The 143,323-nt window shown below is 49.2% G+C and overlaps 2 protein-coding genes and 3 non-coding genes across 7 annotated transcripts; 3 read left to right on the top strand and 2 right to left on the bottom strand.

Moving 5' to 3' along the window:
* Nucleotides 1-16,803: 16,803 nt before the first annotated feature.
* LOC119920367 lies at nt 16,804-16,941 on the top strand. The gene has a single exon (XR_005448118.1). It is a non-coding gene; the product is annotated as a small nucleolar RNA SNORA7 (small nucleolar RNA).
* Nucleotides 16,942-33,561: 16,620 nt separating this feature from the next.
* LOC119920290 lies at nt 33,562-33,699 on the bottom strand. Its single transcript, XR_005448048.1, has one exon. It is a non-coding gene; the product is annotated as a small nucleolar RNA SNORA7 (small nucleolar RNA).
* Nucleotides 33,700-68,998: 35,299 nt separating this feature from the next.
* On the top strand, nt 68,999-69,136 carry LOC119920483. Its single transcript, XR_005448225.1, has one exon. It is a non-coding gene; the product is annotated as a small nucleolar RNA SNORA7 (small nucleolar RNA).
* A 9,087-nt stretch (nt 69,137-78,223) lies between these two features.
* On the top strand, nt 78,224-92,037 carry CDKN2AIPNL (CDKN2A interacting protein N-terminal like). The gene is made up of 3 exons (XM_038740699.1): nt 78,224-78,528; nt 83,823-83,922; nt 91,538-92,037. Exons 1-3 carry the CDS (start codon nt 78,224-78,226, stop codon nt 91,547-91,549), a joined length of 417 nt encoding a protein of 138 aa, XP_038596627.1. The 3' UTR covers nt 91,550-92,037.
* A 19,395-nt stretch (nt 92,038-111,432) lies between these two features.
* Nucleotides 111,433-125,998, bottom strand: UBE2B (ubiquitin conjugating enzyme E2 B). Of its 3 annotated transcripts, none has more exons than XM_038772161.1 (6): nt 125,917-125,998; nt 119,347-119,427; nt 117,026-117,051; nt 114,285-114,374; nt 113,033-113,121; nt 111,433-112,016 (listed from the first exon to the last, which is right to left on the bottom strand). In XM_038772161.1, exons 2-6 carry the CDS (start codon nt 119,370-119,372, stop codon nt 111,888-111,890), a joined length of 360 nt encoding a protein of 119 aa, XP_038628089.1. In that variant the 5' UTR covers nt 119,373-119,427; nt 125,917-125,998; the 3' UTR covers nt 111,433-111,887. The 3 variants fall into 3 exon arrangements, with proteins under 3 accessions (XP_038628089.1, XP_038628087.1, XP_038628090.1); XM_038772159.1 differs by lacking the exon at nt 125,917-125,998 and adding an exon at nt 125,618-125,741; XM_038772162.1 differs by lacking the exon at nt 125,917-125,998 and adding an exon at nt 125,547-125,565.
* Nucleotides 125,999-143,323: the final 17,325 nt, after the last annotated feature.

Raw genomic sequence — 143,323 nt, 5'->3', positions numbered from 1 at the left:
AGAGCAAGGTTGAGCAGAGGAGTGGACCAGCCCTCAGGGAGGTGCTGGCTGAACTGCCCCATTGCAGCCGCCAGCCCTGGATAAATCAATCCATTGTTTTTATTGAGTGCTTACTCCAGGAGGGGCACTGTACTAAGCACTTGGGAGAAGTGGTCCGTTCTGGTCCCAGGTGGCCCAGGTCTGGCCCCTTGGGAGAGAAACCTCCACCAGACAGAACAGTGGTGGGTGAGTTTCCCCTTTCCTCCTTCATCCTCTCTATTCTCCCTCTCCCCCAGCCCTGCCCTGTGCTCCCTCCCCTCAGGTTTTGACTCCACCCCCCGGTTCCAGGGGGGATGGGTTGTCAATCAATCAATCAATCAATCAATCAGTTCTCTGTAGGTTCAGCTATGGGAGTAATAGAGGGGCCAGCATCTGCGAGAGCCCCAGCCAGGTAGGTGAGAAGGAGGTGATGCCAGAGCCGGAAACAGGAGCCTGGTGGCTGGGTAAGCAGGGAAGGTAGGAGTTGAAGACTGGGAACAAGAGATTGTATTCTCCCAAGTGTTTAGCACAGTGTCCTGCACACTGTAAGCGCTCAACAGATACCATTGATTGACTGATTGAAGCGGGGAGGGTGTCACTGAAGTGAGCCTAAAAGGTAGGGAGAAGGCTAGGTTCCCTTCTGGGTTCTCTTCTGAGAACTCCCTGGACCTCGGGGGGCTCCTAAGTCAAGACAATCCTACTTTTGAAGGGCCATCTGACTGCATGGCCCCTTCTTCCTCCCCAGGGTGCCCTCTGACCCCTGGACTGGCCACGTCTGCTCAGATGGGGGTGGGGTGAATGTGTACCCACAAAGGGTCTCTCCTTCTCCTCCTCCCTTCAGAAAGTCCCCTGCCCAATGGATTGGAGTCAGGAGGACAGCTCTGGCCATCTGGTCAACTCTCGGGGACCATCAAGCAAGAGCCAACTCCTCCTCACCTCTGGCTACTTCCCCTCATCCAGTGCCTAGTGCTCACCTTTGAACCAATCTATCACTCAATCAAATAATGATATTTATTGAGCATTTACTGCATGCAGAGCACTGTACTAAGCAACTGGGAGGAGGTAGGTATGACCCCTGTTGTCAAGGAATTTACCATTGAATGTGGGAACAAGGCATTAAAATAAATTACAGACAGGGGAAGCAGTAAAGCCAAAGGATATATTCCTACGTGCTATGGGGCTGGGGGTTAGTATCCAAGTGCTTAAGGTTGGATAAGGTGAATAGAAGACAGGTCAGGCAGAGAAGTCTTCCTCCAGGAAGACTTCAGTGATGAGGGAATGTATCTACCAACTCTGTTGCACTGTACTCTCCCAAGCCTTTAGTACAGTGCTCTGCACACAGTAAGCACTCAATAAATATGACTGATTAATTGATCGTTGTGATTTTAGTAAAGCTTTGAAGATGGGGAGTGTGGTGGTCTGTTAGCTGTGAAGAGGGAAGGAGCTCCAGGCAAGAGGTAGGGCGTAAGCAAGAGGTGGATGATGTGGAAGATTCAAGAGCGAGGTACAGTAAGGAGGATGGTATTCGAGGGACAAAATGTGTGGACTGGGTTGTAGTGGAAAAGGAGGGAGGTTAGGTAGGATGGTGGGATCTGATTGAATGGCTTAAAACTGATGATCAGTCAATCAATCAGTGGTATTTACTGAGCATTTACTATGTGCAGAGCACTGTTCTAAGAGCTTGGGAGAGTGCGATACCACAGAATTAGCAGGTATATTCCCTGCCCACATGGGCTTACAGACTAGAGGGGGAGACAGATATTAACATGAATAAGGAATTTATAACATATATAATATGTAATGAATAAATAAGAAATTTATAATATATACTTTAAGGATACTTACATAAGTGCCATGGGGTTAGGTTACATAAGTGCCGTGGGGTTGGGGGTGGGGCGAATCTCAAATGTCCAAAGGTTCCCAGATCCAAGCGCACAGATGGCGCAGATGGAAGAGGGAGCTGGGGAAAAGAGGACTTAATCGGGGAAGGCCTTTTGGAGAAGGTATGACCTTAACAATGCTTTGAAAGTAGAGAGTGAGTGGTGGTCTGGCATATATGGATGGGGAGGGAGTTCCAGGATGGGGGTAGGTTGTGGGAAAGGGGTCGGCAGTGAGATAGGTGAGATTGGGGCACAGTGAGTAAGCTGGAGCTACAGGAATCAAGTGTGCAGGTTGGACAGTAGGAGGAGGAGAGTAGTGAGGTGAGGTAAGATGGGACAAGCTGATTGAGTATTTTTTAAAGCCAATTGTAAGGAGTTTCTGTTTGATGCGGAGGTTCTTGAGGAGTGGGAAGTCATGGGTTGAACGTTTTTGTTGATAAATGATCCTTGCAGCGGAGTGAAGTATGGACTGGAGCAGGGAGAGACAGGAGGCAGGGAGGTCAGCAAGTAGGTTGATAGAGCAATCAAGGCGGGTTAGGATAAGTGCTTGGATCAGCATGGTAGCAGTTTGCATGGAGAGGAAATGGTGGATTTTAGCCATGTTGTGAAGGTAGAACAAACAGCATTCGGTGGCAGATTGAATATGCCACCGAGTATCATTGATTAATTGATTGATGTGATTAATTTATTGATGTGATGATGAAGAGTTTCTGTTTGATGTGGAGATAACGCTGGAGGATTTTGAGGAGTGGGAAGATGGGCACAGGTTGATTTTTTAGAAAATGATCTGGGCAGCATTGAGAGGTATGGACTGGAGAGGGGAGATAGTGGAGGCAGGAAGGCAGGGAGGTCAGCAGCAGGGGAGGCATGGTAAGACAAGTGCTTGGACCAGCGCTGTAGCAGAGTAGTTGTCTGTCGGATTTGAGGAGGGAGGGCGTTCCAGACCAGAGGGAGGATGTGGATGAAGGGTGGGTGGCGAGATAAACGAGCCTGAGGTACAGTGAGAAGGTTAACATTAGAGGAGTAAAGTGCACCGGCTGGGTTGTAATGGGAGAGTAGTAAGGTGTGGTAGGAGGGGTCAAGGTGATTGAGAATTTAAAAGCCAATGGTAAGGAGTTTTTGTTCCATATGGAGGTGGATGGGCAACCACTGGAGTTTCTTGAGGAGTGGGGAAACATGTCTTGAAACATGATGATGATATCATCATCATCACCATCATTATCCGCAAGCAATTTATTAAGGGCTTACTATGTGTTAAGCACTATTCTAAGAGCTGAGGTAAGATAGAAAATAATCAGATCAGACATAGTCCCTGTTCAACAAGTGTGGGACTGGCAGGTCTTTCCACCTCACAAACTCCTTATGGCCTGGGATCATATCTCCTACATCTTTGGTACTTTCCCAAGTTCTTAGTACAGTGTTCTAATCATTCAAACAATCCGTGAGATTTATTGAGCCCTTACTATGTGCAGGGCACTGTACTGAACACTTGGGAAAATAGGTAGGCACAATCCCTACTCTCACGGAGCTTGCAGTCTAGAAGGGGAGATGGACATTCAAATACATGAAAGATAAAGGTAGCAACAGAGTATAAGTGATGGTATTTGTTAAGCGTTTACTAGGTGCCAAGAACTGTTCTAAGTGCTGAAGTAGATACAAGGTAATCAGGTTGTCCCACGTGGGGCTCACAGTCTTAATCCCCATTTTACAGATGAGTAACTGAGGCACGGAGGAGTGAAGTGACTTGCCCAAAGTCACACAGCTGACAAGTAGCAGAACTGGGATTAGAACCCATGACCTCTGACTCTCAAGTCCGCGCTCTTTCCACTAAGCTATGCTGTGAGGGTGGGGGTGGACTGAGTGCCTAAATGTTTAAAGGGTGGGACCTAGGGCACAAATGAGTCAATGGGGACTTAGTAATACCGTTCGAACAGTGAGAGTGAATAATAAAGACTAGCAATGCCACAAAAGGAAAATAAATAGTAGTTAGGCAGGGGAGGAGGACAGAAGAGTGATCCTCAGACTCCCTGACAACAGGACAGAGACCTTAGTCATAACCCTTGCCTCCTCCCCCACATCACTCTGAATGTTCTCCAGCCTCATTACAGGGGTGTAAGCCCCCACTAATGCAGGTTCTCAGGGGTGGTAGTGGTGATGGAGACTGGAGAGAGGGGCCCTGGTCACATGGCGGAGGGGCCAGGGCGTGGAGAGGTAATTGCTCTGCAGCCTCTCCAGGTTGTGAACCTTCCTGGACTGCTGATTGAGGAAGCCCACTCCTCACCCCTGCAGCTGGCTAGATTTGACAGACCCCCTGAAATTCACTGGAATAATAATAATAACCATAATAATAATGATGGTGGTATTTGTGAAACACTTACTATGTGCCCAGCAGAGTTCTAAACACTGGGGTAGATGCAAGGTAATCAGGTTCCCCCACGTTGGGCTCACAGTCTTAATCCTCATTTTATAGATGAGATAACTGAGGTATAGAGAAGTTAAGTGACTTGCCCAAAGTCACACAGCTGACAAATGGTGGAACCGGGATTATAACCTATGACCTGAGACTCTCTGATCTCCCATCCTCGAGTCTCTCTCCACTTCAATCCATACCTCATGCTGCTGCCCGGATTATCTTTGTCCAGAAACGCGCTGGGCATATAACTCCCCTCCTCAAAAATCTCCAGTGGCTACCAATCAATCTGCCCATCAGGCAGAAACTCCTCACCCTGGGCTTCAAGGCTGTCCATCACCTCGCCCCCTCCTACCTCACCTCCCTTCTCTCCTTCTACAGCCCAGTCCGCACCCTCCGCTTCTCCACCACTGATCTCCTCACCGTACCTCGCTCTCGCCTGTCCCGCCATCGACCCCCGGCCCACGTCATCCCCCGGACCTGGAATGCCCTCCCTCGGCCCATCCGCCAAGCTAGCTCTCTTCCTCCCTTCAAGGCCCTGCTGAGAGCTCACCTCCTCCAGGAGGCCTTCCCAGACTGAGCCCCTTCCTTCCTCTCCCCCTCGTCCCCCTCTCCACCCCCCCCATCTTACCTTCTTCCCTTCCCCACAGCACCTGTATATATGTATATATGTTTTTACATATTTATTACTCTATTTATTTATTTATTTTATTTGTACATATCTATTCTATTTATTTTATTTTGTTAGTATATTTGGTTTTGTTCTCTGTCTCCCCCTTTTAGACTGTGAGCCCACTGTTGGGTAGGGACTGTCTCTATATGTTGCCAATTTGTACTTCCCAAGCGCTTAGTACAGTGCTCTGCACATAGTAAGCGCTCAATAAATACGATTGATTGATTGATTGATTGATTGACTCCCAAGCCCGTGCTCTTTCCACTAAGCCACGCTGCTTCTTGGCATGTCCAGGAGTCATTTGTGGCCCAGGTCTTCCCTCAGAGGCTGGGGCAGGGGCAGGAAGGCAGTGGGGAATGTGTGGAGAGATACTTCACCAGGATTTGTTTTCACTGAATCTTGTCAATGACCCTCACCCTTTTGGGGAAGCTTTGATTCTAAGTTCTTTGACTGGTTGCTTATTCAGCTCCATATCAAACAGAAACTCCTTACCACTGGCTTGACTGTCACTCCCTCCTCCTACCTCACCTCTCAAATCACCTACTAATAATGATAATAATAATGATGATGGCATTTATTAAGTGCTTACTATGTGCAATGCACTGTTCTAAGCACTGGGGAGGTTACAAAGTGATCAGATTGTCCCACAGGGGGCTCACAGTCTTCATCCCTATTTTACAGATGAGGGAACTGAGGCCCAGAGAAGTTAAGTGACTTCCCAAAGTCACACAGCTGGCAATTGGCAGAGCCGGAATTTGAACCCATGACCGCTGACTCCTTCCACTGAGCCATGCTGCTTTCAGCCAGCACACTTTGCTCCTCTAACACCTACTCTCTGTACCTCAGTCTTGTCTGTCTGTCTCACCTCATACTCCTTATATATGACCTCCCTCTGGCCTGAAACTCCCTATCCCTTCGTATCTGACAGTCCACCATTCTCCCCACATTCAAAGCTCTCCTTAAATCACATCTCCTCCAAAAAAGCCTTTCCTAAGACCTTATTTCCTCTATTTACCCTTCCTTCTGCTTCACCTATGCACTTGAATCCATACTCCTTGGACAGTTTGATAGTCACCTCAACCCCAAGCCCACAGCACTTACCTACTTATCCTTATATTATCCCATTCCTCCTATCTAGATCTGACTCTTTCTCCAAATTGTAAACTCCTTGTGGGCAGGGATTGCCAACTATATTGCCCTGAACTCTCCCAAGCAACTTAGTACAGTGTTTTCCACACAGTATGCCTTCAATAAATACCATTGATTGATTGACTGATGGATAAGGAGTGGGTAGCCTTGTCTCTGTTACACTATCCCAAGGTCTTAGTACAACCAGTCAATTTAGTTTGTGCCAAGAACTGTACTAACTACTTGGGAAAGTATAATAGAGTTGGTTGATACGATCTCTACCCTCAAGCAGCTTACAATCTACCAAGGGAGAAAGACACCAAAATAAACTACAGGTAGCGGGAAGCAATGGAATTTAAGGATATTTATACGCAGTGCCCCATGTAGGGGAGATGCCCAATAAAAATCATCAATTGATTAAAATCTTAAAAGACTCATTCTTCTTTTTTCTTCACTCTTGAAACACCTCACTGCCATAAAAATCATCAATTGATTAAAATCTTAAAAGACTCATTCTTCTTTTTCCTTCACTCTTGAAACACCTCACTGCCAGTTCAAAAACCAAGAACCAGCCCTCTTCCCCTTCTTGCCAGAAGGTTAAAACCAAAAAGCCACAAAAGCGTGGCTTGGAAACCTCTGTGAGACAGAGAGGGAAAGACAGAGACAGAGAGAGAGAAAGAGAGAGAGAGAGAGAGAGAGAGAGAGAGAGGTGTTGGTGGAAAATAGGGGGAAGAGAGATGAGTAAGTGACCATTAGACCACCTTGTGATCTTGGAGGAGACAGAAGGTCAAGGGGGAGATAAAAGACCACCGCAACCCAGAGTGAAAAAGCTACAGAGATCAAAGCAAAATCCCTGTCCAGGGTCTGCTTTCTTCTATGAGCAGCAGTTTCAAAAGGTTGCTGTCAGACGGAGCTACAGGCCCACTGAAGAAAGAAAGAGAAAGAAGAAAGTCTACCCAGAACGGATAAGGAAACGTTTGGAACAATCAGAGCAACAAGGCAATGCAGTCCATTGTATTCAAATGGAGAAGAATAGCCAGGAACCCTGATTTACCTTGCAAAGCCTTCCAACACTGTTTAGACTGGTGGAAAGAGTGGTTTTTATTGCGATCAATTAGTTGGATTTCAAGGTTCCAGCTCAGAGAAGTGGTTATAGTCAAAAATGCATTTGTTGTCAGAACTGACTTCTGAATTCTTGCTGGTTCTCAGAATGGTGGTATGACATTTGAGGATCAATGATTATGACGATGATAATAATAATGATGATGTTGATGATAATAATGATAATTATAATAATTGTGGTATCTGTGGAGTAGGCATAGGATAATCAGGTTAGACACAGTCTCTCCCTAACATGGGACACACGTCTAAGGGGGTACTGGGTAGTGGGTATTGAATCCTCCATTTTACAGGTGAGGAAACTGAGGCACAGAGAAGTTAAGTGCTTTGCCCAAGCTTACACAGCAGACAAGTGGCAGAGCCAGAATTAGCCTTTTGAGGCCTTTGAAAAATGGAGTTTTTATTATGGTACTTGTTAAGTTCTAACTATGTGTCAGGCACCGTACCAAGCGCTGGTAGATACAAGGTAGATTGAACACAGTTCATGTCTCATATGGGGCTCACAGTCATAATTCCCATTTTACAGATGAACTAACAGACACAGAGTAGCTAAGTGACTTGTCCAAGGTCACGCAGCAGACAAGTAGCAGAGCTACTTAGAATTCAGGTCCTCTGACTCCTAGGCCTATTCTCTTTCCTCTAGGCCATGCTGCTTTACTTTTTTAATCAATCAATCAATCGTATTTATTGAGCACTTACTGGGTGCAAAGCATTATACTAAGCACTTGGGAGAGTACAATATAATAGAGTCGGTAGAAACGTTCCCTGCCCATAACAAGCTTATAGTCTAAAGAATGATCTTACAGTTTTTCATTTATGATTATTATACTTATTATTATTATTATTTCCTGACTATGTGCCAAGCAGTGTGTTAAGCTTGTTACTAGCCTCTCTCTTCCTCACAGGGAGCCCAAGAGATGTAGCAACAGAGGTTCTGGAAGAAGGAGGATTCATTCATTCATTCAATTGTTTCTATTGAGCACTTACTGTGTGCAAAGCACTGCACTAAGCACTTGGGAGAGTACTATACAACAACAAACAGGCACAGTCCCTGCCCATAATGAGCTCAAAGTCTAGAGGGGGAGGCAGACATTAATATACAGTAAGAGCTCAATAAATACGATTGAGTGAATGAATGAATACATAAATAAACAAATAGATAAATAAATACATAATGTGAGGCCAACTTAGGTGCTAGTGGGTCAGATGGGAGTGGAATGTGGCCTGGGATGTGGAAACAGAATTTAACCTAGAGAGCTTTGAGCCCAGGGTTTTAGATCTAGGATGTTCATTTGAGAAGGGAAGAGTGGCAATAGGGAAACTAGGCTTTTTTTTAAATGGAACTTATTATGCACTCACTATGTGCCAGGCACTGTACTGAGCACCAGGTTATATACCAGGTTGGACACAGTCCATATCTCACATGGGGCTCACTATCTGAATCCTCATTTTACAGATGACGTAACTGAGGCCCAGAGAAGTTAAGTGAATTGTCCAAGGTCACACAGCAGACAAGTGACAGAGCCAGGATTAGAACCCAGGTCCTCTGACTCCCAGGCCATGCTGTGTTCCAGGCTTTGGCTGCAGACTTTGGCTGCTGCTCACTGTCATGGGGACCAGATACATTCTTAATTCCCATTAAAGCGCTAGTATAAGCTAATCTTTGTCCTCCAGAAGAAAGAATGGTTCTTGGCAAGAGGAAGTCTCTCTCCGGGAAGATGCTTCAGTCTGAGCTGCCTCTCCCCTTTCTTGCTTTCTTGCCTGACCACAAGACACACATGGTCTTCGCCCCCAACGACACTGCAGACTGTGGATCTGGAGAGAGGATTGCCTTCCAAAGCCACTGTCCCTCCCTGCCCGGCTTTTTCCTGCTTTACATTGCGAGTCTGATAGCAGAATCATCTTTATTTACTTGGCTCCATCACTAATGAAAAAGCCACTTAACAAAACAAATACGAGTATGGACATTTGCAACTAATTACGTTATTGCTGATCAGTCAAATTTCATTGCAAATTACATGTTAGAGTTCATGCTAGGCAACTCCTAAATTAACCGGTCGTCTGGAAAAATGGCACAAAGATACAGGATCAAATTCATAATTCAATTTGGATCCAGCCAGAAACGCCAAAGAAAGAGGAAAAAACATATTAAGACTCTCAAGATGACCAAACAGCCAATCCGAGAAAATGGTCCTGGGCATGATTGCAAGATTCTTTGTTCGATATATTCCTCCTCCCAACCACAAATAATTCCTCATTCCCAAATTGCCAGCTAGAGATGGGTTCGGAGGCGAGTTTTCTCTCTGAGTCTTCGGATCACCGCTAAGAAGCAAACTTACCCTCCCCTACCCAACGGTTGTATTTCTTTGCTCTCGAATGCAGAGTTCCTTCTTCTTAATTACTCTGACTTTTCATCTTTTGACGTCTTGCCTTGCCAGGATGGCAGGAATAAACAGCCTGGCTCTCATCTGTTAACCAAAAGGAAATCTTCAGTTGATTCAAAGAGGGGAGACCCTCACACTTTGTGAAATGACTGAGTCTGAGCTGCAGAGGGAGAGGGAAGCAGAGAGCCTGATAAAGAAGTTAGAGACCAGTGCCATCGCCATTCTATACAGCTGAGGGCACAGCTCTCCTTTAATTTGGCACTCGGTGAGAGACTGAAGGTGGCTTTTAAAAAACATTTCTCGGCTCCTTCGCTAGGGAATAGAACAGGTCAGTCCATCAACCAAATCAATCAATCAATCAAAATGAATGAGCATTTGGGAGACTGCGACAGTAACAATCAATCAATCAGTCCACCATTGGTATTTATTGAGTGCTTACTTGTCTCTATCTGTTGCCGAATTGTACTTTCCAAGCGCTTAGTACAGTGCTCTGCGTACAGTAAGCACTCGGTAAATACAACCGAATGAAGAGTTGGGAGATACGATCCCTGCCCTCCAGAAGCTTACAATTCAACGATCATGAAGGAATTCCCCCCAGAAATCTAAAGTCTACAGTAGCCTGGGACAGTTTGGGTACGGGACCGGTGGAGGCAGAAGGTTGGACTAGTTGACCTCTTCATAGCTTTTCTGTTGTTTGGGTGGAGGATTACGTTTTGAAATGGAGGTGATGAGTACTTGGCAGAAGCAGCATGGCTTAGGGGAAATGGGAGTCAGAAGACCTGAGTTTTAATCCTGGCTCTGCCACTGGCCTGCTCTGTGACCTTGGGCAAGTCACTTAGCTTCTTTGGGCCTCGGTAACTTCATCTGTAAAATCTAGATTAAGGACTGTGAGCCCCATGTAGGACTGTCTTTTATCTATCAGCTGTTGGTACAGTGCCTGACACATAAGTTAGCACCTAACAAATACATCTGACTCGATTAGCTTGAATCTACCTTGGCACTTAGTACAGCGCAGTATTAAGTACAGTTTAAACAAAAACTTTGTGTTCATGTTCATGCTACTGAGCCTGTAGGAATGGAAGCACATGCAGCTCAGTGATGTTAGCAGGCCTTGCATTCTCCATGATGATGGGAGTTATAGCACTTATGTATATAGCTGTAATTTTATTTATTTGTATTGATGTCTGTCTTCCCACCTCTTGACTGTGAGCTCGTTGTGGGCAGGGAATGTCACTGTTTATTGTCGTATTGTACTTTCCCAAACGCTTAGTATGGTGCTCAGCACCATAAGCATTTAATAAGTATGACTGAATAATGAATTAATTAATTTTGGGTGGGACACGTATTCTCCCAGAGGCACTGATAAGGCTGTAGGGTTTGAGGGGATGCTGATCTGTGGGATTCAAGGGGCCATTCCTCAATTTCAGATGGAACGGGGAAAGCCACTTTTCTTCATCACTGTCAGTGGCAGTAGCAGCAGCGGCAATGGTACATGTATTACAACTCAGTAACTATTAGTTAATTATGATGTTTATTGAAGATTTCCAGTGTGCTGAGGGCTGTGCTAGGCAATGGGGTGAGTGCACAAAAACAAAGAATAATAATGGCATTAATTCAACACTTCCTCTGTGCCAAAGAACTGCAAAATTCCAGGAGAGATACAAATAATTAGGTCAGACACAGTCCCAGTCCCCAGTTGGGCTCACAGTCTAAAAGGAGGGGAGACTAAGTACTTTATCCCCATTTTATAAATGAGACAACTGAGACTCAAGGAGTTTATGGGACTTGCCCCCAAGTCACCCAGCAGGTCAATGGCACAAATGGGATTAGAACAACAGGTCTCCTGATTATCAGGCCCGTGGTTTTTTCCCTAGGCCTGTCTAGGGTGCTCACAATCTAGGTAGGAGCTCTAGGACGTACCAGCCCTGTGCAAATACAGCAATGCCACCTTCTCTGTCCCTTGTCATTCAGTGAGCACTGCTCAGACACTAGTGATCAAAAAGGGGAAGGTCAAAACTATTGCCAGCCAGAGTTGTGCTAGCTGTAGTCCGGCCAGTTTGTGCTGAGCCTGGTAGCCTCTTTGTCTCACGATGGGCACTGGGCGTTGGCAAGGAACGAGAACATGGACATTCTGGGGGTAGACCCCAGAATGCCTCTGAGACCTTCACTAGGCTCTGGAGAAAATACAATGATAATAATAATAATTGTATTTGTTAAGTTCTTACTATATGCCAGGCACTGTACCAAGCCCTGGGGTTGATACAAGCAAATCGGGTTGGACAGAATCCCTGTCCCACATGGGACTCACAGTCTTAACCCCCATTTTACAGATGAGGTAACTGAAGCACAGAGAAGTTAAGCACCTTGCCCAGGGTCACACAGCAGACAAGTGGAAGAGCCGGGATTAGAACCCAGGTCCTTCCAACTCCCAGGCCTGTGCTCTATCCACCACCACTCTGCTTCCCAGTAACAAATCTGCCATCCTGATCCTTGCCCTCGGGGAGCCTATGATCTAAAATTGAGGGAGAACGCACACACACAGAAGCAGGCTAACCTCATGGGGCCTGTTAAGCATTTACTATCGACCAAGGACGGGACTAAGCTCTGGGGAAATACAAGTTAATCAGGTTGGACCCAGTCCCTTGTCCCACATGGGGTTGACAGTCTAATCAGGAGGGAAAACAGGTACTGAATCCCCATTTTACAGCTGAGGAAACTAAGGCACAGAGAAATTGAGTGAGTTGCCCAGGGTCACACAGCAGAAAAGCGGCAGAGTTGGGATTAGAACCCAGGTCCTCTGACTCCCAAGCCTGTGCTCTTTCCACTAGGCAAAACTGCTTCCCCTATTAGACACTAGTAAATCTACTAGACACTAGATTAACCTTCTCCTCTCCCTCAGGCTCTTTGAGGGCAGGGGTAGGGCCTGTCCTGTCCTCTGCACCCTGGGCTCTGGTCCCTTGGTGATTGACTGATGGTGGACTAGGAAAGCACCTTGAGAACACCTAATGGGCTGATGAAATTTGCCAGGTTCCTGTGTCCTGGTCAGAACCGGAATGATGCTGACAGCTCTGCCTTGCCAAGAGGAAAAACCTCCAACACATAAACAGCTTGCATTTGAGGCAGCGGAGCCTAATGGACAGAGCATGGGCCGGAGAGTTAGAGGACCTGGGTTCTAATCCCAGCTCCGCCGCTTGTCTGCTGTGTGTCCTTGGGCAAGAGGCTTAATTTCTCATCTGTAAAATGGGGATTAAGACTGTGAGCCCTATGTGGGACCGGGACTGTGTCCAGCCTGATTAACTTGTATCTACCTCAGCGCTTAGTACAGTGCCTGATACGTAGAAAGTGCTTAACAAAAAATGACACTGGTAGTCAGAAGACCCAGGATTGAATCCCAGCTCTGCTCTTGGCCGGTTGCGTGACCCTGAGCAAGTCCCCTAACATCCCTGGGCCTCAGTTTCCTCATCTGTAAAATGGGGATAAAGTGGTTGTTAGCACCAGGTCTGCTCTCAAAACCTTATATCTACCCCAGTGCTTAGCTGATAATACTCACATAATTAATGTTGTGATTACCATAATTTCTATTTATTGAGCACCTACGGAGCACACAGCACTGTACTAAGTGTGGGGGAACTCAGGACAAGACACATATTCCCTGCCCTTGAGAAGATTACAGTCTAATGGAGGAGGCAGACAGACAGACAGGCAGAAATGATTGCCAAAGAGTGGGAGGAGGAGGAGGAAGAACAAGGATTATAACAGGTAGTTGCATGATTGCATCAGGATAAAATAGCTGAATAGCTCGAAGGTACAACTGAATACACATATGTGGCCAAGTACTGAGGAAGGGAATAAAAAAAAGCATTGTCTAGTGGAAAGAGCATGGGCCTGGAATCAGAGGACGAGAGTCCTAATCGTAACTCATTCATTCATCCATTCATTCAATCTTATTTATTGAGCACTTACTGTGTGCAGAGCACTGTACTAAGCACTTGGAACTCTGCCACTTGTCTCTGTGTGACCTTGGGTAAGTCACTTAACTTCTTTGGGTCTCAGTTACCTCATTTGTAAAATGGGGATTAAGACTGTGAGGCCCGTGTGGGACATTGACTGGGTCCAACTTGACTGTCTCATATCTACCCCAGTGCCTGGTACAGTGCTTGGGACATAGTAAGTGCTATCCAAGCACCATTTTTTAAAAACACATCACGCTACAGGTGGCAGTTGGGTTGGTGAGCTAACTGGGGAAAGCTTCCTGAAGGAGGTGGGATTTTAAGAGAACTTGAAAGATGAGATCTATAAGAGTTACAGGAGAAGTAGTGTGGCATCGTAGATAGAGCACAGGCCTGGAAATCAGAAGGACCTGGGTTCGAATTCCGGTTCCATCAAGTGTATGCTGTGTGCCCTTGGGCAAGTCACTTCACTTCTTTGTGCCTCAGTTACCTCATCTGTCAAATGGGAACGAAGACCATGTCCAACCTGGCAGTAAGCCCTCAGCAAATAGCCTAAAAACAAAAACGCCCGTGAGAAGCTGAGCGTCCCAGATATCGATCAATGGATGCATTTGTAAGTGCTGAGGGAGGCGTGAATAAAGGGAGCAAATCCAAGCCACCACACCCCAACTCTCCTCATTTTCAAAGCCTTACCAGAAATCCCTTCTCTAGAGGAAGCCTGCTCTAATTGCCCCATTTCCCCTCCGTACTGCATCACTTTATATACTTGGGCCCAAACCATTTAAGTAGCCTGATATTCACCCCAACCCCTGCATGTAATATCCTTAGAGCTGGTTGCCTCTATTACTTGTAATTTTTTTGCTCTTTGTGGGCAGGGAGTGCGTCTGTTATATTGTACTCTCCCAACTGCGTAGTAGAGTGCTCTGCACACAGTACTGTAAGCCCAGTGTGGGCAGGGATCATCTCTTGTTATTGCTGAATTGTACTTTTCAAGCACTTAGTACAGTGCTCTGCACACAGTAAGCGCTCAATAAATACGATTGAATGAATGAATGAATGAATGAATCAATCTACACTCACTCCCTTGGTGACCTCATTTGCTCCCACAGCTTCAACTATCATCTCTACGCTGATGACACCCAGATCTACATCTCTGCCCCTGCTCTCTCCCCCTCCCTCCAGGCTCGCATCTCCTCCTGCCTTCAGGACATCTCCATCTGGATGTCTGCCCGCCACCTAAAGCTCAACATGTCGAAGACTGAGCTCCTTGTCTTCCCTCCCAAACCTTGTCCTCTCGCTGACTTTCCCATCTCTCTTGACGGCACTACCATCCTTCCCGTCTCACAAGCCCGCAAACTTGGTGTCATCCTCGACTCCGCTCTCTCATTCACCCCTCACATCCAAGCCGTCACCAAAACCTGTCGGTCTCAGCTCCGCAACATTGCCAAGATCCGCCCTTTCCTCTCCATCCAAACCGCTACCCTGCTCATTCAAGCTCTCATCCTGTCCCGTCTGGACTACTGCATCAGCCTTCTCTCTGATCTCCCATCCTCGTGTCTCTCTCCACTTCAATCCATACTTCATGCTGCTGCCCGGATTATCTTTGTCCAGAAACGCTCTGGGCATATTACTCCCCTCCTCAAAAACCTCCAATGGCTACCAATCAATCTGCGCATCAGGCAGAAACTCCTCACCCTGGGCTTCAAGGCTGTCCATCACCTCGCCCCCTCCTACCTCACCTCCCTTCTCTCCTTCTACTGCCCAGCCCACACCCTCCGCTCCTCCACCGCTAATCTCCTCACTGTACCTCGTTCTCGCCTGTCCCGCCGTCGACCCCCGGCCCACATCATCCCCCGGGCCTGGAATGCCCTCCCTCGGCCCATCCGCCAAGCTAGCTCTCTTCCTCCCTTCAAGGCCCTGCTGAGAGCTCACCTCCTCCAGGAGGCCTTCCCAGACTGAGCCCCTTCCTTCCTCTCCTCCTCGTCCCCCTCTCCATCCCCCATCTTACGTCCTTCCCTTCCCCACAGCACCTGTATATATGTATATATGGTTGTACATATTTATTACTCTATTTATTTATTTATTTATTTATTTTGCTTGTACATTTCTATCCTATTTATTTTATTTTGTTGGTATGTTTGGTTTTGTTCTCTGTCTCCCCCTTTTAGACTGTGAGCCCACTGTTGGGTAGGGACTGTCTCTATGTATTGCCAATTTGTACTTCCCAAGCGCTTAGTACAGTGCTCTGCACATAGTAAGCGCTCAATAAATACGATTGATTGATTGATTGAATGGGGATTAAGACTGTGCGCCCCAGGTGGAACAGAGACTGTCCAACCTGATCTGTTCGTACCCACCCTAGCGCTTAATACAGTGCCTGGAACATAGTAAGCCCTTAACAAATGCCACAGTTATTAATAATAATAATGATGGCATTTATTAAGCACTTACTATGTGCAAAGCACTGTTCTAAGCGCTGGGGAGGTGACAAGGTGATCAGATTGTCCTCCGGGGGGCTAACAGTTTTAATCCCCATTTTACAGATGAGGGAACTGAGGCACAGAGAAGTGAAGTGACTTGCCCAAAGTCACACAGCTGACAGTTGGCGGAACCGGAATTTGAACCCATGACCCCGACTCCAAAGCCCGGGCTCTTTCCACTGAGCCATGCTGCTTCTCTATATTAGCTATAGCTATAGCCTGATTCCCAGGAGCGCAAAGGAACGTGACCAGATGTCCAGATCTGGGGCATTTTTCATGCTGTTCTAGCCACCACCCGAAAAGCATCTGGTGGAACTTAATAGGGTTGTTTTTGGGACGGCTGTGTGTGTGTGTGTGTGTGTGTGTGTGTGTGTGTGTGCGTTCCACAGCCATGGTGCCTGTGTAGGACCCAACAGCTGCAAGGAAGAGTGGGAGAGAGGCTGATGCTCCCTTCATCACTGCCATCCCGAATTGTGTAGGGTCAACGAGGGCCACTGCTGCCGCCCCAAATGCCAATAGGGACAATGTCGGCCCCTCCCATCTCAGAAGAACCAGCGCTTCTGGCCTGTCACTTGACGTTTCAGTCCAGGAAAGGCCCGATTGACTGGGACAGTGGTGCTCACATCACGGCTAGTGAGTAGAAGGGCCCAGGCTGTGGAGGAGGACGAAGCCAAACTCCACCTCAGAGGATCAACCTTCCCTCCCTTCCTCTGAATTGAACAATCAATCATCAATAGTATTTACTGAGCTCTAACCGTGCAGACCTCTCAGGGTCACGCCTGGAGAGTTTCCAGTCCTCTACCAGTCACGACTACAGGAGGGAGAGTCAGGCAGAGGCAGACTCATTTCATTCCTAGCTTGGGCTGTGGCTAGTGAGTGGAAGGCAATCTGCTACAAGTCAATCAATCAATCAATCGTATTTATTGAGCACTTACTGTGTGCAGAGCACTGTACTAAGCACTTGGGAAGTACAAGCTGGCAACATATAGAGACAGTCCCTACCCAACAGTGGGCTCACAGTCTAAAAGGGGGAGACAGAGAACAAAACCGAACATACTAACAAAATAAAATAAATAGAATAGATATGTACAAGTAAAATAAATAGGTAAATAAATAGAGTAATAAATATGTACAAACATATATACATATATACAGGTGCTGTGGGGAAGGGAAGGAGGTAAGATGGGGGGATGGAGAGGGGGACGAGGGGGAGATGAAGGAAGGGGCTCAGTCTGGGAAGGCCTCCTGGAGGTGGTGAGCTCTCAGTAGGGCCTTGAAGGGAAGAAGAGAGCTAGCTAGAAGTCAAAACTCCCCTGTGCTGGGCAGCAGTGGCATAGGAGAGAGTCAAGAGCAGAGACTCATTTACTGCGCAGAAGGAGGCAGTGGTAAACCACTTCAGTATTTTTACCAAGAAAACCCTATGGATACGCTACCAGAACGATTGCAGATGGAAGTGAGACGTTCTGGGAGAGATGTGTCCATGATGTCGCTATGGGTCGGACACGACTCGACAGCATAAGACAACAACAATAAAGAAGGCTTAGTATCAGAGAGTACAATAGAGTTAGCAGACAATATCCCTACCCTCAAGAAGTTTACCATCTAGTCGAGGAAGCACATAATAAAATAAATTATAGATCGGGGAAGCAGCAAACAAGAGCACTGTACTAAGCATCTGGAAGAGTACAATGGTCAATGGACACTCTCCCCACCCTCAGGGAGATATGACATGGCCGAAGAAACAGACCACAAAATAAATTATAGACAGGGGAAGCAGCAGAGTATAAGGATATCTTTGCAATTGCCATTTTGGGGGCCTGGGGTGAGTCCCTAAATGCTTAGGGGATGTAGACTCCAGTGCATGGATGATCAATCTATTCACTGTATTTATTGAATGCTTACAGTATGCAGAGTATTCTACTAAGCACTTGGTAGAGAACAATATAATAGATTAGAGAAGCAGCGTGGCTCAGTGGAAAGAGCACGGGCTTTGGAGTCAGAGGTCATGGGTTCAAATCCCAGTTCTGCCGATTGTCAGCTGGGTGACTTTGGGCAAGTCACTTAACTTCTCTGGGCCTCAGTTACCTCATCTTTAAAATGGGGATGAAGACTGTGAGCCCCCCATGGGACAACCCGATCACCTTGTAACCTCCCCAGCGCTTAGAACGGTGCTTTGCACATAGTAAGCGCTTAATAAATGCCATCATCATCATCATCATCATCAGATTTGGTAGACATGTTCCCTGCCCATAACAAGCTTATAGTGTAGAGGGGGAGACAGACATTAATATACATACATAAATTAGGATATGTACATAAGTGTGGGGCTGAGGTAGGGGTGAATGAAGGGTGCAAATCCAAATGCAAGGGTGATGCAGAAGGGAGTGGGAGAAGAGGAAATGAGGGCTTAGTTGGGGAAAGCCTCTTGGAGGAGATGTACTTCTAATAAGGTTTTAAAGGTGGGGAGAGTGACTCGCCCAAGGTCACACAGCAGACAAGTGATGGAGCTGGGATTAGAACCTAGGTCCTCTGATTCTCAGGCCCATGCTTTATCCACTAGGTCATGCCGCATCTGTGGCACCTATGCCGAGGAAACTGCTGCATCTTCAATCATGGCAAATTTTTTGGACAAGGCCTCCAGATGTAGGACCACCAGAGTAATAGATGTCTTGTCTTGTCTTATTCTGTCGTCGTCTCCAACTCGTAGCGATACAATGGACACATCTCTCCCAGAATGCCCCATTTCCATCCACGATCGTTCTGGTAGTGGATCCATAGAATTCTACAAACCAAAAATAGAGATGCTATATTTCTTACAGAATTGAACTGTGAAGTCCAGATCAATTAATCAATCAATGGGATTTATTGAGCACTTATTATGTTCAGTGCACAATACTAAACACTAAGGAAAGTATAATACTACGGACATGATCCCTGCCCACAGTGAGCTTGCAGTCTATAATGGGAGATAGAAATTAAAATAGATTAGGGATGGGGGAAATAATATAGGATGAGTATCAAAAATGCCCAAGGGGTACGAAGACAAGTTCATACTTAATACAGATGGATGGGTGGATAGGAGTGTTAGAGATGCCAGGGCTGTGAATGGGAAGCCCAGAGGAGCCAAGTTTAGTGGGCACTGCCAATTCCACCAATTAAGCCCTCGACTGCACCTTTATCCCAACCAGCCATCTTGTCATATGTGCTGTTAGGCATGGGAGAGCAGGTGAGAGTATGTGGATGAACCCACCAGAATGATGGCACTTACTAAGTTCTTTGCCAAGCGTTGCGCCAAGGGCTCGGGCAAATACAAGATAAACAGACTGGACTCAGTCCAGGTCCCACAGTGGGGCTCATAATCTGAGCGGAAGGAAGAACAGGAATTTTGTCTGATTTATGGATGAGGCAACTGAAGCCCAGAGAAGTGAAGTGATTTGGCCAAGGTCATACGGCAGGAAAGTAGGGAAGCAGCGTGGCCCAGTGGAAGAAACTCGAGGCTGGGAGTCAGAGGACTTGGATTCTAATCTGCTCTGTGATCTTGAGCAAGTCACGTAACTTCTTTGGTGCCTCAGTTGCCTCATCTGCAATACGGGGATTAAATCCTCCTCCCTTTGACTTAGACCTTGAGTTCCATATGGGATAGGGACTGTATCCAATGTGATAAGCTTATATCTAACCCAGGGCTTAGGACAGTGCCTGGCACATTATAAGCGCTAAACAAGTTCCACAGAGAAGAAAGAAACGTGTCAAAACTGGGACGGGAATCAACTCTCCCAACACCCAAGCCCGTGTCCTGTTCTCCAACACTCTAGCTCCTAGCAGTGGGACACTCCTTCCCCTGCCCTAAACCGGAGTCTCAGGGAAGAAGCTGTCCAGGATAGGGGTTGTCCGGTCCCTGAAGAAGCAGCTGGGGCCCTTTGACGCTGGGCCTGCTGGTGCCCAGCCGTTCCCCAACCTCCAAGGCTGATCCACCCCTCCTCAGATGCTGTTTCCCCGAAAAGGGGCCAGAGATGCTTCCCCTCTATGGGACAAGCTCCAGATGGTTTCTTTTCTCTTCCGTTCTGTCCGCCAGCCGGAATTTCTTGGAGGTGACAAGATTTTTCAACAGGTGCAGCTTATTCTGAGGAAGCGTTAATCAAAGGACGGCCCGCTAACCATTTCGTATACCGGCAGAGAGCAAGAGAAGCGTGTCCTGGAGCTTCGTGTCAGCAGAGTCTGCTGTTTAAGCTTCTGTCAGCATTTCCCCTGCACTTATAACAGATGGTTACGATGGGCTAAAACAGATTTCCCCAACCGAACGTCTGACGTTCGGTGCATTTTTGCCTCTGATTCCCCAAGGCAGGATTGGTCTTTCTCTCAGACCCTTTGGGTGCATATTTCTAGGTCTTTCTGGGTGGAGGCGAGGGGGTGGGCCCAGAACTTACTTCCCTGTGACAAACCTCATCTTGAACAGGTGATAATTTGGTTTTGATTTTGGTGAAGGGGAAATGGGCTGAAGCAGCGAGTCCTGTTGCTGTTTGCTCCTGCTTCCCTTTGGCACAAAGCCCCTTAATGAGACACTACACTGCGGGGCTCAGGGAACTGTCCCTAAGCCCTCTATCCACCTGCTAGGACCCCTGCAGGGGGAAAGCTCCATCCTGCTCTTCTCTCCCCCAAATTTGGGGGCCCCCTCCTCTCCTCTCCCTACCAACTCCCTCCTTCTCTCCCTCCCCTCCCTCCTTGCTTCCAGGGCTACCTCCTCCTGGGAGACCTCCCAGACACGCAGCAGATCCAGGCCACCCCCTCCCAGCCTGGATATCTTAGTGCCCCCGATCCTAGAGATAGGAAGGAAGGGGGGCAAAGGAGAAGCCGCCACGACTGGTAGTCTCTGGGAAGCTTGGAGCAGGTGGGGGTGGCGGCGGGACTGGCTCCGTTGCCGTTCAACAACATTCAGCTCCCAGAAGCCTTGGCTCCCGGCCAGGAAGCCAGCGGTAGCTGGAAGACACCACAGGAAGGGGAGCGGGGGGCTGGAGGGGCTACCCAGAATGGGGAGCGGATGCACAGCTGGTCCACCTAATCTTCGGCCTGCCAGCCTTGAGCGGGCTCCAGGGGCACAAACACTGCTGCCCCAGGGCCCAGCTGCTCCCGTTGCTCCTGTTCTCACCCGCCTCCTCCTCCCATTCCTCCTCCTCCTCCTCCCGCTCCCCAGCAGGGACCGGTCAGCCCCAAGTCCCTCTCACTGACTGACACCGGGATCCTGGCACACAAGGAACTGCCACCCGAGCAGGCCAGGGGGCAGGGCTCGAAACCAAACTCTGGGGTCTCTGGGTCTGCAGAAGGGGGTCTGCTCTCCTTTGCCACCTCAACACCAGGCTCCCGCCGCCTTCCCGGGGGTCCCTGGCCCCCAGCCCCAAACTGGTGCTTCAGCTTGGGGTGAGCAGACCGGTAGAGCTGTAGAGAACACCACAGTGCAGCACTTCACTTCTGAGCGGAGCCAGGATATGACTCAAGGTCTCCTGGGGAAAGGCCACTGGAGGGAACCTGATGTTGTAGGTTAGTCCTCCGCCCCGCCCCGAGCTTCCAGAAGCCACTCTGTGCCCTGTGGGAGAGGATGGCACGGGGGCCGAAGGGAAGGGCCCGGGGTTGTGGACCTGCATGTGTTTGTGTGTGTGTATGTGCAGGGGTCTGTGAAAGGGCATGTGCAAATTTAGCCATGTGTGTAGATTTTTGTATATGTGTAGTTGTGTGTGCAAGGTGCATGCATAAGCATGTGTAGGTTCATGTGTATGTGCATGTGTCTGTGAATGGGCATGTGCAAATATAGGCATGTGTGTAGATTTATGTCCATGTGATGTCAAGTGTGTAGGTGCATATGTAGGTGGGATAGGTTGCTGTCTATGCCTGGGCATGGGTCTGGATGTAGGCTGGTGTGTGTGTGTGTGTGTGTACGTAGCTGTGTCTGTGCATGTATATGTGCTTGCATAGGTGTGGGAAGGTGCATGTTAAAGTGGGGTCTGTGCGCGTATGTGCGTACCTGTGTATCTGTGTTTATGTCTGTGGGTGTGTTCAAGTGTAAGTGTGGGTGGGTGGGTGGGTGGGTGTACATGCATGTGCATTTGTAGATGTGCATATAGGTGTATGAGTAGATGCGGGAGTATGTCCATGCCTGATCATGTGTCTGTGAGTGGGTATGTGCAAGTGTAGGTGCGGGTATAGGTCCGTGCGCATGTGCTTATGTAGGTACATGTGTAGGGGTGTATGTGTGTGTCTATGTGTGTGTAAGTGCTTGTGTTTGTACATGTAAGGGAAGCAATGTGGCTTTAGTGGAAAAAGTAGAGGCCTGGGAATCAGAGGACTTGAGTTCTAATCCTGACTCCACCACTTACCTGCTGTGTGACCTGGGAAAGTCACTTCACTTCTCTGTGCCTCAGTTCCCTCATCGGCAAAATGGGGATTCAATGTCTGTTCTCCCTCCTACTTAGACTGTCAGCCCCAGGGGAGATCTGATTATCTTGTATCTAACCCAGCGCTTAGTACAGTGCCCGGCGCAGAGTAAGTGCTTAACCAACGAGCTCACTGTGGGCGGGAAATGTGTCTGTTTATTGTTGTATTGTACTCTCCCAAGAGCTCAGTACAGTGCTCTGCTCACAGTGAAAGCTCAGTAAATATGACTGAATGAATGAATGAATACCACAATTTTTATAATTATTATTTATGCATGTGTAGGTGTGTTTGTGTGTGTGCCTGTGCATATGTCTGTGAATGTGGTTGTGTGCAGAGAGTCCCTGCATCCCAGACTGCAAGTTCCACCCTCAGGAGGCCAGTTTCTCTGCAGGTTGTATGGCTCAGCCCAGGTTCATCTGCCAGAAGTCTCCAGGCACCGTCCCCTTTGGGGGACCCCTCACCCACCTCTCAGACCAGCCCGTGGATGGAATGGGGGGGGTTTGCTCATGAGTGGGGGCATAAGAGAAGGAGGCCTGGGAGAAGGGACCCCATGAAGAGCCCAGAGATCCAGAAAGGTCAGAGGACACGGGCCAACATCCCTCACTGAGCCAAACCACAAACTGCAACAGGCAAACCGCTGCTTCTCTCTGGCCCACTCGACCCCCTGGCTTAATGGAAGGGTGACGCTTGCTTGGGGTGAGTGGGAGGCAAATCCACTGAGCGTAGAGCCCTGGGCCGTGCCAAGTCTCAGCCCCCAGAAGCCCCTGGCAGCCTCGGGTGGGTGGTAGAGCAGAATGGCCTTAGTGAAAGGGAAGGGAGGGATGAAGGGAGGGAGGAAGGAAGGGGGCTCTGCATACCTCTGATAGCGCAAGGGAAAAGTGGAGCCTCTCTTGACCCCCTCCCCACCCCTAGTCCAGTTGGATGGCTCCCACTTCCACCATTCCCCCTGGGGCCTGGACGGCCCACCAACCCACGAGGGTCTCTGCCTGATTCTGGGGCGCCAGTCTGCAGCAAACCTGAGCCTGCAGCATTGAAAGCTGATGCCCAAGCTGGTGCTGATGGGCTCCCTCTGAAGAGTGGGTATGGTTTCTCTGGACTGGACAGCTGACCTGAAGATGGCATCCCCTGAGAGCGATAATAGCAATAATAATAATAATGATAATAATTGGTGGTCCTTATTAAGCGCTAATTATGTGCCAAGCTAATTATGTGTCAAGCAGTGGGTAGATAGAATAATAATCATAATAATAATAATGGCATTTATTAAGTGCTTACTATGTGCAAAGCACTGTTCTAAGCGCTGGGGAGGTTACAAGGTGACCAGGTTGTCCCACGGGGGGCTCACAGTCTTCATCCCCATTTTACAGACGAGGTAACTGAGGCCCAGAGAAGTCAAGTGACTTGCCCGAAGTCACACAGCTGACAAGTGGTGGAGCCGGGATTTGAACCCATGACCTCCGACTCCAAAGCCATGCTGCTTCGCTGATATCAAATCAGATATGGTCCCTGACCCACACGGGAGCTCACAGTTTTATCCTCCATTTTGCAGATGAGGAAGCTGAGGCCCAGAAAGGCTAAATGACTTTTTTTAAAATGGCATTTATTAAGTGCTTACTATGTGCAAAGCACTGTTCTAAGTGCTGGGTTTGTTCAAGGTCACCCAGAAGGCCAATGTCAGAACTGGGACTAGAGCCCGGGTCTTCTGAATCCCCGCCCTGAGCTCTGTCCATCCACGGAGCAGATGAGGGAGGAGGTGTGGAGAATGTAGGGATGTCTTGTTTAAGGTCCTCTCACTTCTCATCCCCTGCAGAAACAGCCTCGGTCTCCACCAGAGCAGGGTTGGGGATTTGAATTGGAGGAGACCCAGTGGTTCGATGAGGAGGTGAAAATGTCATGTTCACCTTCTCCCCAAACCAGAGATGGAGGAGTTCTGCTCCGTGGGCATTTCTCTGCCTCTGGCAACTTCCTCTAGAGAGCTAAGGTGTGGGAAAGTGTCCTGGCTAGTCAGGCGGTGACCAGCTCTCCCCTGGGTTTGGCTAAGCCCTGGGAAACACAGCCCAGCTGGCCAACGGGTGTGCAGGGGATCAAAGGTCGAAGTCTGACTTCCCCAGATGGATCCCCCATTGCCCCAAACCACTTAGGAAGGAGGTGGGGCTCTGGCCAAGGAAGTTGAGATTTTAGTCTGGGGAAAAAAATCCCCCTTTGCTGGGCCTAGAGGCAGGTGACCAGCAGGACGGGGGGGGTCAGAGGAGGGGCCCAGGCTGGGGGAAGTAGAAGGGGGCTCTTAGCCCCCCATCCCCTGAGCCCCAACCATGCTCCTACCCCCTCTCAATCTCTCTGCCCCTAGCCTGCTGCTCCGTCCCAAATCCCCTCCCCAGCCCCCAGTCCACTGCTCCCGGTCCTCTGTTCACTGCTCACAGGCCCTTGAATGCAGCCCCCAGCCCCTTACCTGCTGCCTTCCATCACGTTGCCCCCCGTCAGAAAACGGGATAGTAAGGAAAGATTGTGAGCTCCATGTGAGATATGGACTGTGTCCATCCTGGTTGTCTTGAATCTACCCCAGTGCTTAGTACAGTGCCTGGCACTTAGTAAGCATTTATAAGTACCAGTAAAGAAACAAAACAAAAGGAAGAAAGAAAGAACGGAGGCTGGCAGGGTCTACATCTGGCTGATCATATGCCCCCATCCTGGGGGCAAGCGAGCTTGGGACCTCAGGGAAGGAGGCCGGTCCCTCACTGCACCCTCTCCCCGGCACCCGGTTCTGGGGCCTGGGCCTGTGTCCCGCTGCTCCCCCGGGAAGTTTTCAGGGACAAAGCAGGACACGGGGCTCATCTGCCGGGTTTTTGAGTGAGGCATGGTGGTCCCTCCCTGGTGGTAGAGGGAGATGGGACATTCCCGAGGAGAGTGATGGGGAGCAGCCCCCCCACCCCCCAGTCTGAGCCCTTCCAGAGCACCCCCTCTCCACCCTGGGCAGGGAGCAGACTCCCGCACCCTCCCTGGACCTCTCCAGAGCCCCCCCTTACCACCGTGGGCAGGAAGCAGACCTTTGCCCCCGACTCTGGGCCCCTCCAGAGTGGCCCCTTTTGGCCCTGGAAGGGAGCAGATTCCCAGAGGGCTCCTCCAGATGGTCCCCTCTTGACTCTGAACAGGAGCAGGGTGTGGGTTGGGACCGTGCCCGTCGGGCCTTCACCAGAGGTTGTCCCCCAGGCACGGCCACTTCCTTTGGCCCAGTTGATTGGACCAGCCAGGCAGGGCCCCCAGGTATGGCCCTTCAGAGTCTGCAGGAACCTCCTGAAAGCGTGGCTCAGAGGAAAGAGCATGGGCTTGAGAGTCAGAGATCATGGGTTCTAATCCCAGCTCTGCCACTTGTTAGCTGTGTGACTTTGGGTAAGTCACTTAACTTCTCTGAGCCTGAGTTACCTCATCTGTCAAATGGGGATTAAAACTGTGAGCCCCACCTGGGACAACCTGATCACCTTGTATCCCCCCATCGCTTAGAACAGTGCTTCCCATATAGTAAGCGCTTAACAAATGCTATTATTATTATTATTATTATTATTATTATTATTATTATTATTATTCTCCTCAGCCCCAAGGGAGCAAAACCTGGACAGGGGCCCCCACTCTGGGCTCCCCTAAAATTCCAGGCCTCCACATGTTTCCCGGGACAGGGGTCTTCCCTCCCTGCACGTGCCATCAGGGACCCCGGCTCCTTCACTTCCCCCCTCCACTGTTCCCATCCGTGGCTCCTCCCTGCCTTCTTCCCTGATCCATCTTCCTCCAGGGAGCCTCCATATATTTGAGTGAGGAAAGGGTTCCTCGGTCTTTGGAGCAGGACAATCACAGCGACAATGACAATGGTGATGACAAGGACCTAACATTCCCTCTACTCCGCGCCATTCCCCACCGGTCCTGTGGGGTGGACGACTCCTTCTGGGGGTGCACACCCACACCCATTAAAAGAAAATTGGCCATCCCAGAAGGGGGGTCCTGGGCTCCCCTGATGCTCCATCCCAGATCCGGCACACTCTATAGGTTCAGGAAGATCTCCCAGGAGGTATAGGATTGGGGGTGGGGGAGGGGGCCGAGTGGGGAAGGGAGGGGCTTAGTTGCCCATTCACGGCTACCTGTGACCTTAACCTGTGTTAACTCCAGGCCCCAGGTGAAGTCACTCTCCCCCTGGCTTGGCAATGACAGTGCAGGCCTGTGCCTGAGCTGGGCAGGGCAGGACTTGTTGAGGCCAGAGCCAGGGTTTGGGGTTGGCTCTACTCCTGGGACACCCCTGGAGAAGAAGGTGAAGTGTGCATGAGCAGAGGCCGTGCTAGGGCAGAGGCCTCCAGGGACCTGCACCCCAGGAGCAGAGGGACAACTCTCAGTTTCAAAGATGGGCCAGCCAACCGCCCAGGCCCTGCCCTTATCCAGGGCTCCTTGGCCATTGGGGACTGGCCATCAGGGTCTCCCTTGACATCTCCAGGCCCAAGCTGCAGTTCCAAGCTCTCTGGGGGCCCAGGATTGGGGTCCTAATAAAACGGCCTCAGTTCCATGTCTATCATCCCGTGTTAAGGAGAGTTAGCAGCATGCCTGTCCAGCCCAAGGGTCTGTGGAGTGAGGGGGCCAGAGAGGCTGGGGTTGCCCAGGAGCCCTAGGTGGCCCAACTCCAGCCCTTGGGGAAGGTAGAAGCCCCCAAGAGTGGTCGGAGACAGCCTTCTGTCTCCAGTCCCCTCTAGACTGTAAGCTTGTTACAGGCAGGGACTGTGTCTTGTTTGTTATGTTGTACTCTCCCAAGTGCTTAGTACAGAGTTCTGCACACAGTAAGCACTCAACAGACATGATCGACTGACTGAAAAGCCTCAAGGCATCCACAGATCCCGTGACGGGCCCTGGAGGGGACTGTACCCCAGGAAGCCTGGCTTTGGGAACCCAGCTGGAAGCGGGGAATGAGGGCTCCCCCAACCGCTCTTGCCCACAGACCAGTCTGGTCCCAGAGAGCCAGAGACGAGAGGAGGAGGCCACTAGAAGCTGGCGGACAGTGGGTGAAGGAGTGCCCGGCACAGCTGTTGACTGCGGTCTGGTGTCCGTGGGAAGCAGGAACTGGGCTGTGGTTGCCCAGTGTAACCGAGCCCTGCTGGGGCCGGGGCCTCCGGGAGACTGTCTGCACGCTGTCTCGGGGTTAGTCCAGGGGCCCAGAGGCTAGGGAGGTGGACAGGACACGTCCCTCTGCTGAGTCAGAGGGAAACCGAGGGTGCCCCCATAGCAGTCAATCAATCAATGGTATTTATTGAGCACTTACGGTTTGCAGAGCACTGTATTAAGTGCATGGGAAAGTAGGAGTTCTGTCCTGGGAGCTGTGAGCTGAGGAGAAGATGGACGGCCTGGGGGCCCCAGGGATTGGAGGGGGCACCTGTCTTGGAAACTGCCAGTCAAGGAGGTAGATAAAGACTGGGAGAGACATTCCTCCATGGAAGTTACTGCCTCAGCTCCATCCCCGAGAGCCTCTGGCTGCCCAGAAGGACTGGCCAAAGGTGGCTCCTGAGCTCTTTCCTGGGGCCCAAGGGCTAAGCAGGGTGGCCTAGTTGATAGGGCACAGGCCTAGGACTCAGAAGGACCTGGGTCCTAATCCTGGCTCTGTCACTTGTCTGCTGGGTGACCTCGGGCAAGTCACTTGACTTCTCCATCCTCAGTTCCCTCATCTATAGATTGGGGATTACAACTGTGGGCCCCGTGTGAGGCAGCCCGATTTGCCTGTGTCCACCCCAGTGCTTAGTACAGTGCCTGGCACATAGTAAGTGCTTAACAAAAACACAATTATTATTTTAATCATTAGTCAGGGGCCCTTTGAGGGCCTTACCCTCCTTCCTCCACCCCCAAGACCAAGCCGGGGCTTGTGGGCCTGCCTGCCCTCACACTGCACCGCGGGTAGGGTGGGAGAGGGCTCAACAAGGGGCCGTTGGACCTGGGCACAATTTGGGCTCACTCTGCCTTGGATTCCACTCCCTAATCTGGCAGTTGGAACCCGCTGGTGGGAGGAGGCTGGGTCAGATGCAAGCCGGGCAAGCAATTCCCGTGAGGAGAGCAAGGGCACCCGCCGGCTCAGCTGAGGCTCTGTGGTCCTTCACTCGGGGTCCTGGCCCCTTTAAGGATGGAATGACAGCTAGCAGCGTCTCCTCTGCCTCAGCCACTGGGCCCTCCCAGCCGCCCTGGCAGCCACCGGGGCCTGCTCCCACCGGACGTGGGGAGAACAAAAATAAGAAATGATTATCTCAGCAGTAACTGCCAGGCGGCAGCAGGGCCGGCCCCAGCCACGGCCACGGTCCGGCGGGGGTTGCCGCTCGGTGGTCAATGGCTCCGCACGGGCCTAGCCCTGGCCCCTTCCTCCCGGGCCGCCGGGGGCCGGCTCGCAGCCGGTGCCAATTAACAGTGTGGAGTTGGCCCGTCCTAGCACTGAAGCTCGCTGCCAGTCACTAAAAGCCAGCCTGGCCGGACGGCACGGGCCTGCAGCAGAGGGCAGAAGCCCCATCCCCCCGCCCCTCCAGGATGGCAGCGGAGCCGTCTGGCTCTCCTGCCCGGCGCTGGGGAACCCTGCCAAAGGCCTGAGCCTGGCCCAGCTTTCTCTCCGGAAGGCCGGGGTTGGTTGGCTGAAGGGGAGGTGAGACCCCCGGCAAGCCGCACTCCCAGGGAGCCAGAGCCCCCTGGCCACCCCCCGGGACCTCCCTGAAATGCTTTCACGGTCCATTGACCCCACAGGGCCCGACCCAGCTAGGAGGTGGGTGATTGTCACTAGGGGGTTAGGGGTTAGGCCAAGGAGGCTTCCTGAAGGAGGGTGGGGGGTTAAGAGGACTTTGAAGATGACGAGGGCTGACAGGTGTGGCAGGGAAGGATGGAGGGAAGGAGGGAGGAAGGGAACCCAGGCAGGGGAATCAGCCTGAGTGAGGTTGGTGGGCTGAGGAGTCAAGAGTCAGACCAAGTTAGCTTGGGAGGAATGGAGAGTGGCTCTCCCAGGGTGGGATGTGGCGGGGAGAGGTGGGCAGAAAGGGCGAAAGAGTTTACTGATAATGCAACACCACCTCAACACCCCTTCCTTTATTCCCCTCCCCACCTTCAGCCCCCTGATCTTTCCTGTTTTGGTTTTGGGTTGTCCTCGACACATCCAGTACCCAGTGTGCAGGCAGGTCTGAGCCCTTCCAGGCCAGACTGGGGGCGGGGCCAGGCTTCCTGAGGCTAGGATCTCTCCGGGGTAAGGGGGGGTCATAGCATTCTACCAGGACTCGTTTCCAGGCCAACATGCTTGAGAAGCATCGTGGCCTAGTGGAAAGAATGTGGATCTGGGAGCCAGAAGACCTGGGTTCTAATTGCCGCTCTGCCACTTGCCTGCCGTGTGACCTCAGGCACCTTGCTCACACCCTCCCTCCTGCTTGGAACCCCCTCCCCCCACATATCTGACAGACCAGCACTCTCCCCATCTCCCACCTCATTTCTCTGGGCCTCAGTTTCCTCACCTGTAAATTGGGGATAATATACCAGTTCTCTCTCTCCTTCGGATACTGAGAGACAGGGACTGTGATGGACCTTAATACCTTATATTTACCCCAGGGCTTGGCACATAATAAGCGCTTAACAAATACCACAATTGCTATGAACTATTCTTATTAAGAGGAGATGAGGGGAAGAGGCTGCAGGTGACCTCTGACCTTAGGTGGCAGTGAAACCTCTCTCTTCACAAGGGAAACCCTCCACACCTTTTGTTCTTTTCCAATCAGTAAAGGTGGGAGGATGGGGAGGGGATGGAATTTTTCCACGGAGAATGTGACAGACATTTTTCCAGCATCTGGCACTGCCTGAAAACAGTAAAAAAAATGCCATCAGATGGGAGACAAGGAGTCATGGGAGCCGGTCCTCTGGGAGCTGAAAGGGGAAAATATGATCTAGAGTTTTCTGCCAGGCAAGGCTGTGCAGGGAGGTAGAGAGCAAGCAATAAATCAGGCACTGAAAAGTAGTGTCAGTTCTTTAAACTGAATTTCCAAGGCTGGGAAACAATTGTACATTAAAGCCCATTGGAGAAAAAAAATCTATTAAAACTTCAAGAGAAATACTTTGCTATAAATTAGATTTTCTTGCCAACCAAGATAATTCAATAATTTCCCCTTGACATTCTAAAGACTGCTCTTTGGGGGAAATTATGAGACTTTGATGTGGGGAATTATTTGCTCACGAGGAAAGATTAGCACTAGTTTAGGGCTGAAACGGCAGGGTGGAGGCAGGAGGGGGGTTGGCTTTGAGCCATGAGCCAGTCGCCCTCCGCCCCCCAGCCCCGCACCCGTCCCTGCCTCTAGCCCTGTGAACCCCGGCCAGGCAGAGGGGAGCTGGCAGGTAGAGCTGCTTGGGCAATGGGCGGCCTACACAGAAAGGAGGCAGAGGGTTTCCACGCTTGATGGCAGCTCCCACTCGGGGCAGAGGCCCCGGTGAAACCAGGTGGGCTTGGCGGGGGAGGATATTCTCTTGCCATCCACTTGAAGGCAGATATCGGGTCTCCTAACTATCGTACTCTCTCTAGCTATATTTACAGCAGTGATCTGCCCACAGCATGGGCTCAAAAAATATGATTGATTGATTGATTACTGCCCAGCAGCAGTGATGGATCTGACCTGGTCCCACTCCCTCACACGACGCGGCTCACCTGAGGTTTGACACTTACTCCTTCTGGTCAGCTGCCCCATTCCTGGGCAGTCAGTGGAGAGCAGGTACCACAAGCTGAGTGTAGATCAATAGGAGTAAAAGGGCCATCAGTGGCCCCCATGCCCATTTTTTTTTAAAGTATCTGTTAAGCACTTACTATATGCCAGGCACTGTTGTAAGTGCTGGGGGAGATACAAGCTAATCAGGTTAGACAGAGTCCATGTCTCACATGGGGCTCCCAGTATAAATCCCCACTTTACAGGTGCGGTAACTGAGGCACAGAAAAGTGAAGGGACTTGTTCAAGGTCACACAGCAGACAAGTGGTAATTGCTGGGATAATCAGTTTGGATGCAGTCTGAGTGCTTAGTACAGTGCTCTGCACACAGTAAGCGCTCAATAAATACGATTGAATGAATGAATGCAGTCTCTGTCTCACAGGGGGCTCATTGTCTATGTAGGAAGGAGAACAGGTATTTAATCCCCATTTTACACTTGAGGAAACTTGTGTTTGTTAACTGCCAGATCCAAGCTCTATCCACTGGACCTCACTGCTACTCACTTCCTAAGAAGGGGGAGGCAGGACTCACAGCCTTCCATCCATCCATTCTTTCATTAAATGGTATTTATTGAGTGCATATTGCATGCAAAGCCCTGGACCACATATGAACTGGGAGAACATAATGAAGGAAAAAGAAGACTTGGGTCCTGGCCCTGGCGGTGCTCACAGAAGGGGCATAGAGCTGGGAGGTTGGCCACGGGCACATGAAAACAGATGGATGATAGAAAGTGAAACCAACAAAAGAAGGCCAGAGCAATGATGAATACAATAAGAGTTCCAAAACATTGTGCTTGAAGGAGTCTAATACGGTGCTCTGCACACAGTCAGCGCTCAATAAATACGATTGAATGAATGAGTCATTTTCAGGTTCCTTGCGGTTACAGCCAGGGTTAACGAGATTCCAAAAGTCACAGCAGCCACAGCCATAGCCTTCAAAGCAATCTAAAACTTGAGAAGACAACACCGCTGCTCCTGCCTGAGTTCTTCCCTGCCCTGCTCCGGAGAGGCAGGCCAGAAGCAGCAGCAGTGGTAGTATAATTAGTAGTTACTAGAAGTAGTACTAGTATTAGCAGCAGCAACAACAGTGGCAGTATGGCCTAGTAGAAAGAGCCCAGGTTTGGGAGTCTTTGAAGACCTGAGTTCTCCTTCTAGCTTTGCCATTTGCCTGCTGTGTGATGTGACCTAGGACAAGTCAGTTTACTTCCCTGTGCTTCAGTTCACTCATATGCCAAGTGGGGATTCAATACCCGTTCTCCCTCATTCATTCAATCGTATTTATTGAGCGCTTACTGTGTGCAGAGCACTGTACTAAGCACTTGGGAAGTACAAGTTGGCAACATATAGAGACGGTCCCTACCCAACAACGGGCTCATAGTCTGTAAACCCCATGTGGGACTTGATAATCTTGTACCTATCCCAGGACTTAGTACAGTGCTTGGCATATAGTAAGTGCTAAACAAATGCCACAGTTATGATTAGTTATAGTACTTATTAAGATTCACTGTGGGTAGAGCACTGTACTAAGTGCTGGGAGAAAATACATAGAACATGGTCCCTACCACTCAGCAGGCTCACTGTCTAAGTTGGGGGGAAGGGGGTGGTGACAGACACATAATAATAATAATAATAATAATAATAATAATGGCATTTATTAAGCACTTACTATGTGTAAAGCACTGTTCTAAACACTGGAAAAAGAGCGCTGCATTGGCCGGGACTCAAACCTGGGCCTCCCACGTGGCAGGTGAGAACCATCAATGCAATGAAACAATACAAGGCATTAAGAGACAAGGACAAATACACAAAAATATAAGCAAAATTGGTAGGGTGCTGTGGTGAGAGGAGCAGTGTTTCAGGCTCCTCTGGGCTCAGAGTCCAGGATGCACCCATAGCCACAGCGTCAGCTCCAACAGCCACCAGTCTTCCTGGGGTTTTGTGGCAAACTCATGCTGCAGAGGCTTTTCTCTTCTCTGCCAAGGAGGTGTTAGGCAGGATGGAGCAGAGGCTCTTTGTTGGCATAGAGGAGAACCAGTGCCCACATTGGGGCAGGGCAGATCCATCAATCAATCAATCATCATTAGCATTTACTGAGCGCCTACTGTGTGCTGAGCACTGCCCTAAATGCTTGGGGCACAACATTTTTGACTTATGCTGTCAAGCCGTCTCCGACCCATAGCGACACCACAGACACATCTCTCCCACAACACCCCACCTCCATCCGCAATCGTTCTGGTAGTGTATCCATAGAGTTTCCTTAGTCAAAACATGGAATTGGTTTATCATTGCCTCTTTCTGCGCAGTCAACTTGAGCCTCTGCCCTTGTCTTTCTCCCACACTGCTGCTGCCCAGCACAGGGAAGTTTTGACTTGTAGCAGACTGCCCTCCACTCGCTAGCCACTGGCCAAGCTAGGAATGGAGTGGATATGCCTCTGCTTGACTCTCCCTCCCTTTGCCCAGACTGGTAGAGCACTGGAAACTCTCCAGGTGCGACCCCGAGAGGGGACCATAGCTAGGAGAAACAATCCTTGCCCTGGAGGATCTTACAATCTAGCAGAGGAGATAGGCTCAGAGATAATTTACAGTTGGAAGGAAGAAGGAAAAAGGGATATGTAGATGAGGGAGGGAGGGAGGGTTAAATGACAGGGTTTGTAAGGCAATATGTTCAAAAGCGTTCCAGGTGGTTGCTTGTAAACAAATACGCAGTTGGTGCAGAACTGCTGAGATGGTAGTAGTTAGGGGGATATAGCTGGGGAGAAGAGAAAACTAATGAAGGAAAGTGGCTTGGAGAAGATGGTATTTCAGAAACACTTTGAAGATGAGGAGAGCTGTGGTGTCGGGGATTTGAATGGGGCGGGAGCTCCAGGTAGAAGGAAGCATGTGAGCAAAGAGTTGGAGGGAAGAGAGACAAGAACAAGGCCCCGTGAGTAGGTAAGCTTGAGAGGAACGAAGATCAACCGGAGTGTAGTGGGAGACGAGAGGGGGTAAGTAGGAGGGAGAGCCTGAGGAGAAGAATAGGTAACTGTTGAAGACTCTAAAAAGGAATGGTCAGAGAGGTAAGGGGAGAACAAGGAGAGAACTGTGTTGGAAAAAGCCAAGGTAAGGCAGAGTTTCCAGGAGAAGGGGGTGGACCAGGACCACAGTATTCAGAGCAACAGAAAGGCCAAGGAGGATTAAAGCAGAATACAGTTGGGGCAGCCACATTGGAAAGAATGATCCCCTCTCTCCCTTTTGCGTCGTCTATGCACTTGGATCTGTAACCTTTGGATATGTGATAATCGCCCCACCCCAAGTCCCATAGCACTTAAGTACAAATCTTTAAATTATATATTACAGATTGCTTATTTATTTATATTAATGTCTGCCTCCCCTTCTAGACTGTAAGCTTGTTATGGGCAGGGAACATATCGGCTAATTCTGTTCTACTGTACTCTACCAAGCACTTAGAACAGTACCCTGCACATAGAACGCACTCAATAAATACCATTGATTGACAGACCGATTGACTGACCGAATGAAGTGAGGTGGAAAAGAAGGGAATTGGGGAAGAGGAAGCAGCAGGAATGTACAACTCATTCCAGTGGTTGGGAAGCAGTGTGGCCTAGTGGAAAGAGCACAGCCTGCCATGTGACCTTGGGTAAGTCACTTCACTTCTCTGGGCCTCATTTACTTCATCTGTAAAATGGAGATTAAGACTGTGACTCTCGTGTGGGACATGGACCGTATCCAATCTAATTATCTTGTATTTACCCCAGCGCTTAGAACAATGATTGACACATAGTAAGTACTTAACAAATGCTATTTAAAGAAGGCCTGGACAGGAATGGAAGCAGGGAACTGGGGCAGTAGCTAGATGATCCAGTGGGATCCGGAGAAGGTATGTTCGTTTTGGGGAGACATGGCCGTATTTAAGGGAAGAGGGGAAGGAGCCATCAGAGAACAAGTGGTTGAAGATGGTGGTCAGGGAGGGAAGAAGAGTGGATGCAAGGGTTTTCACAAAGTAAGAAGGGCTCCTAAAGGCAGTGCACCCGGAAAGGGTGGATTTTGAAAGAAGGAAGATCTACTTTTGAGAGTTGGATGGGAAGGATGAAAGCATGGGACTTGAGTGGTGAGGAGACTTTGGGGAGTTCACCATGATGATTTCAATTCTGTCAACAAAGGAGCAGGCCAGCAGATCACTGGTACAAGAGAATGGGGGTTTGCGGGAGTTTCAGGAGGGAGTTAAAAGTGTGGAAGCACTTAATAAACCCCGGAAGAACTCACTGAATGTCAATGACGCCTTAATCCTCATTTTAGAAGCTGTGTTGCCTAGTGGAAAGAGCTCTAGCATGGGATTCAAAGAACCTGCATTCTAGTCTTGGCTCTACCACTTGTCTGCTGTGGGACCTTGGACAAGTCGCTTAACTTCTCTGGGCCTCAGTTTCCCATCTGTAAAATGGGGATTGCATACCTGTTCTCCCTCCGCCTAAGGCCGTGAGCTCCATACGGACCTGATTATCTTGTATATATGCCATCACTTAGTACAGCACTTGGTACATAGTAAGTGCTTAACAAATATCACTGTTATTATTATCATTATTATTAATAATTTATTGGAGAAAACATAATACCCGTGAGTGGAAGAGATGACAGTGTTGTAAGTACAGATGAACTGAAAGTGGCTAAAGTCCTGGGAGTCTGGAGGAAATGGACCGTGGAGGTGATCCAGGCCCTGGGGTTGGGGCGTAAGAAAGTTGGAAGGTCAGAGCGGAACCACGGGGTTGGTTTGGCAGAGAAGCCGGTGATGAACCTGTGGATCAAAAGTAGAAAGGTGAAGGAAGGTGAACACTGCTTAGTACAGTGCTCTGCACACAGTAAGCTCTCAATAAATACGACTGATTGATTGGAAGGAGTCTAAGTGGGAGGTGATAGCCTGGGATGAAAGGAGGACTTACCAATTCTGTTGTATTGTACCTTCCAAGCGCTTGGTGTAGTATTCTGTGCCCAGTTAGCACTCAATTAATACCATTGATTGATGGAGCTGAAGATGGTCACGCACTGCACAGGGAGAGAACCGTTACCTGGGGAGGGGCGGCATGACTAAGTAAGCTGGCTCGTTAGGAAGTGGTCAGAGAACGGTGATTCAGAGAGGGAGAGATTAGAAATGGGAGATGACGAGTGATGACAAGACCGAGCCTGGGTCCAAGTTGGTGAGTGGGTGAGGTGGGGCAGAGCAGGAGTTGAGGAGTGAGAGGAAATGGGAGGCTGGGGGTCATCGAGGATGGCCGCATGAATCATGGGGTCGTCAGAGTCGCCGAGGACCAGTATCGGAGAGGAGAATGAGGAGAAGGAGAGAGAGAGAGAATCAGAAAAGGGGAAGCTGGGCCGGGGGGGTGGGGAGTGGGAGTGGCAGTTGGGGTCAACAAGCAGGTGTAGTAGGTGGGAAAAATGCTTTGGGGGTGAGCTTCAGAAAGGTGAGGAATGGAGGGCTGCCAGAGTGGCATTGAGAGGGCAGAAGCAGACCCAGTCCTCCCATTTCCTCCTCACCCTGGGCTTCAAGGCTGTCCATCACCTCACCCCCTCCTACCTCACCTCCCTTCTCTCCTTCTACAGCCCAGCCCGCACCCTCCGCTCCTCAGCCGCTACTCTCCTCACCGTACCTCGTTCTCGCCTGTCCCGCCATCGACCCCCGGCCCACGTCATCCCCCAGGCCTGGAATGCCCTCCCTCTGTCCATCCGCCAAGCTAGCTCTCTTCCTCCCTTCAAGGCCCTGCTGAGAGCTCACCTCCTCCAGGAGGCCTTCCCAGACTGAGCCCCTTCCTTCCTCTCCCCCTCCCTTCTCCATCCCCCACATCTTACCTCCTTCCCTTCCCCACAGCACCTGTATATATGTATATATGTTTGTACATATTTATTACTCTATTTATTTATTTTACTTGTACATATCTATTCTATTTATTTTATTTTGTTAGTATGTTTGGTTTCGTTCTCCGTCTCCCCCTTTTAGACTGTGAGCCCACTGTTGGGTAGGGACTGTCTCTATATGTTGCCAACTTGTACTTCCCAAGCACTTAGTACAGTGCTCTACACACAGTAAGCGCTCAATAAATACGATTGATTGATTGATTGATTGAGTAGGAGAGGCCTTCCCAGGTTTGTGACAGAGCAGTGGGAGAGACAGCAGCACCTGGATGGAGCCGGGTCTCTGTGACAGTCAGAGGGGTGGTGGCTGGGTCGGGAACAGGTCCAGGACAAAGGGGAGTTTGCCCACGATGGAGCCGGGATTCCACTGACTAGGTTTTACCTTTTTTTAATGTCATTTGTTAAGCACTTACTATATGGCAAGCGCCGTTCTAAGCAGAGAGTGGCTTAGTGGAAAGAGCACGGGCTTGGAAGTCAAAGGTTCAAACCCCAGCTCCTCCAACTTTCAGCTGTGTGACTTTGGGCAAGTCATTTCACTTCCCTGTGCCTCAGTTACTTCATCTGTAAAATGGGGAATAAGACTGTGAGCCCCACCTGGGATAACCTGATCACCCTGTATCCTCCCCAGTGCTTAGCACAGTGCTTTGCAGGTAGTAAGTGCTTAACAAATGCCATCATTATAATTTTATTATTATTAATCAGGGCGTTCACAATCCCTGACCCATACAGGGCTTCACGATCTGAGTAGGAGGGAGAACAGGTATTGAACCCCCATTTTACAACTGAGGCCCAGTGAAGTGAAGTGACTTGCGCAAGATCACACAGCGGTCACGTGGAGGAGCCGGGATTAGAACCCAGGTCCTCTGGCACCCGGGCCCTTGCTGTAGCCACTAGGCCGTGCTGCTTCAAGGGATGGTGGGGTGGGGGACAGGAGACGGGATGACGTGGGGTGTAGCGGCTGGTGTGGAGAGGGGTGAGCTGGGAGGGCACACAGCTGGGGCTGCAGGACTCTGGTGGGGCAGGACACAATGAAGTCCTGAGTTCTGAGCGCCCTGCGATGATCTGGAGGGAGGGCGGCCAGGGTCCTGGGCATCCAGGCTTGGCCAGCCGGTGCCACGGAGGAGCCCAGGCCACTCTCTCGGGCTGTACCATCAGCCGTGGCCTTCGTCATGGGGAAGAATCCGGTCCCAGCCTGCACACAGTAGATGTACACAGTCAAGTGTTCCGCATACAGTAGACACCCAAGGCAGCATTCTCTACACAGCAGACTCTCAGGACAGTGCTCTGAAGACAGTAGGCACCCAGTACAGCTCTCTGGCACTTAGTAGTTGCTCAATAGAGTATTCTACAACATTAGGCAGCCAGTATAGTGCTCAGTAAATACTTTAGATTGATGGATTGATTCTAGCTCTGTGTACCTTGGAGATAGAAATGATGAACTCCAGCAGGGTTTTCAGGAATCCCAGACCAGGGCCAGGAACTAGGGTCAGGCCAGCCCCTCAAGGAGCCAATATTCACCCCTTTCCTGGACAGGTCCTTCCTTGGAGGATACCGATTCACATCCTCAATGCCCCCAGTGGATCTAGGAGTTAGTTGGATGAACCCTTGACCCCAACTACCTGGAACCTCTAGAGCAACGGTAGCCTAGTGGAAAAGGGCCTGGAATTCAGAGTCCCGCTTCTTTGCTGTTTGACCTCGGGCAAGTCACCTAATCGCTCTCGGCCTCAGTTTCCTCCTCTGTAAATACTCTGTGAGCCCAGTGTGGGAAAGAGACCGTGCTTGATCTGATTATCTATTCCAGTGCTTAGCACAGTGCTTGACATATAGTAAGTGCTTAATAAAAAAAATAATTGTGATATCTGTTAAGCACTCACTACATGCTAAGTACTGTACTAAGCACTGGAGTAGAAACACATAGAGCTAACAGTTCTAAGTAGGAGGGAGAACAGGTATTGAATCCCCATTTTGCAGATGAGGGAACTGAGGCACGGAAAAGCTAAGAGTCTTACCAACGTCACACTGTAAGCAAGTGGTGGAAGCAGAATTTGAACCTAGATCCTCTGATTCCCAGGCCCGGGCTCTTTCCTTTGGGCCATGCTGCTTCTCTAACAAATACATGTCTACCTACAAACATGTGTACATGAATGAAATTCATCATTTCATTCTAGATCATGGTTATCCACTCTGGGCAGGAGGGTGGATCAGAGGAGCTGGCCAGTCGGGATGGACAGGAGGACAGATTAGGGAAATTGGCCAAGTGCATTGTGTTGAAGGGCAGACTGGAGGAGATGGCCAGACAGGATGGGCCGGAGGGCAAACCAGATGGGACAGATAGCAGAAGCGTCATTGACTGGGATGAGCCCGTGAGCAGTTTTTGTGAGAACCAAGGAGGAACCAAGGGGCTGGAACTTCTAATCCCCCTGTTTTCAAACCCACAGATGAAGTTTGTTTTATTTTATAGTATTTGCTAAGCACGCAGATACAATTTAATCAGGTTGGACAAAGTCCCTGTCCTACATGCGGCTCACAGACTAAGTAGGAGGGAGAACAGGTATTGAATCCCCATTTATAGCTGAGGGTACTGAGACCCAGAAAAGTTAAAGTCATTTACTCAGGGTCACACAGCGGACAAGTGGCAGAGTAAGGATGAGAACCCAGGTTCTCTGATTCCCAGGCCTGTGCTCTTTTCGCTAGATTGTGATGCTTCTCCAGAATTCTCCAGAGTGTCCTGGAGAGACAGATATGGACGTAAGTGCTGTGGGACTAGGAGCAAGGATGAATAAAGGGAGCAAGTCATAGAGTGGATCTGTACATACAATGGAATGAATGAATGAAAAGCCTTCCTCTCCAGGGGCCCAGGGAGGCGACCCAGCCTATTGGTGTCCTAACTTACTGCGATGCCGTCCCTCCCCGCCATGACTGCTCTGGGGCTCCAGTAGCCACGGGCTGGGTGGGAAGATCAGGGCCGGGGGGCTTCTGGGGCCATTTCCCTGGCTGTGGCATCAGTGCCAGCAGCGGGTTTGAGCGGGCTCAGAGTCCGATCAGAGATCAGATCTGCTCAGGCTGCTGCGCCCTTGGCTCCCCTGGGTACATCCAGCCCACCTGCTCAGAGCATGTGGAGACTGGCACGGTCCGGGTGAGGCCAGTTCACCAAGATCTGCAAGTACCTTCCGGGCAGGGATCGTGTCTACCCACACTGCTGTATTGTTCTCTCCCAAGTGCTTAGTACAGTGCTCTGCACGCAGTAAGTGCTCAATAACTACCATCGATGGATCGAGTGAGCGAATGAGTAAATGAGTTCCCTACTGGCCAACGTATTCAGCCTCAGAACTTCAACCCCGAGGGAATGAGGGTGGGAGCTCTCAGGGGTCAAGCCAGGCAATTTGTCCTGATGGCTTCAGCGACCAGAACACCAACACTTCGCAGGCAAGGCTGGCTTAAGGGCACAAGCAGAGGATTGGCCCAAATGACCCCTAACATCCCACAAATTCTAATTCTTACAGAGGGGAGAGCTGGAGAGTAATGTGGCCAAAATGGCCAGACGGCGGAGAGCAGGGGATCGTGGGGAAAGGAAGTGGAGCTGACCTCCTCCAGGGTCATGGAGTGGAGGGAACATGCCTACTGAGGTATGTTTTCCCCCTGCCACTTGATCTGGGAGTGGGAGGAGGGAAGAGGGAAGAGAGGGCCTAGGTGAGGTGGAGGGGTTGGGTCGCTGCTTGGAGGTGAGGGAATTCTCTTCAAAGGGGACAAATGACCTCCAACCCTCTGACTCAACCCGCCCCCTGAGGGTGGATTGGTGGGGGAGGGGGTTCAAAGGAAGTGGAACGTTTGCCACACCCTGACTTCAAAGGTGTCACAGAGACTAGGCAGAGGGCGGGTGTAGACACGCCTCTGGACCCTGAGCTTCCCTGCTTCTGCAAGGGCTGGTTGGCCCCAGAGTTGGGGGCGCCACAGAGACATCTCAGCCAGAATTCCATTCCATAAAGAAGGATTCGAGAGGAGGCCTGGAATTCCAGCTCGATCTGGAAGAGAGTGGGCAAGGGCTGGTGAGAATGGAGGGTGTTTAGGAGGCAGGTGGCTTTCTCCCTGCTCACTGAAGGCTCAGGGGGAACAGACACAGTCTGGAAATCCCTGTTTGGTCCTATATCCACCCAAGGTGACGGTAGCTGAGTGTCTTTTGGCCTGATCCCGATGCCGATCCAGACAAATGGATTGAAGCAACGTCACAGGTGTCTGCTGGGCCCGCAGTGCAACATAATGACAACATACATGCCTGAAGCTTTCCCCAGCCTAGAGCACTCCTGGGGGGACTGCCTACCCCCACCCTTCATTTCACACCATTGTCGAATCCTTCTCCAGTCTAGGAAAACACAGGCACTGCTCCTGAGCCATGAAGGTCAGAACTGACAAGGAAGCCAGCTGGTCACCGAATATCCCTGCTTAGCAATCGGTCAATCAATGGTACTTACTGAGCCCTTACTGTGTGCAGAGCACTGTACTAAGCACTTGGGAAGTACAATGCACTGATCCCTGCCCTCAGAGAGCTGGCAGTCTACAGGGACTTATCTTCTATCTAACTCAGCGCTCAGTACAGTACTCAGCACATAGTAGGCCCTTCAAAAATACCAGAATCAGTATCTGAGAAGGGACGGGCAGATCAGCTCCAATCTGAATCATCGGTGGTCAAACTGGACAAATGGTCACTGTGGCCATGGCAGGTTTTCACCAGGGGCTGGCCAGCCAGCCACATGGCCAGGGGGGTTTCTGCTCTGCAGGACCAGGAGTTCCACCACTTTCACCTGAGCCGTGGATGGGAGTGTCAGTCAGTCAGACAATCGTATTTATTGAGTGCTTACTTTGTGCAGAGCACTGTACTAAGCGCTTGGGAGAGTACACTGTAACAGAGTTGGTAGACACATTCCCTTCCCACAGTGAGCTTGCAGTCAAGAGGGGGAGACAGCCAGGGGAGACAGGAGTGCTAGCCCACTTGCCCAAGCCTGGAAAGGAAATCCAGCAGCAAGCCCCACAGAAGCCCAGTAATACCTGCCTCTCTTGTCTGTTCTCCCCACCTCCACCCCCACCCAGCTCTCTCTGGGAATCTGGGAATGACCGGGGCCCAGGAACTCTGTGCAGGTTCTGGGAGTCCGAGAGTAGCAAGGCAGAGAGGGGCAGGAGCGGCGTGGGGCAGACGGGAGAAGGAGGTGGCAGCGAGGGGAGGGGGGGCGTGGAGGCCCATTTCTGAGCCACAGTGAATTTGTTGGCTGGCGGCTCTGCAGCTTTCTAAATGAAAAACAAAATTGGTACTGCCATTGCTCTTGTTGCTGCTGCTGCTACTGCCACCGTTGCATGGCTGGGACTGCCTCCTGGGAGCTCATTGTGGGGCAGAAAAGGTGGGGCCTTGGGCCCCGGGGAAGCCGGAGTTTGGAAAAGGATCCTCTCACTTGCCACAGACCCCCCTCCAGGAGGTGGGCAGGAGGCAGGGGCACTGCCATCTGTGTCCCATTTTATTTCACGCAGGTCAATCAATCATATTTATTTAGCACTTACAGTGTGTAGGGCACCGTACTAAGCTCTTGGGAGAGTACAATACAACAATATAACAGACACATTCTCGGCCTACAATGAGCTTACAGCCTAGAAACAAGCTTACCTGTCTACAGTCTTACAGTCTACAGTCGGCACAGGAGGGAATGGGAAGACCTCGGCTCCCTGCTTCCCAGCTCTCATCCCCCCTCTGCATTGTTCCCCTTGCTCCCAAGAATTCACCTTTTAAGTCCTGCCACTGGCCTGCTGAGCAACCCCAGGCAACTCACTTAACCGCTCAGTTTCACCTGCTCAGCCACGGATTCCCCCCTGCACACTTTGCTCCTCAGGTGTTACGCTTCTCACTGTGCCTCCATCTCGCCTGCCTTGATGCCAACCCCTGGCCCATGTCCTAGCACTGGCCTGGAACGCCCTCCCTCCTCAAATCCGCCAGACAATCACTCTCCCCCCATTTAAAGCCTTTCTGAAGGCACATCTCCCCCAAGAATCCTTCCCAGACTAAGCTCCACTTTTCCTCATCTCCCACTCCCTTCTGCGTCACCCTGACTTGCTCCCTTTGCTCTTCCCCTCTCTCCCGGCCCCACAACACTTTTATAGCTGTCGTTTTATTTATTTTTCTTGATGTCTGTTTATTTGTATTGATGTCTGCCTCCTTCCCTCTAGCCTGTGAGTTTGTCATGGGCAGGCATTGTCACCCTTTATTGTTATATTGAACTAACCCACGCGCTTAGTACAATGCTCTGCACAGAGTAAGTGCTCAATAAATACCACTGAATGAATGATCCCAAGCGCTGCAGATTGAGGCTCCATCTTCTCCCCGCTTCTCCCCCAGCTCCCTGCAGGAATTTGGTGTCTGAGGCGTTCACAGAAAGGCCTCCTCCTCCTCCAGCAAGCACTGAGCCCCCTGGGGCCAGGCCTGAGCCAAGTGACGTCCGGGACCACAGAATATTGTTGTTATTGTTCTACCATCTAGTAATCAATCAATCAATCGTATTTATTGAGCGCTTACTGTGTGCAGAGCACTGTACTAAGCGCTTGGGAAGTACAAGTTGGCAACATATAGAGACAGTCCCTACCCAACAGTGAGCTCACAGTCTAAAAATAATCTAGTAATAGTAATAACTGTGGTATTTGAGTGCTAACTATGTGCCAGGCACCGTACTAAGTGCTGGACTGGATAGAAGCAAATCAGGTTAGAAACAATCCCCATCCCATATGGGGCTCACAGTCTTAATCCCCATTTTACAGATGAGGTAACTGAGGCCCAGAGAAATGAAGTGACTTGCCTAATGTCACACAGCAGATATAGTAGCAGTATTGGGGTGACTGAAGAATTTAAGTGCTTAGTATGTGCAAAGCAGTATAATAATGATGGCATTTATTAAGCGCATACTATGTGCCACGCACTGTTCTCAGTGCTGGGGTAGATACAAGGTCATCAGGTTGTCCCACATGGAGCTCACAGTCTTCATCTCCATTTTACAGAAGAGGGAACTGAGGCCCAGAGAATTTAAGTGACTTGCCCCAAGTAACACAGCTGACAAGTGGCAGAGCCAAGATTAGAACCCATGACTTCTGATTCCCAAGCCCATGCTCTTTCCACTAAGCCACGCTGCTCTATGGCCTAGTGGGTGGAACCTGGGCCTAGGATTCAGAAGAACCTGGGCTCCAATCCCGGCTCCTCCGCTTGTCTGCCGTGTGACCTTGGGTAAGTCACTTCACTTTTCTGGGCCTCGGTTACCACAGCTGGAAAATGGGGATGAAGATTGTGAGCCCCAGGTGGGCCAGGGATTGTGTCTGTCTTGATTGGGTTGTATCTATCTCAGGGCTTGGTACAGTGCCTAGAACAGAGTAAGCACTTAACAAATGCCATAAAAAGATAATAAAAAAAAGTTTTGTATTCAGGGCTGGGAAACTATACACGGGTGAGCGTTCCGCATGGTTTCCAGCTTTCACAATCTGTGAATAAAGCAGAAGGAGGGGCTTAATAAAAATAATATGTGTTAAGCACTTACTATCTACTGAGAGCTGGAGAGGAAATAAAGCAATCCCATTAAACACAGCCCCTTCCCCACGTGGAGCTCAGAGTCCCAGGGGAGGGCAAAGAGTCATTTAACCCTCATTTTACAGATGAGAAAGCTGAGGCACAGAGAAGTTAAGAGGCTCACTGGAGGTCACACAGCAGGCAGCTGGAGCTGGTGGACCTGGGATTAGAACCCAGGTCTCCTGACTCCCAGGCCTGTAAGTTTTCTGTAACTCTAGGTCGCCGTCTTTCCTTCCACGCCCTTCCCCTGTTCTTCCCCCTACTCCTTTCACACCCCACCCCTACCCCCGCCTCACCCCACTCCTTCCACAGCCCTCCTCCGGCCTCTTCACCCTGCTCCTTCCAGCCTCCTCCCCGCCCCCACCGCACCCCATCACCCCTTCACCCACTCCTTCCACCCCCATCCTCTGTCCCCTCCTTCCCCACCCTCTCCCCCACATCCCGTGAGCAGCTGAGGTGACTAGAACGATCTAAGGTGCCACGGTCCTCTAGAACAACAACATCCTGCTTCTGGGGAAGGAACGCCCAGTGTCTCATTCGTCAGGTAACGGGTTCAAAGGAAACCGCTTGAACCCAGCCCCCCCCCTTCCAGCCGCCCACAGGCTCCCAGTTGCCCCCCGTCCCAGGCCTGTCGCAGACCCCGCCAGCAGCCCAGCTCCCAGCCTCCGGCTTCCTGCGGCACATCCACCTGACTTCTTTCCTCCCTCAGCTCCCTTGCTCGCCCACCCAATCCCTCTCCCACGCACCTCCCGCAGTCCTGAGGTCTCCGGCCTCCTCGTTCCACCGACGTCCGAAAGGTGCAGAGATGGAGCCTGGGGGGACGAGATGGGGGAAAGGGGTGATCTTCTCCCCAAACCCAAATGCACCATCCCCTGCTCTTCTCTGCCCCCCTTCCAGCAGGTTCCAATCCGGCCCTCAGCAGATGCAAACCTTTTTCCCGTTGCCGAGGAGGCCGGAGCAGGGGAAGATCTTGGACCCTGAACTCCTCAAGTCTTTCCCTCGGGCTTTCGGTGCTCCTCAGCTGACAATCGTCTTGCCCTCTTGGATTGTAAGCTCCTTGAGACGGGGCCTGAGACCGGGGCAGTGAAGTAGTAGATTCCTCCAGCTCTAGAACTAAAATCCAATCCCGTTCTGGCTTTGGGGAAATTGGGACTCTGGAGTGGGATGGAGGGATGGGTTCATTAATTAATTCATTTACGGGGAGGTCATGGGAGAAAGAGAACTCAATGGTCTTTATTGAGTGCCTACTGTGAGCAGAGCACTGTACTAAGCTCTCAGGAAGATACATTCCAACAGAGCTGGTAGACATACTCCCTGCTTACAGTGCGCTTTCCAGCGCCTAGCTGGCAGTCCCGGTCAGTTCCCTGGGGCAGCCTGGGCCCGGAGGGTTGCTTTCAGCGTTGGGGTGACTAGAGTTTGGCATTTTCCAGTGTGCCGTGGGAGAAGGAAGCCTGCCCGCTGCCAAAACAGTGAGTCGCCCCGGCTGCCGTGAGTGAGTCACAGTGGTGGAGTCTCTGCTGGGAGCGTGGAGATCGAACCTGGGGGACTGGGCTACCGGTAAGATGGAGGGGTTGACGCGAGGGCCAGCGGAGGTGGCACTGTCATTCGCTGGCCAGGCTCCCACTAGGGTTCAGGGGGCAACCAGTCCAAGGAGGCAGGCATGGAGCCAGCAAGTTGCCCAGGGCACATCACAAGTACACACAGAGGGTTTCACATGCACCCCACGTGACAGCTACATAATGCCATCCCCGCTCATAGCACCGGGAGTTGCTCTGCACACAGTGAGTGCTCAGTAAATACGATTGACTGTCTGACTGACTGGATATAAGATGATCAGGTCAGACACAGTCCCTATCCCTCTTCATGCTCACAGTCAAAGTAGGAGGGAGGGAGAGTCAGTCAAAAATCAGTGATATTTACTGAGGGCTTACTACGTGCAGAGCACTGTACTAAGTGCTCAGGAGAGTACAGCCATGGAATTAGCGGACACATTCTCTTCCCATAGTGACCTTACTGTCTAGGGATGAGCTCACAGCCTAGAGAAATTCCCCATTTCAAAAGAAAATGCTTGAACCCATCCCTGCCCCCATTTTGTAGATGTGACAACTGAGGAACAGAGAAGTGAAGTGACACCCAAGGTCACACAGCAAGTGCATGGCAGAGCCAGGATGAGAGCCCACGTCCTCTGATTCCCAGGCCCGGGGCTGGGCTCTTTCCACTAGGCCACACCACTTCCCAAAAGAGCCAGAAGTCCCAGCCAGGCATCAAAGTCCATAAGGCTTCCTCCTTGTGGCTTGGTGAGATCCCTAGTTAGCATCCCACAGGGATCCAGTTCCACCTCACCTGGTTATCCTGCCAGGTGGCGGAGGGAAAGCAGGGGTGGGGTGTAGACAGGCCAGGGGAGGCTGGACCCAAGCAGGAGCGAGGGAAACCGGGACAGTCCGGAAGAACTGGAGAGGTGAAGTTTGGGCAGAGAAGGGAGATTAGACGACAGTGAGGTGGGAGGTGGGAGCCTGGAGAAAGCCCCTTGTGGAGCTGGGGAATTGGCTCTCTTCCTCTGACTCACTGGTGTTTTTGAAGAAAAGGCTGAAGGACAGGAAGAAGGTCGGGCTGATTTGTGAGGCTGGGTTGAGAAGGTGCAGCATTCTGCGGAATAAGCAGATCTGAGGATGGGAAAATCCTTGATGGTGCTGACAATGGAGGCTCACGGGCCCGGGAGCCAACAGCGTGGTTAAGAATGACACAGGCCCAAAGGCCACTGGCGTGTGCTTTCTGACTAAAATCAGAAAGAAAACTCTGGTTCTTCAGATCCCACGGTCCCCCTGCACCCCTCCACCCCCTCCCTCTAGACTGTAAGCTCGCTGTGGGCAGGGAATGTGTCCGTTTATTGTTGTACTGTACTCTCCCAAGCACTTAGTACAGTGCTCTGCACACAGTAAGTGCTCCATAAATACGACTGACTGACTCCCTCCACCCGCCCACGGGTGGGACATTCTCCCATTCTCTCCGGAGAGTACCGACATCATTCATTCAATCTTATTTATTGAGCACTTCATTCATTCAGTCGCATCTATTAAGTGTTTACTGTGTGCAGAGCACTGTACTAAGCTCTTGGGAAAGTACAATACAAGAATAAAGAGTGACAATCCCTGCCCACAGTGAGCTCTCAGTCCAAAGGTGGAGAGACAGGCATCAGTCAAATAAACAGACATCAATAAAAATAAATAACATTACAGATATATACATAAGTGCTGTGGGGCTGGGAGAGGCAGGGGAGAGCCAAGGGAGCAAGTCAGGGCGATGCAGAAGGGAGTGGGAGATGAGATAAAGGGGGGCTTAGTCTGGGAAGGCCTCTGGGAGGAGATATACCTCCAGTAGGGCTTTGAAGCGGTGGAGAGTAATTATCTGGTGGAGTTGAGAAGGAAGGGCGTTCCAGGCCAGAGAGGCAGAACGTGGGCTGGGGGTCGGCGTGGAGACAGGCGAGATGGAGGCTCAGTGAGAAGGTTAGCACCAGAGGAGCAAAGTGTGTGGGTTGGGTTGTAGAAGAAGAGAAGCAAGGTGAGTTAGGAGGGGACGAGACGTTGGACTGCTTTAAAGCCAATGGTGAGGAGTTTTTGTTTGATATGGAGGCGGATGGGCAACTACTGGAGATTTCTGAGGAAGGGGCGTGACATGTCCTGAGCGTTTCTACAGAAGAATTTAACTTCTCTCCACTTTAATTTCCTCATCTGTAAAATGGGGATTCAATGCCTGTTAAGTACCCTCCCCCCTCATCATGTGAGCTTCATATGGGACACGGACTATACGTGGTGTGACTGTATTATATCTATCCTAGGGCTTATCAGAGTGCCAGGAATCTAGTAAGTGCACCCCCAATTATTAGTAGTATTAAATCAGTCAATTAATCAATGGCACTTCTTGAGCGCTTACTGTGTGCAGAGCACTTTACTAGACCTTTGGGAGAGCATGATATAATAGAGTATCTTTTATGATCCTCCTTGCCCTCAAGGAGCTTATTTCCATGCCCTTTAATTCATTCATTCATTCAATCATATTTATTGAGCGCTTACTGTGTGCAGAGCACTGTACTAAGTGCTTGGGAAGTACAAGTTGGCAACATACAGAGACAGTCCCTACCCAACAGCGGGCTCACAGTCTAGAAGGGAGAGACAGACAACAAAACAAAATATAGTAACAAAATAAAATAAATAGAATAGTAAATATGTACAAGTAAAATAAATAGAGTAATAAATATGTACAAACATATTCACAGGTGCTGTGGGGAGGGGAAGGAGGTAAGGCGGGGGGGATGGGAAGGGGGAGGAGGGCGAGAGGAAGGAGGGGGCTCAGTCTGGGAAGGCCTCCTGGAGGAGGTGAGCTCTCAGTAGGGCTTTGAAGGGAGGAAGAGAGCTAGCTTGGCGAATGTGCAGCAGGAGGGCATTCCGGGCCAGGGGGAGGACTTGGTCCGGGGGTCAACGGCGGGACAGGTGAGAAAGAGGCACAGTGAGGAGGTTAGCGGCAGAGGAGTGGAGGGTGCGGGCTGGGCTTTAGAAGGAGAGAAAGGAGGTGAGGTAAGAGGGGGCAAGGCGATGGAGAGCATTGAAGCCGAGAGTGAGGAGTTTTTGCCGGATGCGTAGGTTGATTGGTAGCCACTGGAGATTTTTGAGGAGGGGAGTAACATGCCCAGAACGCTTCTGCACAAAGATGATCCGGGCAGCAGCATGAAGTATAGATTGAAGTGGGGAGAGACAGGAGGATGGGAGATCAGAGAGGAGGCTGATGCAGTAATCCAGTCGGGATAGGATGAGAGATTGAACCAGCAGGGTAGCAGTTTGGATGGAGAGGAAAGGGCAGATCTTGGCAATGTTGCGGAGGTGAGGCCATCTTTCCCATCTCTGTTGACGGCACTACCATCCTTCCCGTCTCACAAGCCCGCAACCTTGGTGTCATCCTCGACTCCGCTCTCTCATTCACCCCTCACATCCAAGCCGTCACCAAAACCTGCCGGTTTCAGCTCCGCAACATTGCCAAGATCCGCCCTTTCCTCTCCATCCAAACTGCTACCCTGCTCATTCAAGCTCTCATCCTATCCCGTCTGGACTACTGCACCAGCCTTCTCTCTGATCTCCCATCCTCGTGTCTCTCTCCACTTCAATCCATACTTCATGCTGCTGCCCGGATTATCTTTGTCCAGAAACGCTCTGGGCATATTACTCCCCTCCTCAAAAATCTCCAGTGGCTACCAATCAATCTGCGCATCAGGCAGAAACTCCTCACCCTGGGCTTCAAGGCTCTCCATCACCTCGCCCCCTCCTACCTCACCTCCCTTCTCTCCTTCTACAGCCCAGCCCGCACCCTCCGCTCCTCTGCCGCTAATCTCCTCACTGTACCTCGTTCTCGCCTGTCCCGCCATCGACCCCCGGCCCACGTCATCCCCTGGGCCTGGAATGCCCTCCCTCTGCCCCTCCGCCAAGCTAGCTCTCTTCCTCCCTTCAAGGCCCTGCTGAGAGCTCACCTCCTCCAGGAGGCCTTCCCAGACTGAGCCCCTTCCTTCCTCTCCCCCTCGCCCCCCTCTCTATCCCCCCATCTTACCTCCTTCCCTTCCCCACAGCACCTGTATATATGTATATATGGTTGTACATATTTATTACTCTATTTATTTATTTATTTATTTATTTTACTTGTACATTTCTATCCTATTTATTTTATTTTGTTGGTGTGTTTGGTTCTGTTCTCTGTCTCCCCCTTTTAGACTGTGAGCCCACTGTTGGGTAGGGACTGTCTCTATGTGTTGCCAATTTGTACTTCCCAAGCGCTTAGTACAGTGCTCTGCACATAGTATGCGCTCAATAAATACGATTGATTGATTGATTGATTGATTGATTGAGGCCGGCAGGTTTTGGTGACGGATTGGATGTGAGGGATGAACGAGAGAGCAGAGTCGAGGATGACACCAAGGTTGCGGGCTTGTGAGATGGGAAGGATGGTAGTCCAGTCAACAGTGATGGGAAAGTCAGGGCGAGGGCAGGGTTTGGGAGGGAAGATAAGGAGTTCAGTCTTGGACATACTGAGTTTTAGATGGCAGGCGGACATCCAGATGGAGATGTCCTGAAGGCAGGAGGAGATACGAGCCTGGAGGGAGGGAGAGAGAGCAGGGGCAGAGACGTAGATTTGGGTGTCATCAGCGTAGAGATGATAGTTGAAGGCATGGGAGCGAATGAGTTCACCAAGGGAGTGAGTGTAGATAGAGAACAGAAGGGGACCAAGCACTGACACTTGAGGAACCCCTACAGTAAGGGGATGGGAGGGGGAGGAGGAGCCCACAAAAGAGACGGAGAATGAACAAACGGAGAGATAAGAGGAGAACCGGGAGAGGACGGAGTCTGTGAAGCCAAGGTTGGATAGCTGTTGAGGAGAAGGGGGTGGTCCACAGTGTCGAAGGCAGCTGAGAGGTCGAGGAGGATTAGGATAGAGTAGGAGCTGTTAGATTTGGCAAGCAGGAGGTCATTGGTGACCTTTGAGAGGGAAGTTTCCGTGGAACATAGGGGCAGAAGCCAGATTGGAGGGGGTCGAGGAGAGAGTTGGCATTGAGGAATTCGAGGCAGCACGTGTAGATGACTCGTTCGAGGATTTTGGAAAGGAATGGTAGGAGGGAGATAGGGCGATAACTAGAAGGTGAGGTGGGGTCAAGAGAGGGTATTTTTAGGATGGAAGAGACGTGGGCATGTTTGAAGGCAGAGGGGAAGGAACCAGTGGAGAGTGAGTGGTTGAAGATGGAAGTTAAGGAGGGAAGAAGGGACGGAGCGAGAGATTTCATAAGATGAGAGGGAATCGGGTCAGAAGCACAGGTGGCAGGAGTAGCACTTGAGAGGAGGGAGGAGATCTCATCTGAGGATACTGCTGAGAAGGATGGGAGAGTAGCAGAGAGGGTTGAGAGCCGGGGTTGGAGAAGGGGGAGGAGTGGCTTTGGGGAGCTCAGACCTGATGGATTTAATTTTATTAATGAAGTAGGAGGCCAGATCATTGGGGGTGAGGGAAGGAGGAGGGGGAGGAACAGGTGACCTGAGAAGGGAGTTAAATGTACGGAAGAGCTGATGGGGATGATGGGCATGACTGTCAATAAGGGAGGAGACATAGTTTTGTCTGGCAGAGGAGAGGGCAGAGTTAAGGCCGGAAAGGATAAACTTGAAGTGAACGAGGTTGGCATGAATGCTTTCGCCAACAGCATTCAGCAGCTCAAGCATAAGACTGAAGGAGGCGGACAGTGGCAGTGATCCAGGGCTGTGGGTTAGTGGTACGAGAGCAGCGAAGGGAAAGGGGAGCGAGGGAGTAGCAAGCCCTTGCCCATTCCCTGCAACATGGGAGTTGCCTGGAGGACAGGGCCCAGTATCCTCAGTGGCTCCAAGTAGGTCTCCAGTCCTCCCCTGGGCATCAATCAATCAACAAATCAATCCATGATATTTACTGAGTGTTCACTGTGTGCAGAGCACTGTACTAAGCATTTGGGAGTGCCTCCAGCCATTCCCGCATTTTCACACGCGCACTAAGCTATTCGTACCCAGCCCGACTTGAGCTGAATTTCTGACCCACCTTTGATACCCACCAAGGAAACAAGACATCACGGAAAGCACCAGAAAGTCCTTCTGAGCTTTCGCGGCATGACGTGAGATTAGGCAGGAAAACTACATTGCCTCCACCAAAGCGAGCCGGTTGGGCCGCATGTCATAATCAAGTCAAGAGACTTTTTGCTGTGCGTCGTTACTGCCACACTGGCAGGTCTCTGGCTGGTTGTGCACTGTAGAATTCGCACTCTTGGTCCCTCCATTGTTTTCTGGTTCATTGACACGTTTGCTTTTCGAGGCAGCTGCTCCTTAGTGTGGGAGTTGTCTGTTTGGCTCCCCACAATTCATTTCAACCTACAAATCCTTCTGCCGAAGAGAGTTACAGTTGCTCACACAATAATTATCTAATTTTCTCATCAGCGGTAATTCTCAGTGTAATAGAGGCATGTATTACCAAATGCAAGACGTCCAGTGTTCTCTCAGCTTTTGTCCCCTCATTTCTGGCACCAACAGGTCAAATGTCTCATTGCTATTCTCTGCATACGTGACAATTTCCCTTTGCACTGCGTTTTAGCATCTTAATCATAGCATTCACTTTTATCTCCTTCCTTCATTTCCTAACTCAGATGTGTAATAAATCCCCTGGGTCCCGTCACTACCTTGATCGATCAATTGTAATAATAATAATTGTGGTATTTTTTAAGTGCTTACTACACACCAAGCGCTGTACTGTACTAAGTGCTGAGCTAGATTCAAGATAATCAATTCCCACATGGGGCTTTCAGTCTAAGCAGGAGGGAGAACAGGTATTGAATCCCCATTTTGCAGATGAGGGAACTGAGGCATCGAGAAGTGAAGTGACTTGCCCAAGACCACACAGCAGACAAGTTGGGGACCTGGGGTCTCCTAGATTGTAAACTCGTTGTGGGCTAAGGTTGTCTGTCTTTATTGCTGAATTGTACTTTCCAAGCGCTTAGTACAGTGCTCTGCACACAACGCTCAAGAAATATGATTGAATGAATGCATGAAAGTCCTCTGACTCCCAAGCACGTGTTCTTTCCACTAGGTCATGCTACTTCACGGAGGAATAAATACATAATTGTTTTTATTGAGTACAGAGCACCGTTCTAAGAGAAAGTTTGATAGAATTAGTAGACATGATCCCTGTCCTCAAGGAATTTACAATCTAGTAGGGGAAACAGACACTGAAACAAATACAGGGAGGAAGAAGCAAAGAAATACAGATATTACCGGTGACATGAAGATGCTGAAAGTGGCAGGGTAGGGAGAAATAGGGTGAGGAGATTACTCAGGGAAGGCCTTCTGAAGGAGACGTGGTTTCTGAAAGGCCTTGAAGGTGGGGAGAGCAGGAGAGCTGTTGTCTGCCGGATGTGAAGCTACTCCACTAGACTGTAGGCTCCTTGAAGACAGGAATCATGTTTACCAACTCTGTTACGCTGAACTCTCCCAAGCTCTTGGCACAGTGCTCTGGGCACGGTAAGTGCACGATAAATGCCATTGACTGATCGGTTGAAGGGAAAGAGAGTTGTAAGCAAGAGGCTGGAGGTGAGAGAGAGATGAGAACGAAGCACATTGAGCGGACTATCTTGAGAGGAGTGAAGTGAGCAAGCTGGAGTGTAGTGAGAGAGGATAAGAGATGGAGATAGAGCTGGCTGAGTACTCCAATGGTCAGGAGTTTCTCCTTGATGCCGAGATGGATAGGAGACTGACAGCTGAAAGCTTTAAGGAGAGGGGAGACGGGCTTAGAATGATGTCTCGGGATTGTTCTATTGTACTCTCCCAAGCCCTTAGTACAGCGCTTTGCACACAGTAAGCGCTCAGTGAATACGATTGATTGACTGATTGATTGGACAGGCTCCATCCAGGCAGCAGAATGAACTATGGACTGGAGAGAGGAGACACTGGAGTCAGGGAATTCAGTGAGGAGGCCGGTGCCGTCGTCAAGTCGGGATATAACAAGTGCCAGAACGAACGTGGAGGTCGTCTGGGTGGAGGGGAAGGGGCAGACTCTGGAAATGGCACGGAGGACAAGCCGACGGGATTTGGTGACGGCTTGGAAGAGAGGAAGGAGTCAAGCATAATGCCACGAGCGTGGAGAGGCTGTTGGTGTTGTCAACTGAGATGGAAAAGTTAAGTGGAGGAGAGGCAGCATGGCTCAGTGGATAGAGCATGGTCCTGGGAGTCAGAAGGGCCTGGGTTCTAATTCCGGCTCCACCACATATCTGCTGTATGACCTTGGTCCAGTCACTGGACTTCTCTGTGCCTCTCCTGTAAAATGGTGATCAAGATTGTGAGCCCCACGCGGGACAGGAATTGTGTCAACCTGGTGGATTTGTATCCAACCCAGTGTTTAGAACAGTGCTTGGCACATAGCAAGCCTTAACAAGTACTATAATAATTATTATTATTGTTATTAATGCAGTGGCATCACATCTTTTTTGATGTTGAAGTGCAATCGTGTCACCAACATGCACTCAGTATTCGCTGAGCACCTATTAAGTGCAGAGCACTGCACTGTGTGTCCATTTCTTTTGTTATGATATTCATTAAATGCTTACTATCAATCAATCAATTGTAGTTATTGAGTGCTTACTATATGCAGATCGCTGCACTGAGCATTTGGGAGAGCACAATACAACAGAATTAGCAAACACATTCCCTGCCCACAGTGAGCTTACAGTCAATGTGTCAAACACTGTTGTAAGCACTGAGATAGATTCATGTGCATCAGATCAGACACAGTACCTGGGGTTCACAGCCTGAGTGGGAGGAGGATTTCATCCCCATTTTACAGATGAGTTAACTGAGGTACAAAGAAGTGAAGTGACTTGCCCCAAAACACACGGCAAGCAATTGGCAGAGCTAGGATTAAAACCCAGGTCCTCTGATTCCCAGACCCCTCGCTCTTTCCACTAGGCTACTTGACTTTTCTGTCTATTGTGTGCAAATCACTATAACAGACAGTTGGGAGTACAGTTAGCGCTCTAATGTCACCCCTTCCGGAAACACTGAAACTGAGGGCTGGCCCAGCCCTTCGAAGGTCATCTCACCAATCCCCCTGCCTCCTGGCAAGATTCCCAAACCATTACAAGTGGAAGAATACGGATCTCATTTCTCAAGGACCCAATCGATCGATCAATCAATGGTATTTTTTGAGGGTTTGCTGTGTGCGGATCACTGTACTAAACACTTGGGAACGTACAATATAAAAGAGCTGGTGGACACGTTCCCTGTCCATAATTCATTCATTCAATCGTATTTATTGAGCGCTTACTGTGTGCAGAGCACTGTACACTAAGCTTGCAGGCTAGAGACTCCAGAGAAGGACGTACCTTGGACCATCCACCTAGTGCAGTCTCTCCGTCCCGAGAGAATCTGCTTGGACGCCAGAAGCTGTTCCCTTTGTGACATTGGGATTCCAGTCCTCTCCCTGTAGGCAGGGGATCAGGTCTACCGACTCCGCTGTATTGTACTTTCCCGAGGGCTTAGTACAGTGCAGTGAACGCTCAATAAATACGATCGATTGATGGATTGACCGATTCCACAAAGACCCGAGTTCTGGAGAGCCAACCAACCGTGTGTGTACATATTTATTACTCTGTTTATTTTACTTGTACATTTTTACTATTCTATTTATTTTATTTTGTTAATATGTTTTGTTTTGTTCCCTGTCTCCCCCTTCTAGACTGTGAGCCCGCTGTTGGGTAGGGACCGTCTCTAGATGTTGCCGACTTCCCAAGCGCTTAGTACAGTGCTCTGCACACAGTAAGCGCTCAATAAATACAATTTGATTGATCGATTGATTGATTGAATTGTGTTTTGTGTTTCCTTTGGCCACTAGGTGGCAGTGGAGCAGTATGCATCCCCCTCCAGGCGACCCCACCCTCCTTTTTTTATTTTTAATTCTATTTGTTAAGCGCTTACTATATGTCAGGCACTGTACTAATCTCCGAGGTAGATACAAGCCAATCAGGTTGGACCCGGTCCATGTCCCACGTGGGACTCACAGACTTAATCCCCATTTCACAGATGAGGTAACTGAGGCCCAGGGAAGCCAAGTGACTTGCTCAAGGTCACACAGCAGACAATCAATCAATCAGTCGTATTTATTGAGCGCTTACTGTGTGCAGAGCACTGTACTAAGCGCTTGGGAAGTACAAGTTGGCAACATATAGAGACAGTCCCCACCCAACAGTGGGCTCACAGTCTAAAAGGGGGAGACAGAGAACAAAACCAAACGTACTAACAAAATAAAATAAATAGAATAGATATGTACAAGTAAAATAAATAAATAGAGTAATAAATATGTACAAACATATATACATATATACAGGTGCTGTGGGGAAGGGAAGGAGGTAAGATGGGGGGATGGAGAGGGGGACGAGGGGGAGAGGAAGGAAGGGGCTCAGTCTGGGAAGGCCTCCTGGAGGAGGTGAGCTCTCAGTAGGGCCTTGAAGGGAGGAAGAGAGCAAGCAGCGGAGCCAGCATTAGAACCCAGGTCCTTGTAACTCCCAGGCCCGGGCTCTGTCCTCGAGGCCACGCTGCTCCCTCTTGGAGCTTGAGAGGAAGAATTCCACCTTCAGCTCCCATCCTCCGCGCTACTCATCAGTGGCCGGACTTCCAGACAACGCAGGGCATCTGGTAAAGCAGCGATGGGGGGCTGGTGGAAAAAGTCAGTTGGGAACTCTCCCTCTTCCCCTGGCAAAGGAGACGGGCCCCCTCTCTCTGCTTCCATGAATGCGGGCCTCCCCGTCTCGTTAGAAAGAAAGGTACGATATCCATCTCTGTGAAATCTGATGCATGCATCAGAACTCAGCTCTGCACGCCACATTAAATAATCATGGTGGACGGTCCGCACGGGGCCTGTTCCCCCCCGCCCCTCCCTCACCCCAACACCGCAGACCATTGTCGGAGATAAAGCCAGGTTTGAGACCTCCGCACAAGCCATCAGCAACCACCTGGGCCCGGGATGAATCCCCGTGTTCTTGGAAGAATCCCTTCGCTCCAAGGGAGAATTGTGATCCAAGAATTTCGGACCCATCACCCCCCGGGTGACAGTGAAGCTCTATGAGGTCTTTAATAGCCGCAATAATATTGAGAATCTAATCAAGCCTTACCACCATCTAGGATTTTTCCAGGTCCCTCAAGGTGCAAAGAGCGCCCATGGCCAAGGATTTCATTCATTCAATCGTATTTATTGAGCGCTTACTATGTGCAGAGCACTGTACTAAGCGCTTGGGTAGTACAAGTTGGCGACATATAGAGACGGTCCCTACCCAGCAACGGGATCACAGTCTAGAAGGGGGAGACTGACACAAAGCAAAACGTGTGGACAGGTGTCAAGTCGTCAGAATAAATAGAATTAAAGCTAAATGCACATCATTGACAAAATGAATAGAATAGTAAATATGTACAAGTAAAATAAATCGAGTAATAAATCTGTACAAACATATATACAGGTGCTGTGGGGAGGGGAAGGAGGTAGGGCGGGGGGGATGGGGAGGAGGAAAGGAAAAAGGGGGCTCAGTCTGGGAAGGCCTCTTGAAGGAGGTGAGCTCTCAGTAGGGCTTTGAAGGGAGGAAGAGAGCTAGCTTGGCCGACGTCGCCTGTGTGCCCTTGGGCAAGTCACTGCACCTCTCTGTGCCTCAGTTTCCTTAACTGAGGTTAAGGAATGGGGTTTCAATACCTATTCTCGCCCCCAGCCAGACCGCGATCTCCAGGCGGGGCAGGGACTGTGTCTGACCTGATCGACTTGTATCTACCCCAGTGCCTAGAACGGCGTTTGACACATTGTAAGTACATAGCAAAGACTGCAATAGGTAATTAATGATTGATGAGCAATCCATAATGGATTTCTAGAAGGAAAATGAGTGACGTTGAGGGAAAAGCTGGGGTTAGTAGATGGCCCATACCTAAGCATGAGAATGGATGTTAAAAAGGGCAACCATAATAAAGTTCCTCCAGAATCCTGGGTTGGATGTATCATTATTCAGGCCCAATAATAGTAGTTTCATTTATCTAGCTCTGCCATGGGGGCAAGTTACTGTTTGGGGATCAGTTAATGGGCAAAGAGGTGTTAACTCTGAGCGTTGAGGGGCATTTTGATACTAGCAGGATGAATTTTTATTATTAATAGTAGAAGTAGTAGTAGTATCATTGTATTTGTTAAGCACTTACTGTGTGTCCAGCGCTGTTCTAAATCCTGGGGTAGGTACAAGTTGATAAGTTTGAACACAGTTCCCGTCCCGCATGGGGCTCGCAATCTAAGTAGGAGGAAGAAAAGGTATAGGAACCCCATCTTCCAGTTGAGGAAACAGGCACAGAGAAAGTCACATAGCGAGCAATTAGCAGGGCTGGGATTAGGGAATGGGACATAATTTAGCATAACTGAAGGCTGTGCAGGGGCATCGGAGGAAACCCCCAAAGAAAACTTTGGAGAAGCAGTGTTGCTTAGTGGATAGGGCACAGGCCTGGGAATCAGAAAGCCATGGACTCTAATCCGGGCTCCGCCACGTGTCTGCCGTAGCATCTGTCTGTTCTCGGCATGGCCATCTCTCTCCGCCCTGCAATCCAGGACCTCTCCCCCAGTGCTAGACTGACTTCGATCGATCCGTAATATTTCTGGAGGCCCTACTGTAGGGCAGGGCACTGTACTAGGTGCTTACTTTGGGCAGAGCCTGGTACTAATTGCTTGGGAGAGTTCAATGAGGGAGAAGACTTCTTCCGCCCACCCAGGTGTTTCGGGGAAAGGGTTGTATTCTGTGAGCCTAGAGGGTACTTGGTAGGCCTGCTATGTGGCTGTTTTCACGAAAGACCGGGCTTTGCGTTCTGCCTCAGAAACTTCTTGCCTAAACTGCGCTCATCTTTTGGTTTGACCCTGCAAGCTCTCAGGCTAACATTTAAGAAGCCCCATCCTCACCATCCTCCTCGGGCCTCTCTCACCCTTCCTCTCCTCTCTCTCTCCAAGGAGGAGTCGTTCCTGCTGGGATACGGATGGAAAGCCCCCTCCCACCTCCCCCACCTCCATTAGGATGGTCACTGTTGGCTCTCATGGACACTGGGCGTATGCGACACGCTCACTGCGTGTGTGACCACATCACAGGCACCATTTTGTGGGCACGTTCGTTCATTCTTTCAATCGTATTTACTGAGCGCTTACCATGCGCAGAGCACTGTACTATGCTCTTGGGAGAGTACAATATGACAATAAATAGATACAGTCCCTGCCCTCAGTGAGCTTACAGTCTAGATGCCTATCTGAGCTTCCCCATAGCGAGAGTGCTTCCCCCGGGGGGATGGGAGGGGAAGCCCCCACTTGCTCCACAGATAGTGCATTTCCTTCCCCGGCTCCTGTAAAACTGATCGCCGCCGGGACTCAGTGGCAGAAGTCTCGGCAGAGGGAGGCTGGGCTCTTAAATTTAAAAGAGCCCAGCACTTAGAACAGAGCTCTGCCCACAGAAGGGGCTCAAAAAATACCTCTGATTGAAATACCGAACCTAAAAGAGCCCAAGGCCATATTAGTAGCGATAGGGGACCGAATGGCTGGAAAATGGTTCAATGACCACCTTACATTTCAATCGCGGTGCACTGGATGGACAGGGGACATGTCTACCACCTCTGTCGTACTGCACACCCCCAACCATCTAATTCAGTGCACTGTTCTAAGCGCTGGGGGATACAATGTGATCAAGTTGTCCCATGTGGGGCTCACAGTCTTAATCCCCATTTTTACAGATGAGGTAACTGAGGCTCAGAGAAGTTAAGTGACTTGCCCAAGGTCACACAGCAGACTTGTGGTGAAGCTGGGATTAGAACCCATGACCTCTGACTCCAAAACCCGGGCTCTTTCCACTGAGCTACGCTGCTTCTCAATGCATCCCTCGAGACTGTCAGCTCGTTATGGGCAGGAAACGTGGCTGCTAATTCTGTTGTACTGTACCCTCCCAAGCACTTAGTACAGTGCTCTTCACATAGTAAGAGCTCAACAAATATGATTCATTGATTGAGTGATTTTGCCGGCTGTGCTTCAGCAAGGGTTTCCCACTGGGATTAGGGGCTTTTTCATGGATAATCGGAGGGAACGTGATTGAATAATGAGGCCTAGAGACAGGAAGTTGGAATATTGGGGCTCGAGGCTTGGCTCTTTCATTTAATCAATTAATAGTATGTACTGAGCACTTACACAGTACTGTACTGAGCCCTTGGGTGAGAACAGTAGAGTTAGGAGACACTTATCAGCTGTGTGACTTTGGGCAAGTCACTTAACTTCTCTGTGCCTCAGTTACCTCATCTGTAAAATGGGGATTGAGATTGTGAACCCCATGTGGGACAACCTGATTACCTTGTAACCTCCCCAGTGCTTAGAACAGTGCTTTGCATATAGTAAGCGCTTAATAAATGTCATCATTATTATTATTATTATTAACAAATACCATTATTATTATTATTATTATTATTAGACAGATCCTTTGTCCTCAAGAGCTCACAATCTACTTTTTGCAGAGTACTGTGCTAAACCCTTGGGAAAGTACAGTAAACATAGAAGACAGAGTCCTGCCCTCAAGGAGTTTAAAATCCCAAGGTCAGCAAGGAGGCTGATGCAGTAACCAAGGAGGAATAGGAAAAGTGCTTGGATTAATGTGGGAGCACTGGACTACTGGTTCCCTCACCTTTTCTTGGGGAGGAGCTGAAGGGGCCAGAGAGGCATGTGTCCTGGAAGTGGGCATCTCTGAGAGCACAACAGCACGACAGGGCCGATAAGAGGAAACTTAATAATAATAATAATAATAATGGCATTTATTAAGTGCTTTCTATGTGCCAGGCACTGTACTAAGCACTGGGGTGGATATAAATAAATCGAGCTGGACACGGACCCTGTCCCACATGGAGCTCACAGTCTTAGTCCCCATTTTACAGATGAGGTAACTAAGGCCAGAAAAGTGAAGCGACTTGCCCAAGGTCACACAGCAGACAAGTGGCAGAGCCGGGATTAGAACCCATGACGTTCTGACTCCCAGCTCCGTGCTCTATCCACTTCGTCATGCTGCTTCTCACTTAAACTTAAGGGGGTCTGATGGCCACTTTGCTAATTGCAGCTGAAGATACACTTCTCTAGGAGCCCCTTCTTCCTTCCCATTGTATAATAAGAATATCAATTGATCACATTTATCGAGTGCTTACTGTATGCAGGGCACTTGGGAGAGTATAACACAAGATTATAACAGACATATTCCCTGCCCACAATGAGCAATGATAATAATAATAATAATGGTATTTGTTAGGTACTTACTGTGTGCTAGACACTGTACTAAGCACTGGGGAAGATACAAGATAATGAGGCTGGATACAGTCCCTTTCCACATGGGGCTCACAGTCCAAGTAGCAAGGACAAAAGATATCAAATTTTACAGATAAGGAAACTGAGGCACAGAGAATTGAAGCGCCTTACCCATTTTCACACACCAGACAACTGGTGGATCTAGGATCAGAACCCAGGTCGTGTGAGGGGGTCTGATTATCCCAGAAATGGCTAAATTTCCTATATGGGATTTCAAAAGTAGCCTGGAGCTGTTCCTGCCCAAGTGCCTGATGCTAACACTTTTTTTTTAATGGTATTAGTTAAGTGCTAAAGAAGTGCCAGGCACTGTACTGAGTGCTGGTGTAGATAAAAGATAATCAGGTTGGACACAGTCAATTCCCCACATGGGGCTCACAGTCTTAATGCCCATTTTACACATGAGGTAATTGAGGCTCAAAGTAGTAAAGTAACTCGCCCAAGGTCACGCACCAGATAAGTGGCAGAGCTAGGATTAGAACGTAGGCCCTCTGACTCCAAGGCCTGAGCTCTTACCACTAGAGCTTCTCATCTGGGACGAAGGCGTCAGACCCCTCTCAGAACAACTCTCCCAAAAGGTAGCGTGGTCCCTGGATAATCGCTGTCACGCTTGCACCCTGTGCTCATGAAAAGCCAATGGGAACCTCTTCTGGTCCCTCGCCCACAGGGCAAGCATTGCACAGACACCAGTGGTTAAGAGGGGAAAGGTCCGTCCGCACCCCAGCAAGATCTGCCCTTGATTTGTTTCTGCAGTAGTGGGGATGGTTTGCCCAGAGCCATCCACACTCTCTCGCCGATCCCTTTGTGACCTAGTAAGGGAGTTCATAGGTGAGAACAGGTGTCGTCTGTGATCCCGAACAGAATATGATGATGGTGGTATTTGATAAGTGCTTGGGCCAGGGTCCTGCCTGAGTGAGGAGGGGCTGGCTGAGAGGGAGGGAGGGCAGGGGAGATTGACAGGCCTCAGGATAGGTTCTGGGCATCAGGGGCCAATCCTCAGGGGGCAGAGCCACGGATCACCCCCCCCCCCCACCCCTCGCCCTTCCCCTTTGTCCCCTCACCTGCTCAGGAGATCGGATGCAATGACTGTCAAGACTCAGTATCAAGACCTGCTGGTGAGCTCACCCCCTGTCCTGGGCCCTGAGGGGGGTGGGGGGCCTCAGCTGGGAGGGCCCTGAGGGAAATGGGAGTTGGCGAAGGGGTTGGGGTGTCGGGGGGGAGGACTAGCACTGTACTAAGCGCTGGGGTCCCACATGGGGCTCACAGTCTCCATCCCCATTTTACAGATGAGGGAACTGAGGCCCAGAGAAGTGAAGTGACTTGCCCAAAGTCACACAGCTGATAAGTAGGGGAGCGGAGAGTAGAACCCAAGACCTCTGACTCCCAAGCCCGGGCTCTTGCCACTGAGCCACGCCGCTTCTCTGAGGCCTCAACCTCAGCAAACTCTGCTGGGCTCTCGCTCATTGAGTAAGCCAGTGACCCTCCTCCCAGTGTCCCCGCAACCTTCCGTGCCTGGGCCTCTGGCTCCGGAATCTCTCTTCAGGGAGGGAATTCCAGAGAAACCTCAGGCAACCTGACCACGGCTCCAATATTCCTCCTCGTTTCAACAGAGCCGGGCCTGTCCCAAATCCCACAGAGCTGGGGTCGAAACCGTGTTCAGTGCTCTCAGACGTCGAAGCTTGGGGGCAAACCTCGTGTGTGCCATTAAATCTGTATTCATTCATTCAATAGTATTTATTGAGCGCTTACTGTGCGCAGAGCACTGTACTAAGCGCTCGGGAAGTACAAGTTGGCAACATATAGAGACGGTCCCTACCCAACAGTGGGCTCACAGTCTAGAAGGGGGAGACAGAGAACAAAACAAAGCATATTAACAGAATAAAATAAATAGAATAAATATGTACAAGTAAAATAAATAAATAGAGTAATAAATATGTACAAACATATTTATTATACAGGTGCTGTGGGGAAGGGAAGGAGGTAAGGCGGGGGAGATGAAGAGGGGGAGGAGGGGGAGAGAAAGGAGGGGGCTCAGTATCCCCGGAGTCTCAAATGCCTGTCACCTGTGAATCACCCTTCCCATCTTCGTCTTCGGCTCTAAAAGCCTCATTTCTATAGAGCCCCAAATAGCAGTGCTTGGCTGGAGCTTTGTGTGAGGGCCTCTTGACGTGTCTATAAATAGCAAACCATCAGCTCACCTCTCCTGAGCTCATCATAGGCTCATTTTTACCTCTCTGCCTTCCTGTTTGCTCTGCTATCATCATGACTCAGATTTCCCTGATCTGATCCTTGATGTGGGGAGTTTCCCAGGATATCCCATGGAATCGTCGAGCTATTAAATGACTTGGGCGGATATCACCTAAGCTGCTTAGACTGATATCACCAGAAATGATATGCTTTTGAAGAACCTGACATTTGAAGAAGCATAATTACAATCTTGGGCCTCAGAGCACCTCACCACTTAACTTAGCCGGGAAGGATTGTGTCATTTTAGTGACTAGACCTTGAACCAAGGAATACAATTTGCAAGCCTGTGACCACACGCAGACCCACACACACGCATACACTCACCCACACAGACACACAGCCCCCCAAGATGTCCCCCATTAAGATTATAATGTAAAATCAATGAATTCTGAGAGGGTCAGGAGTTTTCCTTCAGATTTCTCAGCATCCAACTTACCCTTATTCTCTGCTATTTCCCCTTTCTGTAATTTGCTCACTGTGGGCAGGGTACATATTTACCAGCTCTGTTATATTGTATTCTCCCAAGTGCTTAATACAGTGCTCGGTACACGGTAAGCGCTCAGTAGATACGACTGAGTGATTGTTTTAATGTCTGTCCCCTCCTCTAGACGGCAACTTCTTGTGGGCAGGGGATGCACCTATCAACTCCGTTTTGCGATACAGTGTTCTGCCCTCAGTAAGCATTCAGTAATTACCATTGACTGATTGATTGATTAATTGAGAGTTCACATAGCATTTATTAAACCCTGGCACTACAGGCTGATTAACTTGTATCTACCCCAGTGCTTGACAAGTAGTTAGCGATTAATTAATCCCACAATTATTCTGTAAACTCATCCTCTAGACTGTAAGCTCATTATGGGCAGGGAACATGTCTGCTTATTCCCTTAATGATAATAATGATAATTTTGGTACTTGTTAAGCGCTTACTATGTGCCAAGCACTGTCCTAAGCGCTGGGGTAGATACAAATTAGTCGGTCAGGTTGGACACAGTCCCTGCCGCACATAGCTGCCACACTTTTAATCCCCATTTTACAGATGAGGTAACTGAAGCCCAGAGAAGTGAAGGTCATACAGCAGACATGTGGCAGAGCCAAGATTGGACCCATGGCCTTCTGACTCCCAGGGTTAGGGTTAGGGTTAGGGTTAACCACAAGTCTCTCCACAAGTCACCCTGCTTTTCATATTCTCCCAAGCTCTTAGAACGGTGCTCTGCACATAGTAAATGCTCAGTAAATACCATTGATTATCTTCTTATTATTGTTAGTCAAGTTTGGGCTAGATTCATGATAATCAGATCAGGTAACGTCCCTGACGCACAGTGTTTAAGAGGGAGGGAGAGCAGGTATCATATCCCCATTTTACAGATGAGGAGACTAAGGCTCATAGAGATGAAATGACTTGCTCAAGGTCACACAGCAGGAGAATGGCTGAGTTGGAGCTAGAATCCCCCCGGCCTGATGCTTCTCCCTCCAGGCCATGGTAGGGCACCCTCTGATATGACCCTAACCACTCTAATTCCCTTAGAGTTGGGGCTCCACTCCCCACCCCACCTGCACTGCAGGGCAGAGGGGCTGTGAGCTGTTCTTGGCATAAATATGGGGGTTCCCAATGCTTCCCCACAGTTGTCTGAAATCCCTAAGTCATCTCAAAAAGGAAAAAGGAAACAAATTCCTAAGATTCGTTAGCTTCAAGCCAGAATGGAAATACCACATGCAACTTGGCACCGCCCAGAGAGGACCCACTGGCCTTTTTAAGAATGATGCTCGTGAAATTCCTCTAGTTGGGGCACTGAAACGTCCGCAAATTCTGCCCGAGCCCCTAGGTAGGGTGGAGAAGGCCCCGGCTCTATTCCCACACAACTCATCTCGGGAGATACGTCTTGTAAGCAGAGACAGTAATGAAGGGGGTTTCACATTGACAGGGTCTCTGTATGCCAAAGGAAATCCATAGCCCACACATCAAAGCACCAGTCGTCTGTAAATAGATAATAGTAAGTGATGTGGATCTCATGATTAATTCAAAGGAGATGGTATTTCTGTTTTCCCTTCTGCTTCTGTCCGGACACAGAAGACAAAGCAGCTGCCCCAAGACGTCTGAACGGAGACGTCCGTGTCTCAGAGCTAAACTGTCCTCTCTCTAGCCCAACACCCCCCGCCTTAAGGAAAGAGGTCGGAGCCTGTCACCTTCTTGCCCTGAAGATCGAGGGCTTTTCAACTTGCCTCATTATGAGGTTTTGGGGGACTGAGTGGGGAAATAAGGAAGGTTCTTCTTTCCCAAGCATTACAACCCTAACCAAAATCCAACACGGAGTGACAGTGCTGAAAAGAACAGAGGTTCTTTTCAAGATTTACCACCAATTCTTTTAGAGACAGTTCAGAATCGCTTCTGGGAATTTATGAACTCCAGTCGTGTGGTTTACAACCCCTCTCTACAATCCTTCCCTTTTAACGTGGAGAACGGTCGTGTATTTTCTTCTTGAGACATTTTTATTCAAAACTGTGACACCTTGTTGCACTGGCCACATTTTTATATCTTGTTGCTAAAAATAAGATATAAATTAGACCGTTCAGCAGCCGCGAATGTTTACTGAGTTCCCCCCAGGTGCATAAACTACTCCCGACAGAAGACTAGTGCTGTTAATGCCCACAGCTAAGCTGGATTTAACATCGAGCAAGAAATGTGGGCCAACCAGTTGCTCGATTTTATAGAGCTCAGGGGCTGCTTTCTGCAGATTGGCACCACGGCTGGGAGAGATTTCTGGGAACAGGGGGATGAGCGGGCTGGGCCTCTCCCCATCTTCCCGTCGTTCCTCTCCGAACTGCCTCCAGAAGTTTCTCCCGTTGGTGGTTGGCCAGAAGCAGCGTGGCTTAGTGGATAGAGTCCGGGCTTGGGAGTCAGAAGGAGCCGGATTCTCATCCCAGCTCCACCACATGTCTGCCCTGTCTGCACTTCACTTCTCTGGGCCTCAGCTACCTCAACTGTAAAAGGAGGATAAGAATGTAAGCCTCATGTGGGACGGGGACTGTGTCCAAACTGAAGACTTGCATCTACCTCAGCACTTAGTTGGCACAGAGTAAGTACTTAATACAACAACAATAATAATAATTATTATTAATAATAATAGTGTCTCGGCCACTTGTCTTCTGTGTGACCTTGGGCAAGTAACTTCTGTTACCTCATCTGTAAAATGGGATTAAGACTGTGAACGCTTTGTGGGACTGGGACTCTGTCCAATCTATCTTGTATCTACCCCAGTGCTTAGTACAGTGCCTGGCACATAAGTCAGTGCTTAACTGACATAAGAGAAGCAGCATGGCTCAGTGGAAAGAACGTGGGCTTTGGAGTCAGAGGTCATGGGTTCATATCCCAGTTCCACCAAGTGTCAGCTGTGTGACTTTGGGCAAGTCACTTAGCTTCTCTGTGCCTCAGTTACTGCATCTGTAAAACGGGGATTAAGACTGCGAGCTCCCTGTGGGACAACCTGATCACCTTGTAACCTCCCCAGTGCTTAGAACAGTGCTTTGCACATAGTAAGCACTTAATAAATGACATTATTATTATTATTATTAACAAATACCATAAAACACACAAAAAACAAACAAAAAAACTTTTCATGCACACTCAAGGGTTCCTAGTAACCATGCAACTCCTTGGTAGCCAATTGTTCCCCCCTTTCCCCTTTGTAGGCAGCACGGCCTAGTGAACAGAACTGAGTCCTGGGAGTCAGGAGACCCGCATTCTAGTCCCTACTCTGCCACTGGCCTGCTCGGGTGGGACCTTGGCTAAGTCACTCAACCTCTCTGGGCCTCAGCTTCCTCCCCTGTAAAATGGGGATAAGACACCTGGGGATAAGTCAGAAGGACCTGGGTTCTAGTACAGGCTCCACCAAGTGTCTGCTGTGTGACCTTGGGCAAGTCACAGCAGACAACTGGTGTAGGCACGCACATCATTCTCCTCTCTCCTGGAACGGCTGTGACTGATGAAATGATCGTGACTGAGAGTCCAAGGCCACTGCTCTGTGGTGAAAGGAGAGGGGAAAACTTCCCATTCAGTTGGGCGCTCACGGGACTCTCGGAAGGGAAAGTCGAAGTGATGCGACATCCGTCATTGAGTCCTGGCTTTGGAAGGGCCTTCCATGTTGGAGTCTGGGGAATAGCAGCAGGGTGCTGCCAGGATCTGGAGGGGTGGAATTATCTCATGCTTCTGCACCTGGCTGATGTCAGGGAATGCAGGGAGCATCAACTGATGAGCAGACCCTTAATCGGCAGAATGTTTCTCATTGTGGAGGACCAGTCTTGCGTGAAATAATAATAATAATTATTATTATTATTGTATTTGTTAAACACTTACCATGTGCTAGTCACTGTACTAAGTGCTGGGGTGGATACAAGGTAATCGGGTTGGATACAGTCCCTGCCCCACTAGGGGTTCATGGTCTTAATCCTCATTTTACAGATGAGGTAACTGAGGCCCAGAGAAGTGAAGTGACTTTCCCAAGGCCACACAGCAGACACAGTGGCGGAGCAGGGATTAAAACCCAGGTCCTCGGATTCCCCAGACCATGCTTTTTCCACTAGGCCACGCTACTTCCCCTTTGTGCCGGCAGACGCTGTGGCCATCCAGCGCTTAGTACAGTGCCTGGCACATAGTAAGCATTTAACAAATACCGTAATAATAAATAATAATTGACCTGAAATGAGAAAGACACGGTTCTTGTCCTGGAGGAGCTTGCCATCTGACAGGAACAAATAGAGCAGACATCAACAGGCATTTCAGCCCCCCAAATCTCAGGTGATTGAAGAGTACAAGTGACGGCGGAAACTACCGTGTGGCTCCTTGGGGCTCTCTTGCTTCCAAGACCCTAACCGGGGCTGAGCTCCTGTCAAAAGGAGACGGAACGGCTCCGGCAGTCTGTTGTTCACAACCGCCTCCCAGATCTCCTCATTAATCATCGTCGATGGTCTTTGCTGAGCGCTTCCTGGGTGATGAGCACTGGGCTAAGCGCTTGGAAGAGGACATTCTGACAGAGTGGGTAGACAAGTTCCCTGCCCGCGACGAGCTTACGGTTGAGATCTCTGAGCAGCTTCGAGGCAGGGTGGGAAAGGGACTGTGTCCAACCTGATTACCTTGTATCTAGCTTGGGGCTTCCCCTCTCAGGGTCTCACCTGGAGAGTTCCCAGTCCTCTACCAGTCTCGGCTACGGGAGGGAGAGTCAAGCAGAGGCCTGTCCATTCCGTTCTTAGCTTGGCCAGTGGCTAGAGAGTGGAAGGCAATCTGCTACAAGTCAAAACTCACCCGTGCTGGGCAGCAGCGGGACGGGAGAGAGTCGAGGGCGGAGACTCGAGGTTACTGCGCGGAAGGCGGCAATGGTAAATCGCTTCCGTATTTTTACCAAGAAAACTCTCTGGATCCACTACCAGAACGATTGCAGATGGAGAGCGGGGTGTTCTGGGAGAGATGTGTCTGCGGTGTCGCTACGGGTCGGAGATGACTCGACGGCATAACACAAGACAAAAGCTTGGGGCTCAGCACAGTATTTGACACATTCATTCGTTCAATCGTATTGATTGCGCACTTGCTGTGTGCAGATCACCGTACTAAGCGCTTGGGAAGTACAAATCAGCAACATATAGATGGTCCCTACCCAACAATGGGCTCACAGTCTAGAAGGGGTAGGCAGACCACGAAACAAAACAAGTGGACAGGGGTCAATACCATCAGAATAAATAGAATTATAGCTATATATGCATCATTAATAAAATAGAGTAATAAATATGTACAAATAAAATAGAGTAATAAATATGTACAAATTCATTCATTCAATTCAATCATATTTATTGAGCACTTACTGTGTGCAGAGCACTGTACTAAGCGCTTGGGAAGTACAAGTTTGATCATATAGAGACGGTCCCTACCCAATAGCGGGCTCACAGTCTAGAAGGGGAAGACAGACAACAAAACAAAACAAGTAGACTGGTCAATACCATCAGAATAAATATAATTATAGCTATATATACATCATTAATAAAATAGAGTAATAAACATGTACAGATAAAATAGAGTAATAAATATGTACAAATATATACAAGTGCTGTGGGGAGGGGAAGGGGATAGGGTGGGGGGGTCGATGGGGAGAGGAGGAGCAAGAGGAGGAGAGGAAAAAGGGGGCTCAGCCTGGGAAGGCCTCTTGGAGGAGGTGAGCTCTCAGTAGGGCTTTGAATAGGGGAAGAAAGATAATTTGGCAGATGCGTGGAAGGAGGGAATTCCAGGCCTGAGGTAGGATGTGGGCCGGGGGTCGACGGCGGGACAGGAGAGAACGAGGCACAGTGAGGAGGTTAGCAGCAGAGGAGCGGAGGGTGCGGGCTGGGCTTATCTGCATGGCCTGAACTCTGAGCTGTAATTGATTTCTTTCTGCTCAATTCCTTTCCATTCTTCTTCATCCTTAGTCACGGGCCTGGCGGTGGCGGCGGCGAAGACGACTGCGGGTCCGGCGGAGGTGGCTGCGGCGGCTGCTCCCCCTTCGGCCGTCCGGGCTCCCACTGGCCTGGGGACACATAGTAAGCACTTAACAGTTACCACCATTATGACTGTTACTATATAATATAAATTATTTGCTGTTATTACTGTCTGTCTCCCTCTCTAGAAGGTAAGCTCAGTGCAGGCAGGGAATACATCTACTGACTCCGTTATTTTGTATTCTCCCAAGCTCTGAGCACACCGAAAGCACTCTGCAAATCCCATTGATGATAATAATAATGATGGTATTTGTTAAGCGCTTACTATGTGCCAAGCACTGTTCAAAGCGCTGAAACAAATCAGGTTGGACACAGTCCCTGTCCCATGTGGGGCTCACGGGCTCACTCCCCATTTTACAGATGAGGTAACTGAGGCACAGAGAAGTGAAGTGACTTGCCCAAGATCACACAGCAGAGCAGGAATTAGAACCCATGACCTTCTGACTCCCAGGCTCCTGCTCTATCCAGTTCGCCATGTTGCTTCTCCTCATGAAGGGTGACTATACGTCACGCTCAGGGCCAGCCACCCTTAGCTGTGGTGCTGATGACGGAGGGGAGAGTTGAGAAAGGGTAACGGCTGTGGTCACCATGACTGGGCCCAGCATCGCATGGCCAAGGGCCCTCTAGCCTGTCTCTGGGTCGTTCACAAGACAGGTTTCAGGCCACACTGGAAACTATTCTCACCCAGAAAGGACAGTTTCGGTGCCACTCCGGTGGTATCCACGGACAACCCATCGTCAACCGTCATTATTGTCATCATCATCATCGTCATCATCAATGACCTCTGGTGGTGGCGGTGTCCGGCTCCTCGTGAGCTCCGCTCTCATCCCTCTGAAATAAGCAACTTTCCTGGCCCTTTACCACCATGTAAGACAACAATCAGAGCCTCAATCAATGGATCCAAAGTATTTATTGAACCCCTACTGAGCATAAAGAGCTGTACTCGTCCCTCGGGAGGCAGCGTGGCCTAGTGGAAAGAGCAAGGGGCTGGGAGCCGGGAGACCCAGGTTTTGATCTCAACCCTGCTGTGTGGCCCAGGACAAGTGACAACCTGGCAGGGCCCCGGTTTCCTCATCTATAAAATCATCAGTGGCATTTATTGAGCACTTACCGTGTGCAGAGCACTGTACGAAGCGCTTGAGAGTACAATACAACCGAATTGGTAGACACTTTCAGTGCTCACAACAAGCGAAATGGGGATAAGACCCCTGCTCTCTCTAGCCCTTAGTTCGGAAGCCCCTGTGGATCTCGGACATACTTGGCACGTGGCAATGCTTGGTACATAATGCTTAAAAATCACCGTTACTAGCTATTATGCCCATCCTGATTATGTGACCTTGGGCAAGTCGCTTCGCTTCTCTGGGTCTCGGTTACCTCATCTATAAAATGGGGATTGAGACGGTGAGCCCCATATGGGACGGGGACTGTGTCCAACCTGATTTGCTTGTATCCACCCCAGTACTTAGTTTAGTGCCTGACAAATGCTATTATCATTATTATTACTGAAAGGGAAGGTACCGAGCGAAGCAGATGATTCTGGGGAAGCTGTTTATGCTCAGGGGGCCAATGTGAATCAGGGCGAGTCAGTAGCCCTAAGTCCTGGGATAGAATAGACAATCACTGGGCCCTGAGATCCCAAGGCCAAGCAAGAACCTGACTGAATACAGGAGCAGGAAGAGCAGAGCTGGGCTGGACTGTACTCCTCTCCAAAGCGAGAGAAAAAAATCACAATGGAGCAAGGATTAAATACAGAACGGATAACCGCGGGGGGCAAAAGCTCCCAAAGCCAAGTAGGACCCCTTCCCACGGACTGCAGGCACAGAGGCTGTGGCTTGGCCCTCCCACCAAAGATGGTGGACGATCTCTTTGGGAAAACAGGTGTGACAGTGACCAGTAAGCAATTAATGGACAAGACCTGCTAAGGATGAAGAGCTGTATAAAAATAGATCACGATGGAGACTGAGGGAGCCACCTCAGGAGCGGCTCTGGGGATTTTGCTCCCTACTGAAGACGCTAACTCTGGCCTCAAGTGGCTGAGCCTGGGCGTTCTGGGGCACCGCTGTGGCCCGGCCTGAGTTCTCCCTTGGGCAATGAATTTCTCTGTGCCTCAGTGCTCCCTTTTGTAAAAATAGGCATTTGATACATGTTCTCCTGTCCCCTCAGACTTTGAGGCCCATAGTGGGACAGCAGCTGGGACAGACCTGCTTATGTACTTTCCAAACGCTTAGTACAGTGTTCTGCACCCAGTAAGCGCTCAATAAATATGATTGATTGATTGAATGAATGAATGAATATCGTAACTACTACTGTGCTCAGCACAAAGTCAGCGCTTAATAAACGCCAGTTTTTATCGTTATTGTTGGAGCGCCTGGGTTATTTCTGATTCCACTAGTTTTAAATATTTTATGTCCATCTCCTACTTAGTGAGCCCCATGAGGGATGGGGGCTGTGTCCAACCTGATTGACTTGTATCTACTCCAACGCTTAGAACAGTGCTAGACACGCAGTAAGCACTTAACGAATACCATTTTTATTAATATTGTTATTATCCCCTCCCCTGTTAGAGTGTAACCTCCTTAGGGTGGGGAATGTGTTTGGTAGTTCCGTTCCCAGGTACAGTGCAGCGGACGCTCAATAAATAACATTTTTTTCTATTATTTTTTTTTCTATTTTTTTCCTTTGGAGTCAGAACTGAGTCATGATCGAGTTTGGACTTGGGCCTGTTGGAGGTGCCACCTGGAGAGGGTGCAGCCCTTTACTAAACCATTAAATCAGCATTCTGATGACATGTGCTCATTTAAGATTCCCACGACATTTTCCCAAGCGCGGGAATGTGAACAGTAGAGGTCTTGAGCCAATTCCAACTTGGTGAGCTCCGATCTACTCTGGGCTAAATTCTCATGTCATCTGGTCTTCCATAGTTCTTTTTTCCCCTGTGTGACCGAGGTTTTGTTTGGCAGCTGCTTTCCTGTCCTCAGATGGTGACTGAGATACCTTAAACCCTCTACTCTAAACGTATGTGGAAATATCAAGTCATTATCCTATTTTTCTCTCTAGGGAAAATGAAAACTTGGAGACCTTCCAAGTGGTTTTCAGCCTTTGCTGGATATTTCGATAAATATCAGTTTCGTAGGCAAACACAAAGCACGCACCTGGCAGCCTACGTTCCCGTGCACAGTCATCCATGACGTTAATGAGACAAATGTCAACAAACTTTCCCAGCATCTCAACTGAGCCAGCATCAAGATTAAGCAGCGTGGCTTAGTGGAAAGAGCCCGGGCTTGGGAGTCAGAGGTCGTGGGTTCTAATCTCAGCTCTGCCACTTGTCAGCTCTGTGACCTTGGGCAAATCACTTAATTTCTCTGTGCCTCAGTTACCTCATCTTTAAATGGGGATGAAGACTGTGAGCCCCACGTGGGACAACTTGATGACCTTGTATCTACCCCAGCGCTTAGAACGGTGCTTGGCACATAGTAAGCACTTAACAAATGCCAGCATTATTATTATTATTGTGACTGGGCAACCTGATTTTGATGGGTCATTGGGCTCAATGCCCACTTTAGATTTTTCAGGGTCCATTTACATCCTCCAAAGTCCAAAGCTCTCCCTGGAAGTTCTGAACTTAAAATAGCCAGGGGAGCGCAGTCACCTGTGCCCACAAGAAGGGGTAACTGAGGAAGGGAGACGCAGGGAGGTGGGCATCTCCCTTTTTTAATGGTATTTGTTAAGCACTTACTATGTGCTAGGCGCTGTTCTAAATGCTGGGGTAGTTAAAAGGTAATCAGTTTGGACCTAGTCCATGTCCCACGTGTGGCTCACAGTCTTCATCCCTATTTTACAGATGAGGTAACTGAGGACCAGGGAAGTAAAGTAACTTTCTCAAGTTCACACAGCAGATAAGTGGCAGGACGGGGTCTAGAACTCAGGTCCTTCTGATTCCTAGGCTCTTGCTCTATCCACTAGGCCACTGTGGAACCACAAGGGTCAGGATCCTTCATTTGCCGGGTATGTCAGAGACAAGTTTATTACTACTAGCTCATCTTCTAGCATTAGTAGGGAGAGGCAGGTGACGGGCAGAGTTTCCCAGTCAAGGCCAGCCCCCTACTAGTGCTGGAAGACGCCCCAGTAGTAATAAAGTTGTCCCTGACATACCCACTCGAACACAACACAGAGTCTGGGAAGGTTTTCTTCGATACCACTCTACTTCTCCCCTCGTGGGAGGAAGGGGAGGGAAAGAGAAGAGCAGGGAGGAGGGTCAGAGGAGAAGGAGGAGAAGAGGGGGAGGTAGGGTGAAGGGGCAGGGCCGACGCCATCACCATCAGTAGTAGGGATACAGGGGCTGTGAGGAGGGACCGCGGGAAAGGAGAGGTAGAATGGACTCTCTGGGGGCAAGGAACTTGTCTGCTACCTGGTGTACTCTCCCAAGTGCTTAGTGCAGTGCTCTGCACATAGTAAGGGCTCCATAAATACCTCTGATTGTAGATTGATCGATAAACTGACTGAGGGTGAGGGCGGCCCAGGGGCCAGGCTGTGAGGGAGTTTGGGACCTGTCCTCCCCCCAGTAGATCGTAAATTCCAGGAAGACAGGGGTCTCAGTACGGGCAGGGAACGAGTTTGCTAATTCTATTGCATCGTACTTTCCCAAATGCTTAGTACAGTGCTCCGCACCTAGTAAGCACTCAATAAATACCACTGATTATAGATTGATTGATAAACTGATTGAGGGTGAGGGCGGCCCAGGGGCCAGGCTGTGAGGGAGTTTGGGACCTGTCCTCCCCCCAGGAGATTGTAAATTCCAGGAGGACAGGGGTCTCAGTACGGGCAGGGAATGAGTTCGCTAATTCTATTGCATCGTACTTTCCCAAATGCTTAGTACAGTGCTCCGCACCTAGTAAGCACTCAATAAATACTATAGATTGACTGAGTGGTGCCTACCAACTCTATTGCACTCTCCCAAGCGCTCAGTGCAGTGTTCTGCACCCGGTAAGCCATCAATAGATGCCATTTTCAATTGTTACTAATTACTCCCCCTCCTTCAAAGCCTTACTGAAGGCACATCTCCTCCAAGAGGCCTTCCCAGACTACGACCCGCTTTTCCTCCTCTCCCACTCCCTTCGTCACCCTGACTCGCTCTCTTTGCTCTTCCCGCTCTTCCCAGCTCCACAGCACTTATGGACCTATCTGTCATTTTATTGATTTGTTTTGACGTCTGTCTCTCCCGCCCCCCCCCTGCCCTACCCCCATCCCTCCCCACAGCACTTGTGTATATTTGTACATATGTATTACTCTATTTATTTTATTAATGATGTGTATATAGCTATAATTCTATTTATCTACTCTGATGGCATTGACAACCCTTCTCCATGTTTTGTTTTGTTGTCTGTCTCCCCCTTCTTGATTATTTTCCTTGTACATATCTATTCTATTTGTTTTATTTTGTTAGTATGTTTGGTTTTGTTCTCTGTCTCCCCCTTCTAGACTGTGAGCCCACTGTTGGGTAGGGACCGTCTCTATACATTGCCAACTTGTACTTCCCAAGCGCTTAGTACAGTGCTCTGCACACAGTAAGCGCTCAATAAATACGATTGATTGATTGATGGTGAGCCCCTTGTTGGGTAGGGCCCGTCTCTAGATGTCGTCGACTTGTACTTCCCAGGAGCTTAGTCCAGTGCCCTGTACACAGTAAGCGCTCAATAAATACATATCTATTCTATTTATTTTATTTTGTTAGTATGTTTGGCTTTGATCTCTGTCTCCCCCTTCTAGACTGTGAGCCCACTGTTGGGTAGGGACCGTCTCTATTATGTTGCCAACTTGTACTTCCCAAGCACTTAGTACAATGCTCTGCACACAGTAAGCGCTCAATAAATACGATTGATTGATTGATTGATTGATTGCGAGCCCCTCGTTGGGCAGGGACCGTCTCTAGATGTCAACTTGTACTTCCCAGGAGCTTAGTCCAGTGCCCTGTACACAGTAAGTGCTCAATAAATACATACCTATTCTATTTAATTTTGTTAGTATGTTTGGTTTTGTTCTCTGTCTCCCCCTTCTAGGCTGTGAGCCCACTGTTGGGTAGGGACTGTCTCTATATGTTGCCACCTTGTACTTCCCAAGCGCTTAGCACACAGTAAGCGCTCAATAAATACAATAAAAAAATAAATACAATGGATGAATGAGGGTAAGCGCTCAATAAATACGATTGAATGTGGGCAGGGAAAACCTGTACTTTCCAAGCGCTTAGTACAGTGCTCTGCACACAGTAAGCACTCAGTACAGTGCTCAATAAATGTGATTGAATGAATGGATGGATGGATGGATGGAGAAGCAGCGTGGCTCAATTGGAAGAGCCCGGGCTTTGGAGTCAGAGGTCACGGGTTCAAATTCCGGCTCCGCCACTTGTCAGCCGTGTGACTTTGGGCAAGTCACTTAACTTCTCTGGGCCTCAGTTCCCTCATCTGTAAAATGGGGATGAAGACTGTGAGCCCCCCGTGGGACAATCTGATCACCTTGTATCTCCCCCAGCGCTTAGAACAGTGCTTTGCACATAGTAAGGGCCCCCTTTTAGACTGTGAGCCCACTGTTGGGTAGGGACCGTCTCTATATGTTGCCAATTTGTATCATTATCATCATCATCAATCGTATTTATTGAGCGCTTACTATGTGCAGAGCACTGTACTAAGCGCTTGGGAAGTACAAATTGGCAACACATAGAGACAGTCCCTACCCAACAGTGGGCTCACAGTCTAAAAGGAGCATGGCTCAGTGGAAAGAGCACGGGCTTTGGAGTCAGAGGTCATGGGTTCGAATACCGCTCCACCACGTCTGCTGTGTGGCCTTGGGCAAGTCACTTAACTTCTCTGAGCCTCAGTTCCCTCATCTGTAAAATGGATTAAGACTGTGAGCCCCACGTGGGACAACTCGATCACCTTGTATCCCCCCCAGCGCTTAGAACAGTGCTCTGCATATAGTAAGCGCTTAACAAATGTCATTATTATTATTATTGTTAAAAGGGGGACATTTGTACTTCCCAAGCGCTTAGTACAGTGCTCTGCACACGGTAAGCGCTCAATAAATACGATTGATGATGATGATGAATAAATGCCATCATTATTATTATTATGAATGAAGGGCAGGCGCTTAATAACTACTCTACTTATCTATTTATTTTACTTGTACATATCTATTCTATTTATTTTATTTTGGTAGTATGTTTGGTTTTGTTCTCTGTCTCCCCCTTTTAGACTGTGAGCCCGCTGTTGGGTAGGGACTGTCTCTAGATGTTGCCAGCTTGTACTTCCCAAGCGCTTAGTACAGTGCTCTGCACATAGTAAGCGCTCAATAAATACGATTGATTGATTGATTGATTGATTGGGGCCTTTCTCTCTCTTCCTCTCTGTCTCCCCTTTTCTCTCCCCCCGTTTCTATCCTATTTATTTTATTTTGTTGGTATGTTTGGTTCTGTTCTCTGTCTCCCCCTCTTAGACTGTGAGCCCACTGTTGGGTAGGGACTGTCTCTATGTGTTGCCAATTTGTACTTCCCAAGCGCTTAGTACAGTGCTCTAAACACAGTAAGCGCTCAATAAATACGATTGATTGATTGATTGATTGATAGTAAGCGCTCAATAAATAGGATTGACGATGATGGCGACGACCGAACTGACGGCCGAGAGCGCGCATGCGCGCACGGCCGAACGAACGAGAGGCCGGCCCCCGCGGTCCAGCAGGGGCGTCCTCCAGAGCAGTAGAGGCGAGGCTGCGGCGGGCGCTCTAGCGGCGGGGTGGGCGCGGCGCGGTGCGCGCCGGGAAGGCGGCGGGCGGGCGGGCCCGGGGGGAGCGGAGGGGCGGGCGGGCGCCATGGTCGGGGCTGAGGCGGCGGCGGTGGCGGAGCTGGTGAAGGAGAGCCGGCAGGTGGCCGAGTTCGCCGAGCAGTTCCGCGCCTCCTCGGAGAGTGAGAAGCACTGGAAGGCCCGCATGGAGTTCATCCTGCGCCACCTGGACGACTACCGGGACCCCCCGGGCGGGAGCGGGGCCGGGGCCGGGGCCGGGGCCGACCGCCGCCAGCGCCGCCGCCAACGCCGCCCCCGCCGCCCCCGCCGCCCCCTCGACCAGCTGCTCGCCCTGTCCATGGTCTGGGCCAACCATCTCTTCCTGGGCTGCAGGTGCTGACCCCTGACCTCTGACCTTTCACATTTGCCCCCCGTCAGCCTCTGATTACATTGCGCGCCTCGGGGGCGAGAGCCCGGGCTGGGGAGTCGGAGGTCGTGGGTCCGAATCCCCCCCCCCCCGCCCACTTGTCAGCCGGGTGACTTTGGGCGAGTCACTTCACTTCTCTGGGCCTCGGTTCCCTCATCCGTACAATGGGGGTGAAGACTGGGAGCCCCACGTGGGACAACCTGATCACCTTGTATCTACCTCAGCGCTTAGCAAATACCATCATGATTATTTCATTCTCTGGGCCTCAGTTCCCTCATCTGTGCAATGGGGGTGAAGACCGGGAGCCCCACGTGGGACAACCTGATCACCTTGTATCTACCTCAGCGCTTAGCAAATACCATCATGATTATTTCATTCTCTGGGCCTCAGTTCCCTCATCTGTACAATGGGGATGAAGACCGGGAGCCCCACGTGGGACAACTGATCACCTTGTATCTACCTCAGCGCCTAGAACAGTGCTCGGCACATAGTAAGCGCTTAATACCATCATTATTATTTCATTCCCTGGGCCTCAGTTCCCTCATCTGTACAATGGGGATGACGACTGGGAGCCCCCCGTGGGACAACCTGATCACCTTGTATCTACCCCAGCGCTTAGAACAGTGCTCGGCACATAGTAAGCACTTAACAAATGCCATCATTATTATTTCATTCCCTGGGCCTCAGTTACCTCATCTGTACAATGGGGGTGAAGACTGGGAGCCCCACGTGGGACAACTTGATGTCCTTGTATCTACCTCAGCACTTCAGTGCTTGGCACATAGTAAAGGCTTAACAAATACCATCATGATTATTTCATTCTCTGGGCCTCAGTTCCCTCATCTGTACAATGGGGATGAAGACCGGGAGCCCTACGTGGGACAACCTGATCACCTTGTATCTACCTCAGCGCCTAGAACAGTGCTCGGCACATAGTAAGCGCTTAACAAATGCCATCATGATTATTTCGTTCTCTGGGCCTCAGTTCCCTCATCTGTACAATGGGGATGAAGACTGGGAGCCCCACGTGGGACAGCCTGATGACCTTGTATCTACCCCAGCGCTTTAGAACAGTGCTCGGCACATAGTAAGCGCTTAATACCATCATTATTATTTCATTCCCTGGGCCTCAGTTCCCTCATCTGTACAATGGGGATGACGACTGGGAGCCCCACGTGGGACAACCTGATGACCTTGTATCTACCCCAGCGCTTAGAACAGTGCTCGGCACATAGTAAGTGCTTAACAAATGCCATCATTATTATTTCATTCTCTGGGCCTCAGTTACCTCATCTGCACAATGGGGATGAAGACTGGGAGCCCCACGTGGGACAACCTTATGACCTTGTATCTACCTCAGCGGTTAGAACAGTGCTTGGCACATAGTAAGGGCTTAACAAATACCATCATGATTATTTTAGACTGTGAGCCCATTGTTGGGTAGGGACTGTCTCTATATGTTGCCAACTTGTACTTCCCAAGCGCTTAGTACAGTGCTCTGCACACAGTAAATGCTCAATAAATATGATTGATTGATTTAACTTTTCTGGGCCTCAGTAAAACGGGGATGAAGACTGAGAGCCTCACGTAGCGCAACCTGATTACCATATATCTACCTCGGCGTTTTGAACAGTGCTCGGCACCTAGTAAGCGCTTAACAAATACCGTCATTATTACTTCTCTGTGCCTCAGTACCCCCATCTGTACAATGGCGATTAAGACCGTGAGCCCCGCGTGGGGCATCCTGATTACGTTCTACACACAACAGTCCTTGGTACATAGTAAGCCCTTAAAAATACCGTCATTATCATTAAACTCTGAGATTAGATTCTCTTGGAGCAAGAGATGCAGCTTGGTTTAAGTGGAAAGGGCGTGGGTTCTAATCCCGGTTCCTCCACTTCTCAGCTGTGTGACTTGGGGCAACTCACTTAACTTCTCTGTGCTTCACTTAATCTGCAAAATGGGAAATGAGACCGTGAGCCCCAGGTGAGACAACCTCATTACCTTGTATCTACCCCAGCTCTTAGAACAGTGCTTGGCACATAGTAGGCGCCGAACAAATACCGTCATTAGTATTAAACCAGTCCGGGCTCTAACCATTCGCACGCCCTCCTCCTGCCCCTTCCTTTGGGGGTGGGAAGGGAGATGGAGGGAGTTTGCAGCCCCAACTACTGCACGCTCCCTCTTCTTCCTTCCAATCAATCGATGGTATTTATCCATTCGATCGTATTTACTGAACTCTTACTGTATGCTGAGCACTGTACTAAGTGCTTGGGAGAGTACACTACAGCAGAGCTGGTAGAAGGACTCCTGGCCCAGGAGAAGCTTACAGTCTTTAGGTGGAGGCAGACAGTAAAATAGGTTATGGATAGGGGAAATAGCGGGGGATAATAAGATCTGCGTAAGTCTTAAGGGACTGGGTTGGATATCAAAGTATTTAAGGGAGGAGAGGGCCGACAGGAAATAAAGGTCTTAAGTTTGGGAAGGCGTCTTGGAGGAGCTGTGATTTTAGGAGGGTTTTGAAGGTGGGGAGAGTTGTGGACTGGTGGGTGTGAAGCAGGAGGGAGTTCCAGGCCCGAGGGAGACCGGGGGGCAAGAGGTCGGTGGTGGGATAGAGGAGATGGAAGTAGGTTGATGACAGAGGAGCAGAGTGCGCTGACTGAGCTGTAGTAGATGGATGAGGTAACTTGTACTTCCCAAGCACTTAGTACGGTGCTCTGCACACCGTAAGCGCTCAATAAATGCTATTGAATGAAAGGTAGGATGGGGCAAGCTGATTAAGCGCCTTAAACCCGACGGTCAGGAGTTTCCATGTGGTACAGAAGCGGATGGGTAACCCTGGAGTTTTCTGAGGAGGTGGGTGTTCCCGGCAGCAGAGTGAACTGTGGAGTGGAGAGAGGAGAGGTGGGGAGGCTGATGCGGGGCTCGAAAGAGCGGAAGGAATAATCGATAACACCAAAGTTGAGCTTGAGGGATGGGGAACATTGGGATGTTAACAACTGGGATGGAGCGGGAAGCCGCTGTATTAGTAGCAATCATGATTTTTATTTTCTCCCCGTTTTACAGATGAGGAAACTGAAGCCCAGAGAGCTTAAGTGACTTGCTCAAGGTCACACAGCAGGCCAGGATCAGAATTGGAGTCGGAACTTGTTGTCTCCTGGCTCCCAGTCCCCTGCTTATTTTGTTAGTATGTTTGGTTTTGTTCTCTGTCTCCCCCTTTTAGACTGTGAGCCCACTGTTGGGTAGGGACTGTCTCTATATGTTGCCAACTTGGACTTCCCAAGCGCTTAGTACAGTGCTCTGCACACAGTAAGCGCTCAATGAATACGATTGATGATGATGCTTCCCCCACTAGGTCAGGCGGCCTCCCCCGCCGCCCAAGTTTTTTTTGGATTGTTGGTGTGAATGGTGTGGGCAGGTTGTTTTCCCCACCACTCCAAGTGAAAGCCCAGAGAAGCAGAGCAATGGTTCGTCTCTGGGAATTGCTCAAAGAGCAAAAATGGTTTCTCGTATTTGGAAAAGGCCCAAACGAAACAGAAGCTCTGGCCTGAGCCACTCTTGAAACCCAAACCTGACAGCCTCGATTGGATTAACTGGTCAAATAGAGCAGCCTTTTTTTGTGGAGTAGCAAAACACAGTCTTCTCTACCCAATTAAAACCCCTCCCTGTTCCTAGGAGAGGCAAGTTGGTTGATTTTTGCCATCAGTTTCTTCCCAGATATTGGCTTCTGTGTCCTTCAGTTTTCTCAGCTCTAAAATGGGAATTTGGTATCATAGCCTCCTCCCGTGTAGATGCTACGAGGCGGAGTTTAGGTGCTCCGGAAAGCAGTTGAGCCTCTGAAGAACTGACAGCACCACTCATGGTTTTGAAAGTTACCCACTGATGGTGGCTGAATGAGTCCTCATCGGGCAGCCCCGAGTCCCAAGGATATCGTTCAGAGTCCTGGCCTTTGCACCTGCCCTCAGCCCTGTTTTGTTTTTGTCTTTAACGGTACTTGGCAAGCATTTGTGGCAGGCCCTATACTAAGCGCCGCGGTAGATACGAGCTGATCAGGTTGGGCACGATCCCTGTCCCACATGGGGGCTCGCCGCCTTAATCCCCATTTGACAGACGAGGGAACTGAGGCCCAGAGAAGCGAGGGAACTTGCCCAAGGTCACACAGCAGACAAGTGATGGAGCCGGGATTAGAACCCAGGTCCTTTAGGCTCCGAGGCCCGGGCTCTACCCCCTAGTCTGTGCCACTCCCTGACTGATGCGGGATTCCCTGGGCTGCGCTTAACTCCACCTGGCAGACCCCCCCAGCCTCCTAGCCCCAAATCATCTACTCACGGGGAGAGGCAGGGAGGAAAAGCATCCCGTTTGCAAATTGGTGGGAAGGGAAGAGCCCAGTGGCCAGAAGTTGAGGAGGCAAAGGACCGTGAGAAGCAGCCCTAGATTGGAGGCTTCTTGAGGGCCAGGATTGTGTTTACCACCTCTGTTATACTTCTCCCAAAGAGTTTACAGCACTCTGCCACAAGGCGAGTTGCCTCTTCCATCCTTCACGTGAGGCAGAGACCACTCCTTGTTCACCTTGGGCCAGGGATAGAATGCCAGATTTTCTGGGACAGTTTTCCATGAAACCACCCTGCCTCATGCCGAAAAGCCCACCTCGTTTCATAGTAATAATAATAATAATTGTGGTATTTTAAGTGCTAAGTGTGTGTCAGGCACTGTACTAAGCACTGGGGTGTATACAAGCAGATTGGGTCAGACACAGGCCCTATCCCACGTGGGGCTCACAGTCTCATTCCCTGTTTGACGGATGAGGTAACTGAGGCCCAGAGAAGTGAAGTGACTTGGCCAAGGTCACACAGCAGACAAGTGGCGGGGCTGGAATTTCAACCCATGACCTTCCGACTCCAGGCCTGGGCTCTATCCGCTACGCCGTGCTGCTTGTTGTAGTCCCTTGGGAAGAAAGATGCTTTCAGCGTCATTCTCCGGGCCTCCCCATTGACCGATCCTGAAGTGTCGGGTTCGAGGCCCCTCCTCTACCTCCCTCCTTGGGCAGCCCACGGTCAGAGAGGAGCCATTCCGTAACCCAAAGGGCCTCGTGCTTCTGCTGGTGGGTTTCCCCAGTAGTATCGTGATAGTCCGGGGATACGGTCCAGTGCTTGGAACAGTGCTTGGCACATAGTCCTTAACAAATACCATCATTATTATTTAGTGCTCTGCTCTCAGTCATTCTTCTTTCCAGGCTTTTACCTGACTTTTTATCACGCAGCTACAGCAGAGACCTCTTAGACAAGGTGATAGAAATGGCCGAGGGGATTGAAGTGGAAGACTTGCCCCACTTTACGACCAGAGACGAATTAATGCAGAAGGTAAGTGGAGCGTATATGGGAGCTCAGTTTGATTAATGGTGTTGGCTTTCACCGTCAGGGTGTGAAGTGCTGTTTAGAGTTCCTTTTGCACATGGTACGGTTAGAAAAGGAGACCCCGGGTTTCGTGTTGGATTGCGCTTTTGCTACCCAGCAGCGGTAGCAAGCGCTCTCCCTTTTTCTGGTTTTTGTTTTTTTTTAATTCTTTGTTCAGTAATGTAAGCCTTCAGAGCTCCATCACAGAAACACTGTAGCAGGGCAATAAATTCCGCACTGTTGATCGTCACAAGCAACCGCGACCTCTAGCATTTGCCACACTGCAGCTCTGAGCCCCTGAATTTATCTAGCGAGTAAATGTTGCCGGGATGTCCGTAAATAATAGATCATCTTAGTGTGTCCCCTTTTTTTTAATGGCATTTATTAAGCGCTTACTATGTGCAAAGCACCGTTCTAAGCGCTGGGGAGGTTACAAGGTGATCAGGTTGTCCCACGGGGGGCTCACAGCCTTAATCCCCATTTTACAGATGAGGTAACTGAGGCACAGAGAAGTGAAGTGACTTGCCCAAAGTCACACAGCTGGCAGTTGGCGGAGCCGGGATTTGAACCCATGACCTCTGACTCCGTAGCCCGTGCTCTTTCCACTGAGCCACACTGCTTCTTTGCAGTGACTTGTAGGGATCGTCTGGCCAGAGTAATTTTGGAGTTTGCAGATGTGATTGCAGATGTTTTACGACCCCTCAGGACTCAGTCCAGCCACGTGGGCCGAATAGTAGCAACAAACTCTGACCTCGCCGGGCCCAGCTGCCGGCCTCACAGTGAGTGGGAGGGGGTGTGAAACCAGAATTATGGAGTCGGTTTCTCCCCTTAAGACCGGGAGCCCCGTGTGGGACAGGGACCGTGTCTGGCCTAATTATTTTGTATCTATCTTTTTTTTTGTAAGTGGTATTTGTTAAGCATTTACTATGTGCCAGGCACAGTACTAAGTAGATACAAGATAAACAGGTTGGACCAAGTCCCTGTCCCATCTGGGCCTCAAAATCTTCATCCCCATTTGACAGATCAGGGAATTGAGGCCCAGAGAAGTGAAGCGACTTGCCCAGGCTCACGCAGCAGATAAGTGGCAGAGCCGGGATTAGAACCCAGGCCTTCTTCACTAGGCCATGCCGCTTTACTGTCCCGGTGCTTACTACTGCGCTTGGCTCATAGTAGGCGCTTAACAGTTTCCAAGCGCTTCGGAAGTACAAAACAAGCAAGTAATACATTCTCTGCAGGTAGCCAAAATAAATAATTGAGTGTACAATTGACTAAGCGTATATGAGTCGAGTACAAGGCAACTGTTTGAGCGTCCCCATTACACCAGCAGTGGGATGTGTCTGACGTCCTGGCTAGATAGAAGACGGTCAGGTTGGGCCCAGCCCCTGTCCCACATGGACTCACAGCCTCGGAGGGAGGGAGAGCAGCTATTTATATCCATTTAACAGTTGAAGGAACTGAGCCCCAGAGAGGGTGAGTGACTTGCTGAAGGCCACCCAGCAGATCAGGGCAGAGATGGGATTAAAACCCGCCTTCCTGAACTCCCTGAACTGCGGGGCACAGCAGAGGAAAGCCGCCATCCCGGGTCAAAGGGACTCTTGGGGTAGAAATGGTTACCAGTCCCCCTGGCCCGGGCCATGGGCAACCCAGGTGGTTTCAAACTCCAGCCCGGCTTGGGTCTTCTCAGGGGGGTGTAGCCTTGCCTAGTGAGGCTGTTCTCCACTGGCTGGGGAAAGGAGACAGAGCCTTGCCCAGGGGCTTTTGGAAAGAGATGGAATTTCCAGAACATCCATCAGCCCAGTGTTTGGGGTGGGGGTCTAAAAAATCCACCAGTCACAAGGTGGCGAATAATAATAATTATTATTATTATGATATTTGTTAAGTGCTTACTGTGTACCTGGCACTGTACTAAGCACTGGGGTGGGCACAAGCAAATAATGATAATGATAATGTTGGCATTTGTTAAGCGCTTACTATGTGCAAAACACTGTTCTAAGCGCTTGGGGGGATACAAAGTGATCAGGTTGTCCCACGTGGGGCTCACAGTCTTAATCCCCATTTTTACAGATGAGGTAACTGAGGCTCAGAGAAGTTAAGTGACTTGACCAAGGTCACACAGCAGACGTGGTGGAGCCCGGATTCGAACCCATGACCTCTGACTCCAAAGCCTGTACTCTTTCCACTGTGCCACGCTGCTTCTCTATAATAATGATGGAATTTGTTAAGCGCTTACTGTGTGCAAAGCACTGTTCTAAGCGCTGGGGAGGTTACAAGGTGATCGGGTTGTCCCACTGGGGGCTCACAGTCTTAATCCCCATTTTACAGATGAGCGAACTGAGGCCCAGAGAAGTGAAGTGACTTGCCCAAAGTCACCCAGCTGACAAGTGGCGGAGCTGGGATTTGAACCCACAACCTCTGACTCCAAAGCCCGGGCTCTTTCCACTGAGCCACGCTGCTTCAGTTGGACACATCGGGTTGGATAGTGCTCTAGCCACTATTAGCAGGGAACCTGGCCTGGTGGAGGAAGTTTTCCCAGTCTCCATGGGCCGATCAAGGTTTTGCATCACACTTAGGAGCCAGGTTTTCCCAAGGGCAATGATTGTCAAGCACCTGGTGTAAATTAAGGGCGTCTATGAGCCGTTCTGTGATATCACGCCGCCTCTCCGAAGCCTTCTCCCTCGTGGGCGCCACTATTTTTCTCTCCCTTTTAAGAGTACTGTGAAACTAGTGGGAAGAACATGGGGCTGGGAGTACAGAGGCCTGGGTTCTAGCCCCAGCTCTGCCACTTGCCTGGGTAAGTCACTTAATTTCCCTGTGCCTCAGTTTCCTCATCTGTAAAATGGGGTTAAGATACCAGCTTTCCCTCCCACCTCAGAAGGTGAGCCCCATGTTGGGCAGGGACTGTGCCCAACCTGATGGTCTTGTATCCACTCCAGCACTTAGAACTGTACTTTGTACATATTAAGCGCTTAACAAATACCATTGTTTATCATCATCATCAATCGTATTTATTGAGCGCTTACTATGTGCACAGCACTGTACTAAGCGCTTGGGAAGTACAAATTGGCAACATATTGAGACAGTCCCTACCCAACAATGGGCTCACAGTCTAAAAGGGAGAGACAGAGAACAAAACCAAACATACTGACAAAATAAAATAAATAGAATAGATATGTACAAATAAAATAAATAAATAAATAGAGTAAAAAAATATGTACAAACATATATACATATATACAGGATTAATGAATAGAGTTCAGGCCTGAGAGTCAGAATAATAATAATGATTGCATTTATTAAGTGCTTACTATGTGCAAAGCACTGTTCTAAGTGCTGGGGGGGAGTCAGAAGGACCTGGGTTCTAATCCCAGCTCCGCCACTTATCCACTGTGGGACCCCGGGCAAATCACTTGTTTATCATCATTATTACAGCACTCTTGAGAATTTACTCATCGTCATCATCAATCGTATTTATTGAGCGCTTACTGTGTGCAGAGCACTGTACTAAGCGCTTGGGAAGTACAAGTTGGCAACATATAGAGACAGTCCCTACCCAACAGCTGGTGAATATAGTGTGGTCCCAATGAGAGCATGCCTTTTAAGAAGTTTAGATTCACTGTGACTTTAAAAAAAAAAAAAAATCAATGCCACCTCGACCCTAAACAGCCCTGAACTATTTGCGATCTGAGGCCTGCTAATTTTGGGATCTCCGGAATAAGCTTGTTCCATGCTTGTGTCAACTTCCTTCAAAGAAAACTCCCGCTTTCAAAGTAGCCAAGTTTAATTTTAGACCCTCGATGCGACTTCAACCTAAACGCAGCCAGTCCTGGAAAATGAGATACCGAAGCGGGAGGGAACATGATGTCTCGCCAGTTGTCAGAACCTGCCCCAGACGGGCACATTCCGAGAACAGGTTACCTTTTGTGCGGCAAAGAGGCTTTGGGTGTGCCCTTTCCCGTGGAAGAAAATACAGGAAGGACCAGTAGAAGAGGGTTGATGGGAGCCAGGTACTTTACAACACGTTCTTTTCTTAAAAAAACATTTTTTCATTGTGTTTTTAAACACTTACTATGTGTCAAGCACAGTTCTAAGCTCTGGGGTAGACACAGATCAATCAGGTTTGACACAGTCTGTCCCACATGGGGCTCACAGTCTAAGTAACAGGCAGAACAGATGCTGAATTCCCATTTTATCATTGAAGAAATCGAGGCACAGAGAAGTGACGTGACTTGCTCAAGGTCACCCAGCAGATAAGCGGCAGAGCTGGGAGAAGGACCCAGTTCCTCCGACTCCCAGGCTTGTGCACTTTCCATGGGGCCACGCCGCGTGTTGTGTGTGTTTGTGTGTACGGCGTTGCCTCTCATCTGCTCTTGTCATGTGGCCCGGAGAGGCGGAGACGGCAGCCGCAAATATCAGGAAGCTGTACTTGTCCGGGGACAGAAGAGACCGATTTGGCGCAATCCTGCTGAGAATATCTGTGGCTTTTCCTCCCTAAATGGATTCTTCGAAATAAAATGAAGCTAGCCTAGCAGAGGCAGACTAAATGACTGCCTCGGGATCGCCAGATGAGACAGTGGGAAGGACTTGGGATTTTCCCCCAAAGGGTTTATGTAAATTCAAATTCTTTCTCTCTCTCTTTTTCTCTCTCACACACACCACACCACCCATCCTTGTGGAGTGGATAACAAGAGTAATAAAAGAGAAGTAGCGTGGCCTAGTAGAGTCAGAAGAACTTAGGTCCCAATCCTGGCTCCACCACTTGTCTGCCGTGTGACCTTGGCCAAGTCATTTCACTTCTCTGGGCCTCAGTTCCCTCATCTGTTAAATGGGGATTAAGACTGAGAGTCCCAGACGGGACAAGGAATGAGTTCAACCTGATTAGCTTGTATCCATCCCAGCACTTGGTACAATGCCTGGCACATAGTAAGTGCTTAACGATATTAAAAATTAATTGGAGTACTTATTAAGCACTGACTGTGTGTGTACCAAGCACTGGGGTAAGTACAGGGTAAGTAGATCAGACACAGCCCCTGTCCCACATATGGCTAACAGTCCAAGGAGACCCAGGTGTTTGAACCCCATTTTACAGATGAGGAAACTGAGGCATAGGGAAGATAAGACACTCGCCCAAGGTCACAGAGCAGGCAGGGGGTGGAGCTGAGTGTTGAAACCCAGGTTCCCTGACCTCTAAGTCCAGGCTCTGTCCCCGATGCCTCACTGTTTCTGGATGTGGAATTGTGTGGGCCCATCTAGCCTGCCTTTTCTCCCCCGCTCTGAGCAGATCAATCCATCCCGTCCCCAGCTTGAGACCCGGAGGGTTTGTCAGACTGTAGGGGTTATGGCTCTTCCAGTGGGAGAGGGAAGCAAAGGAAACTGAAATGACAAACGAAGCAGGTCCCACAAACAATCGTAATTACCAGAACCCCCATTCCAAGACACGTTGTGTGAGCTCTTGTTCTTGGCCCATTCACCCCTTAATGGGCTGGGCCCCAAATTCTCTGATTCATTCATTCATCATTGTCGTATTAAGCGCTTACTGTGTGCAGAGCAATGTACTAAGTGCTTGGGAAACAATAAAGAGTGACCATCCCTGCCCACAGCGAGCTCACAGTCTAGATGGGGGGGAGACAAACATCGGTATAAATAGACATATCAATATAAATAAAATCACAGATCATCAATCGTATTTATTGAGCGCTTACTATGTGCAGAGCACAGATATACACATAAGTGCTGTGGGGCTGGGAGTGTGGCCAGGGCCATGTTAGAAGAGAGTTATTTCAGCAGCTGTCAGTGAATATTTACAAGGTAGTGTCGCGATTAGACAGGAAGAGCAGCCGAAAGAGGAGGAGAAAAATACTTCATTGGCCTGAAGGAAGAAACTGTCAATGTCTCTATGCTTTATTTTCCTGAAAACTTGAAAGAAGAAGAGAAAGAGGTATGCAGGAGGAATGAGCGGGACTCACCGGCAAGCAACATAACTGTAAAGGAAAGGTGGACGGGGAGGTGACCCGGATGGTGGCCATTTTAGGACTCTGTGATAACCCCTTCACCTCGCGATCCTGTGGAGGGCAGAGGGCAGATGGCATTAGACCCCCACGTGACGGGGTCCCAAAAGTAGCAGGGTAGCGGTTAAGAAAGTGGGCGCATTACGGCCCCATCCCCCAGGGTTTCCCGCCCTGGACTATGTTCTCTTCGGCCCCACCCTGCTGATATTCACAATCGCGACAAGCAGAAAGGGAGCCACAAAGGCCGCACAGAAGTCTGTCGGGCATATTTATTGAGCACTTGCTGTGAGCAGAATGGCCTGGGAGTCGGGACCTGGGTTCTAATGCCGGCCCTGCCACCTGCCTGCTGTGTGACCTTGGGCAAGTCACTTAGCTTCCCTTTGCCTCTGTTGCCTCATCTGCAAAATGAGGATTAAGAGTGTCCAACCTAAATTTGTAACTACCCCAGCACTTAGTATAGTGCCTGTACATAGTAAATGCCTAACGAGTACCACTTCAAAAAAAACTACCCAAATCATTCGTTCGCACCATCGAGCCACTCAGAAATCTTCGCGAATACATGGTGGCAGCCACATCGATCCCCTAGCACTCCGTGGAGTCACTGTCCAAAGATTGGTTCAGATTGACTTGAAGCCAGTGGAGGGGACCCTGGTACGTTATTGGTGCTGTTACCATCTTTACCATTTGCTGGCTTGCGTTTACAGTTTCAGTGTTGAAAAGATAGAACCTCCAATCACTTAATATGGTGTTTTATTTTGCTGGGTTTCTTTTCTAGTATTTGCTAAGTACTTACTACGTGCAAGGCACCGTTCTAAGCCCTGGGGTAGATACAAGGTAATCAGTCCCTGTCCCGTGTGGAGCTCACAGTCTTAATCCCCATTTTACAGATGAGGTAACTGAGGCACAGAGAAGTTAAGTGACTTGCCCAAAGTCACTTAACTTGAAAGTCACTCTCTTCTGCGTCACCCTGACGTGTTCTCTCTGTCCTTCGCCCCTCCCAGACCCACAGCACTTTTGTACATATTAATATTTTGTACATATTTATTTATATTAATGTCTGTCTCCCCCACTCCAGACTTAAGCTCATTGTGGGCAGGGAGTGTGTCTGTTTATTCTTGTTTTGTACTCTCCCAAGTGCTTAGTACAGTGTTCTGCACACAGGTAAGCACTCAATACGATCGAATGAATAAATGAAAGTCACACAGCAGACAAGTGGTGGAGCCTGGATTAGAACCCAGGTCCTTCTGACTCCTGGGCCTGTGCTTTATCCTTTAGGCCAATTAAAGGTTTGTGGTGTTTCTGCTTTTTAGACTAGTTTGTCCCAAAACAACAAAGAAAAAGGTGACGTTTAAAAGTGTTTCCGTTTGCTGCCTAAAGTTGTAGTCTAATGTAGGCCCGGGTGTCAAGGCAGGAAAGGTCAGCATTAGCCACCACGGGGACTTTGGCCAGCATTCTGCCAGACTTTCTGGAGTAAGATTTTAGGCTTCTGAATCTCTGGACAGAAAAGTGAGACTGGATCATTTCAGCTTTGGGATGTAGAGAGTCATTTTGATTTGTCTTCCTAATTATCTTTGCAGCACCAACGCTAGCGCAAAAGACGCCGCGTCACATTTGTATCCGAGCACCGAGTACTTGAAAGTGGAAGGTCGGATGGATGTGATACTAGCCACGCCACCACTTACAAGGGCTCCAGAGAACTCGCTCACGAAGGGAGATGGGAATTAAATGAAATCATTCAGGGTTGTTGTTTTAAAAATTGCCAGTCTTGTGGGGGGGTGTCACTTTGAAAAGCAAGTAAGACTGTTTTGCTTGCCGATGACGAAGTCAAAGGTACACATTGTCACCGAAAGAAACTCTCTCCCCTTTTTTATTTTCAGTTTTCATGTCGTTTTCCATTTTCAAAAATGACTTAGATGATTTGTTTTTAAAATGTTTCAGTCATATAACTGGCTATTCCAGTTTTTATACTTTTATGCAACGGTGTCATAGGACAACTTATTTTCCTGTGGAAACAACAGCTCCCAGTTTTTTTTTTCCTTTCATATTCTTGCATTGTTAATAAACTAAGAAAACAAAACGTGCAGCCTCTGCCGGTCACAAACGGGTTTCTTGTGCCGAGAACTGGGTTAAACTGTAGAATTCTTGGGCCGCAGGGGCCTGAGAGGTGCCTTTAACCCAAAGGCATAGAGACGCCGGACAAGCTTGAACCGTTCCATTTGGGCGGGGAGAGGGGTCTTCCTTGATTTCAGGGGGCCGAAGCAGGTAAACGCTCTTACACGGGAACACGTCTGGCGTCCCCTGTCAGGAGTGACCGAGCGTTGAGTGGCATCAAAGGCGGCTGGGAGTGCAAACGGGGACCACACTACCCAGGAGGACGATGGAACCGTAAAGGTATTGGCCGAGCACCTGCTGGGTGCGATGCACTGTGGGTTCCGGCGTGCAGGGCCACCGGTCCTCGTGTTGAGGGGCGGGGGCCCCGCCCAAAAATGCTGGGGCAGATCTGCTCTACTTCTTTGCCCCTCTTGTCCTCCCATGGAACTGGCCAGCCAGCTCAGATACCCAGGAACCTTCTCACAGTAGAAGGCCTCACCTCCGGCGCCCTGCCACTCCCTCCTGCCATGCTTAGATAGAGGGCAACCACCATCAGCCACGCCATCCCTGGGTCAGAGCCAAGGTCCATAGCCCCTGTTCTTCTCAGAACCCTTGGACTGGCGGTGGGATGCAGGCTTGCCAGACACCCTACCCTCCTTTTCTGGCCACGGGAGCGGTTGAGAACATCCAGGTCCCCTCCCAGCCCTTCCTCTCCCCGGGGCGATGTTTCCTCGGTGCCTTGGGCGTTTCTTTGGGAGTCTCGCTTGCTGGTCCTCGATCCCGCTCGTGGCTCTCCTCGGCCCTCCTGACCCCTCTGCTCCGTGAGCCCGGCACCGCACCGAGTCTTCCGGGAATTTGAGCCGGGCTCTCCCCTTTGTGATTCCGACCTGCTGGACTCCCAGGATCCTCAGGTAGGTTTGTACAACAGTGGGACAATCCCAGGGTTGATGGAAGGAGCTCAGAACAGCTCTCCTACATCCTGCCTCCATTGCTCAGATCCTCCTGTCCTCCCACCATGCTCCCCAGGGTCTCACCCTCTCCCACCCTCCGTGACTCGATCTCCCCCAGACTCCTGAGAGTTGTGTGAGCCGGGACGCCCAGCAACTCTCGTCCCCCTCTCACCCAGTCTGGCTAACAAAACTGGTTCCAGAAGCCAACATCCAATGGAGGGGTTGGTTTAGTCCAGGGGCCTTCAGCTTAGGGAGTTGTGCCATCAGCTGGGTCAGGGACTACAGGGCTGCTGTGGTGGGGCAGGATGTTTAAAAGCGCTGCCACAGGGGTTGACCTGTGGACTCCTATCGTCCCCCATCATATTTGGATACATCTGGTATTCCTCCCCCCCACCTAGTTTGTGTTCCCCACTAATTTCCCCCTCCCCACATTGTGTACCACTGAGACCTTAGCCTGGATTAAATTACTTTTTGCCCACTTCTCCAGCCAACCATGCTTCCTTAGAATTCACATGTCCTATCCTCTTCTGTTTTTCCCCTCCTTCCCCTTCCACTCCCCACCATTTTCCTTTTCCCCTCTTTTTTTCATCCTTACCCTCCTTTTTTTCCCCATCCTTAGTATCTTCTCCTTCCCCCCACCTTCCCTCTCCTCTCCTTTGCCCTTTCTTCCTTTCCCTCCTTCCCCCTTTCCTTTCTTTTCCATTAGGCAGCGTGGTATAGTGGAAAGAACACAGGCCTGGGAGTCTAAGGATCTGTGTTCTAATCCAGAACTGCTGGGTGACCTTGAGCAAGTCATTTCACTTCTCTGTGCCTCAGTTCTTTCTTCTTCAAAATGGGGATTAATACCTGTTCTCCCTTCCCACTTAGACTGGGAGCCCCACGTGGGGCCTAATAACGTTGTTAAGTGCTTACTATATGGCAAGCACTGTACTAAGCCCTGGGATAAATTCGAGATACTCAAGTCCTACATGGACTTCACAGTGTAAGTAGGAGGGAGAACGGGTATTGAATCCCCATTTTGCAGATGAGGGAATTGAGGCACAGAGAAAGTGAAGCGACTTGCCCAAGATCACACAGGAGATGATACGTGTTGGAGCCAGGATTAGAACCCAGGCCCTCTGACTCCTAGGCCCGTACTCTTTCTGTTAAGCCGTGCTTCTAATTATCTTGTATCTACCCCAGTGCTTAGTTCAGCGCTCGACACATAGCCGGTGCTTACCAAATACCACAGTGAATTAATTCCTCCTCCCCTTGCTCTGCTTTCCTCTAGCTTCCCTTCTTCCTCCTCCCCCATAGCCTACTTTCCTTGGAACACTTGCCCAGATTTCCTCAGGATGGAGTCTTCCTTTCAGGAGCCCGACCAAGCCCCGGAGCCGTGCCGCTGCAGGACTGAGAGCCTGCCTGGAAGAGTTGCTCAGCGGGATTTTTGCAGCGAGCGCCGTTTACCCTCTCTTTGCGGTCATCAGGTTCCACCAGGGCCCATCTCAGGAACGGCTCCTTTGGCCCATGAGGCTTTCTGGGCCGGGGGTCGGCGGGAGGGAAGGAAAAACATGCTCCGAGCCCTCGGGGAAAGGGGAACGGGGGGCTGCGCTAACAGCCTCTCCGGGAAGGGGCTCCATCAGCATCCCTTGAAAATGACCTCCTGCCCTCGGTCCAGGTTCCACCGCCCCGCCTGGCCCCGCCGAAGCGGTGTGGACCCCAAGTAGGCCCCAGAGGTGCCACAGAATCTCTGCCGGGCAAGCCGAGCCGATCTTGGCCCGCCCGCCCCCGTGGCATTTAAACAATTAAAGATGCCCGTGGTGGAAATTGCCACCCATCCTGCATGCGCGTGGCTAATCCACCGCAAATGTCAGGACAATGCTGAATCGCTCTCACCTGAGCGGAGGCAGAAACGGCATAAATGTCAGGCAGGTAAGCTGGTCATGCCCGATTGGCCTTCGGCGCGGCCCCTGGGCTGGCCCTGCAGCCGGGCAGGGGGACGGACGCCCACTGCAGTCTCGGGCCGTCGGCCGAGAAGGTTCTACCGCGCATCTTGTAAATTCTGCCTCCGGTTGGGTTTTAGCGAAGCCTGTCCTGGCCGGGAAAGGCATTAGCTCTCCTCAATTCCATTTAAGAAAGTCGTCTGGTCGAACGTGGGAGTGGTATTCCAGTGAAGCTCGTCTTATGACAAAAGTCCACTCTGGTGGCCAACGGTTCAATGGAAGTTGATGCGTCTGAGGAGAGGGGTTTGGAAGAGTCTTCCAGGACTGACGTCTTTAAGAATAAAGGCCTCTATTACCATCATATCCACCAGTTGAGCAGCATGGCCTCATGGAAAGAGCAGGGGCCTGATTCTGGTTCTACCAATTGCTCCCCCTTATGACCTTGGGCAAGTCACTGACCTTCTCTGTGCTTTGGCCTCCTCAGCTGTAAAAAGTGAGGGTTCAGTTCCCGTTGTCCCTTCTATTAAGCTCCATGAGGGACAGGGACTGTGTCTGGCCTGATAACTTGTACCTGCCCCACCACTTAGACCAGTGCTTGGCTCATAGTAAACGCTTAACAAATACCAGGATAATAATTAGCAGAATGTTTTGCACCCTTGCCGTTCCTTGCTACTGTAAAATTGTCAACGCACAAAGTCAATCCGTGGTATTTATCGAGTGCTTACTTGGGGTAGAGCACTGTAGTAGATGCTTGGGAGAGTGCGATTCACAATCCCTGCCCTAAAAGAGCTTACCGTAGGTCCCAGGAAGATTGAGACAGAGGCTGGGAAACAGGAGCTTCATGCTTTCAGTCCATCAGTGGTATACATTGAGCACTTATTGGAAGTGCTGACTTGGAAGCACTCTGTGGGCAAGGAACAAGTCTTCCAACTCCGTTGTATTCTCCCAAGCATTTAGTTCAGTGTTCTGCATGTAGTAAGTGCTCGCTATGAACCACTGATTGACATGTTTAGCACAAATGATTCTTCTCTACACTGGATTGGCAGCCACGAACTTGTGAACCTTGTTTGCAAGGTTAGACTCGATGTGGGAAGAAAATTTCCTCATTCTTATTGTTTTTGCTAAGTGGTGTAGTGATAACCGACGTCATAGCGGAACTGACTACTTGGGTCTGTCTCCCCTCATTCCCTTCTCCTTCCAGAGCTCAAGGAGAAAACAGATTAGCAGAAAACACACACCATCAGTGGAAGAAGATGTTGGGTGGTTAGACCTGCATTTGAGTCGCAGCTGTGCCACTGGTCCATTCTATGACTCCGGGCAAGTCACTTAACCACTTCGGGCCTTGGTTTTCTCATCTGTAAAATGGGGATAAGATACCTGCTTTCCCTACCTCTTAGATTGAAAGTCCCATGTGGGAAGGGACTGTGCCCAATCTGATTACACCGTATCTGCCCCAGGACTTAGCACAGTGCTTGGCACAGGCCAATGTTCCCTGGAAGGAAGACCAAAGCTAGGTGAGGAACTTCTGCTCCTGCCCAATCTGTACCCTCCCTGGAATCGGCGTCTCCTCTGAACTAAGGCTTTCCCCGTGCCTGGTTTGGGGTTCTGCCTATTTCTGTGGCCCAGCTCTTCAGTTTGTACTCAAGGCTCTTTCACAAGATTCTCAGGACCCTGGAAGGTACAAGGCCACCAGAATTTCAGGGTCTGTGGCACTAATGCTCCAAAGCCCCTAGACCCCTATTCCAACTCTCAGCCGGCCAGAGACACCAAGCTGAGGCCAAAAAAGTTTCCTCTGACCCCACCTGCCTTCTGACTTTCAATCTGTCTGTGCCTCGGTCTCCATCGGCCCCTACTGCCTGCCTTCCTCCGGACCCAGCCTGACTTCTCTAGGCCGAGTAGGACAGCAGGACAACAGGATGCTCTCACACGTGCCATTTTGTGGTGGTAAGCTGACTTCTGGTGATCCCGGAGCAATTCTCTGAGTTGGAGGGAGGGTCCCCTGGCCTGGCAGGGAGGGGAGGGGGGTTTTTGCTGGCTGCCGTCAGCTGTACCAGAGCCCCACACCGGAACCAAGCCTTGAGCCTTTGGCTGAAGGGGTCACTCTGCTCAGAGCAGGACAGCGGCAAACATTTTCCTCGTTGGAAGTCTGGCGCTCCCCACCCCGGGACCTGTCCCTTCCCCACATGCCTCCCTGTGACTGTGAAGAAGGAAAATAGGAACTGGCCCAGCTGGAGTCATCTGCTTAGTCACATGGGCAGTGTCTGGGGCCGCTCGGGCCATGGGAGGAAGAGCAGCTGTGAAGTCCAGGTGACCGAGCTGAGGAAGGAGGCGGGATGCCCAGGCCTGCTGAATCCCCTGGCTCAGTCAGTCAGTCAGCCAGTCAATTGTATTTACTGTGTGCAGAGCACTGTACTAAGCGCTTGGGGTTCAGCTCCCCCCCCCCCATCCTCCCCAAGGGGAAAGATGGGTCCAGCTGTGTGGCGAGTGGGTGGCAGAAATGACCACTGGGAGCTGGCTACTAATCAGGTCCCAGAAAAGGAGGCCATTGGCCCAGCGTTAAATGGGTCTGTCCCCCGGCCGGCACTATGGAGCAGGGAGGGGGGTCAGCAGGGGATGGTCTCCTGTCCTTGAGAGCCATCAGTGCTGTGCTTCACCCCCCCTACCTCCACCCCCTCAAACCCCAGTGGCTCCTGTCAGCTGTGGCCTACGGCTCCCCACCTCCCCTTGGGCCTTGGAGTCGGAGCGGCACTGGATGGGTATCACTGAATAGGTACTTCTGGATGTGTGCTGGTGCCAAGGAGGATAGCAGGGTGGTGGGCGGGAGAGTGGCAGGGAGATAAGAGGGGGAAGGACCGAGAGAGATCGGGAGGAGGGGGTAGATGGAAAAGGACCAGCGGCATGATCCTCGGGAGGAGGGTCAACTCCAGGATCTGGAGGGAGGGATCCTTCCCTGGGTTCTAAATCCCAGCCATGCCACTCACTTGCCGGGTGACCACGGGCAAGTCGCGTCACTTCTCTGGGCTTCAGTTCCTTCATCTGTAAAATGGGGATTAAGACTGTGAGCCCCATGTGGGCCGTGGACTGTGTCCAAACCGATTATTTCGCATCTAGCCCAGTGCTCAGTACAATGCCTGGCACATAGCATTTGACAAATACCCTTTTTTAAAAAAATATTGTTTCACCTTCCCAATCCATACAAAAAGGGGCTCCCGGCTTTATCATGAAGGTGTTTGTTGTAATTATGGCTTTTATTAAGTGCTTTGTAGGTGTCAAGTTCTGGGATGGATCCAGGCAATCAGATTGGATCCAGGCCCTGTCCCCCATAGGGCTCACAATCTAAAGAATAGGGAGGGCAGGCATTTGATCTCCATTTTACAAATGAGGAAACAGGATCTCAACTCCCAGCCCCATTCGCTTTCCACTAGAGCCCAGTGCTGCGCTACGGAATCTCTCATCTGCTGCCCCAGAGCATGTACGAATTTGTTCCGGGTGAAAGAGGAGGAGGAATACTGCCATTTTCTCTTTGATTATCAATATCATCCCCACAGAGAAGGGTAGGCTGGTAAGTGAGAAGTGTGGGTTGCCAAATCAACCGTTTCTAGCAATCAATCAACTCCCCCATCATTATTTTTTAAGTTATTTATTGTACTCAGCCCTTGGTAGAGGACAATCCGATAGAGTAGGTAGACATGGTCTCTGTCCATGAGGACCGACTGGGGGGAGACAGACATGAAAATAAATTACAGATGGATCTGTACATAAAAGTTGTGGGGGTGGGAGGAAAATTAGAGTGCTCAAGGGGTACAGACCCAAGTGCATAGGTGACGCTAAAGACAAGGCAAATAGAAGTGAGGGCTACATCAGGGAAGGCCTCTTGGAGGAGATTTTTTTTAGATACGATTATTCTCCTCTCATTTTTCCTCTCCCTTTCTCTTTCCCACCCAAGGTTCCTTGGGCCACACAAGGTTCAGCCTCAGGAGCCAAAGGAACGACTCGAGACTCGCCCCTGCACTTGGATTTGTACACTTCATTCACCCCCTCTAAACTGTGAGCTTGCTGTGGGCAGGTAATGTGTCTACCGTCTCCGTTGTTGCCCACCTACCTCCGCATCAAACAGAAACTCGACCACAGCTTTAAAACAGTCACCTTGCCCCATCCTACCTCAACTCGCTACTCTCCCACTGCAACCCAGCCCTGAAATGCCAACTTACCTACTGTACCTTGATCTCAACTATCTTGGAGCCGACCTCTCGCCCACATCCCGCCTCTGGCCTGGAACACGCTCCCTTCTCAAATCCGACCGACGATTATTCTCCCTGGCTTCAAAACCTTCTTGAAGGCACATCCCCTCCAAGGAGCCTTCCCTGACTAAGCCCTAATTTCCTCTTTTCCCACTCCCTCCTGCGTTGCCCAGCCCCAGTATAGCACTTACATATATATCCATAGTTTATATTAATGTCTATCTCCCCCTCTAGACTGTAAACTTGTTATGGGCAGGGAATGTGTCTGCTATATTATGTTTCACTCTCCCAAGCACTCAGTATTCATTCATTCATTCAATCATATTTATTGAGTGCTTACTGTGTGCAGAGCACTGTACTAAACGCTTGGAAAGTACAATTCAGTGATAAGGAGACCACACCGGGCTTAGAGTCTAGAGTGGGGGAGAAATACATCAAAACGAGTAAGCGGGCATCAATATGGATAAATATATTGATATATTGATGCCCGTTTACTCGTTTTGATGTATTTCTTTGATATTATTTATTGAGCACTCATTGGGCAGAGAGCTGTACTAAGCACTTGGGAGAATACAATAATAATAATAATAATAATAATAATAATAATAATGGCATTTGTTAAGCGCTTACTATGTGCAAAGCACTGTTCTAAGTGCTGGGGGGATACAAGGTGATCAGGTTGTCCCACATGGGGCTCACAGTCCTAATCCCCATTTTACAGATGAGGTAACTGAGGCTCAGAGAAGTGAAGTGACTTGCCCAAGGTCACACAGCAGGCAGGTGGCGGAGCAGGGATTCGAACCCATGACCTCTGACTCCAAAGCCCGTGCTCTTTCCACTGAGCCACACTATAATAATAATGGCGTTTGTTGAGCACTTACTATGTGCAAAGCACTGTTCTAAGAGCTGGGGGGATACAAGGTGATCAGGTTGTCCCACACGGGGCTCACAGTCTTAATCCCCATTTTACAGATGAGGTAACTGAGGCTCAGTGAAGTGACTTGCCCAAGGTCACACAGCAGGCAGGTGGCGGAGCAGGGATTCGAACCCACGACCTCTGATTCCAAAGCCCGTGCTCAGTACAACAATAAACAGCTGTAAAATGGGGATTAAGGCTGTAAGCCCCACGTGGGACAACCCGATCACCTTGTAACCTCCCCAGCGCTTAGGACAGTGCTTGGCACATAGTAAGCGCTTAATAAATGACATCATTAGACCGACACATTCCCTGCCCACGGTGAGCCTTTTAGACTGTGAGCCCACTGTTGGGTAGGGACTGTCTCTATATGTTGCCAACTTGTACTTCCCAAGCGCTTAGTACAGTGCTCTGCACACAGTGAGCGCTCAATAAATACGACTGATTGATTGATTGATTGAGCTTACGGTAGTGCCCCTGCACCCAGTAAGCGCTCAGTAAATATGACTGAATGAGCTGTATACCGTGCTCTCCCAAGGGCTTAGCACAGTGCTCTGAACACAGTAAGCGCCCAGTAAGTACGATTGATTGATTGATTGATTGATTGATTGATTGATTGATCGAGAGCTGCAGCAGAATTGGCTGGGGTGAGGAGGCGGCTTGGGGAGGCCCCGCCACCACAAGGGGGCGCTGTTGCACGGATTTCCCTGAGCTCTTGGGGGCCCGAGAATCAATCAATCCTATTTATTGAGCGCCTACTGTGTGCAGAGCACTGTACTAAGCGCTTGGGAAGTCCAAGTCGGCAACACCTAGAGACGGTCCCCACCCAACAGCGGGCTCACAGTCTAGAAGGGGGAGACAGACAACAGAACCAAACGTACTAACAAAATAAAATCAATAGAAGGCCTGAAATAAAGAGAAGGCCTTGGGGGTGGTCCGCAGCCCCGGGCAGGGATTGTCAGTCATTCATTCAATCAGCCGTATTTACTGAGCGCTTACTGTGTGCAGAGCACTGTACTAAGCGCTTGGGAAGTAGAAATCATCGTCACCTGGGCGTCCCCAGCACCGCCCTTCATTTTCTCCCTCCTCTCTGGTCCTCAATTCTCCTCACAGCCCCCTCAGCCTCCCTGAATCCCTTGGGGTGGGTGGCCCCCCTCTCAATCAATCAATCAATCAATTGTATTTATTTAGAGAAGCAGCGTGGCTCAGTGTAAAGAGCTCGGGCTTTGGAGTCAGAGGTCACGGGTTTGAATCCCAGCCCCACCACATGTCTGCTGTGTGACCTTGGGCAAGTCATTTAACTTCTCTGAGCCTCAGTTCCCTCATCTGTAAAATGGGGATGAAGACCGTAAGCCCCCCCGTGGGACAACCTGATCACCTTGTAATCTTCCCAAGTGCTTAGAACAGTGCTTTGCACATAGTAAGCGCTGAATAAATGCCATTATTATTATTATTTATTGAGCGCTTACTGTGTGCAGAGCACTGTACTAAGCGCTTGGGAAGTACAAGTTGGCAACATACAGAGACAGTCCCTACCCAACAGTGGGCTCACAGTCTAAAAGAGGGAGACAGAGAACAAAACCAAACATACTAACAGAAGAAAATAAATAGAATAGATATGTACAAGTAAAATAAATAAATAAGTAGAGTAATAAATCTGTACAAGCATATGTACATATATACAGGTGCTGCGGGGAAGGGAAGGAGCACACCACCAAGGTGACAGCTGCCTCCCCTCGCCCCCGCCACCTTTCCCTCCCCTTCCACTCCGGGACGGGGAATTCAACCTGGGGTCGAAGGGCAGCCCGATCAATCCATCAGTCAGTCATACTTACAAAGCCTGTCATTTGCCCAGCGCTGCACTAGGCGTTTAGGAGACTCCAGCAATCATAACGGTATTTGTTAGGCGCTCACTACGTGCCGAGCGCCGCAGTGCTTGCCGGGGTGGATACAAGCAATACGGGTTGGACACAGTCCCTGTCCCACATGGGGCTCACAGTCTCAATCCCCATTTTACAGATGAGGGAACTGAGGCACAGAGAGGTGAAGTGACTTGCCCAGCAGACATGTGGCGGAGCCGGGATTAGAACCCATGATCTTCTGACTCCCAGGGCCGTGCTCCATCCCCTATGCCATGCTGCTTCTCTACAAGAACAAGATAAGCAGCGTGGCCTAGTGGAAAGATCACGGGTCAGTCAGAGGCCCTGGATTCGGATTCGGATTCTGCCGCTTGCCTCCTCAGTGACCTTGGGCAAGTCACTTACCTCCTCCGTGCCTCATTTTTCTCATCTGTAAAATGGGGATTGAGGCTGTGAGCTCCATGTGGGACAGGGACTGCGTCCAACCTGATTTGTTTGCCTCCACCCCAGCGCTTAGTTCAGTGCCTGGCACATAGTAAGCGCTTAGCAAATACCATTTTTAAAAAGCTTTTTCTCTCCACCTTAGACTGTGCTTCAGGGAATGTGTTTGACCAGACCATCGCTTTTCTCCCCAGCACTTGGCATATAGTAAGCACTTAACAAATACCACAGTTAATTATTATATAATGGAATAGACATAATACCTAATAGAAAAAATTGTAGTGTTTGTTAAACACTTACTATGTGCCAAGCACTGTACTAAACACTAGGGTACAGTCGTGGCAATCAGGTCGGGCAAGTCCCTTTCCCTCATGGCCTCTTAATCTAAGGGGAAGAATAACATGTATTTAGCCTCTATTTTAGAGATGAGGAAACAGAGGCACAGAGAAGTTAATTAACTTGCCTAATGTCACAGAGCCAAGAAGGAGCAGAACCAGGATTAGAACCTGAGTCTCTTGGTTCCTGGACCCGTGCTCTTTCCACTAGGCCATGCTGCTTCCCCCTGCCCTCAAAGATACTCCAATCTAATTGGAGAGACGGGCACTAAAGTAAATTGAAGATTGGAAGAAGTAATATAATGTAATTGTGGTATTTGTTAAGCTCTTACTACGTGCCAAGCACTGTACTAAGTGTTGGGGTAGATTCCAGATAATCGGATCGGACATAGGTCCTGTCCCTCCTGGGGCTCGCAGTATAAGTAGGAACATGAACAAGTATTGAATCCCAGTTTTACAGATGAGGGAACTGAGGCACAGAGAAGTTAAAATGGCTTACCCCGGGTCATGCAGCAATAATGTAATTGTGGTATTTGTTAAGCTCTTACTACGTGCCAAGCACTGCACTAAGTGTGTTGGGGTAGATTCCAGATAATCGGGTTGGACATAGTTCCTGTCCCTCCTGGGGCTCACAGTATAAGTAATCAATCAATCAATCGTATTTATTGAGCGCTTACTGTGTGCAGAGCACTGTACTAAGCGCTTGGGAAGTACAAGTTGGCAACATATAGAGACAGTCCCTACCCAACAGTGGGCCCACAGTCTAAAAGTAGGAACATGAACAAGTATTGAATCCCAATTTTACAGATGAGGGAACTGAGGCACAGAGAAGTCAAAACGGCTTACCCCGGGTCATGCAGCAGACAAGTGGCAGAGGTAGGATTAGAACCCAGGTCCTCTGACTCTCAGAACCGGGCTCTTCCACTAGACCAAGCTCTCTCCTCCCATTCCTGTCCAAAAACTTCAAAAACCTCCAAACCTCAAATGCCTGGAACTCCCTCCTCCTTTAAGTCCGACAGGCAACAGCTCTTCGGAATCCTCCCGAAATCACATCTTTTCCAGGAGGCCTTCCTGGAATTTACGTATAATTTCCCAATTTTATATCTTCCGCCTCCCACTCCAGCGCCTCCTAAGCCCTTAGGTAATAATTGTGGCATTTGTTAAGTGCTTTCTCTATGCCAAGCACTGTACTAAGCACTGGGGTAGATAGAAGGCAATCAGGTCCCCCATGGGGCTCCCAGTCTGAGCAGGAGGGAGAACAGGTATTGAATCCCCATTTTATCGGTGCGGGAGCTGAGGCACAGAGAAGTGAAGTGACTTACCCAAGGTCACACAGCAGACAAGGGGCAGAGCCGGGATGAGCACCCAGGTCGTCTGACTCCCAGGCCTGGGCTCTTTCCACTAGGCCACGCTGCTTCCCCGGTGATTGAGTCAGCGCCTCCATCAGTGTGGTAACTCTTTGGGTGAAGAGGAAGGGCAGCTTCTGGAAATGTTGTGGAAATAATCATTTTAACCAACCAAGCCCCTCCTGCTGTTTCCCCTCGGGCCCAAGCCAAAAAGGAATCTGTCACAGGCAAAGGAGGGTGCAGGGCGCCTCAAAATCGGGGATTGTAGGGGAAAGGGAATCTTTAAACCTTTTTTTTTTTTTGGTCTAAGTCACTTGGTTAAAGGTTTTCCTTCCCGCAAGATGGCAAAAGTAGAATCGATATTTGCCATCATCCAGATTTGTTTTCGGATCCCCCTGCTCTAGTGTCAATCGGGGAGAGGAGGGTTGTAATCCCAACCCAGCAGGCGGAATTGATTAGGGCAGCCCAGAGTTTCCCTCCCTCTAGTTGCGCGGGGCTTTTGCTGGTGCTCCTTTTCCATTTGCGAGCAAACACAGCTGCCAGCTCAGCAAAAATTCAGAGACCCTGCTCTATGGACAATTTCATTTCCCTTTAATAGCTTCCCAGCTATTGACTTGACTCCTCTATTATTTACATAAAAATTTCCCGCAGAACTAAGGCTCCCCTTGCTATCTTGCCTGCACTCTTGATGACAAACTAATGGGCTTCTAATGTCCCCATTAGGTCACTGCCATCTGGCAGAAACCCCCACTTCATTCCTCCCCTCCACCCCCACCTCCAAAAAAAAGACCAAACAAACCCCACAACACCTATTTGTCCCAGCCAAGGGGCAGAAAGTTCTCAAATACCTGTGTCTAGAAGCGTCCAGATCATATTCTGGGGTTATTTAACTGCATCAAATGAATCCATTCTCTCCAAGGAAATGGATTAAGGCTGTGACACCTTGTTTGCTGTGCTTAAGGTGGACTGTTTCCAAATAGCCAATTCTCTTCCTCCACTCTGTTTTTTTCTTCCATCCAAGGGCAGGATTTCAAGTCTATTCGATTAGGGGGCAGGGCGGGTGGCTTCCAAACAGCCCCAGGTATTGGCACATTAAAACCTTTGTTTTTTCTCTTAAGCACTGAACAGTTATTTCCCAAACTGCCAAACTCTTTCCTGCTGGGCAGAAACAAAGGTTCTGAATCTGCTGGGGAGATTGGGAGAGAACCAAATTACCAAGAGTCAGAGGACTTGGGTTCCAATCCTGTCTCTGCCAATTGCTTGCTATGTGACCTTGGGCAAGTCACTTCACTTCTCTGTGCCTCAGTTTCCTCAACTGTAAAATGGGGATTAAATCCTACTCCTAGTTAGACAGTGAGCCCCATGCAGGACATCATCATCATCAATCGTATTTATTGAGCGCTTACTGTGTGCAGAGCACTGTACTAAGCACTTGGGAAGTACAAGTTGGCAACATATAGAGACAGTCCCTACCCAACAGTGGGCTCACAGTCTAAAAGGGGGAGACAGAGAACAAAACCAAACATGCTAACAAAATAAAATAAATAGAATAGATATGTACAAGTAAAATAAATAAATAGAGTAAAAAGGACAGGGACTGTGTCCAACCTGATTGTCTTGTATCTACCCCAGTGCTTAGAACAGTGTTTGATACGTAGTAAGCACTTCATCAATCATCATCAATCGTATTTATTGAGTGCTTACTATGTGCAGAGCACTCTACTAAGCGCTTAAGCACTTAGTAAACACCATAAAAACATGTTCCATTTCTGTCTCTGCTTGACCCCTGGTTCAGTCCCTGCTTCCGAAAAATGGTGAGAATCAGCCTAATGTTGCGTTTCCGCTCAATGTGCCGCTGAAGGCGAGACTGCACCCATGATGTCTCGCACACTTATGATCAGTCAATCTATTGTATTTCTTGAGTGCTTACTGTGTGCAGTAGCACTGTACTAAGCACTTGAGAGAGTATAATACAACAGAGAGGGCAGCTTACAAGGAGTTTACAGTCTTATGCTGTGACCATGAAATGCAGTAGTAATATAATAATAATTGCGGTATTCATTAAGCAGTTAAGCACCGGAGTAGGAACAAGATAATCAGGTCCCACCTGGGACTCACAGTCTCATTAGGAGGGAGAACAGGTATTGAATCCCCATTTTGCCGAGCGGGGAACCGAGGCACGAGAAGTGAAGTGACTTGCCCGTGGTCAAACAGAAGGCAAGTGGTGGAGCCAGGATGAGAACCCGGGTCCTCTGACTTTCAGGCTAATGCTCTTTCCACTAGGCCAAGCTGCTTCCATACAGTAGTGTCTCCTTCCTGACCCTGTCTTCCCTGACTCCCCTTGGGAGTCATGAATGAATTGAATTGAATTGGGCCTGCAGACTTCCAGAGAAGTCCTGGAAGCATTTGTAAAAGGAGTAGGAAGGTACTTAATATGAGCACAACATCAAATCTCTTGTTCTATTGGACATAGAAGGGAGAGGGGAAAGGAAGAGCACAGGGAAGCAAAAGGCCAACACAGGATCCATCCTTTTCATTCATTCATTCATTCATTCGATCGTATTTATTGAGCGCTTACTGTGTGTGGAGCACTGTACTAAGCACTTGGGAAGTACAAGTTGACAACATCTAGAGACGGGCCCTACCCAACAGTGGGCTCACAGTCTAGAAGGGGGAGACAGGGAACAAAACAAAACATATTAACAAAATAAATATGTACAAATAAAATAAATAGAGTAATAAATACGGACAAATATATATACATATATACAGGTGCTGTGGGGAGGGGAAGGAGGTAAGGGGGGGATTCATTCAATCGTATTTATTGAGCGCTTACTGTGTGCAGAGCACTGCACCAAGCGCTCGGGAAGTACAACCTGGCAACACATAGAGACGGTCCCTACCCAACAGTGGGCCCACAGTCTAGAAGAACAAAACACATTAACAAAACAAAATAAATAGAATAAATATGTACAAACAAAATGGAGCAATAAATGCGTACAAACATATACACAGACACATTTTCTGTGCATAATTTTTCGACTTCAAAACCCAGCTCTGAGCCCACCTCTTTCAGGAAGCCCTCTTCATTTGTTTGATATTTGTTAAGCATTTACTATGTGCCAGGTACTGTACTGAGCGCTGGGGCAGATACAAGTTAATCAGGTTGGCTCAGAGTCTTAATCCCCACTATGCAGATGAGGTAACTGAGGTACAGAGAAGTGAAGAGACTTGCCCAAGGTCACGCAACAGACCAGAGGCAGGGCCAGGATAGTACCGAGGTCCTTCTGTCTCCCGGGCCTGTGCTCTTCAGTAGGCCATGCCGCTCCTGGAAGGAGGCACCCGGAGACTTGAACTGGTTTGACTCCACAAACAAATAACAAGGCGTAATCATACATTAGGCAGAGATGCTAATCAAATGTGACCTAGTTCCTAAAAGCCTCCTGGAGCAGGAATAAGCAATTTCCACATTTTATTTTTAATCAATAAAAATAACTTCCTGAGGGGCTTGTTTTCAAGAGTGAACAAATGGAAGCCTCTTGGGGATAAAGCGCCATCTGAATAGCGATCATAGACTTAAAGTTCATTGTGGACAGGGAATGTTTCTAACAACTCTGTTATCTTATACTCTCCTGCCCACTTAGCACAGTGCTCTGCACATGGTAAGTCTCGATAAATACCGTTGATTGACAGTCTTAATGAATGGGTCTTAAATCGCCACCCTCCTTTAGCCTGTAAGCTCCTTGTGGCAGGGATCGTGGCTACCAATTCTATTAGCTCGTCTCTAGACCGTAAACTCATTTTCGACAGGGAATGTGTCTGTTATAGTGTACTCTCCCAAGCGCTTAGTAAGCTCTCAGTAAATACGATCGAATGAATTAAATTTTTTAATGGTATTAAGCACTTACTATGTGCAAAGCGCTGTTCTAAGCGCCATTGGATTGCATTCTTCCAAGAACACAGTAAAGAGTTCTGCACACAGTAAATGCTCAGTATATACCGTTGGTTGATTGATGATTGATCGATCCAGGCCTCTTCTCCCCCTTAATCTTCCATCTCCAGGTATTAGTACCAGTGCATTCAGAAACTAGGCAAAAATTCAATGTATTACGTTATGAAAGCCCACCATTATTTCCCAAATGGGGCGTCTTTGACTCAGGTCCTATCTTTGGGGACGTTTTCCCGCTCACAAGAAGCACTGGGTTATATATAGTAAAATTTCCCCTTCATAATTCTCATTGGCACCACACTATGGCAAATTAGCCTTTAAAGGAAAACTCCAGTAACTACTCTTTTCCACCATGGCTTCATAAATATTTACTGTTTCAGTAATCTGCACTGTGTAAAACTATTTCGGCCCAAAGAGGTGGGGAAGGAAGGGGGGCAGAGAGAGTAATGATCACTGTGTTTGTCCCAAGAGGAGTCTGAGTTTGAGGGGAAAAAAAGAGTTCTTGGGGTGAATTAGTCACTGTCTTGAGAAATAGCTAATGTAAAAAACCCTGGGAGTTGGAGAACCTGGATTCCGATTCTGGTTCGGCCACTTGCCTTCTGCGTGACCTTAGGCAAGTCACTCTACTTCTTTGTGCCTCCATTTCCTCATCTGTAAAATGGGGATTCGATTCCTGTTCTCCCTCCTACTTAGACTGTGAGCCCCACTTGGGGCAGTGACTGTGTCCGACCTGATTCGGTATCAGCTCGCCCCCATCCTACGTCACCTCACCGCACCTCACTAACCTCCTACTACAGCCCAATATGCACACTTCGCTTCCTCACTGTAGCCTGATCTCGTCCACTTCTCGTCCACTTCACCGACGACCCCTTTCCCACATCCTCCCCCTGGCCTGGAACTCCCTCCCAGTCCAAATATGCCACCACTCTCTCCACCTTCAAAGCATTAAGGTCACATCTCCTCCAAGAGGTCTTCCCCAATTAAGCCTTCTTTTCCCCAGCTTGCTCTCCATTCTGTATTTCCTAAGCAATACGATTTCTATCAAATAATAACAATGATTGTACTTGTTAAGCATTTAATAATAATAATAATAATGATGATGGCATTTGTTAAGCACTTCTAAGCACTGGGGGGATACAAGGTAATCAGGTTGTCCCACCTGGGGCTCACAGTCTTAATCCCCATTTTACAGATGAGGTAACTGAGCTAGTTACCAAAGTCACACAGCTGACAAGTGGTGGAGCTGGGACCCGTGAACTCTGACTCCCAAGCCTGTGATCTTTCCACTGAGCCACGCTGCTTCTCATAACTGCTTCTGCACACAGGAAGCGCTCAATAAATACAACGGAATGAATGAACAAACTGCTTCTCAGCAGTTATGAGCCGCTTCTCCGCTGCTTCTAAGCGCTGGGGTACGTACCGGTTAATCAGGTTGGACACAGTCCCTGTCCCACATGGGGCTCACGGTCTTAATCCCCGTTTTCCGGATGAGGGATCTGAGGCCCAGAGGACTGAAGTGCCGGCTCAAGGTCACCCAGCAGACAAATGGCAGAGGCAGGTTGAGAACTCGGGTCCTTCTGACATCCAGACCTGGGCTCTACCCTTTAGGCCGCACTGCTTCTGAGCGCCAGGATCGTAACGGGGGGTGGGAGACAAAGCGTCAACAGGAGGGTTCCCAGTAGGGGCTGGAGCTCTTCTGCCCACCGACCCATGCTCAGTAAATATTACTACTTAAGGAGTTTCCATTCTAGCACCTAGAAATAACTTAACACCAAAATTCGCCCATTAAATTTCCTAGCCATTCCACCTTGGATTTTCTGACAGTAGCCATTTTAGGACAGCGTTGCTTTGTCTTCTCCCCAATAGACAAGACACCGTGACCAGACTTTTTCTCTGGGAAAATGAAAATAGGGTCTAAATTTAGTTTTCAAAACAGTTTTCAATGGATCAAGCTACCTCAAACGCCCATTTTAATAAACTTCCCTTTTCCAAAGTGGAGGCCCGCCCGCAGGCCCAACTCCGGCAACGGAAGGTGCGGCTATTCGAAGTCCACCAGCCCCTCCAGGAGACGTGGCCACTTCCTCCTTGAAAGCACCGCCCGCCCCAGGTGAGCTGACCCGTGCTGCCTCGCGCCTCTACCAGGGTGGGGGCCAATCAATTAATTGTATTTTCTGAGCGCTTATGTGTTCCTGTGTACTAAGTGCTTGGGAGAGTACAGTAACAGAATTGGTAGATGTGTACCCTGCCCACAAAAGTTTACAGTCTAGTAGGGGAGACAGACATTAATATAAATTATAGATACGTATACAAGCGCTGTGGGGTTGGGAGGAGGGAATGAATAAAGGGAGCAAGTCAGGGGGATGCAGGACGGAGCGGGAGAAGAGGGAAGGAGGGAAGGCTTCTTGGAGGTGTGCCTTCAATAAGGCTTTGAAGATGGGGAAAGTAACTGCCTGATGATGGATGTAAAGAGGGAGGGTGTTCCAGGCCAGAGGCAGGATGTGGACAAGAGTACAATATGGTAAGAGTCGGTAGACCCCATTCCGTGCACACAACGAGCGCGTGGTCTAGAGGGGGAGAGACAGACGTTAATATAAATCAATCAACCATGAATCCTCCATCTCCCCTGCTCCTCTGAAGGTGGAGAAACGTGAACCGGCATCTCTCTGCCGCCAGCCGAGACGGACGGCCTCTTCCCCGTAGGTTTTCAGGGCGCGCTTCCCCGGACGCAACCGGGGTGAGGCAGACCACCTACCCCGCCCCATTCGGGAGGCCTGATCCCTTCGGGCCGGGAGCTAGAGTGAGTCAGCTTGAATTTGACCTCGTCTTGCTCTCTCTGCCTCTGGTGAGGATACCAACAGGCACTGAAAGCAGGTGGCCTCAGTGGGTGGGAGAAGCCGGGCTGCTGGATAATTCCCAAACCGGACAGGCGGTCCTTGACTCATCCAGGCTCGGCGGTTTTCTCTCACTGAGTAAAGTCAGGAGGGGAGGATAACTGCTCAGCTATGAATACTGAATATGCAGCACCGGGGGTCAGGTGAAGGAGGGTCCCTGCTGAAGATCCAAAGTAATAGATGATGGTGGGATTTGTTAAGCGCTTACCATGTGCTGAATGCTGTACCAAGCACTAGGATAGGTACAAGGCAACCAGGTTGGACACAAGTTCCTGTCCACATGGGGCTCCCAGTCTGAGGGGGAGGGAGAACTGGGATCTTCTCCCCATTTTACAGGTGAGGAACTGGAAGCACAGAGAAGTGACTCACCCGAGGACACAGAGCAGGCAAGTGGCGGAGCCGGAATTAGAACCCAGGTCTCCTGGCGCCCAGGCCCGTGCTCTTTCCACAAGGCCACACTGCTTCTCTCTGACACTGTGAACCAAATAATCCCTCCTTTCCCAGGTCAAAGATAAGGGACAAAAGGATAAGTCTTTTGCACTGAAGTTATGTATTTAACAGTTTTACAGGTAATATTTATATATAAAAAACTTGTAAGTGCTTTTCTCCAATTTAAAAATCTAAAGAATTCAAAAATAAGGCATTCAATATTTGAAAAAAGTACAGATTTACAAAATGTGTATATTCTGTCATGAAAACTCCACACCAACATTATACACTTGGGAAAAAAAATACAAACAGGATATATTACAAATTTATGTAGCAATAACTTAGTTCAGACCATGCAATAAAAAGTACACTAATCAAGATACACAAGCTTTTAAAGGTTCTAAAATGAAGGGCTTTTTTTATCCTCTTTTTGCAGACTCACTAGGTATGCAAACCCTTAAACCTGTGGCACTTAAAATTTCCGGTGGCCTTCCATTCTACTGGGAGTTAAATTATGCACAATGATGAGGAAGATGAGCAGAGCGGTCGGTTGTCCATTAAGAGTCATTCCAGCTTTGTTCGACAATGGCTGAAACTCTCTTTTCGTACTCCCGTTTGTTTTCCTGATAAAGCTGGGCCGCCTGGCTGTTGGCAGGGCTGTTGGGATTCGGTTCGTCCAGCAGAGACTGAGGAGGAGGAGGAGGAGGGAAACAGAAAGAGCACAGGGTTAAAGTCAGACCTGATTCTGGGCATCCAGGTAGCCCGGAAGACCAAAGGCAGCAGAAAACAGATGCAGGGGGAGGGGGATGAGATGGTTTCAGGCCTAACGCTTGCTCGGGTCTGATCGCTCTAGGAATCCGCCTGGAAGCGGAGTATCAAGGGGGAGGGGAGGTGCCCCCACTGTTGGAATCCAGCCGCCCCACTTCAGCTTCAGAAAACTAATAACTAATAATCACGGTACTTGTTAAGCGCTTACTGTGTGCCACGCACTGTTCCGAGCGCTGGGGTAGATACGAGTTAATCGGGTTGGACAGGGGCCCTGTCCCACGTGGGGCTCACAGTCTTAATCCCCATTTTACAGACGAGGGAACTGAAGCTGAAAAAAGTGACTTGCCCCAGGTCACACGGCAGACACGTGGCGGAGCTGGGATTAGAACCCAGGTCCTTCAGACTCTCAGGCCCGGGCTCTATCCACTAGGCCACGCTGCTTCTGTTCGAGGGGGCCCAGCTGGAAAGCCCCAAAGACCCTCTCGCGCTTCGGAAGCCATCTGAATAGAAGGGACAGCCCAGCGCCCCACGTTTCCATGGCTTGGGAAGGAATCGATAGACTGTTAAAGATACCCCAGTTATAAATAGCCGCGTAAACATTTTAAAGGTTAAACCCTGCTATGGCGGTGACTCTTTTCAGTCTCTCTCACAACAATGTTTTCCAAGCAGTGAGCTAGGAGGAGAAAGGACAGGGTTTGGAAGAGAGCGGGGAGGAAAAATTATAACAAATTGTAAAGGGATGTACTCGAATCTGCCCTAACTGCGTGTTTTCCCTCTAGGCCTCTAAGGAAATGGAAAACATCCTTCCGACAACAAGACTCCATCTAGGAATGCGATGCGGAGTCCGAAACACGGCTGGTGTTTCAGTCGTGCGCGCGGAGTCTGCCGCGGGGTGAGTATGAAGCGCGGGCACTTATGGAAGACGGGCACTTACCTGAATCGATGTTAAAATAGAAGACACATCATATGTCGGGCTCCAGCGGTTCTGGAGGATATCTAAACATATGCTTCCGTCAGCATACACTGCGAACACAGCATTGACATTGGTTATGCATTCGACTTCCTCCGTCCGAGTCGAGGTCCCATGTTCCCGGGGTGGCGGGGGAAGAGGGAGGAGGGCCCTGCCGCTGATGCCAGGTCAGTGGGGCAGCCCTATGATGGGGTGCTAAGCGCTCAATAAATACGATTGATTGATTGATTGAGTAGGCATCGTGGGGGGATCCTCTCATTGCCGCTGCTCCGACGGGAGAGAGAGACACTGAGTCTCAAAGTCTTGTGGCTGCTGGAGGGATTTGCTGGGCAGAGGAGAGAGGGCCCGGCCATCTAAAGGGGGCCAAAAAGAAGTAGCGGGCTGGGGAAGGTATGGAGGGAAACATGAATTCTGACAGCAGGAAGATGCTGAAGGATAGAAAAATTAACCTCTAGCTCAAAAGGAACTTTTTGCAATGAACTGCTCTTGAGCGCTCCATTCTTGATTGGGAGAACAGAGGAGGGGAGGAGGAGGGAGAGAGACAGATAGACACAGAGACTCTCCCAGGTTAATCAGCAGCTAAAACTCAAAATAAAAGCCTCCTAAAACAGGAGTTGCTCCCTTCTCCCGAAAGTTAATTAGCTCTGGTGCTTATTAAATGCTTACGTAAGTAGCCGGCATTGTGCTAAACACTGGGATAGATACAAGATAAACCTATCAGGCTCAGGAGCTCATGAAAGGAGAAGAAAGGCAGGGTGGAGACTTGAAGTTTAAAACCCAGGAAGCATGCCTGCATGAGAAAAGACTAAGGAACCTCTGCTTTCTTTGGGTTCATAGCTGGGCTGGTCCCTCTAAGAACTCAGTTGGGATTCCGAACTCAGTTGGGATTCCAGACAGAGGTGATGCGGGAAAGAAAGGGGAAAAAGCGAGGTTCCCTGGAGCGCTCCCTACATCGGGATCCTCTGATCCCAGTTCTCCCTCCTTAGACTGGGAGCCCCAGGTGGAGCAGGGACCCTGCCATCCACTTCGATAGCTTGCATCGACCCTAGCGCTTAGTACAGTGCTTGCCACATACTAAGCATCAAACAGCACCATTATCATCACCATTATTATTAAAACAACAGTGGCCCAGAGCAGTTCCCCAGAGGACTGAAGAGGGAGGTGGGGGCCCGCCCCACCCACGATTTTCAAAGCCTATCGAAGAGCTGTTACTTACCATTTGGATGAAACATCTTTGATAAAAACCTAACAGTGGGAGGTTTATTCGGGTACTCTTCGGAGAATTCGATTACTAACTTAAAGGTACCTGAGGGGGGAGAGTGAAGGAAAAAACAACAACAGAAGACTCAACCCAACAATTACTGTGAGATCGGGATCAAATGTTTCAGGTTCAACAGTGTTCACTGGTGGTTTCCCCAGCAAAGACCTCTTCTCACCCTCTGCCACAAATAGAGGCTGGTGGGGTGGGAAGGGAGTTTATGCTAACCATCGATGTCAATGGGTGCCCTGGCCAAATTTTCAGAAGTTGCCAGCATTCCTACTGGAATCCAACAGCCCACTTCAGATCCTCATTTCCCTAATAATATAGGCTTTAAACACTACCTTTCCCACAGCCCCCCACTAGAAGAGGAGGGCACCAGGTTGGGTGAAGAGTGGGTGGCCCTCCACCAAACATCAGGAAAGTCATCACAGGGTCAGACCAGTGGACCACCCGGCCCAGTGTTCTGTTTCCAACAGTAGCAGCAAAAGATGTACAGATCCTCATACTCTACTATTTCCCCGATTCAATTTAACATCTGTCTCCCCCGTACAATGTAAGCTACATTTATGGCCAGGGATTGTGCCTCCCAATCGTTACTTGGTTCAGTGCTCTGCACACAGTAAGTGCTCAATAAACACCGCCAATTTCCTGAATGAAAGGATGCCTGGAGGGCCAGTATGATGGGACGGCTCTCCGGGACACCCAGCTACCCGATCAGACGTACCGTATGCCATCCCTGACTTCATTTTTTTTTATGGTATTTGTTACACGCATACTATGTGCCAGGCACTGAACTAAGCACTGGGGTAGATACCAGCTACTCAGGTTGGACATAGTTCATGGCCCATTGGGGCTCATAGTCTTAATTCCCACTTTACAGATGAGGTAATTGAGGCCCGGAGGAGTGAAGTGACTTGTCACAGCCAAGTGGCGGAGCTAGGTTTAGAACCCAGGCCCATGTCCTCTGACTCCCAGCTCCAGGCTCTGTCCATTAGGGTAACTGCTAACTGATCAGGGTCCTCTTTCTCATGGATTTACCCAACCACCTGCTACGGGACAAAGCCTCCTCTCGTTTGCTTCAAACCTACCACTTTTAACTTCAGCGAGGGTCCCCTAGTCCTGGAGTTGGGAGCCTGCTCACCCTGTCCACACCCTTGACAATTTTGTAGATTTCGCACCCGCCCCTCCCAGCCAACATCGTTCTAGTTTGGAGAGCCCTAATCTTTCAATCGAGCCTCCCATCCTCCGTCCTCCCTCGGCCAGTCTTTAAGAAGATAAACTCCTCAAAGGTAGGCCTGACGCGAGGGGTTTAGGACAGTGCTCTGTGTACAGTAAGTGCTCAAGAAAACACCATTGATTGATTATCAGCACTCTATGTCGGGCCATGCCCTGTGTCCATTCAGAAGAGGTCAGGCCGCGAACAGGGAAGCTGATCAGATGAGAAAGGTGATAAGGCAGAGATGCTCCTGCAGAATTTTGGGCTCAACAATAGTCCACAGCAAACCAAATTATCTTACTTCTCCCAGGGGAACGCCACACCTGAAACCTAAGAATGCTTGCATCTGGCCAAGAGTCCTGCAGCCAGCTTCCATGCCATGGGCTTCTACAAGCTGCTTTCATCCCCCCGCCAATTAATAAGCAAACCCACTCTATAGACTTTCTTTGGAAGGCAGATGACATTTGGCTTTGCCTCTGCCGAGAGATTAGAAGCTCCTACTGATTGCAGACTTTGTAAACCCTTTGCCAGATTACGTTACAGACCTTCCGTTTATGGCACTTTAAAATCTCTACACTTCCTTGTTGACTTTTTATTTACGATTTGGGATCTTTCCAGGACGCCCAACTCGGACTATTGGCAAATCAATCCGAGGGCGATATTTCTTCACACTGGGGGCCCAAGGTGTTGACAAGCCAGTCCAGAGGAAGATAGCAGGAGAAACAGGGAAACAAGGAGAGATGTGTTCTGGACCTGACCCTCTCCCCTCTGCAGTATATGGGAGAACCTGGAGATTTCTGGCCATGCTAATGATTTGGGTAGCGTTTTCCCCTGGTATGTTATTTTTTGAAAGTTTCACAGTAAGTAGCAAAACGAAAACATCCCACTTTGCCATTGTGAAGAAAACCCACGTGCCGCCTGGAGATTAACTTGATGAGTTTGGTTAGAGATTATGAGGAAACTTTACATTCCCCTTGCTCTTTGAGGAAAACACTCCATAGATTTCTGTGTGAGGGAGAAATGGTAGCTGCCACCTGGGAGCGTGAAAGGCTATCGCTGAGGAAAAATATTCCCTACCAAGTGCCTGGCAGGATTTGTTTCCAAACAAATTCTCCCCCACGCAGCACCAATATAGAGAGCCAAGTAAAGAGCATGGTCAGCTTCACGGTGTTTATCTGCGGGACATCTCTGGCTTGTTACTGGGATGTCTAAATATAAACCATTCACGAAATGGCCTCTGCCTTCTAGGTTTACAGTCTGGCAACAAAGGCGGGGAGCCGCCAATAGGGTCTGTTCCACCCAGACCCTGTTCGGGAGAGAGTCTCCGGGGTGTTGCTTTAGTCTTCTTTCGAATCGCCTCGTAACGCTGCCGGCAGCAGGGAAAGGTTCTAACGCAGGCTGCGTTCAGGGTAAAATGCTCCTCTTTAAACATTCCGGGTGTGTTGGGAACCACGAAGGAAAGAGGTGAAGGACCACTTACCATCCTCAAAAGGCGTCCCTTCTGGCCTGCAACCAAATCGAGACAGCTCCAATTAGATGTGAATCCGCTTCTGTTTGGGTGGGGGCAGGGGGCGACGGGGCTTGTGGAGGGCAGGGAACGTGTCTGCCAACTCTACTGTACCGTATTCTCCCAAGTGTTTAGTACAGTTCTCTGCACACGGTAAGCACTCAAATTTCATTGACTGACAACCGTGCTACAAGGTTGGCTCTTCCAGACTTGCAGAAACATGCAGGAGCAGGAACTCCCTGGCCTGACTTCACTGGAATACAGTTGGTGCAGCAATGATATTTACTGAGCACTCCACTCTGTACAAGGAACTCTACTAAGCCCTTGGAAAAGGCCAGCCCAAAGAAATGACAGGTTCCCAAAGAACTTCGGTCAGCATGTCACAGGGTGGCACCTTGGGCCCCTTCCTATAGTAGCCCCATCTTTTCCTTTATTGACCACTTCTTTTTTTTATGATATTTAAGTGCTTCCGCTATGCTGGGGGTAATAATAACTGTGGTATTTGTTAAGCGCTTACTATGAGCCAGGCCCTGGGGTGGATACAAGCGAATTGGTTCGGACACAGTCCCTGTCCCGCTTGGGGCTCACAGTCTCAATCCCCACTTTACAGATGAGCAACCTGAGGCACAGAAAAGTGGAACGACTTGCCCAAGGTCACACAGCAGAGAAGTGGCGGGGCCGGGAACAGAACCCATGACCTTCTGATTCCCAGGCCCGTGCTCTACCCACTACGCCACGCATACCGGCTGATCAGGTTGGACACAGTCCATGTCCCACACGGGGCTCACAGACTTAATCCTCGTTTTCTAGATGAGGTAACTGAGGCCCAGAGAAGTGAAGTGACTCGCCCAAGGTCACAAAGCAGACAGGCGGAGGAGCTGGGATTAAAACCCAGGTCCTTCTAAGTCCTAGGCCTGTGCTCTAGCCATTAGACCATGCTGCTTCTACACATTCCTTCTCAGAGGTGCCATGGGATTTCATTTCATAACACATGCTCAGGAGCAGAGAAGGCCTAAAGGACACACAGCTGTATCACGGGGCAGGTTTTCACTCCACAACTTGGGAGTTAGGGAATTTTCTTCTGCCAACACAAAACTGTTAGGGCTCAGCACGTCACATTAACTTGAGGATGGCGTTGGGACAGGTGAGTTATGAAGTTTCCTTGTCGCGAGGTTTTGCAAGAACCCCCCCACCCCAACATAAGAAACAGGTGAAAGCTTAAACCCACATTTAAAATTTGGCTTTGCTAGAGGGAGGAATTTCCTGCTTTCACTTCATCAAGATAACGACCCTAGAATCCTCCTTGAGAAACGGAGGAATCGAGAGATCTGTGCTGATGGGCCTATCAAAAAAAAAAAATGGGTTCCCAAAATTCAGGTTTGCCTACAGAAGTCAAAATGCCTTCTTTTTTCAATTCACACCACTATTATTTCAACAGCCTGGACTGAGAGAAGGCAGTGTCTGCAGCTGCAACAGACCTCCGGGAAAAATCCAAAGAGAATGAAAAACTAGAAGAAAGGACAATGGACTAAACCAGTGCCGGAGGAAACGGAACCACATTTCAAGGTAAAAACGGACATTTCAATCTTGAATGTGTTAGGTTTCAATAACTTAAGATGTGTCTGGAACTGTGAGGAAGGAAGTACTTTCTGATTTGTACAATTACTTCTCATGCAGTTCCAAATGGAGTCATTCATTAATAACAGAATTCCACTCTAAACTATGTTGGGCTATGAGGTGCTGCATCTGTAGCCACTCTGCATCTGCAGACATATTTAGATTCTTCCTGAAAGGAAGAGCTCTAACACTCCTGCTTTAAGGTTTCCGTCAGTTAGCCAGTGGTATCGACCGAGCGCCTTCTGTGTGCTGGGCACTGAACTAAGCGCTTGGGAGAGGACATCACGAGCAAGATCTATGTTCCCTGCCCTCCGGGAGCTCACAGTTTCTGCACCCCGGTCCCTGCTGGGATCCAGCCCGGTTCAGTACATGGGATTGGGCTGCTTTCTGCGCAGAACCTCAACTCACCCATTCATCTTCACTCTATTTCACACCACTCCCCAATTTATCTTGGATGCTCTTCTCCCATCAGTCACCACTACCACCATGGGGAAATTCACCAGAAAAATCCCATCAGAAACCCAACACAAACGGAAACGTTCTCACCAAGTAAGACTCCCCCCTACCCGCCCGCCGCCCGCTCCCTCCCATCTGTAGCGAGGTACGGCCCCCTCGACCTCTTTCTCCAGTTCTAGATCTTGAGGTGTATAAAAACCTTGCTCCTCCCTTCTACTCACCCAAAGATAACTGCGTTCCACTGCATGATGTTGTTCTCCGACGGCGCGCCGCTGACACCAACTGGGGGGTCCTCTTGCAACCTAGGAATTCCAAGCAACAAGACACGGTTCAACCTTACGAAAGCCCGCCGGGCCTGCCGTGAGACGACCCTAAACGAGCGTCCTCGAGCTCCAGCCATCCAAGTTTCCCTCGACTTGGAACCGGTCGAGGCGGCCAACCGACAAGACTCAAGATCACGACAGTGGTGTGCGTGCGCCCACCCGCTATCTCCTCCATTTAAAGGAGGGCACGAGGAAGCGATGCAAGTTCTCCCGGGGGCTTAGTTCCCTACTCAGAGGATGAACGGTAAGAGGCTCGTTCCCCTCGAGGCCTCGATCGGTTCAACGTGCACTCGAGGATGGACGAGGGCAAGCGGCGATGCAGTCGGGCAGCACCGGAGCTTGCCGCCGGGCGCCTTCTGGGGCCGGGCAAACGTCGCCTCGGGTACCTGCCCGCCAGACAAGGTGGAAGAGAAAGTCGCGAGCGGCCATCACTGGCAAACGGACACGGCGCCGCTCCTCAACCACGCTCCGAGCCGCTCGGCTCGATTCACGGGAGGAAGAGGAACTTCAGCTCACCACAGAGAAGACACCGCAGAGGTCACGTGACAGACAGACAGAGCCTCCGCAAGTTGCCTACGTCCCACCTTCCCTTTTCATCTCTTCCCAGGGCTCCAGTTTCAACGAACATAAAAAGCAAGGCCCGAAAGCCCGGGCTGAAACATCCCTGAGTTTGGAAAGGGATCTGGCTCTCTGGCAACCAGCTGCACCCAAGGGCAGAACCGAGTCTTCTCCGCTCCTACGGGTTCTCGGCCGATTCGCAAATTTAATCTGGCACAGTGGGACGAGAAGCCGTTTCCCCTTTGGCGATCGGGATGACCAGAGCGGTGCGGTGTGACCGTCTCACTGCGTCAGGGAGCCAGATTCTTGCGGGCAGGGTTTGTCTCCTCCATCTACTGTACTCTCCCGAGCACTGAGTCCTGGGCTCATGCCCAGTGGTAGATTCTGGTCTCTCGTTTAAAAGGCGTGGCAACCTAGCTGTGCGGCGGGGCACAAGCGAACCCCAAAGGAGGATCCCAGCCCCACGTCAAGCTAGACGACAGCCTTCCGGCCGGGCGTCTCCCAAACGCGGCAGGCCTCCTGCGGGAGGCCAGAACGAGGGGCGTCTCTCTGACCCTGAGGAGTGAAGTCAAACGCTGGAGTAATGAAGAAACTATCGTTTTCCTCCCCACTTGTACCCGTGGGCCGCAGCGGGGCAAACAAAACCGAGCGCCTTCGATACGCTGAAGTTTCCGTTTGCCTGTCGGCAAGTACTTTCGCCTTCAAGATGGTCGACGGTGGGACAATAGCTTTCCCTTCAAGTCTCGACACATTGCAACCCGAGTACGCTCATGAGTAAGTCCCACCGTAATCGGAAAGCTACTTTCCACAGGGGTTCCCGAGAATCGACTTCCCGTTACGTTCAGTTTCCCAGGCCGCCGCCAACACACCCGTTCTGAGCTTTCGGAAGCACTACTGAGAAGTCAGTTGGAATCCCCCCATTAAGCTGGGTCCAGGGCAAGTGAGAGATGGGATGGAAATGAGATCCAAACTGGATCTGGACTAATAAAGAGGGAACTTCTATAATTCCGAGGGACCAAAACGCATATGCTGGTTTATGGATTGATATTTTACATTTTACATGAGATGCAGCGTGGGTCAGTGGAAAGAGCACGGGTTTGGCAGTCAGGGGTCATGGGTTCTAATCCCGGGTCTGTCACTTGTCAGCTTTGTGACTTTGGGCAAGTCACTTTGCTTCTCTGTGCCTCGGTTACCTCATCTGTAAAATGGGGATTAAGGCTGTGAGTCCCATGTGGGACAACCTGATTACCTCGTATCTCCCCCAGCGCTTAGAACAGTGCTCGGCACACAGTAAGCGCTTCACAAATGTCATCATCATCATCATTATTATTATTGCATTTGAGAAGAAGCGTGGCCTAGTAGAAAGAGCCCTGGCTTGGGAATCGGAGGACCGGGGTTCTAATTCCGACTCCACCACTTATCTGCCATATAACCTCGGGCAAGTCACTACACTTCCTCTATGCCTTAGTTACCGCATCTGTAAAACGGGGATTGAGACCGTGCGCCCCAATGTGGAGCACGGACTGTGTCCAACCCGATAATCCTGTACATATCCCGGCGCTCAGTCCAGTGCCACCCAGTAAGCGCCTGAATGCCATGAACAGTGCTTTGCACGTAGTAAGCGTTGAATAGATGCCATCATTATTATAAAAGGCTTAACAAACAAAATCCAGAATTAGCAAATACTACTATTATATATATCGTTCCTCTATTGTCGGAAAGTGGACTATTCGGCGTGCAGTTTCCAAACGCTTAGTACAGTGCTCTGCACATAGTAAGCGCTGAATAAATGCCATCGTTATTATAAAAGGCTTAAACAAAATCTAGAATTAGCAAATACTACTATTATATATATCGTTTCTCTATTGTCGGAAAGAGGACTATTCGGCGTGCAGTTTCCAAATGCTTAGTACAGTGCTCTGCACGTGGTAAGTGCTGAATAAATGCCATCATTATTATAAAAGGCTTAAACAAAATCTAGAATTAGCAAATACTACTATTATATATATCGTTTCTCTATTGTCGGAAAGTGGACTATTCAGCGTGCAGTTTCCAAACGCTTAGTACAGTGCTCTGCACATAGTAAGCACTGAATAAATGCCATCATTATTATAAAAGGCTTAACAAACAAAATCCAGAATTAGCAAATACTACTATTACATATATCGTTTCTCTATTGTCAGAAAGAGGACTATTCGGCGTGCAGTTTCCAAACGCTTAGTACAGTGCTCTGCACACAGTAAGCACTGAATAAATGCCATCATTATTATAAAAGGCTTAAACAAAATCTAGAATTAGCAAATACTACTATTATATATATCATTTCTCTATTGTCGGAAAGTGGACTATTCGGCGTGCAGTTTCCAAACACTTAGTACAGTGCTCTGAACATAGTAAGCGCTGAATAAATGCCATCATTATTATAAAAGGCTTAACAAACAAAATCCAGAATTAGCAAATACTACTATTACATATATCATTTCTCTATTGTCGGAAAGTGGACTATTTGGCGTGCAGTTTCCAAACGCTTAGTACAGTGCTCTGCACACAGTAAGCGCTGAATAAATGCCATCATTATTATAAAAGGCTTAACAAACAAAATCCAGAATTAGCAAATACTACTATTACATATATCGTTTCTCTATTGTCGGAAAGTGGACTATTCGGCGTGCAGTTTCCAAATGCTTAGTACAGTGCTCTGCACATAGTAAGCGCTGAATAAATGCCATCATTATTATAAAAGGCTTAACAAAATCCAGAATTAGCAAATACTACTATTACATATATCGTTTCTCTATTGTCGGAAAGTGGACTATTCGGCGTGCAGTTTCCAAACGCTTAGTACAGTGCTCTGCACACAGTAAGCGCTGAATAAATGCCATCATTATTATAAAAGGCTTAACAAAATCCAGAATTAGCAAATACTACTATTACATATATCGTTTCTCTATTGTCGGAAAGTGGACTATTCGGCGTGCAGTTTCCAAACGCTTAGGACAGTGCTCTGCACATAGTAAGCGCTGAATAAATGCCATCATTATTATAAAAGGCTTAACAAACAAAATCCAGAATTAGCAAATACTACTATTACATATATCGTTTCTCTATTGTCGGAAAGTGGACTATTCGGCGTGCAGTTTCCAAACGCTTAGTACAGTGCTCTGCACACAGTAAGCGCTGAATAAATGCCATCATTATTATAAAAGGCTTAACAAAATCCAGAATTAGCAAATACTACTATTACATATATCGTTTCTCTATTGTCGGAAAGTGGACTATTCGGCGTGCAGTTTCCAAACGCTTAGTACAGTGCTCTGCACACAGTAAGCGCTGAATAAATGCCATCATTATTATAAAAGGCTTAACAAAATCCAGAATTAGCAAATACTACTATTACATATATCGTTTCTCTATTGTCGGAAAGTGGACTATTCGGCGTGCAGTTTCCAAACGCTTAGTACGGCGCTCTGCACAGAGAAAGCGCGCAATAAATACGACTGAATGAACGAAAGAAGCAACAGGAACGTTGACGGCGAGTTCCCTTCGCCCTGAGAATCACCGGCTCAATCGGATAATTCGCCGCTTTGCCAAAACTAGAGGGGTCTCCAATCAGAGAAATCTAGAATCGAAATCTAGCGCAACCACTGCGAGTTGCCAAAGGCTTTGGCTCACCTAAGAGGGGATGAGAAGCTGCGGGGGGGAGGGCAGAGATTTCAATTCCGAAATTTAGTTCTGGTTTTAGGTTTAACTAGGTAAATGGCTTCAGAACGGGCAAGTTTTCCTCGGCCTTGGAAGTGTTTCTCTTAAAAGGAGGCGAAGGAGAGAGGAAGCTGGTAGGCGGGCCGGCCCTACATGTATATATGTTTGTACGTATTTGTTACTCTATTTATTTATTTTACTTGTACATATCTATTCTATTTTGTTAGTATGTTTGGTTTTGTTCCCTGTCTCCCCCCTTTTAGACTGTGAGCCCACTGTTGGGTAGGGGCTGTCTCTACATGTTGCCAACTTGTACTTCCCAAGCGCTTAGTACAGTGCTCTGCACATAGTAAACGCTCAATAAATACGATTGATGATGATGATGTCCCCACAACACCTCCAGGTGTTGTGTTGGGGGGTGCAAACCCCTTATTGAACCCCGGCTTTGGCTCCCAAATGGAGGGGGGAGGATCGCCTTTGGCTCAGTGGAAAGAGCCCGGGCTTTGGACTTGGGTTCAAATCCCGACTGTTGGGTAGGAACTGTCTCTATATGTTGCCAACTTGTACTTCCCAAGCGCTTAGTCCAGTGCTCTGCACACAGTAAGCGCTCACTAAATACGACTGATTGACTGCCAACTGTCAGCTGTGTGACTTTGGGCAAGTCCCTTCGCTTCGCTGGGCCTCGTTCCCTCATCTGGAAGATGGGGACGAAGACTGTGAGCCCCCCGAGGGGCAACCCGCTGACCCTGTAACCTCCCCGGCGGTCAGAACCGTGCTCGGCACGTAGTGAGCGCTTAATAAACGGCATCACGATTATCTCCCGATTCTTGGCCCCGAGGAGGGGTAATAAAGCGTGCCAGTCCGTGCCCGGAACGAGTTGGCAGTGGAGGGGCGGGGGCCGACGGCGGGTCCGGGATCAAAGCGGCGGGCAGGCCCTCCCCATTTTCCCCAGGATCAATCAATCAATCGTATTTATTGAGCGCTTGCTGTGTGCAGAGCACTGTACTAAGCGCTTGGGAAGTCCAAGTTGGCAACATCTAGAGACGGTCCCTACCCAACAGTGGGCTCAGAGTCTAAAAGGGGGAGACAGAGAAAAAAACCAAACATACTAACAAAAGAAAATAAATAGAATAGATATGTACAAGTAAAATAAATAGAGTAATAAAAACGTACAAACATATTGGCTCACAGTCTAAAAGGGGGAGACAGAGAACAAAACCAAACATACTAACAAAGTAAAATGAATAGAATAGATATGTACAAGTAAAATAGAGTAATAAATATGTACAAACATATTGGCTCACAGTCTAAAAGGGGGAGACAGAGAACAAAACCAAACATACTAACAAAGTAAAATGAATAGAATAGATATGTACAAGTAAAATAGAGTAATAAATATGTACAAACATATTGGCTCACAGTCTAAAAGGGGGAGACAGAGAACAAAACCAAACATACTAACAAAGTAAAATGAATAGAATAGATATGTACAAGTAAAATAAATAGAGTAATAAATATGTACAAACATATTGGCTCACAGTCTAAAAGGGGGAGACAGAGAACAAAACCAAACATACTAACAAAATAAAACGAATAGAATAGATATGTACAAGTAAAATAAATAGAGTAACAAATCTGTACAAACATATATACATATATACAGGTGCTGTGGGGAAGGGAGGAGGTAAGATGGGGGGATGGAGAGGTGGAAGAGGAAGGAAGGGGAGGTGGGGAGGGGGCTGAGGAATTAGGACCTTCTTCCTGATGGGATTGGGATTGGGACCGGGGGGTCCGCCCCCACCCCAGCAGAGCCCCCCATACACACACACACACACACACACCCGCGAGTCGGATGGGAAAGGGGTTAGTCCGACAGCAGGGCCGGGGAGGAAGGGCGCCGGGGGCCAGTTACCGCTTGAAGTCCCGCATCAGCCTCCTCCGGGCCGGGGTCGACATGACGCCCCCGCCGCCCCGCGCTCAGTCGGAGAGAAAAGAGTCCGCCCGCGGCCGCGGCCACCGCCCCCTGGCCTGCACAAACAACCCTGCAGTGCCCGCTCCCTCCGCCGCCCGCCGGATCCCTCCGCCCTCCGAACCGACCACCGCGCCCCATCCGCGGGGGGGGGGGGGCCGGCGGCCGTCCGCTCTCCGCGGCCCTCAGACCCGGCCCGCTCCCAGGCCTCCCTCCTCGCCCGCCCCACCGCGCAAACATACTGATTCCTGCCCGGCGTTCTCGGCTGGGCTTCATGTGGGGAAACCTCCCCGCAGAGAAAACCCAAGCGGAGCGACCCCCCCCTCCCCCTCTCCCATTTGGACTCGTCCGGGCAGCCCGGCGCCTGAGATTGCTCGCTCCCGGGAGGGGGCGCCGGGTGACGTCAGGTCACGTGACCTCCCGCGTCTCCGTCAACAATCCCCCTCCCTGAGGGGGCGCGGAAAGGAGGCCCCGTGACCCGGTGACGTAACCCCGCGGGTCACGTGGGGCCTCTCAGGTGCTTTTCCGACGGGCCCGGGAATCTTCCCCTCAGCGGCCGAGGGAGCAGGGAGCTGTTTCCTGCGTTCAATCCCCAATCAGTCGTATTGATTGAGCGCTTACTGTGTGCAGAGCACTGTACTAAGCGCTTGGGAAGTACAAGTGGGCAACATCTGGAAGCAGCGTGGCTCAGTGGAAAGAGCCCGGGCTTTGGAGTCAGAGGTCGTGGGTTCGAATCCCGCCTCTGCCAATTGTCAGCTGGGTGACTTTGGGCAGGTCACTTCACTTCTCTGAGCCTCAGCGACCTCATCTGTCAAATGGGGATGAAGACTGTGAGCCCCACGTGGGACAACTTGATCACCTTGTATCCCGTCCAGCGCTTAGAACAGGGCTCTGCACATAGTAAGCGCTTAACAAATGCCATTATTATTATTATTATTATTATATAGAGACGGTCCCTACCCAAAGTGGGCTCATATTTCTCGAGCCCTCACTGGGTACGGAGCCCCGGACGAGGGGCTAGGAAAGCCGTGGTCACTGCTGGCTTGGGCGACTCGTTTCACCGCCCTGTGCCTCAGTGGCCTCATCCGTTAAATGGGGATTAAGACTGTCAACCCCATGCAGGACTGCGCCCAACGCAACTTTCTTATATCCAGCCCAGTGCTTAGTACAGTGCCCGACACGTGGTAAGTGATAAACAAGTACCACAATCATTATGAGCAAGTATGTAGCATTGGGTGTGCGTCCTGTGTCATTCATCTTTGTTTTTGTACCCTTCAATCAGTCGTATTTATTGAGCGCTTACTGTGTGCAGAGCACTGTACTAATCAATCAATCGTATTTATTGAGCGCTTGCTGTGTGCAGAGCACTGTACCAAGCGCTTGGGAAGGACAAGCTGGCAACATATACGGTCCCTACCCAACAGTGGGCTCACAGTCTAAAAGGGGGAGACAGAGAACAAAACCAAATACTCACAGTCTAAAAGGGAAACCAAACCAAACATACTAACAAAATAAAATAAATAGAATAGATATGTACAAGTAAAATAAATAGAGTAATAAATATGTACAAACATATATACAGGTGCTGTGGGGAAGGGAAGGAGGTAAGATGAGGGGGATGGAGACATCCCCATGTAGGACTGCACCCAAGGCAATTTTCTTCTATCCAGCCCAGTGCTTAGTACAGTGCCCGACACGTGGTAAGTGATTAACAAATCAATCAATCAATTGTATTTATTGAGCGCTTACTGTGTGCAGAACACTGTACTAAGCACTTGGGAAGTACAAGTTGGCAACATATAGAGATGGTCCCTACCCAACAGTGGGCTCACAGTCTAAAAGGGGGAGACAGAGAACAAAACCAAGCATACTAACAAAATAAATAGAATAGATATGTACAAGTAAAATAAATAAATAAATAGAGTAATAAATATGTACAAACATATATACAGGTGCTGTGGGGAAGGGAAGGAGACTGTTTACCCCATGTAGGACTGTGCCCAATGCAATTTTCTTCTATCCAGCCCAGTGCTTAGTACAGTGCCCAACACGTGGTAAGTGATTAACAAATCAATCAATCAATCGTATTTATTGAGTGCTTAGTGTGTGCAGAGCACTGTATTAAGTGCTTGGGAAGTACAAGTTGGCAACATATAGAGACGGTCCCTACCCAACAGTGGGCTCACAGTCTAAAAGGGGGAGACAGAGAACAAAACCAAACATACTAACAAAATAAAAAAAATAGAATAGATGTGTACAAGTAAAATAAATAAATAAATAGAGTAATAAATATGTACAAACATATATACATATATACAGGTGCTGTGGGGAAGGGAAGGAGGTAAGGTGAGGGGGATGGAGACTGTTAACCCCATGTAGGACTGCGCCCAATGCAATTTTCTTCTATCCAGCCCAGTGGTTAGTACAGTGCCCGACACGTGGTAAATGATTAACAAATCAATCAATCAATTGTATTTATTGAGCGCTTACTGTGTGCAGAGCACGGTACCAAGCGCTTGGGAAGTACAAGTTGGCAACATATAGAGACGGTCCCTACCCAACAGCGGGCTCGCAGTCTAGGAGGGGGAGACAGAGAACAAAACAACACATATTAACAAAATAAAATAAATAGAATAGATATGTACAAGTAAAATAAATAAATAGAGTAATAAATCCGTACAAACATATATACAGGTGCTGTGGGGAAGGGAAGGAGGTAAGGCGGGGGGGATGGAGAGGGGGAGGAAGCCTCTCAAAATAGTATTTGGCAAGTACACACTCTGGAAAACCTTCAGGCTCCCTTATTAAGTGGCTGCAAAATGGACACTAAATAAAAACTAAATATTCCAGTAACATGAAGACACAAGTATGAAAAAAAAATGATTAAGGCTAGAATAATCAAAGTCTACTGAACTGCAAGAGAAAGGGGTAACCAAGCAATCCATCAATGATATTTACTGAGCACTTACTTTGTGCAGAGCACGAGGTAACTAGGATGAGCAGCATGGAGAAGGAGCAAAGCCTAGTAGAAAGAGCCCGGGCCTGGGAGTAAGAGGACCTGAGTTCTAATCCCGGCTCCGCCACGCGTTTGCTGTGTGACCTCGGGCAGAGCACTTCACTTACCACAATCGTTATGAGCAAGTATGTAGTATTGGGCGTGCGTCCTGTGTCATTCATCTTTGTTTTTGTACCCTTCAATCAATCGTATTTATTGAGCGCTTACTGTGTGCAGAGCACTGTACTAAGCGCTTGGGAAGTACAAGTGGGCAATATACCCTTGTTGACTCATCCAGTTTTTCCCCTCTTCCGCCCCTCCCATTCCTCTCGGTACCTCACATCGAGAAGCAGCGTGGCTCAGTGGAAAGAGTACGGGCTTTGGAGTCAGAGGTCACGGGCTCAAATCCCGGCTCCGCCAATTGTCAGCCGGGTGACTTTGGGCAAGTCACTGAACTTCTCTGGGCCTCAGTTCCCTCATCTGGAAAATGGGGATTAAGACTGTGAGTCCCCCCGTGGGAAAACCTGATCACCTTGTAACCTCCCCAGCGCTTAGAACGGTGTTCTGCACATAGCGCTTAATAAATGCTGTAATTATCATTATTATTATTATTATCTCTTTCCATCCCTCCCACTCCACCCTGCACTTTCTGCTTCCCCATTACCGATACATTTCTCTTGGCCTTCCCTTCTGGGCCCAGAGAGCCCTACAGCTCTGTCTCACATGCTCCCAGCCTAATCCAAGTTGTGCTACTCACACAGTAAGCGCTCCATAAATACGACTGAACTGGATTATCAATCACAGTAATTGAGTGCTTACTGTGTGCAGAGTAAGTGCTTTGCCAATTGTTTAATCGATCAGTCAATCAATCATATTTATTGAGCGCTTACTGTGTGCAGAGCACTGTACTAAGCGCTTGGGAAGTACAAGTTGGCAACATATGCCAACCGTGTTTAGGAGGGAACAGTACAGCAGAAGTGGCAGACTTGAATCCCTGCCCACAAGGAGCTTACGGTCCGAAGGGGTAGGCAGACATTACAATAAATTATAGATATGTACATAAGTGCTGTGAGGGTGGGGTGAATATAGCAGCTTAAAGGGTACAGATCCAAGTGCATAGGTGAGCAAGCGCATCACTTATGATGATGATGGTATTTGTTATGCTCTTACTATGTGCCAAGCACTGTTCTAAGCACTGGGGTAGATATAAGGTAATCAGGTTGTCCCACATGGGGCTCACAGTCTTCATCCCCATTTTACAGATGAGGTGACTGAGGCCCAGAGAGGTGAAGTGACTCACCCAGGGTCACACAGCTGGCAAGTGGCGGAGCCAGCTTTAGAACCCACGATCTCTGACACCCAAGCCCGGGCGCTTTCCACTAAGCCTCGCTGCTGATGGAGAAGGGAGAGGGAGTGTGTGGAAATGAGGGCTTAGTCGGGAAGGCCTCTTGGAGAAGATGTGATTTTAATAAGGCTTTGAAGGTGGGGTGAGCGATGGTCTGTGGGTTTTGAAGGGGAAGGGAGTTTCAGGCTAGAAGGAGGATATGGGCAAGGGTTTGGCAAGTAATAATAATAATATTAAAGATGGTATTTGTTAAGCCCTTACTGTGTGCCGAGCACTGTTCACTCATTCAGTCGTATTTATTGAGCGCTTCCTGGGACCCAGGAGGTTGGACCGTCAGAGTTGGCGGAGAGGCAGGCGCTGCCATGGGGACAAGGTTGTCCCGCAGGAACGCTGGGACTCTTTGTTCCAGGTGTCCCCAGGAGGAACCACAAAGGAGCAAACACGTCCCAGGCTCAGTGGCGAGGGATCAGCCGCAAAGTCCCAGTCCCAGCTAAAGTTGCGAAGAGCCGTGATCCCTGTCCTTTCTCCTCACCACCCTGACTTTCACCGCCTAATTCCAACAAAGCAGAAGTCGTGCGGGAGCGAGAGCCTGTCACTTCGTAGACTGTAGACTGTAAGCTCGTTGTGGGCAGGGATTCTGTCTGTTTATTCTCGTGTTGTACTTTCCCATGCGCTTGGTACAGTGCTTTGCACACAGTAAGCGCTCACTAAGTACGATTGAATGAATGTGATTGAATCGAATTGAGTAGAGCTGGTGGCCCGAGCGTATGGTTAGATATTTCTGGTACTTCCACTTTGGTATCTTCCAACTCCTATCCCATTTTTTGTCATTTTCCTCTACCCGTGTTGTTGTACTTTTGGGTTTAATCGTCGTGTCCCGCCTTCTAGCTAAGGACAGGAGCTATATCTTGTTTCCTTTGTAATTCTAGAGAAACAATCAGTCACTCAGTTGTATTTATTGAGCGCTTACTGTGTGCCGAGCACTTCACTAGGAGCTTGGGAGAGTACGATATAATAATAATATTAGTGATGGTATTTGTTAAGCGCTTACTATGTGCTGAGCACTGTTCCATGTGCTGGGGTAGATACAAGGCAATCAGGTTGTCCCACGTGGGGCTCACAGTCTTAGTCCCCGTTTTCCAGATGAGGTAACTCTAGGCACAGAGAAGTTAAGTGACTTGCCCAGGGTCACACAGCAGACAAATGGAGGAGGCTGGATTAGAACCCATGTCCTCTGCCTCCCAAACCCGAGCTCTTTCCACCGAGCCACACTGCTTCTCGATATATACAGCAATCAACCGACACATTCCCTGCCAACAGCAACCTTACAGCGCAGTGCTCTGCACACAGTAAGCGCTCAATAAATACGATTGAATGAATGAATGAGTGAACCTTACATTCATATAAATAAATAAATTACAGGTAGGTACAAAAGTGCTGTTGGGGCTGGGTGGGGGTTGGATAAAGGGAGGCAATGCAGAAAGGAGTGGGAGAATGGGAAAGGAGGGCTTAGTCTGGGAAGCCCTCCTGGAAGAGATGTGCCTTCAATAAGGCTTTGAAGCAGGGGAGGGTAATCGTCTGTCAGCGTGGGTAGAGCCTGGGAGTGAGAAGGACCTGGGTTCTAATCCCAGCTCCAGCCACTTGTCTGCTAGGTGACCTTGGACGAGTCACTTCACTTCTCTGTGCCTCAGTTCCCTCCTCTGCAAAATGGGGATTAAGACTGTGAGCCCCACGTGAGATAGGGACTGTGTCCAACCTGAATAACTTGTATTTACCCCAGTGCTCAGTACAGTGCCTGACACACAGTAAATGCTTAACAAACGCCACTAAAAAGATTCGCTAGTGCTAGTGTTGTGTTCTGCAAAATGGCTGCTTAATAAATACTTTACAGCCAAGTGAATCTACGAGTGGGTGTATTTCCTGATTTATTTCAGATCTGTGTTTGCCCCCATCTCTACCTGACTGCAGGTTCCTTAAAGGTGTTTGTCGTGGTAGTGCCATCATGCCATCCTCATGGTACCCAGGACCATCAGTCAATCATATATGAGAGCTTATCGTGTGCAGAGCACTGAACTAAGAGCTTGGAAGAGTACAATATAACAGACACATTCCCTACCCACAACAAGCTTACAGTCTAGAGCGGGAGACAGACATTAGTAGAAATAAACAAATTACAGATAGGTAATTACAGATAGGTAATAGGTAAGTGCTATGGGTCTGGGAGGGGGATGAACAGAGGGAGCAAGTCAGGGTGAAGCAGGAGGGAGCGGAAGTAAAGGGAAAGAGGGCTTAATCAGGGAAGCCCTTTTGGAGATGGCTATTTACTGGTTTTAATCTGTATATATCTATAATTCTATTTATTTACATTGATGACTGTTTACCTGTTTTGATGTCTGTCTCCCCTCCCCCCACCTCTAGACTGTAAGCCAGATAGGGGCAGGGATTGTCTCTCTCTATTGCTGAATTGTACTTTCCAAGCACTTAGTACAGTGCTCTGCATATGGTAAGCGCTCATTAAATACAATTGAATGAATGAATGAGATGTGCCTTCAATAAGGGTTTGAAGCGGGGGAGAGTAATTGTCAGTATGAAGAGGGAGGGCATTCCAGGCCAGAGACAGGTCGTAGGCAAGAGATAGATGAGATTGAGGTATGAGTGAAGTATCATTTCACTATGAGTTTCATGAGTTTTCTATCATTTGTAGAAAAATGATGCGGGCAGCAGAGTGAAGTAGGGACTGGAGTGGGGAGAGGCAGGAGACAGGAAGGTCAGCAAGGAGGTTGATACAGCAGTCAAGGTGGGATAGGATAAGTGCTTGGAATACCATGGTAGTAGTTTGGATGGAGAGGAAAGGGTGAACTTTAGGTTGTATGAGAGAGAGAGAGGAGTCGGGGATAATGCCAAGTTTACGGGCTTGCGATAGAGGAAGGATGGTGGTGCTGTCTACAGTGATGGGAAAGTCAGGGGAAGGACAGGGTTTGGGTGAGGAGATAACAGGTCTGTTTTGGACATGTTTGAGGTGACGGCAGGACATCCAAGTAGAGATGTCTTGAAGGCAGGAAGAAATGCAAGACTAGAGAGGGAGAGAGATCAGGGCTGGAGATGTAGATTTGGGAGTCATGTACATAGAGATGGTAGCTGCAGCCGTAGGAGTGAATGACTTCTCCAAGGGAGTGGGTATAGCTGGAGAATAGAAGGGGACCCGGAACTGAACCTTGAGGGACCCCCACAGTTAGGGGGTGGGAGGCAGAGGAGGAGCCCACAAAAGAGACTGAGAATGAGCGGCCAGAGAGATAGGAGGAGAACCAAAGGAGGACAGTGTCAGGGAAGCCAAAGTTGGATAACATTTCCAGGAGAAGTGGGTGGGCCCCAGTGTCAAAGGCAGTTGAGGGGTTGAGGAGGATCAGGATGGAGTTAGAGGCCACTGGATTTGGCAAGGAGGAGATCTTTGATGATCTTTGAGAAGGTGGTTTCTGTGGAACGAAGGGGACAGAAGCCGGATTGGAGGGGGTCAAGGAGAGAACTAGAGGAGAGGAACTTGAGACTGGGTGTAGACAGCTCGCTCAAGGAACTTGGAGATGAATAGTAGGAGGGAGCAGGGGTGAGAGCTGGAGGGAGCCATGGGCTCAATGAAAGGGTTTTTTTAGGAGAGGGGAGACATGAGTGTGTTTGAAAGCAGTGTCAAACATGCAATGAAAGCAGTGTATAATAATAATAATGGCATTTTCCTCCCCCTGGCCTGGAATGCCCTCCCTCCGCACATCCTCCAAGCTAGCTCTCTTCCTTTAAAGCCCTACTAAGAGCTCACCTCCTCCAGGAGGCCTTCCCAGACTGAGCCCCCTCCTTCCTCTCCCCCTCCTCATCCCCCCGCCTTACCTCCTTCCCCTCCCCACAGCAACTGTGTGTATGTTTGTACATATTTATTACTCTATTTTACTTGTACATATTTACTATTCTATTTATTTTATTTTGTTAACATGTTTTGTTTTGTTGTCTGTCTTCCCTTCTAGACTGTGAGCCCGCTGCTGGATAGGGACCGTCTCTGTATGTTGCCAACTTGTACTTCCCAAGTGCTTAGTACGGTGCTCTGCACACAGTAAGTGCTCAATAAATACAATTGAATGAATGAATGATTTGTTAAGTGCTTACTATGCTCCAAGCACTGTTCTAAGTGCTGGGGAGGCTACAAGGCAATCAGATTGTCCCACATGGGGCTCACAGACTTGATCCCCATTTTACAGATGAGATAACTGAGGCCCAGAGAAGTTAAGTGACTTGCCCAAAGTCACATAGCTGACAAATGGCCGAGTCAGGATTAGAACCCATGACCTCTGACTCCCAAGCCGGTGCTCTTTCCACTGAGCCACGCTGCTTCTCCTAAAACCGTGTGAAAGTACGAAAACTGAGGACACTCTCATGAATGGGGGGGTGCTCAATAAAGCTTCAAAGATAACACAAATGATGCTGATTCATTCATTCATTCAGCCGTATTGAGCGCTTACTGCGTGCAGAGCCCTGGACTAAGCGCTTGGGAACATATAGAGACGGTCCCTACCCAACAACGGGCTCCCAGTCTAGAAGATCCTGCAAAGCCCGTGAACTTTAGGAGCAATGAGGGTAAGAAGAGCAGAAACCTTGGAAGGGAGCGTCGTTGATAATCTTTAGAATATTCCCCTCCTCCGTGCTGCTTCCAGGGACCCCCCCTGCCCCCTCCTTCCTCCCTTCACCAGTGCTGCATCCTCTGCCAGCTCCAGCCTGTGGCCCATGGCCCAGAAGCCTCGTGGAATGCGCCTTCCCTAATTTGTTAATTAATTACAGTACCTATTAAGGACTTACTGTATGTCAAGAGCTAAGCGCTGAGGTCAATCGTGTCGGATGCAGTTCCTGCCCTATTTGGGGCTCCCAGGCTAAGTAAGAGGGAGAACGGGTACTGAATCCCCATTTTACGGTTGCGGAAACCGAGGCACAGAGAAACAAAGTGACTCACCCAAGGTCGTACAACAGCCTCTGTCTCCTAGGTCCGTGCCCTTTCCTCCAGGCAGGAGTCAGCCTGGTCCTCGCCCTCCAGTGCTGCTCTGGTCCCATTCCAGCCCTCCTCACTCCGGGCCATTTCTTCATTCATTCAATTTATTCATTCAATCGTATTTATTGAGCGCTTACCGTGTGCAGAGCACTGGACTAAGCGCTTGGAAAGTCCAGTTCAGCAACGGACAGAGCGAATCTCTGCCCACAAAGGGCTCACAGTCTAGAAGGGGGAAGACAGACATCAAAACAAGGAAACCGGCATCAGTAGCATCATTGTAAATATCTGTATTTAATCCCGGATCTGCCACATGTCTGCTGTGTGACTTTAGGCAAGTCACGTAACTTCTCTGTGCCTCAGTTACCTCATCTGTAAAACGGGGATTAAGACTGGGAGCTACACGTGGGACAACCTGATAACGTTGTATCTACCCCAGTGCATGGCACATAGTAAGCGCTTAACAGATACCATCATTATTATTAAATTCTTGCTATCCGGACATCTCTACAGGGACATCATGCCTGCCCCTGAAGATAAATAGGTCCCAAACTGAACTCATCTTCCCCCTTGAATCCTCTCCTCTATCTCACTTCCCTTTTGCAGATGACATCATCTCCACTTTGCACATAGTAAGCGCTTAATAAATGCCTTTATTATGATTATTATTGTTATTACTAGTCCCTCATGCCCGCTACTATGACATTATCATCTACTTCTCCTTTTTCAGTCCTGTCGCCAAATCCTTTCACAAGATTTCAGAATTTTCCCCTCTCTATCCAGATGGCCACCAGGCTGGCTGAGGCAATTTAGCATATTCTGGCTTTACTACCACATCAGCCTGCTCACTGATCTCCCTGCCTCCTGTCTCTCTTCCTTCTCCCCGGGAAGCAGCGTGGCGTTGTGGTGGAGCACGGGCCTGAGAGAAGGTCATGGGTTCTGATCCTGGCTCTGCCACTTGTCTGCTGTGTGACCTTGGGTAAGTCACTTCACCTCCCTGGGCCTCCATTATCTCCTCTGAAAAATGGGGACTGAGACTGTGAGCCCCACCTGGGACAAGGACTGTGTCCAGCCTGACTCATTTGTATCCACCCACAAAGAAAGCACTTAGTAAATGCTTAACAAATACCATAACCATTACTCAGTTACTCCATCTGTAAAATGGGGATTAAGGCTGTGAGTCCCATGTGGGACAACCTCATTACCTTGTGTTTACCCCAGTGCTTAGAACAGTGCTTGGCACATAGTATGCGCTTAACTAATACCATAATTATTATTATGTATTTCTCCAGTCCATACTTCCCCATGCTACCCAGATCCTTTCTCTAAAACATCATTCTGCACACATCCCTACCCCACTCTGCCCCCAACTCCAATATTCGCCCATTTCTCCTTGCATCAAACGGTAAATCCTGACCATTGGCTTTAAACACTAAATCTGCTCTCCGCCTCTTACTTATTCAGTCTTCTCTCCCACTGACATCCTAGCTTGCCATCTTTGTTCTCCTCAAGCCAACCTACTCACTTTGCCTCATTCTCATGTCTCCAGACTCTGCCTCTTGTTCCCGACCTCGCTGCTCTCTTAACTACAACCCGGACCGCACACTTTGCTCCTCTGACGCCAGCCTACTCACTCGTATCTCAGTCTCATCTGTCTCGCCAACAACCCCTCACCCCCGTCCTGCCTTTGGCCCAGGGCATTCATTCATTCACTCATTCAGTCGTATTTATTGAGCCTTTACTGTGTGCAGAGCACTATACTAAGAGCTTGGGAAAATACAACAATAAACAGACATAGTCCCTGCCCACAACGAGTTTACAGATGGGGGAACACCCTCCCTCTTCATATCTCCCTGACTAAGCCCTCATTTCCTTTTCTCCAGGAGCCTGGGAGTTAGAAGGTCATGAGTTCTAATAATCCCTACTCTGTCACTTGCCTGCTGTGTGACCTTGGGTAAGTCACTTCATTTCTCTGTGCCCGAGTTACCTCATCTGTATAATGAGGATTGAGATTGTGAGCCCCATGTGGGACAGGGACTGCGTCCAACCTGATTTGCTTGTATCCACCCCAGCACTTAGTATGGTGCCTGGCACATAGTAGGAGCTTAATAAATACCACTCCCTTCTGCATCACCCTTGCACTTGGACTTGAACCCTTTATTCACCCCTCCCTCAGCCCCACAGTACTTATGCAGACAGGGGCTCAGTCAGCCTGAATTTATAATAATAATTGCAGTATTTGCTAAGCACTTACTCTGTGCCAAGCACTGTTCTGAGCACTAGAGTAGATACAAGGTAATCAGGTTGGACACAATCTCTGTCCCACATGGGGCTCCCAGTCTTAATCCCCATTTTACTGATGAGTAACTACTGAGGCACAGAGAAGTTACGTGACTTGCCTAAAGTCACACAGCAGACGTGGCAGATCCGGGATTAAAACCCATGACCTTCTGACGCCCGAGCCCGTGCTCTTGTCACTAAGCCACGCTGCTTCTCAGTTGATTCAAAGCAAAGATGTTTCAAACGAAGTGCCGTCCGTAGCTATTTTCTTTCCCTTCAAGTGTTTAATGACACTACTGATGCAGTTTCAAGTAGCGCCAAATGATTCCTATTTTTTATTTCCCCTTAAAGGGATCACAAAGATCTATGACTGGAGGTGCGGGGGAATAATCAGACTTTTTTTTTACCGGAATGCTGAAATTGTGGGGTCTTTTTTCGCGAAAGACTTCAAATTGTGAAAGATTTCCCATTTCTAGATTTCAGATCGCAAATCTTTGTCATCTCGGTGTTTTGTAATCCCGTGCCTTCCTTTCCTTCATCCTTACTTGGGCCTTCTGGTCAAATCCAATGTCCTCCACTCCCTCCAAATCTTCCTCTACCTCTCAGCTGCCTTCGACACTGAGGACCACCCTCTTCTGGAAACATCTTCCGACTCTGGTTGCACTGACACTGTCCTTTCCTGGTTCTCCTCCTATCTCTCTGGCCGCTCCTTCTCATTCCCTTTCACAGGCTCCTCCTCTGCCTCACACCCACAAACTGGGGGGGTCCTTCTATTCTCCATTTACAACTAATCCCAACTGCCTTATGCCTTGGAGAACTCAGTTATTCCCATAGCTTCAACTACTATCTTTATGTGGATAATTTTCAAATCTACCTCTCCAGCACTTCTTTGCAGACTCATATTTCTTCTTGCCTTCAGAACACCTCTACTTGGTTATCCCACCGACGCCTCAAACTAAACCCATCCAAAACAGAACTCCTCATCTTCCCACCCAAAACCTGTCCTCCTCGAGACTTTTCAAGCACAATAGACAGTGTCTGTCTCAAAGAAGCTGGGTGTCCTAGTGGAAAGAGCACAGGCCCGGGAGTCAGTAGGACCTGGGTTCTAATCCCAGCTCCGCCACTTTCCTGTGTGGCCTTGGGCAGGTCAACTAACTTCTCTGTGCCTCATCTGTAAAATGGGGATGAACACTGTGAGCCCCATGTGGGACAGGGACTGTGTCCAACCCAATTACCTTGTATCTACCCCTGCATTTAGTACAATGCCTGGCACATAGTAACAACAAATACCGCAGTTGTAATTATTATCATTATTATTAAGCCCGTAATCTCGGCATTATTCTCGACTCATTGCTCTCATTTAACCCGTTACCAAATACTGTCAATTCTGCTTTGACAGTGTCACCAGAAACTTTCCCTTCCTCTCTTTTTAAACAGCTGCCTCATTGCTCCAAGTTTTTAAAATATCCCACCTCGACTACTGCATCAGTCAATTAGTCATATTTATTGAGCACTTACTGTGTGCAGAGCACTGTACCAAGAGCTTGGGAGAGTACAATACATCAGAGTTGGTAGACATTTTCCCTGTCTTACAGTCTAGGGGGGAGGTGGACATTAATATAAAGAAATTACGGATAGGCACATAAGTGCTGTGGGGTTGAGGGCAGAGTGAATAAAGGGTGCAAAACAAGATTCACAGGTGTCCCAGGAAGGGAGAGGGAGTAGGGGAAGTGAGGGCTTAGTCAGGGAAGGCCTCTTGGAAGAGCTGAGATTTTAGGATCAATTAGTCAATTTTATTTATTGAGCGTTTACTGCCTGCTGGGCACCGTGTGCTAAACGCTTGGGAGAATACAACCAACAATATAACAAACACAATCCCAGTCCACAGTGAGCTTACAGTCTAGAGGGGGAGACAGACATTGATATAAATTAATTAGTTACGGAGGATTTTGAAGGTGGGAAGAGTGATCGTCTGTCGGATGTGAAGGGGGAAGGAGTTCCAGGCCAGAAACCAGGGGTCGGTGGCATCGCTGACCTCCCTGCCTTCTGTCTTTCTCCACTCCAGTCCATACTTTGCTCGGCTGCCCGGATCATTTTAATCAAAAACCATTCCATCCACGTCTCTCCACCCCTCCAACCCCTTGCATTGGTAGCCCACCCACTTTGGCATCACACAGAAATTCCTGACGAAAAGCTTCAGGACTCCATCAGCTCTCCTCCTCCTCCCTTCCCTCCCTGATCTCCTAGTACAAGCCAGCCTGCACACTTGGCTCTTCTAACACCCTCCTACTCACTGCACCTCGAGCTCATCTGTTTCACTGCCGATTCCTTGGTCTGAAACTCCTTCCTGAAACTCCGTCCCCTTCCATATCATCATCGATCGTATTTATTGAGCGCTTACTGTGTGCAGAGCACTGTACTAAGCGCTTGGGAAGTACAAGTTGGCAACATATAGAGACAGTCCCTACCCAACAGTGGGCTCACAGTCTGTCTATCTGAAAGACCACCGCTATCCCCACTTTCAAAGCCCTACCAAAATCGCGTCTCCTCCAAGAGGCCTTCCCTGACAAAGACCTCATTTCCCCAATTCACTTTTCCTTCTGCATCATCTCCATACTTGGATTCCGTACCCCTCAAGCACTTAATTTTTACCCCACTCCCAGCCCCAAAGCTCTTTGGGTCATAGCCTTTATACTCTCCTATTTTGCCTCTCAGTAATTTAATTTCATTCATCCATTCATTGTCGTATTTATTGAGCGCTTACTGTGTGTAGAGCACTGTACTAAGTGCTTGGGAGAGTACAGTACAATAAAAAGATACAATCCCGGCCCTTACAGTCTAGAGGTGGGGAGCCGGACATTAATATCAATAAATAAATTATGGTTATGCACGTAAGTGCTGTGGGGCTGGGGTGGGCGGGGGGGGAAGAACAAATGGAGAAAGTCAGGGCAACCTAGAAAGGAGTGGGAGAAGAGGAAAGGGGGATTTAGTCAGGGAAGGCCGCTATGGAGAAGATGAGACTTCAATTAGAGTTTGAAGGGCGGGGAGAGTAATTGTCTGTCCAATTTGAGGAGGGAGGGTGTTCCAGGCCAGAGGCAGGACGTGGGCGAGGGGTCGGTGGCGGCAGGATAGACGGGATCTCCGTCTCCAGCTTCAGACTGTAAACTAGGTGTTAGCATGGATCATGTCCACCAACTCTGTTATTACTATACTCTCCCAAGCGTTTAGTACAGTGCTCTCCACACAGTAGACACTTAATAAGTATCGTTGACTGATTGATTTGAGAAGCGGAAACCACCATCTTCCTGCAGTCCCCAGTTCCAGGCCTCCCTGAGGCTTTTCTTTCTTTCCCCTCCTCTCCCCATTTTTCCCCTCATTCAGGGTTGCAGCTGTTTTCATTTCAAACAGAATGCTCAGTGACATAATCTCCCTTTTTTTTTTTTTTTTTGAGAGGGGAGGGGGAAGCAGGGTGACTTAATCGAAGGAACACGTGCCTGGGAGTCCAGAGATCTGCATACATCCGAGTCCCAACTCTGCCATATGCCTGCCGTGTGACCTTGGACAAGTCACTTCACTTCTCTGTGCCTCAGTTACCTCATCTCTAAATTAGGGATTGGGACTGTGAGTCCTATGGAGAACCGGGACTCTGTCCAACCTGATTAGCCTGTGTGCACCCCAGCGCTCAGTATAGTGCCTGGCACATAGTAAGTACTTAATATCATGGAAAAAAAAAAATAGGGATTAAATACCCATTCTCCCTCCCCTTTAGACTGTAAACCCCAACTGGGACAGAGATTGTATCTGCCACAACACTTGCCATATATTACACGCTTATTAAATATCACAGTCATTACAATCACAATGGAGAAGCAGCATGGTGTAATAGATAGAGCACGGGCCTCGGAATTAGGGAAAAGCCCCCCTTTTCCTCGGCTCCCCCTCCCTTCCACGTTGCCCCTACTCGCTCCCTTTGCTCTACCCCCCTCTCCCCGTCCCACAGCACTTGTGTAAACACGCGGAAGCAGCGTGGCTCAGTGGAAAGAGCCCAGGCTCTGGAGTCAGAGGTCATGGGTTCAAATCCCAGCTCCGCCACTTATCAGCTGTGTGATTTGGGGCAAGCCACTTAACTTCTCTGGGCCTCAGTTCCCTCATCTGTAAAAGGGGGATTAAGACTGTGAGCCCCTTGTGGGACAACCTGATCACCTTGTAACCTCCCCCGGCGCTTAGAACAGTGCTTTGCATGTAGTAAGCGCTTAATAAATGCCATCATTATTATGTACGTATCTATAATTCTATTGTACTTCCCAATCGCTTAGTACAGTGCCCTGCACAGTAAGTGCTCAATAAATACGATTGAATGCATTTATATTGATGCCTGTTTACTTGTTTTAATGTGTATATAACTATAATTCTATTTATATTGATGTCTATTTACTTATTTTGATGTCTGTCTCCCCAGTTCTAGACTGTAAGCCCAGTGTGGGTGGGGATGGTCTCTCTTTATTGCTGAAATGTACTTTCCAAGCGCTTAGTACAGCGCTCTGCACACAGGGAGTGCTCAAAAAATACGACTGAATGAATGAATGAGCATGGGTTCTAATCCCAGCTCTGCCACCTGTCTGCTGTGTGACCTTGGGCAAGTCACTTTGCTTCTCTGGACCTCAGTTCCCTCATCTGTAAAATGGAGATTAAAAATGGGAGCCCTTTGTGAGACGGGGACTGTGTCCAGCCCGATTACATTGTATCTGCTGTACATTGTAGCTACATTGTGCTTAGGATAGTGCTTGGCACATAGTAAGCGCTTAACAAATACCATAATTATTTTTATTTAATATTATTATTTATTCAGTAGAGAGGCAGTGTGGCTTAGTGGAAAGAACACAGGCTTGGGAGTTAGAGGTCATGGGTTCTAATCCCAGCTCTGCCACTTGTCAGCCGTGTGACTTTGGGGGAGTCATTTCACTTCTCTGGGCCTCAGACGCCTAAGCGCTCAGTACGGTGCCGTGCACACAGTAAGTGTTCAATAAATACGACTGAATGAATACCTCATCAGTAAAATGGGGATTAAGACCCTGAGCCCCACGTGGGACAACCTGATTACCCTGTACCTACCCCAGTGCTTAGAACAGTGCTTGGCACATAGTAAGCGCTTAACAAATACCATAATTATTTTTATTTAATATTATTTATTCAGTAGAGAGGCAATGTGGCTTAGTGCAAAGAACACAGGCTTGAGAGTTAGAGGTCATGGGTTCTAATCCCAGCTCTGCCGCTTGTCAGCCGTGTGACTTTGGGCGAGTCATTTCACTTCTCTGGGCCTCAGATGCCTAAGCGCTCAGTACGGTGCCGTGCACACAGTGAGTGTACAATAAATACGACTGAATGAATACCTCATCAGTAAAATGGGGATTAAGACCGTGAGCCCCACGTGGGACAACCTGATTACCCTGTACCTACCCCAGCGCTTAGAACAGTGCTTGGCACATAGTAAGCGCTTAACAAATACCATAATTATTTTTATTTAATATTATTTATTCAGTAGAGAGGCAACGTGGCTTAGTGGAAAGAACACAGGCTTGGGAGTTAGAGGTCATGGGTTCTAATCCCAGCTCTGCCACTTGTCAGCCGTGTGACTTTGGGCGAGTCATTTCACTTCTCTGGGCCTCAGACGCCTAAGCGCTCAGTACGGTGCCGTGCGCACAGTGAGTGTTCAATAAATACGACTGAATGAATACCTCATCAGTAAAATGGGGATTAATCAATCAATCATACTTATTTAGCGCTCACTGTGTGCAGAGCACTGTACTAAGCTCTTGGGAAGTACAAGCTGGCAACATATAGAGACGGTCCCTACCCAACAGTGGGCTCACAGTCTAAAAGGGGGAGACAGAGAACAAAACCAAACATACTAACAAAATAAAATAAATAGAATAGATAGGTATAAGTAAAATAGAGTAACCACGTGGGACAACCTGATTACCCTGTACCTACCCCAGCGCTTAGAACAGT

Source organism: Tachyglossus aculeatus, chromosome X1, assembly GCF_015852505.1.
Source record: "Tachyglossus aculeatus isolate mTacAcu1 chromosome X1, mTacAcu1.pri, whole genome shotgun sequence".
In the NCBI taxonomy this organism is placed as follows: Eukaryota; Metazoa; Chordata; class Mammalia; order Monotremata; family Tachyglossidae; genus Tachyglossus; species Tachyglossus aculeatus.
The sequence above is the reverse complement of the archived record's forward strand: the minus strand, read 5'-3'. Positions and strand labels throughout refer to the sequence as shown.

Bases quoted from the DNA above. Each gene is read 5' to 3' on its own strand.
- CDKN2AIPNL (XM_038740699.1), top strand. From the start codon at position 78,224: ATGGTCGGGGCTGAGGCGGCGGCGGTGGCGGAGCTGGTGAAGGAGAGC. The intron at 78,529-83,822 runs GTGCTGACCCCT...TTTATCACGCAG, and splicing joins CATCTCTTCCTGGGCTGCAG to CTACAGCAGAGACCTCTTAG.
- UBE2B (XM_038772159.1), bottom strand. From the start codon at position 125,661: ATGTCGACCCCGGCCCGGAGGAGGCTGATGCGGGACTTCAAGCG. The intron at 113,122-114,284 runs GTAAGTAACAGC...CTGTGTTCGCAG, and splicing joins AAAGATGTTTCATCCAAATG to TGTATGCTGACGGAAGCATA. The intron at 112,017-113,032 runs GTAAGTGCCCGT...CCTCCTCCTCAG, and splicing joins CTATTTTAACATCGATTCAG to TCTCTGCTGGACGAACCGAA.